The sequence below is a fragment of the Adelges cooleyi genome, unplaced genomic scaffold (genome assembly GCF_023614345.1).
Source record: "Adelges cooleyi isolate 19-005CV unplaced genomic scaffold, UGA_ACOO_1.1 ACOO_flye_CR_arks_rails_tigmint_CR_PRNA_108, whole genome shotgun sequence".
NCBI lineage: Eukaryota > Metazoa > Arthropoda > Insecta > Hemiptera > Adelgidae > Adelges > Adelges cooleyi.
The window spans coordinates 11,166,979-11,270,592 of NW_026095761.1; the positions used below are offsets into that span (position 1 = coordinate 11,166,979).

Below are 103,614 nucleotides of genomic sequence, written 5' to 3' on the forward strand. Positions count from 1 at the left end.
TTGAATTTTTCAATCTAAGTCTAAAACTGATGACTATTAACATGCCAAAATTGCCCTACTGCATGACTATTAAACTAGTGTCTGTAGTAAATCCATTATTAAAAGTTTGATAAGTAACATCCTGCAAACATCCCTAAAAACGTTAGTTCTCAATAGTAAATACTACTTGAACTTACCGAGATCATATTATTTTAATTTAATTTGTCTCGATGAAGCTAATAGTATAATGAAATATTAGATAATGATATAGGCCAAGCCTTATTGTTTAAAATAATAAATATACACATGTATATTGTTGAAAGCGTCAGTGCACGTCATTTGTACTCGTCGGCATGTGCGTTGGCGTTGGAAGAGTAATTATAATTTCCAAGTCAAGTTCAGTGCACGATTTTTAGTCAAAGCCATCACGATAACCGATCAATGTACCTATATACATTATGTTGTTATATTGTATTATAATAATATATAATACACAAGTATAATATGCGTTTCTATATAGTAGGCATTCCTCTACCTATCGCCGGTGCGCATATTCAACACAAGCCTCGGTGGTTTGCAAAAACACTTATCGATAGTATCTATTTGAAAGCGTTTGGGTCGTTAAATTTGTCTAACATAACATTATAAATTATACAGGTAGATAATTGGTATCCATACACAACCACGAACTTGAACGGATATCATAAAGTGTTGGACGTGCTGAAAACAAAACCGTTTACTAGACATACCCTCAGCCCATATATTTCGTTGTTTTTAGACGGCCTTAACAGCTTTAGTATTATGCTAAATTAATAATTGGCAAACGTGCGCCACTACAATTGTATGGGCACCATAATAATTTGCAACCTTAACTATAGTAATATATTGTACATGATTTGTACAAAACAAATAATAGTGTGAAACAGCGCAGAAACATACTGCGGACGTTCCCATTGTGCGAAATAATTAAACAATAACCACTGACGTCATAGGAAAATTATGATTCAAACCTTGCCGAATCGTTTTACTGACTGGAACGAAAACGATTTCTAAAATTAGTATTCATCAATTAGAAGATTGCAATTTTTATTATTACGACAACAACTTTTTATCTCTTTTAATTGTTTACAATGATTATTTTGATCACAATCATTTATTTTATGAACGATAATATTAAATTTGAATATCAGTAGCGATGCTTGGGAGTGGGCAAAGATACCATATAACTTCACGGTCTTACCTCGATAAAAAAATGTCTGCCAAGAAAAATTGTACGTCCGTTATGTATTTTATAAATGAATTCCTTCGCCGGCATTATTCGTGTATGCTTATTTTAAAAAGTACAACATTTTTTATGTAATCTAAGTACAGGGAAAAGTCAAAAGCCATAACTAATAGTAAATATTTACAAAAAATGCGTTTAATTTTTAAGGGGAAACACTTATAATATTATAACGCATATAAGATACAACTTTTTTTGATGTATTATTAACTATAATATAGTCTTGTATACAATCATATAAAACCTAATCTTATAACTTAACCTTCACGGTTGAGGATGTCTAAAAATGTAGTGTTATCATTCGTATGCCTTATTTTAAAATTTAGACAACACAATTGTACCTACATCAGGAATTTCATATGATAAAAAATAAAAACTCTCGCTAACAGCTATGTTATAATCATGTAATATTGTTTGCATTTTAATATAGTTTAATACAAACTTACACGTGTTTTAAAACAACACATTGTATTGTGTGGCTTTGACATAATACCTACTATGTAGAAAACAAAAAGTATCGATGACATTAAATCGCAAAAATATTATAATACTTACATGTTTACTCTTAGAAGAAGTATATTTTTCTGTTAGTGTTCGACGAGTGTGAATGTCGACTTTGAGGTCGTTCACCGTAAAAATGGCTTTGTGACACATTATGAAAATTCTAGTGAAGAACAAAATGTATTTATCGGGTATAAAAAACCTAAGTATACATATGTTTACCGATGCGAGATGCGAAGATCATATTTCAAACTCCGGTGGTCACTACAATACAAAAAAAAAAAAACAATACCTGCTAATGAAATTCGTCAGGGGCGGACAAGCATGTGCGGTGCATTTACATTAACACGGTGCATAACAGCGAGTGTCAAACCCTAAGTTTAATGTTAACGTATTAGTTATTATGCTTAAGTTTACTAGCTATAAAAAAACACCAATTATAGAAAAACTTTTATAACCCCTGACCAGTCAACTTAACTTTATAAATATATTAAAATACATTATACGCATTTATTGTAAGCTTTATTTAAAAAAAAATCCGTGAAGAATGATAAATACTTTAACTTAAAAAATCTCTTTTAAAATCAACTCGTTTGTACCTATACTAGGATAGGAAAACAAAATCCGGAAAACTTTATTTTAGTCATTGGAAAGCCATTTATAAACTCAATATAAATACATACTGTAGATATTATATCTACGTTAAATATATTTATGAAAATACTATTATATAAAAAAAAAACTTAAAAGATATTAAAATCAGAAAGTTCTTGTATTATCGGATTTGATTTATTTATTTATATACAATATTTCTAATTGGGCGTCCAAGTCATTAATTTTTTAATATTGCACATTATAAAGACTTTAAAAAAATGTTTTGTTCCTTTTTTTGAAATTGTATTGTTCAAAAGTCATCTTACTAAAGTACTTTACCTAGGTCAGTAAATAGTACTCAGACTCAGACTCAGACGATGAACTTAGCTTATCCAAAATAAAACCAACTAAATTACCTTTTACAGTTACTTATAAACGTTGCCCAGTGTTCTTCTATAGTATAGTATATTATATGCATTAGTATTAGGACGATAATCGGTATTGCGAATACACCAGCGGCTATTAATTGTCGGCAGAAAAGTTATGTATGTTAGAGCCCACCCAAAGTATCTGCTATCGTTATTCTCTAGTACGCTTATAACTGGAAGCAATATGCAATTACAATAAGTCGATATTTTCGGTTATACACTAAACTGAAGAATTGCATACACGTATACATACATGTACTTAAAAATAATGGTAAAAAAAAGATCATTTATCAACAGTCACTTCACATTTATATTAATTGAAAAACCGTATAAATAGGTATAAGTAATGCCGTTCTTTAACCTTGGTTTCTTCTGAGACGCAAATAGTTATTGTTTGTTCAAACGCCGAATTTAGTTATTATAGTAGGTGTTACTGTATTTACAGTAAACTTGTAATTTGTTCATGATCAAAATTAATTTGAGTTCCTTGAGATAATATCAATAAGCTGATGGTGTTAAATGGACATTGACAACTACATATTCATATAATGTATATTATAGACTGTGGTTAGGCTTAGACATTTATTAGGCATTGTTGCTTCTTGAATGAATATATTTAACCAATGAAGTCTAAGAAAGTGGAAATTTCAAAAGTACTGTCGTTATGAAACGTGGAACGTGGTAAATGACATGTGAACAAAAACAATCTGTATAATTATGGAGTATTAAAAAATATTAATTACTTAGAATAATTGAAGATTAAATTTTACTTTAGAATACCCAATTTGAAATTACATTTCAGCATATCAATGCCTATACTTCAAAACATAAGATGTAATGCAATATCTATTACGACTTCTTTGTAAAAAAAAAAAAGATATATTATTACATAATACTCGATAATCGTTTTATAATGTTGTAATAATATAAATTTACTTACTCTGTCTACTCTAATTATTGTTCAGACCATTGGCTTATGTTCTAGAGAGAATAATGTGTAGTATACTATATTTAGGCCCTACCGAAAAATTATGAATTTATACAGAGTTGTTATTTTATAGGTATTAACTTTCGAAAAATAACGCATTGTATGAAATTTGAACATTTGTACAATAACTTAGTCAGCGGTCGTACTATACGCATATCCTTATAAGGTAGATTCATTTAGATCAGTCCCATCCAAAATAATTAGTTAACTATGTTTCATAACCAACTGATTTAATACTATTGTTTGAGTATAAGCTGTTGGATGATATTATAAAACTACAATTATTACAATGTATTCAAAATTATCCTGTTACCTTTTAACCGGATTATAGTAACTTCTTCGTAATACCAGTGAATAAATACATTTTAATTAGTGGGAAAAGATGTATAATTTACAATAATTATCTCCTAGATATAACTGTTTTATTTTTGCAATGCAAAATAATTAAAAACTGTCTGTAATCAATATATTATTGGTTCTGAACCCATACTACATATAGGACTAGCCTAAAATAGGAGTTATTAGAACTGGAATGCCGATTAAACATATTGAATTCGACCGTGTTGGATAGGTATATGTTTATTAAGTAATAACAGTAATGTTATTAACTTACATGATTCGCTAGTTTTCTATAGCCAAAACATATCTTGTGATGTTCTATAAGGTATACTTATTATGATTTTGAAATAGCCTAACAGCTGAGTCTAATTTTTTGTTAAGCCTAAATATAAACCGCTGAGCTATAATACTAAATTAGATCTCAGCGAAAGCTAATAAATTTACCTTATTTATCATACTCAAAAGTATCTAATGTTGTGTACTTAGTATTAATTTTTTTATTTATAAAAATATAAATTTTTGTCTGTTATTATTTACGTGGGTTAGATAATATTTGTTGTAATACATTTTAGAATGTGTAAATAGATACAAATAATATAGCTACTATATCCTGTGTTTTATGTTAAAAACTACAACTACTTGTATATTATTCAACTACGCTTATGCAAGGAACATCTTAGTTGTCTGACATGAATTCGGATTATTTTTCGAAATGAATTCCTCCATTTAAATATAATGGCAAAAAGGAAGTAGTTTTTTTTTTTTAATAATGATAATTGCACTCGGTCTTTGTACGCCTTAAGATCAATTCACAAAGAATCCTACTTCATACAAATATAAAAAAAAAAACTTGTTTTCTTGTATTGTTCGTGTTAGTGTTTAGTTTTTAATGCACCTGCAGACGCCTATTCATCGCATAAGTGCTACCACCGACTCCCTAGCATTGTTTTCGGATTTAAGGAAACAATAATTTATTTAATTAATCGTTGTAATATTAACACGGACCGAGAGAAAGCACTGGGATGAGAACCGGGAAACGGAAAGGATTTCTGACTCAGAAGCTTTTCTATTCGTTTCTTTGAATTCGACGTACACTCGAGAGGAAGACTACGAGAGTGTTGTACATATAATATGTTGTATGTTATTCGCAAAAAAATACATAGTTTTCATATTTTTATTTCATATACATTTTGTTTGTTTCCTGAAGCAAGCTAAAAGTGGGTAACGAAACCAAACGCTACATTTCACTTTTATCAAATGTGCACGTGCGACACTGAGAATTAATGCTGTTATGTAAATCAGCCACATTTGTTGATAATATATTATAGTGTTATTATCCCATTGACCGTCGAATTCGATGCAGATAACATTTTAAACGTTATGCAATTATTAATGAAATATCGACTGCGCGGCCGTCACAACCGTTAAAGTATTAAATAATAATATCTTCTTTAGATGCCATCGTCGTCCGTATAAATAGCAATACTGTTTTTTGAATATAACAGCTAAACACATTAAATACAACTGGGTTACGGGCACTGTGTGGAAGATGAGAGATAGGTATATAATTACAGGAATAAATATCATTTTTTTAGCCAATGATTTGTTGTCAATAAAAATTAACATCAAAGCAAGACTTTCTAATTATATTGGGACAGAATATATTTTAAGCATTCGAGTACGGATTGAACGAGACAGGGATTACACCGTGTGATTAGTGATTAACCCAAAAAGGGTGCATAGTATTATGCTTTCAACTATAATTGCATGTATAATTTTTATACAGTCATTATCCATGATTCGTTTGGCAAATAATTGCGGTTAATTAATGATCATTTTATTAGCGTAACGATACTTATTCTGGTGTAGATTTTTTTTTGTCAATTTCCTCTTCTGTGGTTAATAATCACTTCACAAAATCCAGTGTACACGCCATATGCCCTTATGTTTTTAATGTGTCACGAAGATTAATTGTTTCGAGGAATTCAACATTAGAAATGATAATAACAATCGCTGCAACCGTTTCCTCAGTAATGAGCTGGGTGTAGACTGTAACGCAAAATCCACTTTCCATGTTATTATTATTTTTATTTTTATTTTGTTCGTCACTATAAACCTTTACTTTATTATGGATTATAAAATAAAACGCAAATGATCACTTTCCATAAACCAAAATATATATAGATCTTACAAATAATTTCCGCTGTGTTCACTCTCTATTTATTATTATAATAGTGCAGACGCAGTCCAAAAATAATCGTTATTATCGATTACTATATTTTGTATTAATTGATTCTTATAATTATTATTCTTTAAGGAACGTTTCACTTAATCTACAAAAACTTTGGACGTCCCATACAGCAAAAATATTTTTTTATAGTATTTCATTGAACGTTTTCAGCCTGATATCAAATATTTGTAACACCAACATGTTTCAATAATATTTCTTCAACGACAGAAATCCCATTTTATTTAAACAAAACGAATATAATATATTTAAGAATTTATTTAGATAATAGTAATGTTTTTACATTGTTGGCGTATTATAATATTCGACATGACCAGTCTCTTCTAATCAACTTAAACAGTATTTTAACGCCAAGCCTATAACACAAACAAATTATAATTATAGTATAGTTACTGTGCATTAATATAGGGCAAACCCAACCTGATTGTAGTTACCATTTTGACAGTCATAATGACGTGTTATGATTGCACGTCGTAATGTGTTTCGCAGTAATTACTAATCCGCCCCTTTTATTGTTAAATATTTCTCACTGTGATATGCTTACACGTTTATTTAGTCCATTCGAAATCCGAACCATGTTTTTAATTATAAAACTATACGTTTATATTACATACATATATTATTAACAAAATACATTAAGTATTACTGCAGCTAGATCCTGCTTGTAAAAAAAAACGCATGTACAATATAAATAAAAAATAAAATATATTCAATTAAGGTACTACAAAGTAATAATATATGTATGTACATGATATTAATAGTTTTTACAGTACTGATAACGGTTACGCCCACTCTTAACCATTCGATTCGGACAGGACGTTAAAGGTCCAAGGACTGTAACCGCAAAGTATAATATGAAGGTCAAACACAAGACTATAATATTGTAATTTGACCTATCTTTTGCATTCCAGGTTGTGTTTGTTATTCACAGTTATCGCGTTTTGTGTGTTTCTTATCTCCAAAATCGTTAAATTAAAAGAACATATTATAGGATTGTAAAAATACTGCGTTGTGTCTGCGTTGAGAACTTAAATCATGTTTTTAACGTTCCGTTACACTAATAGTATTGCGCTGATAGATATCGTGTACAACAGGAGGACAACGTATAAATGTCGATAGTAAAGTAAAAAAATCATATGCAAATTTCGGTTGTTAAGTGTCGCAGGCTAGATTCGGATGATCTCGGCTGTGAAATAAGCGCTCGGTTTTGTTTCCGCTGTATTATATTATCGGTTCTTCCGTTTTGTTTTTTTCCCATATTATTAAACAAAGCGGCCAAGTGAAAACGCAATTATTTTTTATAACACACACTTAGGTGTACTTGCGCATTGACTACCAGCGTTGGCCGAACAGCAATTATTCGTGAGGAAGACCAATCCGACTGCGATTGCCGCACAGCAAAATATAGCTGTCAGGTCTTCTTCGGTTTCCAAGGTCAAGTACCGGTGCGTTCAAGGTTCAAGAAGGAAAACATTAAAAAAAAAAACGACCAAAACAAAATAAAAAATATACTCTTATTTTCTTTGCGCCCCGAGACGTTTCGCGTTTAGTTTTTTTTATTGTTTTATTATTTCCACGGCGCATTATTTTTGTTTCTTTCTAATAATAATGTTCTGCGCCGCATCTTATAACATGGTCTTTTGTAGTTTTTTCTTCTTACAGCGCAGCCGCAGCTTGGTATTACGCAATTTTTGTAGGAAAATGTTTATGTTTTTGTACGTTTTTCACATTATATTTTAAGTACTATTATGTAAATGCTCGAAAGATGATTGCACTGTGGCGAGTTAACTTAACCGCCAATTACACCGCGAAAACCTTATACGGCAACAAGAAGCGGTGTCTCTTCACGTCCTCCGGGGTTACGAATAGATTATGGGTTATGGACCAAACACTGTCCATGCCCCGGTCGGGTAGTATCAAACAGACGGGTTTAGTGCACATAATAACATAGTAATATGGCTGATACACTATAATATTATTATCAACGATAATCAAACGTCGACGTCAAGCCGCTTGGTTTTTGTCTTTGGGCCTCGAACGTCTCAAATATTACTATTATTTTTTTTTAAAGTCACAAACAAAGCAAGTCTCCTAAAAGGGTACCTAAAATTTGATCGTGTACCGAAAAACCAAAAAAATAATAATTTCCAAATGTTGAACCGTGGAGTGTTGTACGCATTGTTTTATGTGTAAATATAAAATTAAAATGAATTATTAATAATTCTTTTTGTCTCATTAACAGTGGTCTATGCCTAATATGTAAACAAGGTCAGTTTACTTAATTTGTGTTGACTTGTGTAAAAGTATTTTTTTATAAGTATAGTTTTCAATGGTGGTATTTTGTTAATAATATGCCATTAATTGTAAAATAATAAAAAAAATATATATATATATATATCTAAAATCTTAAAATTTGATACCACTTTGGGACTGTAAGAAAACTTTTTTTAAATTTACATTAATAATTTGTTTTTGAACGTAACGAAACAGACCGAATACATTTTGTTTGTTTATCGTTTGCAAACATAACTTAATAACAAATATATGTTGTGCATTTGTTCACGAGAAAAACCTGTCGAAAACAAAGCATAAAAAATATTTGTATTTTTTTTTCATCATAATTTTATAACGTATAGTTTTACCCCCCCCCCCCCCCAAAAAAAAAAATATTAATTGTATCCCAATGAGCAAATTTATTTGTAAATAAACATTATTTGTAACAAATGTATAACATATACATACCAAATAATTTACATGTTTTTTCAAATATATTTTTTAATGTTATAAGCAAAATTATTAATATAAACGTCCATTTAGTACAAAACGAAAATTAAAATATTTTAAAAAATAAATAATATACATTTATTGATTTCTTAAATAGCATTTATCAATATTTTGTGTGTTAACACGAACTAATATTTCAATAACTATTCAAGTAAGTTCCATCAAATGCAGTATAGTAAAATAAATTAACATACTATGGAATTCAAATTTAACCGATATTCAACTATGTTATACTTATAACTAAGTGTGTATAATATATCTTTTTTTTTAAGCAACTTAATTAATATTTATCTAAGGTAAAAAAATTATCATCTAACTACCTTCATATTTTTTTACTAAATTGAATCCAAGATTTAACAACTATAAACGTATATGTAATATGTAATATGTATATAAAATATAAACATATATTATAATTTATAATTAATATAGTTTATATCAGTTAATTTGTTAGAAAACTTTTGAAGATTCGAAGCACATTAACGAACTAAAAAATAGTTGCACAGTATTACATGACGTCTGATGTCAGAACCAGACTTCTAACTAATTTAATCACAATATATGCGCCATGCACATGATTTAGAGAATTATTGATCTATTATAAAATAATTAAACGAACCTTTAACCACAAAATGTGTGGTTACACATATGTGTGGTTATAATTATTTTATAGTATACTACCACAAGCGTTGCTTAAGTTTTTTCTAGATACTGGTCTATTGTTCTATAATTATTAATTATTTTTAATGTTCCATAACCAAATAAATACAAGATAATAATTTACGAGTTGTTATTTTAATGCTTGAATATTATTATATTTTTATACTGGATAAAAAAAATGGTTTGTTCCTTGAGATAATTATTTAGGGATTTTAGAATTTCAAATTGATAACAAACAACACTTTGGCCAGAGAAATATATTTGTAGATACTATAAAATATATTATGATTGTATAATATTACAAGATCCAGTTTTGTGAGACTACACTAGCGCGCTCTAGTTTTTGTTTTGAATCCTCATTTATTATTTATAATGAGCCGACAGATGGCGCTACACTATACCAGTCAGTAGTCTTTATTTTGTTTCACACAATAATATTAAAAAAATTTACGTTTTTTATACTTTATTATACCTAGTTAAACACTTCAAAAATGTTCGACTATTCGTAGACATTACTTGAATTCCCATGCAACAGCCTCATGGTATTAATTGTAAAACCAATACCTGGTTTATTTCCGCACATTTGTGATTTGTATTACTAGATCACCATTTTACCAAATTACCTTTAGTTTTAACAAACTTTGCGCGGGCTTCAATATCTTTTGACCGTTCCATTTCCTGTGCCGCTAAAAAACGAATGAATATTTTACACAATTAGAACCAAGAAAAATACCATTTGGTAACTATAGAGAAAAAGATGGTTAAGTGCTTTTTCTAAATGTCCACACAATTAAGTATTGAATTATTGTGTTTAATTATTTCAGAACATTAAATAATCTTAACGCATAATTTTGCATAAGAAGTATATAAGTAATTTTAAAAATACAATATTATTGTATTTTTAATTGAAGAGTCCGCATATTGATGTAAAGAAGCATTTAAAAATTAAAAACATCACAGGCTATTTAATGTACTGTTTACCTTATTCAAATATTTTTAAAATTATTTTTGACATTGTTAACACTTCAACAGGATAATACAAGACTGTTAAAACTCAATTTCCAACAATTATTTTATCTTTCTACTAGTGTTGGAACCAGAACCCTAAAAATGGGTAAAATCAGTATCAGAACCAATCTTATTGAAGCGATGAAAATCAAACTCCTCGATTGAGTGATTTTTATTCAGTTTAAAAGGAGAAAAATTATGTTTTCAACGTGTTCATGACAGTGTCGTTTATTTAGTTTCTTCGACATCCCTTTTTAAAATTTAAAACATACACAGATAGCAAAAAGTCTCATTCTACGAAAAAATCATTGTGTTCTTGCAAAAATAAATTTTGCACTTTACTAAGGAGTATATTAACTATTTAACATGAAAACTTTATTAAAACATCAACTGAGACGGTTTTTTTAAACTTTAAGTAGAAGAAGTTTAAAAAATGTATTGTTTCCCTAGCTTTGTTCAAACTATACGAAGATACAAACATGTTAATCTTTAACCGCGGATAAAATAGTGGCGACAACGGCGGTATTATCTATACATATACAATAATAACAATAATATAGGTATTATATCCTTCATTTTTATCCTTCAACAGACTACTGTGCGTATCCTTTTATCCAGGTACTCGAGGCGCGCTTATGTGTGTATCACTGTGTATGAATGGAATGCTGAATGCGCGTACGAACGATACACAGAAGTCACGAGCGATATAGATTTTTTTTTTTAATTGAAAAAAGGACAAAAACATTTTGTGTGTTGAGAAAATAATAATATGAAGAAAAAATCCAAGACGCCACCGAGCAACGGGTAGTCTGCGAGGTCCAAATGCGTATAGAATAAAAATAAAAATAAGGGACAATATATAATATAAAAAGGGATGGCAGATATTGTATCGAAGAGGGAAAATAAGGGAAAATTATTTATCAAATATGAGTCTGCGGCCTGGGCACAATGGTCAGGTTAGGTGGAACGAGCGGGTGGTCCGGGCCGTCATCGCTTCATCATGTAAGCGCGGTAGCCGATATTTTCGGTCCTTTGCTATGATTATATTATTGGCCGACCATTGTGTGCAGCCAGTTAACCGTGTGTATATTATATTCTACTGGCTGACAATTGTTGATGTTTTATTATATACAGCAGTATAATATGTCTATACACACACACACAAAACGGTCACACAACTGTATATATATACAAGCAAACGGCGATCCGCCAACCGTAACGACTTTTTATATTATGATGATGATACAATATTAAAACGGAATAATATTAACCACCGACTGTGTTTCTAAAGATGCGCAATGATAACGTTTTCGATTAATATAAATTAAACGTCGATAGCTGCTGTAGGTTCAACCGGTAAGTGAATGCATTTAACCGGGAAATTTAGCACTATATTTATTGAAAATCTATAACAGCTATATTACTGTGGTATAGTTTTTAAAGCTTAACAAGCTTAATAGTATATATTTTACACGGGAAAACGGTTTGGGAAAAAGGTTTTTTAAATCTTTGTAAAAATATTTCAATATTTTTTTATTTGCAATACATAACAACTACGACATCGTAACGTTTTTTACAAACTTTTTTGAAACAGTTTTTTTTTTCTAATATGTGCTGTTACCACATAAAAAGTGGAAACGCTGAGTGTACACCGAGCTTGTATTGAATATAAACCTTTTGTCGTTTATTAAATATTGTATTTTCTAGAGTAAGAATCACGCCTCCCCGTTGCAAAGATAAGCAAGTTTGAGACCGACTGAGATGCACTACTTGTGAGCAATTTGTTTTAGCGTAATAGTGCAATTACACGAAATTAGCGTTGGCACTTGTCGATAAAATCAATTATTAAAAACTGAATTATAGAACCCACAGTTTTGTTGTAAGTTCTCTGTAGGTAGCCTCAGGTTACCTATAGTAACAATAAGAAACAGATAAAGCGTATAGTTGAACACTTGCTTTTTACAATGCACGCCAGATGATTGTTTCTATCAAAATTCTTTAGTCTTACAAAAAATGTTGATTATACTCAGTTAGGCCGCGAAATAAATTCTTCATTTTACGACTCTAGCGTGTAATCGAAAAAGCAATTTAAGCAAAATAATCATCCAAAAAACCCGTGCCTCGATAGGTAGATTGTAAAACTTTGTCAATTATTTTTATCGAAAACGTGTCTTGCTTCAATAAAATCTAAGTTAAAAAATAATATTATGTCAATGAATACATTTTGTTTGGATTTAAACAAAACAAAATAAGTAATTTAGTACATGTAAGACTCGAAATACATAATGTAAATACATAATGAAATCATAATTAATATCATTATTACATCATTATAGATTAGAATTCAACACTTAAATCTAGTTAGTTGTGTCAACTGCGCTACACTATGTCCCTTCATAGAATACATTTTAAAGAGGGATAAACTGAGGGGTTGAAAGCGGATGAAGTACAACTTTCATCAATCAGTATCAATTTAAATTTTAGTTTTTAATCGGCTTCTAATTTTTTGCTTATTTTGACATTTGTGGACGACATCAATTCTAGAATCTCATTAAAAAATGATTAAGTAATGATAAGTAGGTATTATTATAGAACTATACTATAATTATATTTCTGTTGGAAATATTATTTAATGTACTTAAACGTAAGCGCTGGATCGAAAATCATTTAACTAAACGGGAAATTATGCCAGAACTAGTTTGAAACTGCATAGAACGTTTATAAATATGAATAATATAATTTATAAAATTAAAATTAAGATATAAACTATTATATTAATAAGTATAAAACCCAAATTTACCTTAACAACGACTAAAAATGCTTTACAAATGTTATAAAATAAATATTTTTGATTAGTATAGTGTATACTGTCGGTGAGTTTTTTGAGATTAATTTTGTAATTTGTGTATACAAACAAATAGCTAATAAATGACTAAAAATCTTATCGATTTTAAAACTATGGAGGAAGTTTTGACGGAGCTAAGGAATCATCAGCACCACGTGAGCGTCGGCGATCAAACGGTGTTACAAGTGAAAAACGGAAAACCCCAAGACGTCGAAGACTTGTCCAAATGCCGAAAGTCGTTGGAGGCCAAAAGAGCCAAAGAGTTGAAACGACTGAAAACAAAATTCAACAACGAGAGATTCGAGAAAAACCGTCAGAAACAAGAAGCTGCACAGGAAAAGGTAGAAAAAGCGAGAAACGCAGAGTTGATTAGACAGATCAAACTGGCCAAGACAATCAAAGACAAAGACATACGGATGAAGGCGTTTCACAAGGCAAAGGAACAGACTCGGCGATACGTTAGGCAAAAAAACGACGTCGAACGTTACAACAAAAAGGTGGAAACCCAACTAATCGAAATGGGCAAACAACAGTTAATAACCGAACAGTGTATAGCTAAGGCTAGTACGTCAAAGGATGACAACATCGGTCACGGCGATAAGTCACAAAGAATAGACGGCCAAAGCCAACTCGACGAAACGGTCGACGTGGAAGTGGTCGATGAAGATTGTGTGGTCGATACCAAACAATCGGTAAAATCAACTGAAAAACTATAAACAAAATAATATATTATGTATTATTGCTTACACATAATATTGTGCCCCTTCGTTGCAGACAATAGAAAGATTGTACCAACGCGAGAGCTTTGCTCCTTTCCACGTGTACCTAGATCGGATAACGATGATAAAAAAAAACTTTCACAGCTGCGAAGCCGGTAGATACTTTTTGGAGAAAACCGAACCCCTGTGGGACTCGCTCACAAACTGTGTATACCGCAAGTCAGAGATACTGAGAGAAATGATCGACAGCCCGACCGGTAGTAGTTCTATGCCGGAGGCGTACAAAAATTACTACGATCAAATCGCCATCGGAGACGTGAAAAACAAACATTCGCGTTCCCTAAGGAAATTGTCGTTTTTAGGCGATCTAATAAATGGTTGGTTTATTGAAAACAATTAGTGCGGTAAAATCTCTGGGATCTAGTTGAGGCGGTTAACAGGCCATATACTCTAACTGTGTTTAGCATAAAACAAATACTCCTCGTTATTGGTTTACCCATTTATTACTTATATATTTTATATAGGGCAAAATGAGCGTGGTAAAAATATTAGTAATAGAATAACTAGACCCGGTCTAGCTTAGAACCATTCGATATTTCAAGACGTATCAATAAGCACTAGCTAGAGGATTGAATAAAGGCCAGAGGCTCATAACTAGAGAAATGCTAGGAATGTGCCGTTTCTTTAAAACTTAAGTAAGGAATTTTTATGCTTAAGTTCTGCGTGGACTTCAAGGGTTTTGAACGGTCTGAACTTTCCGAGTCCTCTAGAGAGTCCTATTATAACTACGCCTAAATTATTATTATTATTAACCGTGAGTGATCTATATTTTTATTTTTGACATATATTTTACAATAAAGCGTTATCTTTTACACTGCATTTCAAAAGTTACGTTTAACTCGCAATGAACTCCACGGGTGACTCTAACCGACTCGACATGGGCCATTATTTTGTTCAATATACTTGAATCTTTTTTTCACCATTAATGTTATTTCAGGTTTGAATTATGAACTTACGGACGAAGAAATTATCGAGGCGGTAAAAAAAGCGAAAAACATGCTCGACAGACACAGTACGGCGGGTGAGATTATCGCAATGACTAATGTAGTCTTAGAGTATGAAATCGACGTCAAAAGTAACGTTATCTACGTGCTAGACGGCTTGTGCGGCCGAGCCGTGTTTGAGTACGGGAAAAAGCGGTTGAGTAGTAAGTAAGAAAACAATCGGGCCGGCACCAGATACGATTAATAAATTCGCGTAGACCTACTGCTGAGAAAGGCAACGCGAATGGTGGAAAGGCTGCAGCATTTGAACAAAATCAATTTGATACCGACCGAGCTGCTGGTAGCGAAAAAAACCGAACAACAAGTGGAACCTATCGTTCTGGACTTCATGACGAACGATGAGAAATTCGGATACTTGGACTTACCGGACGACAGTGCATCAGACGCGTGGAGCAACGGTCGCACGAAGATGATGCAGTTTGCAGAGCAACTGAACAAAAATAAGAAAATATGTCCTTTGCCGAATACCGGAAACGAAAACAAAGACGAACCACCAGCAGTTTACTCGTTTGACGGGATAGAACATATAAACAACGTAAGTAGAACACCGGGAGGGTACATTGCAGGCGTAAGGCATAATGGTCACTGACTACCCATCCTGGTAAATTCAATAACTCTGTTTAACACGTTGAAAAAGGCGTGATTTCCTCTCCAAGTAAACCAACAATTCTAATTTAAATAATTAGTAAGAAACTAATTATAAGTAAGAAACTACTTTCTGTAAACTAGGGTGAACCTTCCCGTTATGTAGTAAAATTGTACAATATTTTTTGTTGTTTTTGTTTAGCATTCTAGAGTGGCTATCGACAAGCTATTTAGCATTGTCTATAAGCGACTTGCCGCCGACCTCGCGGGGACCACCAGTTCGCCCGTCAAGTTTGAACAAGGCGGGCCGATGACCCATTCGTTGTTCGGCGGCATTGTCAGGAAAATGACGAAAATCATGTTTTCCGTCAACGGTTCGTACGAAGAAAACATTTACGTGTTGGGCGTCGTCATCGACAAAGTAGTTTCAGAGATGCGACACCGATCGCCCAAGGTGCAGTACATGCGAAAAACGAAAAAATCCAAAACCGTCGTCAGCCACGCTTTGGACATGTCTTACTATCCAAAACTCGTAAACAATTTGAAAGTACCTTGTGACACTTTACGGGAAACCCAATTTTGAAAATAAATACACGTGATTTATATATATATTGTATATTTGTATAATAACGAATTTTCCCCTGATTATCCCGATCGCGGTTACTCGGTAACGGTTGCCATCGAAAAACGTACAATAATGTCAACAATTTGCAAGTGACATATTAATAAAAAAAAAAAATGAGTAAAGCGCAGAAATCCGAGTTGCAAATCATTCAGGTGCAAAAACAAATAGCCGAACAGAGGAAATATGACACGCGGTGTAAAGAAATGTGCAACATGCGCCGGAGGGCGGCCAGGGTTTCGTTGTTCAAGCGAATGCACATGGAAGCAGCAGAAGCAGAAATCGAAGCCAACATAAACAAGGCAAGGTATAGCTGGCAATGGCAACAAACGTTGGCGCATTACCGACTTGATGTGGGTGCAATAATAATAAATCAGTAATGCGCCAACGTTACTGAGGTCCGGTTGCGCGGGTTAGACCTGACCGACAAAGGTTCGATTTCATGTAAATGCGTTAAATCAATACATTTGTTGTGCAACCCGGCATTGTAATGTTGCATTAAATTTGTATTTTAATAAGCGTTGAATACAAAAATTAACATTTAATATTCGCGTCATTATATAGGCTAAGGAAGAACAGTCTAGACGACTCGCCGAACTGGATCAAGAACAGAAATTAGCTGAGACCATGGCTGATTTGAAGCGCAGGGAAATAGTACAAAAGAAAACCGAGTAATTACATTATAATTTTAACTAATATTTTAGTTGATGAATTATAACGTCGATAGGTGTGTAGTAAGGGATCAAAGGTTTTACTACTTAACGGTAATGTATGTTGTTTTTTTTCCACGTAGGCAATGGGCTCAAGAAAATTGCCATGAACTTCGTCACATGGAAAAACAACTAAGGACTGCGTACGCGAAAAAAGAGATTATGGCGCAAATCAAAGAAAAAGAAGCGGCTAAAAAAGAAGCCAAAGTCCGAGACTACTATGACGATTTGAAAATGATAGAGGCCAACGAAAAAGAAAAGCTCGCCGACGAGAAATCTCGAGAAAAACGACTCGAACAACGAGCAAGGTACAAAAAAGCGATTGTTAAACAGTGGGGAGAAGCGATTGACAGAAAAAATCCACAACCGTATTGTCCAATGGACTGTTGGCCGCTGGAAAAAAATGATTCAAAAGACAAACTAATGAAAATGAATAGACTTAAACAAGACATGAACGAATGCGTCCGCATGAAAATAGAGACCAAACAGGCAGAACAAAAACAGGCGGATTTGGTGGAAAAGTAATGCTAGTACGAGAACGTTATAAATTATGCGGAAAATTATGTGAAGTTGACTTATCTTTTTGCAGGTACGTGTCGGATTTCTTGGAACACAAGAAACGCGAAACAAAAGAGTTGGACGACGCTAAAAAAAGAAAACAAGACGAATACGACAAAGTCTACGAATATCTGGTCAACAACCTGATATCGTTGATGGTATGAGTGTGCTATGGTTAACGAGATAGATAGTCGTCAAGTGTATATTAATATACTCTGTAAATTTGGCTTATAGTCGGATAAATCGGAAAAACTAGACATGAAATTGATTTTAGAAGAAGAACAGCAGAGGGTCAACGATTGGCTCAAGGTAAAAGAGGATGAACACATCAGGAACGTTCGCCGGTACGAATTAATAAAGCAAAACGATGCGCAGTTAATGTTGAAAGAAGGGGAAAAACAAGAACAGAAAAAAAAAGACCTGGAAGAAGCGGAAAAAGTATATAACATAATATTATAAAAGTAACAGCTGTTGGTCGTGTGACATTAATAAAAGTCTTAACGTGTTGTTTTTAGTTTTTGCAGTTGTACCGAGAAGACAATAAGGTGGAAGAAGTGAAACACGACGACAAGCAGAAAGCAAATACCGAGTATGGCAAAGAGTTGAAACGGTTAGTAAACGAAAAAGAAAAAGCAAAGAAAGAGGCGTGGGAAAAAATGAAAAACGAAGCTAGAGAAGCTGCCGAGTTGGAAGCAAAAAGGTATTGTAAATTCGTATTGTTTAATTTATACAAACATAGCATAGACGTAGGCATATTAAAAATGTTGAATGATATATGCCTTTTGTCTTTAGGTATCATTTATTAATTATAGTTGGCCAAAACTTATAGGATAACACCTATGTTAATAACCATTAACCACAATTATTATGATTCACCGTCCATCGTCCATGTCTACTACCAAGGTTGGCCAATTGAACTCAAACTTTTATTTTTACTGAACAGATTTAGACGAACGACGTTTTTTTAGATTATAATTGAATCTTAAAAACGACATAAGTCATCGTTTTTACAAAAAAATTTTTTTTATCAATTTTCATTCTTATACAAGGTGATCGTTTTATCGTTTACCACTCAATATCTCATAGGGTTTAATAAGTAATTTAATTTTAATTTTTCATATTGTTTTTGTTTTTACCCCCCTTCCAACTTAGTGTTTTAATAAAAACTTTTGAAACTTAAATGGTAACGCATACATTTTATTAACTTTTTAAATTGAGAATAATGAACCAAAAATGTTGACTGCAGTTATTAACCAGTTTTGAAAAACTATTTGTAGTTGTAAAAAGAGTTTAAAAGTTAGGATGGGAGAGGAAGTGGGGTTGGGAAGTGCGCGCAGATAAAAATAATAAAATTTACATTTATACAATAAATTGCTATTCTTTGTAAAAAAACCAAAGTCAATTATTCTGTTTTAGATAAATATGATCAAAGGTAGAATATTTAAAAATATGCATTACGAATACCACAGCTCCTAAAAATAAAATATGTATAAAAAGATGTAAGTTCAAAATAATTTGAATTTCTGTAGTAATTAAGTTATTTATGGTTAGCGTAAAAAATCAGTTGTATGAATTATGTCGTTTTCGAAATGACCTATTCAATTATTGACCAACACGACTGAAGAGGGAAGGGGTGAACTGGTCATATGAGCTCCTCAAGCCGTGTCTCTACGTTCTTTTTTTGAAATAGCACTTATACTTGCCCAAAATGTCTGACTACGCCTATAATATGTTATTTTCTGTCCCATCATTATTATTTATTCGAAATATTTATGTTGATAACAGAATGGCAGAGATCAAAAATACACAAAAAATCATTATGCAGCAACACGAAGCGACATTGGCTGGCTTTTTCCCGCCAAATTTATCCACTAAAAGACGTTACTAGAGTTCATCCATTAGCTAAAATGGAATGTAGACATTACATTCTAATAACTGCAAGACAAAAAAGGATCATATCGAGTTTCGGTACATTTCACTTGCATTATTATGTATTCTTCTATAAAAAATAAATAAAATTCATTGGACTTTGAACTCGCTTTTTTTAAAATTACTTATTACTTATTTTACAGCGATTAAGGTTTGTGCCATATATGTGTATATTCTTTGACAATATTTCCTTTTTGCGTACATGTAGTTGTCCTTGATATTTATACAAATAGTAATTATGCAAACGTAATTTAATCCGAACATATTATTATCAAACTATTTAATAATTTATAAGTGTATACATTCTAAGTGATTATACAAAATATACAATCTCACGAGTTCTCCGGCTTATGATAATATTATGCAAAATACGTTTGCGGTATTTTTTCAATATTTCTGTAATAATATAAACCTATTTTTTATAGACGAGTTGAAAAAGTAGAGCCGTGCTCTTATAAAAAAAAAATTATTGCTAAATGGCGAACTGCTTAAGATTAAAACAACGTAGTTCCTAATGGTGCAAAGAGATTAAATGTAATATAATATTATTACCATTAATAATGTACACAACAATTGTACGAATCCTACTGATTTAAGTTGTTCCTTATTTTGTATACCTAGGTACGTTTTTTTTTCATAATTAATAACAATCCGTCCTCGACTTCATAACGTTATCCACTGGCGTCCACGAATCAGGCGGAAACCAATTTAAATGTAAATTACTACCGCATAATTTGGATAGTGATCGCTTTAACGCCGTGTCTGTTTAGTATTTATTGTTTAAAAAAATTATAAATATGATGGCAATAATCATAATAATATATAAAATACACTCGAGGCAGGTCGTATTGTAAGCAGTGTAGTGACAAGTCTACTGCTGTGCACTCAGGTAAACGAACCGTGCAGGCTACCGGTATATGGATGCGTCCCGCAGAGAAATCGTGCGGTTATGTTTTCACGTTGATGGGAATAATAAAAAGAATACTAATAACAAACAGACAAGCGAGCCTCTGAAATCATAAAAAAAAAAAAAATGCATACACACGTTGAGAATGACGGACACGGTCAGCCGGCGCTTTGCGACCCCCAAAAACCCTTATTTGTAGCCCTAAACGTGACCACACACAAATAATTACTTTTTTGACAGATAAATCGAGGGGAAAATAATACTTGGAAACTAGTAGCATTCTCGAGATAAATTTAGTATATAATTGTTATTAATTTTGATACAAACATTTTTTACATAATATGTAACTTAATATGGAAACTATGAAAATGGCAAAAGATTTGAGACGACCACACATAAAATATTATGTCTGCTATATTGTTTATCAGGGTACATAAAAGTTTATTAAAGCTCTAACGAGTCCATAATAATATTTAGAGACCTACGTGTATAACCTAAGCGTTTTTTGTGTAACATTGGCAAAGTACATTCGGTATGTTAATTGGTTGAGCAAGTACAGTTTTTTTATAAACTGTCATATTTAAAGCTCCGAGTGGAATAAAACTACTTTCAATAAAGAGAAGTATACTTATGTTTGAAACACTGCGAATACTGCAAGAATATATTGTAACCACGACGACTTTTGATAATTTTATTGAAATAAAAAGAAGCTTTGCTCCGAAGAAGCTTTTTAATCATTATGGGTTTCGTTTCACATGCACAAAAATAATGTCGATAACACAAAGTATAAGTAATGTAATAACATATAATTTCTTAGAAATTGGTTGTTTGTACACTTGTGTATGATTAGTTTTTTCAAATAATTCTAATGTTTTTTCAAAGAAAAAAAAATCACTTATATTAATTGATCTTTCGCCTTGTACAACAACCTATAAGTGTATTATTTTTGTAAGCCCCAAAGTACGAATAACGCGTCAACTCAATGTACATGAAGTTGGCCCCTTTACATTATCGTATCAATTCCAAATTAGTGTCAAAATGTTGTAAATTAATTGTAAATAATTGTAAATCTGGTTTCAGAATTTGTAAATAACTTACACACACACTCACATTCTCACACGTATATGGAGGAGAATAATGGAGAATAATGGAGAAATATGGAGTGGAATAAGGAATATGATCATTGGGGGTTTATGGAGGAGTATGGAGGAGTTTCTTAACTTTTTTTACTAAGGAAAATTTAAAAAATAGGGAAAATGTTGACCGTAGTCAGTTTTCAAGTTGCCATGTGTGGTTTATTGCATATTCATGAGTTTTGAAATATTCAATTTAAAACTTTTTGATAATAATCATTTTTTAAACAAATTTGTAGCATTATCCAAGCTAAGGTCATGCCCAATTTTTTTTTTTATATTTAAAAATACTAAACCAAATCTAAGCCAATCCATATCAACTCATGCTGGTATTTCATAAAAGTATTAGTCAGAGTAACCTTCTTGGCAATTTTTCATATAATCTCTCTTTCATTGTTGTTTAAAATACGCAATTGATATCTTCTTGAATTAAAAAAAAAAAAATCTAATACTATTTTATTGGGTTTTCTACTTGTCGATTAAAGGTAATACTTTGAGTGGATTTTCTTAACATCGTATTAACTCACAATAAGCATTTTTATAATAACTGTAATAACTTCAAATGCCGTTTAGTCCCACTGCTACATCACACACTTATTTTCATTTCTTCTCTATCTAACGCTACCTCCTGGTAATTCATTATAATTTCATTACTATTATAATATACTATATTATGCACTCGGTCACATCAAAAGACCGATTCGTATGTTATAATATACATTTATATATGCGCTATCATTGCCGTATCATTTTTAAGAATGTGACAGCGTGGCGTTATGACAGGCCGTGTGAAGGCTCGTTTGTTGTTTTGTGTTTGTATATATATAATAGTATAATATAAGTGAGTATTAGTTCTTCTTGCATAAGACCGACCCCGTGGTACACCACTACTTGTCGCGCCGCCGCAGCAACATCAAAATATCAGCGGTTTACCATCTACACGGACGAATCGATTATATACAATTCCACACTGACAAATCCAACGACTGGTTTTCTTTATATTATAATATTATCATTATTATGTACATATAAGTATAAATAAAATGACACAATATCAATTAACGGACCGATATTAATAAGCTTTTGGCGGAACGTAAACGACCGCCGTCAGTCCGTCCGTTTATTACAAGAAAACAGAAACAAAAAAAAAATTACTACCTGCTGAGCGACCATAAAACGTTTAGGAGGCGAAAATAACGCAATACCTATATTTGATATGCGGCATTCCAAATGAGACAGCACATAAAAACGGCATATCATGAAACTAAAAGAATGTTTCATTTGGATAAAAAAATGCAGTCTGAATTGATTCTGTAAACGGTGTAAAATGTAAATTAAACTTAAATACATTTTAAACAAGAAGGAGGGGAAGGTGCTATTACGCACCCATTCCTTATCTCTCTCTTGTATTGGACTTGGAGCCATCTGATAATAAAAAGTTAATTGGGGAATTTGGTTCAGTGTAAAAAACTTCCGTGACGTTTCTCTGTTCTTCTTTGTGGACAGCAAACTTTAATAGTACGATATTTTTTTATTGACTACCCGTCATTAAAACTTACGCCTCGCTACTGGTTTTATTGATTACCTGACGGTGGAAAAACTGTAAGCTTTATAAGGATGAGTATTTCACTTATTCTTCTTTTTTTTAGCTCAACTAATAATAATTACATTGGCCAGAAATTAAAATATTTAGCAAGAGGCGAGAAAAGTAAGACAGTCTTCAACTTAACACTCGCACCAAAGCAAAACGATCAATAAATAATAATTCACATAACGTGTTGACTTAAAGGGACAGCAAAAGTACATTTATCTAGTTTATTAGCAACGGGGACGCACCGACAATAAACAATTTGGGTCTAGTTTGTATTTTTCTAGGTCAACTGTTTATGTAAATGTACTACGTAGTTGAACGCAAATTATACAGACTCTTGAGAATTTCACGAAACAGTACATTTTTCAATTAAATAAACGTTTTTTTTTCTATGGCTTATTCGAGGCCGTTTAGGCCCATCGCCACTTCCACTATGCCTCTCTATCCAACGCTAACCTTTCTCCATCTCTGATTTCTAGGAGCTTCAGATCTTCTCTTAATCGGTCGCTCCACCGCTGTCTTAGTTGTTATCTTGGGTTTGTTTGACCTTGTTTACTATTCTACCCTCCGCTCACCACACAATGTGTCATGTCATATGTCCAGTTAAGTCTTCGACTTTTTAGAACACCTAAAATATCGGTTTTGTTAAATAAATCCTAATTATTTAAACAATTTATTTAAAATAAATGCTTTACTCAAAATAATTTTGTACACTATCTTAACTATGTTAAAGATAATTTATAATGTTCAAACACAAAATATAGTTTTGAAGATTAACTTTTAAAACTATAATTCTGTGTTCCACAATACTTTGTTGGTTTTATAGTTTGGACCAATCACCGAGCCTTCAACATTGTTGAAAAATGTTAATGTTTATACTCAAGTATTTTATCAAAATTAGTTTTTATTATTGTATATAATATATTGTAACCATATTTTAACTTGAAAAGTACGATTTTTATCATTTAATAATATAATAAAGATTTTAAGACAAATTTCTTTTATTGTATTATATATGTAGGAATAATGTGTATACTATTTAGATTATAAATAAAATCGCCAAGACGACGACGTCCGTTTTAATGTTAATCTCATATGAATCTCGTGGTTTGTTTTTTTGTTTGTATAATGCTTAACAACTGCGATGGCCGACAAAGTACAGTATCAACTGTCGGAATCTCAAAAGCGGTGTTTGCGCGGACCTCGACTTACGATGACGGCCGCTCAAAAGGCCGAAGTCAGCACGGCCTTTAAAATTCTGGACAAGCACGGTACAGGAGAAGTTAGCACGTCCGACGTTAGGGTGGCACTTCGCGGTCTGGGCATAGAGCCGGACGCCTTGGAGATGGTCAACATCTTGGGTGTTGCCGATGTAGAACCGTGTACTTCGGCCGTGTCTTACAATCAGTTTTTGACAATTTTCGAACGAGTACTCTGCGACGCGACTCTGACTCCCTTGGATGTGTGTCGGGTTTTCTCCATCATTGGGAGCTCTTACGACGGTCGAATGCGAGCTCAACACTTGCTCGCCGCTGCCTACAGTTGCGGTCTTAAGTTCACGGACGAGCAAGTGGCCGAAATGTTGGCGAAGGCGTCCAACTCGAACAATCACTCGTGTTCGGTCGAAGAATTAAACGAATTTTTAAGTACCGCCACGATGGTCTAACCACAGAATAACATAGATGACATAGATTTTATCTATTCTGTGGTCGAACCGTGACATTTTCGATTCGTACACTGTCTACGATAGAAAACGGAGTAGATTTTTTGTTTTTTTCTGTATAATATTATGTGTGCATTTTTCTATGAATCTCCCATATGTCTCGTATATACATAGCCCTGTAATGTTGATTTTGAATAATAAAAAAATATTCAAATATAATGCATTTGCTGTCAACGTTATACTCGGGGCTGTACAAAAGACGACAATGAGGGGCAAGTGATCTATTGGGCGGCACTAATTTTAAGTTAATAAAGTTTTTAGAATCTCTACCCCCCCTGTCCGGATCTCCGACAATGATTCGAACTCTGCTGCCGGTCTTGCCTAATTCACGCTGTTCGAACGGTGATAATTATATTTTTGTCCGGTAACAATTTACCAGTATTTGAGCTAGTTAAATATATTAGAAACTAATAATTACATACCGAATCGGTTACGAAATCGTGATGGAAAAAAATGGGTTCTGCCGGTGGTTAGATGCGTTTGTGTGTATCTAACAGTGTTAATGACACTGTCGGTCTGCTTATGATCCTGTCGGCGGCGATGGCGGTCGAGTGAAAAACGCGCTAATTACACACAAGCCGAGTGTGTTCACACAACGACGGCGGCGGTCAATGCTGTGTACAACAACGGCGAGAGCAAAAAGCGTCGGGCCGGCCAAAGACACATCATGAAAAAGTCGTTTGTAAACGCTACCGACGTAGGTGTAAGCGTATCACGACCGAAAATCCGAAACCCCATTTTTATTGTGTGTGTGTGTATTTTTTTGTTATGACCGAGTAATATAATATAATATTATATACGCGAGGCCGTGGCGGAGATGATGTTCAAGAGCGTGGAACCGATCAACTCAGCGGCCGCGGCGGCGCTCGTGTGTATTGTACATAATAATATATAGGTAAACAACAATGTACACAATAAACATACACACATAGTTGTTATTGTGTGCGTCTTCTATAATACAATATTATAACCAAAGAAAATGCCGCCGCCGAACGGGGTCGATACGAAAAAGCAACGCGGTAACGAGTAGTAGAGGTACATGTTATTATTTTCCAACGAGCCCCTTAAAACGACTATTGCCGACCGCACTACAATAATTATTATTGTTATTTATCAGTTAATGTTTTTTTTTTTTTTAATTTTAAGTAAAAAAGACAACAAAATCAGTGGCTCAAAATAACGACATTATAGTATTTGGTAATCGGTTATCGGTAATATGGTAATTTCGAAAAAACAAAATGTAAGAGAAAAGCTATTAATTAAGGGACAGCAAATAGAAAAGGTTCAAAAGTATAGCTATCTCGGTGCATGGGTAAACGAGGACTGGGAACATGGGATGGAAGTTAAATGCCGGATTGAGATAGCCAGAGGTGCATTCGTAAAAATGATTTTTTACTGGGCACTAAGATTAGAATATTAGGATGTTACATCTTTCCTATTTTATCATACGGTGCCGTAACATGGACATAAACTGAAACATCGAGTAAGAAAATTGAGGCATTGGAAATGTGGCTGTACCGCCGTATCCTAAATATCTCATGGACAGATCGAGTATCCAACGTGTATGTACTACAAAGAATGCAAAAGGAAAAAGAGTAACTAAAGACTATAAAAACAAAATTAAAATACCTTGGTCATAATAATGAGAAATAACCAAAGAAATGGATTGCTGCAACTTATACTTCAAGCAAAAATAGAAGGCAAGAAAAGTGTTGGCAGACGAAGGATATCTTGGTTAAAAAATCTCCGGGACTGGTTTAGTACAACAAAAATTATTGAACTATTTCGTTCAACGTTAGAAAGAGAAGCAATATTCAATATGGTTTCCAACATCCGAAACGGATAGGAACTTCAAGAAGAAGAATCGGTTATCAGGCGATTGTTTAATGACTACAAGGCAATATTTATTTGACCAAGTAATAAAACCGTAATTTGTTTTTTTTCAAACAATTTTTTTTATAATTTAGAAATTAAAACATCAAAGTAGCCGTACTGAAATGAACGGTTTTCTAAAAAGGTTGCCTAGTCTGTAACATTAAACTTTAAAGTGTAGATGACATATGACCGGGTAGAGAAATGAAATTGGGTAATGCGCACAATTAAATATCTATCATTTTCCAACGACCAACACCTCCCTCCTTCGTTGACAATTAAAAAACGTTAAATTCCAAAATTTATCATCAACCCGTCAACATTTTTAGGAAATCCTACACTTTCAAACGGATATTTTGACATTTAAAATAAAATAAAAATAAGTAGTTTATATTCTAACTTCACTGAATTCTGTAAGTATTGTTGTTAATTTTAAAATCAACTTTTTTACTTCTACATTACTTTTCAAGGAATTATCAGAAAACATTAGTGGGATTTATTTTATTTTTTATATAACTGCTTATGTTGTGTGTTGCTGAAATCGGTACTGTAAATAATTTTGGAGGTCTAGGATTTACTAATAGGGTTTATATGTAATAACGGTACGCTTGAGAAACGTCATTATCTGATGGCATAAGTCCATGGATGTAGTAAGAATGTTTACAGTTGTTCTGAGATAGTTTGGGGGCGCACGATAATGTACACGGTTAATTTCTCGTACCATAGCTATGTAACCCATATAGTGTTTAAACAATAACACGAAAAAAAAAAAATGACAATACAATAGAGCGATATGGTCCTCTTTACGGCGGCGGCGAGATGGTCGGGTGTTCGCCGTGGGTCCAGAGCACCGGGATCGGTATCTCTCTATTTAAAGGTATATAACGCCTGACGGTTTGGTGACAGTGACGACCACCGGCGCCGGGGCCATCTCCTTCTCATCCGTCTCTGTACCTGTCACGATTGTCGGACCACTACCGCAGTGGATCGGCTTCGGTGTTGTTCAGATTGTTCAATATGTGTGTTTTAAAATATATACGTATATATTGTAATAGTGTCGCTAGTGTATATCTATTATTATGCACAATGATATCGTTTTTTTCGGCCGGCGAGCACATTTATCACCGGACCGATGCGACGATATTCAGCCTGTATGGGACATTAAACAACTGTTGAGAAAGGGTTCGAGTGAAAACGATAAACACACGCCGAAACTATATATATATATGTAGGTATATTGTGTTTGATATTATAATACACATACACGTACAATAATAGTATGATCAACGGGCGATAACCATCGGTGATTGCATCCGCATTTGCTCTTGTACACGGTATACCTACCTACCTATATGTGAAAGTTTTATCGGTTTTGATCGTCCTTCGGCGAAAATAAATCGAAAATCGTGTTTTTTTTTATTTTTATACCAGTAGTCCAAGTTTGATCATCAATCATATTATCGGGACTAAGATAACCGCACACGCAGCTTAGTATAAACCATACACGACTCGTGTGCCACAAATAAGAGAGTACGCGCCCTCGTACGATCCAGGCTTTACTTAAAAGAACCTATAAATGGCAAAAGTTTTGAATCCGAGCTCGCACACTCAACCAAATTCAATGAAAAACGATATTGATTATTAGAAGTTAAGCATTGATAATTAAAATTCGATTGGAAAAAAAATGTTTGTTGAATTACACTATTCGATGTAAAAATAATCCCAAATTAGTTTCAAATTTGTGTCGAATATTCTTAAGACTATGTACTACCGATAAACGGTGACAACTCAAACAAATACCGTAAACCCTCTACCCTAGAAGGGGTGGAAACTTTTTCTTTATTTCGCTTTTTCATGCAAGGTCTGAAAATTATTACACCGAAGGTAGATCTAGAATGAGTTCCATTCTAGATCTACCTTCGGTGTACCTTTCTCAACAATTTCTAATCAATTTTTTTTTTTTACACTGGACCTTCTTTACTTACTTACTAAGTTCCTACTACTACTACTACTACTACTACTACTACTACTACTACTACTACTACTACTACTACTACTACTTATACTACTACTCAAGTATAATACTTTCTGACTGTGCTTTAAACTAATGTATTATTCATTATATCAACCTGATGAGTATTATAATAATACATTAAATTTGTAGGTTTATCGTTAGTAGAATAGTTTTACCCGCAACACTGCAGTGTATTGTACAAGATTGGCTCGCATACATTTGAACTTTAAACAAATTATACGTATAGTCTACTTCGAGAGCATTGCATGTAAATTCTATATTGTTTTGTATTCCAAAGTCGTCGTATTGCTTGGAAATCGTGTTATCGTCCGTCCGGCTATGCCGTTTACATTCTAGCAGACTACACATAAATTTCCAAATGGGCCCCTTACCTATATGTAACATTATAATACGGTTTTTGTGATTTTAACCATTTGCATTAACCCAATATGGCGAGCTCGCCAGACGGATGATTTAAGTCCGAATGCGTATTACAATAATATATCATAGCTATACGTCCCGTACCCCGTTTACAAAAGCGTGTACGTTATAGGAACGCCAAAACGGATACATATATATAAATTGTACATAATATATAAAAAAGCTACGGCCGTCGTTTCGTGGTCTGCTGAATGTTCTATATATTTACTCGATTTACTATTCCGTTGCTATTCAAAAAAAAAATTTCATTTCAGCCAAGATGAAACAAATCAAAATACCACTCGCGTATTTAGGTTGCACTGTACAAATGCATATACATATATATATTGTGTTCTGAGTAGTTTGGTTTGAAATGTCTTTTTTTTCCGCAAGATTATGCTGCCGATTCGATTTTACACGGTTAATCGATTTTAGCGACCAAACAGGCATTTGTATATACTGTTATTCTTCTTATCGTGTCCAGCGCACGGTGGTGGTGGGATTCGTTCCTATCAGTGTATACTATTCGTACTGGTCAACGGTTTCGGTTTCCACGAGAAATTCAAATTTTTCATCCTTTTGGCTATGACTTTTACCGCGTTTTTTTTTCTGACTAGTAAACAGCTCAATACGTTAAAAATCATAAAAAACTAACCTAAGTATTATTTTTATTTTTTTCAGAATAATACCGTTATGTAGGATTTTTAGCCAAAAAAATGGGGTTGTTCAGAAATAGAAGACGAAATAATTATTTTCAATAAGAAAAATACAAAACACCGGTACAACTATTTCGTTCTACATGAAATACCGTCAGCCTTAAAGTATAGTAAAATATATATTGGCCCTATAACCTAAATCTGGAGCGCCCAGTGAGCATTAATTGTCCACTTGCCATCCGACTCAGTCCGACCCTAATTTGCACAAAATACACATTTTTTATTATAAAACAACTTCTCAGCTTTATATTAATGTTAAAAATGCAATCGTTCGCCATTTACTTGGCTGTCAGTTAGCAATGAACGATTTTTGAACAAAATTCCAGTGAACAAGTGACTTCATATAGGTATTACTACTTTATGTTATAATACATATATTATATATACTCGTAAATGTAAACAAAGTCTTCACCAAAGTAAACACTTTTCCTTGACCATTAGTTTGTAGAAGACCACGCACGCACTAACCGAAAACTTAGTGTGCTTATTATCAAAAGGGATAACAAACCACGTTACCTTTGCAAAGGTATGTTGTTATCGTTATGGAAGTTAAACGTTAATTCCACAACGTTAACCACAATGTTTATTCAAAATATACATAAAACAACTGCAGTTGGTATGTATCGTAATATAATATAGGTGTATAGCACATAAGGGTTTAGTTAATAATTGTTATTTATAATATTATACTGAAGGAGGAGGAGGAGGAGAAGATGTGTATAACATTATAGTTTCGAATTATTCTGACCTAAAATATTATGTAAACAGGACAGTACCATAGAGTTGCTGCGTCTGGAAGATCTGAGATAACATAATAAATACTGATAAGACAATAATAATAATATTATTCGCTGGTAAAACGCTATGTAGAGTAAACATAGCGCCATCCCATGGATCAGAATTTGGTTTACGTTTGTTCTATTTTTTTTATCGACTAACTAAAATATTAAAACAAATCGAAACTTAATTTTGTTTTTAATTCTTCGTTTAGTGAACGCCAGATGAAAACCAGATGTTTTCCATTTTTGGTGTAAGATGTATATTATATATTAATAAAACCTAGCAAATGTTGTTGCGTTTACATAAGGAAGTGGCAGTTAATACAACTTGGTTATATTACATATTCTTTTTAAAGTTAAATTCAAAAAACATATTTTTCTGTTTTACAGTGTGAAAAACAATTGAATTCTATCCAACAAACAGTATTGCGCATAAAAAAATTGGATTACAGTTAAAAATAACTTTACTGAATTTATAGTTCCTCAATTAGAAAAAGCGATAAAATATACAAACTAAAGCTAGTACCATAATGTTACGTTTATGTTGGGCATGTTTAGATAAACTAAAATCGTTGTGCAACTGTCAGGTGGCGGAACAAGTACAAATATTATTATACAAATACCATTTGAATGATTCGCTAGCTTGTTTAAATTGAACGAGGAGGGTGATTTCATGAAACTCATTACCGTTATTTCACCTAATTCTACGACAATAGAAGAACAAATGTCTATGATTGCGAGTTTACTGCAGAAATACGATACAGATAAGGATGCGATAATTTCTGAGAACCACAAACTTGCGGTCCTAAGTACAGTAAAGTGTCAAACATCTACTTTAGTGTATGTGTTGCAAGAGGTATCGGCTATAATATCGACATTCGGTCTTCGATACGAGAAAGTATTCTGTGTGCGGAAGTTTTTGTAAAATATTTAAAAAAAAAATGAATTGTTGTAAATTTTAATGTTTTACAATCATTCGACAAAATTGTACGGGAAACGAAATTTGTGTGGTAAATTCAAATTAAGTGAGATGTTTTAAGTAAAATAGACTTCCTAAAATTCTCTTTTCTCAATTATATACTCTTAAAGTTTCATAGCATCATTTACATTGATCTATAATACTAAGAAAATATTTTTTAAACATTAACATAATATTTGATTTCTCGCTAAAATATGGCTTCAAATATTATACATACAATCATTATGAACTTTAAATATATTTTTCCTGTGCTGTAAATTTTTGTCATTGATCGTTGGTTTTATTTGGTTAAAATACAAATTTCCTTGGCGGATTTTATATAAAAACAATCTTTCAATGCTTTTCGGGGTGGTTTCAATTTATTTTCTGTTTTCGTATTATTTACTGTTATTATTTGTGCATACAAATTGTATATTTTCTTTGGTTTTATAAATCAACTCTTACCAAAATATCATCCAATGGTACATTGAAGGAATGTATAAATAATTTTTAAACCGGGTTTAACACATCTGTTTTCTGGGTTCTATTTGTGCGACTAAAAATCATAGTCTACTCGAGTCCCTATCAATGGCAATAAAAAGTTTTGATTTCAACTTGTGTAGGCACCACTGTATAAGTAGAACGATTCCATAAAGTTTGGGATATTTTCAAGTAAACGTCAGAGATGCTATATAATAGACTAATCCCATGGCGGTTTCTTAAATATTGTACCCTTATCTATAACTCATTTATTCAAAGTGATTTTGTCTCTTCTTAAACGATCAGCGCCTGTCCCGATCCCACTAGGCTGGATTTTTCATATTAATACAATAATTATGTAGACAATGTTATATTATCGAATGTGTGGTACCAGATATGGTAGAACATAATATTATGTGGTCTGTGGATGTATTAATTGTTAAGGTGTTTATATATTCATTGTTATGTAAAACGCTATAATATTTAATCGGTACACGTGTATTGTACCGTGTACGATAATATAAACAATAATATCATAATACAAAAAAATTAATTACTTTTCTACTATATATCCCGTTACACCGCTTGTTTGTCTTGTTGGTTGTCGCCACGACCGCCGTGGCTTATTCGGTCGGAAGTAATTGGTCCGGACCGGGAGGCCAATGGCGGCAACGGACCCGTCGCTATGTTATATTGTGTAGGTATACTTGTATACGCACATGTACAGACATGTATACTATAAAGTACAATATGTAGTACAGTATGTACATACCGTATGTACCCCTTTTACACCGCCTAACCTATTCTGCGGTGTCTCTAACACTGCGGTACACATATTAATATTATTACTATTATTATAATAGGTAGATAGGTACATAATAAACAACCAGGCGACGTCGGAAGTGTCCACTGGATCGTGTATAATTTGATATAGCGCCGGCCGTTGTCGCACACCTATTATCATCGTTTAGCATTACTATTATAATTCTCTGTGTGAACAGTAATTGAAATCACCGCAAATCCTACCGAAACGGGTAAAATACTATAGAATATAGAATATTAACATGTTAAACCCCGTTGCGGGCGTCACAGAGTGTAGCATATAATATTAGTAGGTATATTATCGTCTAAATACAGGCATCTACCTATATTGTTACAATATAACGTAGGTCCTGTTTAAAATTATATAGCTGTAATTGTAAACTGTGTACTTGTTTCGGCTTCTGTTCGTTCATTTACCTGTTGGCGAATCGTTGAACTTTCGGTGCATTTTATAGTCAAGCCCATTTTTAGAGAAAATAAAATGTTAACCGTTTTTAAATAATTAAGAAACATAAAGCGTGCGCTGATCAATAATTAAAATGTTTGCTAAAACAAATAGGCCTTAACAAATGGTTAGGCCGCCCATTGAAGAAAATGTCGCATAATATTCGTTTAGCATTATTCTGATAGCATATTTTTATACCGTGGCAACTCTTATACAATACTATATATTTTTATTTTTTTATTTTAAACTTTTCCCGATTTAAAGTCATCTAAGCTTAGAACTAAATTACTTTTTTTTACGGTTTTAAATAAGATAACAAAATATATACTATAGCTTTTCAATAAAATATCTTGTAGTTATATCAATGGGTAATATGCTAATATTCCATAAAAATTAATTAAATTATTAAAAATTATAAATAGATACAAGTTTGTTGTGAAGTTTTGTCGTATAGAAATGTGTGTAGAATGGTCTAGAACTTTGGTACCTAACCTTTTATCTAATACAATCTCATGGTAAAACCCTAACAATAGATAAACTAAATTAAAATAAATGTTAACTCAATTTCGAAATAATTATGTATATTTTTTAATTATTCCCTGAAATTCATTTCAATAAACCAATTTTCACTGTTACCTATATTGAAAAAACTATTTTGTGTTATTAATTAGTGATTTAACCAAATAATATCTTATTGAATTTGGTGTACTGTGAACATATCATAGCGCTTCACTATAGTTATTTATAAACGAAATTTTTCTACTGTAAAATTGATCTAAGAAATATAACTGGGAAATCAAGAGTAAGCACATAAAATCCGGTTGAATAACTCGGATGCCTAGTTTGTAGAAACTAGAAATATATATAGAAGATATAGGTAGATTCTAAAACTGGGGAAATATTTGTAATAAAATATTATTAATATAATATATTAGTATACAAAATCAATCTACAATATCTATATAAATAATAAAATAAGATACTTGTGTCCCGTGGGTATATTTTATGTGTTCCAGAAATAAACGAATTGTTAATTAGTGCAACGACCGATGCTCAACGAACAGACATAATCACATTATGTGCTTTGAAGCATATGCCGCTGTTTTAATATCTAAAAAATCATAATATTAAATTGTAATATGGCCGTAGGTAGCAAATTTTCATTAAGTTGTTCCACCAAATAATTATAATAGTCATGAGCTTTGTTTGTACAAATAAATAAAAATACCGTTAATAATAATAACGTTTCCTTCTTCATTAAATTTCTGGTTTCGTCAAAAAAATATTTAAATATAAATGATGCCTATACAAGATACGATTTTACAATGTTAAAAAACGTATAATATATTATTTTATATTCTTAGTAAAAGGTGAGATATTGCAACATTCGAACAAAATAATTAACCAAGAAAACATCATGTTTAAATAAAAGTTATAAAATGATTATGTGTGTATAAAATTCTAAACTCGAGTACTAGCTAACAACTCTGTTGGAAATAGTCATTGGCACTTACTTTGTATGTACGTTAAGTTTCAGCCGAGTTTATACAATGCGGTTATACGAAGTTTAAAGCAATTTAACTTTGTAACGGTTGTCGTTTAAAACTTCCCTCGAATTAGATTTGAAGATGTGTGTAAGTCTATGACGGATTATTGAAGTTTATAGGGAACAAAACTACAAATGGAAATTTAACCGTCAACACACAATAATATCTCCCAATAGTATAAATCCGCGGCTAGTTTATTTCAAACTAACAAATTCCATCAAGATTTAACAACCCAGTTGGAAAATTTAGTATACATTTCATACAACTTATTCGTTTGTTTGAAAAAAAAATCCCTATATTAATTTACACGGTGTTCAAATTAAAGCAATTGCGAGTGTGCCGAGATGGAATATATGTTTTTAATGTTTCTAATATTAGTGTAGGCGACATAACAAGTGAGATTTTTTGGAAAATCATTAAAGGGGTCCCTTAACGAACATACAAAAACCACCCCTTTCAGCTAAATTTCTAAAAATGGGTCAACATCTCCCCCCCCAAACTGTTTTTTCAAAAAATTTTAATTATACTTACCTGCATGTTCCTTGTATAATTATCTATAAGGCTACTTCTAAAAAAATTTCATGGAAGTGCAATTACAAATTAGTATTAATTTGTTAAGAAAAATATTATACGTTTAATAAAAAGTTTTAAAATTATTCATATTGCACATATATTATGAGTACACGTATACCTATTAAGAATATTTATATTGTTTTTTTATAGCAATAATAATAATAATAATACATTTACAATAAATTATTTTTATTTATTTTAAATCTTTTCGCTTTCAATACTTTTTTTTTGTTGCTAAAAATACGACTTAAAAATTGTTGATAATATTATACAAATTGTATTTTAATATTTTCTTCTAATGCGCATAAGCCCTTAATTTTTCTTATGGCGTAATCGCATAGAAACGAATGGCCTTTTACCAGTGTGTATAGTTTTATCGCTTTACGCCGAGTTACAAGATTATGTGTATAACAAAATGTTAACATTATAAAATATAATGGAGTACGGGGATTCGTCTCGCTTGCACCTGGCGTATCGGCTTAGTCTCGAATATTAATATAATTACTACTTAGTTAAAGGCTGGGAAACATACACACTAGCATGTGTGACACATCATGTCTTCGATCTTCTATTTATTATAAACAATTATTATTACGTTTTATCTAATGTACTTATGTATAATATAATTATATAATATTATAAGTGTCTATCGCCTGCAGGTACTATGTGTTATGAAGTAACACATACAAAAATGCACGTTTGATTTATACTTTTTTAGTGTTTACAATAACTATAGTGTATAATATTGTTAAATATCCGTTGCTTGTATCTTTTAGTTATTCTGCTCGTATTACTTGAGTTTATTTATACAACCGAAGTGAACTATACATTTTTTTTTCTAGAAAACTTAATCAAGATTGTTTTAAACTAAAAGTTTGAAAATACCCATCGCAATAATTATGCAAATATACCTTGGCTATGCCACCGGTTAAAGCGGTAGAAAATCGCAATGCTATTGGTAAATGTTGTACCTAAAATAACCTAGAGTTATATAATAACCTAAAATACCTATTAGGGTACCTAATGAACATTTTTTTTTGTTGCAATATTCACCGGCCGATACGGATAGGATACATATTATAATGATAGTATTATGGCCGTCAACGCCTGCAGAGGATCAAGGTGGACGGAATCATTACGCGCTTAGGCCTATATACATAATAAAAAAGAAAGGTTGTTTTTCTTTTGGCGCAAAAGCACAGTTCATTTAACCAGAAGGAGTTCGTTAAAATGGGATTTTGGCGAAAGTACACATACCTGTAGATGTTAATAATATCATGTACTATAGGCCATATAACACATTATAATAATATAGTGAACGGGAGTGTGGCCGAATACACATTTACCGTTCTTTCACAGCGTAGAAAATATATTATGTATAGCTGTCGTTAGCCGGGGCCAATTATATTGTAGATACTTTTTATTGCTCTGTATGAGATTAGGTATGGCGGCGGTTGGGAACACATATGTATATATATATAATCAAAGTATTAATATAATACGTAATTGCGAATTTCACGCCACATATCTTTATGCCCCAAAAATCACACACAAAAATGCAATGAGTATGGAAAAATCGCTTTTAACACACAAACGACGCCGAGCACAACACACACGATATAATATGTATATATATACATATAATATTATATACATTATTATTAGTATGCTTCGGTCGGCCCGTGTGATGCGAAGTGTTCATAATTCGGATGATGTGTGTTGCTGCTGCTGCTGCTGCTGCTGCTGCACTTGGGGGACGACGGTGTTTCGGATCGCAGAGAAACACACACGTATCGTGTCGTTGACTCATTTAGTCCGTGTAATTCGTACACTGTAATATTGCAGTATTATAATATTGTCTTGCATATGGTATTTGTATTGTATTCTGTATAGGAACTGTGGCGGTATTGGTTACAACTGGCGCACATATTATACATAGTATGTACAATATGTTACTTGAATTTCTACATGGTTGAGTGAAACAATTCGCTTGGATTAGACGTACACAATATGTGGGTTATTACAATGTTATAAGCCCAATATCAGATGTGTATATCAATGTATGTGCAATAAAAGGACACCCGGAGTCCTGTTATAACAGAACATTTCTGTAAAGGTTAATCTGAAAGTGTTAACACACTCGACTACAATTTGAGCTCTATTTCCTTTTTAGAAAAAAAAAAGCTAGAGAAAATTTGTATAGCCTTACTTACCATCAAATATTACAAATATTAAACACGTACTATTGTAATTTATAACATAACTAAACTTTCGTTCAAGTCATAGTAAAGACAATCGTCCCCAAAAATATTTATGTATTCTTTCTTTCTATTCTCTTGACATGTCTTATTATTTCCCAAGTTACGCTGCATATTTTGTTTCTTATCGGTAAACGTTTTATGTGTTAGCCGTCAGGGTAGCCTTATTCCTAAGCTTTTAACTAAAAAAGAATATGACCAACCTTCCAAAGTCATCGCGAGGGATTTGACAACACATGGATAAAAAGTAAGGGTAAAACTTTATAACTTTATAACTTTTCTAGCTCGACAAAAAAAACCTACCCGTGAAATGAAATGATATGATAGATGAAATGATAGATATCTGTCGTTAAACTTTATATTGTTATTATTTTTCATGCTATTACTTTTAAGTCTTAAAAAAAGCAATATTGGTAAACAGATACTTAAAAAGAAATATATTACAACAAAAAAATTGCTTTAAAATAATACTAAACAAAGGTAATGGAAAAAAAAACAATTAATAACTGAGTAATTTGATTTTTTTTATACAGTTTTGGTATTCAGTTTTTTTAAATAGATAAGTATGGCCAAATACTTTTCATTAGACATCTATAAATAGTATCTAAAATAATAATTCAAAATTCATAAAACTTTAATGTGACTAAAATATAACAGTTGTTGACAATATTTTGAAGCAAGTAATATTTGTTTGTTGTGTAGAGTAGTCTAACTTTGAAAACAAGTTAGAGCATTTTTTTGTTAAACGATAATTATATAGGACATTGGTGCAATAGAAAGAATTATATTCGTATCGTGAATTACTATTGATAAATAACTGTTTGGTTCGTGGATAGGGGTTTCAGTTTTGCCATTTTAACTTTACAAAACTGTATTTTTTCACCCTTGTTGAAGTAAACGTCGTAAGCGTGACATATATTAATTTTTCAATTTATTTGTATAGTCTAATGAATAGTAAGATTGTAAATGATAACGTTTTCTGTCCGTGGACGTTTTGTCTTACGGGCTTCCTTCTATTTTTTTATTTTTTGACATAGTCTAAGGGTAGTTTGGGTAAGGCCCTTTACATGTGAAATTTGAAAAAGGTAACCGAGACGGTCAAACAGTTAACATTGTTAATTAACGTAATTACGTGGACTGCGTGTAAGCCCAAATTATACATTATTGGACGAGGCCCCCAATGTAAAACAGTGCCAGCGTACCGCGCGTCCCGTATGCCGGTACAATGCGAATGGGGCAGACTCGGTTTGGCGGTGTCGCGACGGCCGCCGCCGTCCGAGCGCGCGACGGACAACCGCGGCATCGTCGCGAGGGCTGTGCAGAGCGGCGGCGGCGGCCCCTTGGACTCCGCCCACCGGTGTCTAGGGGGTCGCGACGAGGCGGGGTGGAGTCTGCCGGTGTCGCGAGTGCCGGCCGAAGAACGCGTATGCCCGCGAGACGCCACCGCGGACCAGACGTACGCAGTCGTGTGGATTGAACCGTACACGCAGTCCGGCTCGGTTGATCGCCTCTCTCACCAACTCCGGCAGGCACACGATCATCATCGTCGCATAACACAATATATATGATATTATACCTAACCGTGTGTGCGAGTGTGTGAATGCGTGTAATAATATATTATATTAACACCGTTTGTGCGAGGTCGAATTTCCAAAAGAATTGTTTAAAAAATCTCAATTATCAACCGCGGGTCTAATCGTTTTTACCGCGCTTAAACTCTGCGATTGTACGGGTTCGTTTTAAAAATATCGCCGTCGTCGGACCGATAAAATATATTTATAACAATAATTTAATAAAATATAATAAAACCATATTACATTATTATATATATAAGTACATGGACGGAGTACATTGTCGTCGGCGGTATTAACGCGGTAATATTGTTTTATGTACGGCGGCGGCTCGTTACGGTATCCGGACTTGTAACCGGTCGCGGTAACGCGATAACGACGCAGCGAACGCGCTCGAGGGTCGACGCATCAATCCGTCGGACCGTTTAATATTGGTAAGTGATTTGTTGTACCTATTTAGCTTTTAATAACGTGCGCCGACGGGTGTTGTGTAGGTCAAGTGTAGGCGCAGTACTCGTCGAGATTCCCTCGAGTAGCTTTCTTCTCCCTTGTTTTTTTTTCTTCTTCACTTTTTCACCCGTTACATCCGCCGTTTATGCCAGTTCGGTATTGTTCGCCATTTCGGCATCACATGAACGTCCACGACGCCAATCAAAATGTAAGTACAATAATCTTAATAATATATAAGTATAATTTCTTATTAAAAGTAGATCACTTTCCAATGTTCTCGGATAGAAAAATTCATATGAAAATTAACAATATTAAATAACCATAGTTTTTTCGCCCTTAAACCGTCGCGTATACCGTGTTAAAAAAATATTATTCTAAAACAATTCGAATATTAACCGAAAATATAATAACGGAAACGACTAAATAAAAATGCAAGTAGACAAAAATACTTGTCTCCAAAGATTCGATGCCACTACCTTCTTACGCTTGGCGTGTGACAGACTACGCCGATTTCTGCATAAGTTTAATAATAAGCAGCACTTTTTTTTTTTAATATAACACTGTTGTTATAATATTAATCAAATAGTTGCATTATCTGCGTCGTTAAAATATTTGCGTTTCCAAAACTTTTAAATGTTTAACAAAAATCTATAAAAAAAAAAAAGGCCCCGACTTTAGTAAATGCTTAAGAAATATTCGTAGTAAATTCTCAACACAAAAATACGTTGTATTAATTATTTTTTTAAAACAAAGTAAACATTTTTTTACTGGCAAACGTATATTTTCTTGGTATTTTTTAATATTGACATGGATGAAAAATTATAAAAATTAATATTTAAACGATTTCGCGAAAACGATAGGAACATAATATTTTTCGATTAAAAACATTTCGATGTATTTTTTTTTTACATTTTAAAAATAAAAATGTTATCTCTTGCTGTAATTGGAATTCTTTACTTAGCTGTACTTAGGGTTCTAGTAGTTTTTTTTTTGGTAAGAAGCCGGGAAAGTTATCTTTTTTAAAAAAAAAAAAAAAAGGAAATTTTGATTTATCAGTAGTATACAAACTAAGCAATTAGAACTTACTTGTCGTGATGTTTTCAAGTAAACCTATCTGTGTACCGATTGAAAAAAAATTGTATTTATTTGGGAAATGTTTACCGCAAAAAACAAATCAATTATAATTAATTTATATGAACTGAACCGGTCTAGATGATTAATTAAAAAAATCAGTAAATCGTCGAGATTCGGTATTTTTTCAGTATATACTGTCCTGCTGCTAAACAAAAGTGCCGTAACTAAAAAAAAAACCGTTTGTAAAAAACCGATTTAACCGAGTGAAAAAAAACTACTGTACTAATTTTCTGTTGCTATACCTTGTAGCTAGGTAGTATATACGAGTATGTATTTTTTTTTTCTCCGGCCTTAATTAGAAGACAATTTTTACATCAAATATGCGTTGTCGAGCGAGTTTATGAGGAACTACTGTAAAAATAATTACCAGAAGATGCGTTTTTTAAGTAATTCGGCGAATACCTAATTTTATTTTATTTTTTTGTATTGTTTCGGCAAATATATGATTTTTTCATTTTATCGTTTATACCGACCGACAGGTATGCGCATATGTTGTTCGATCAAAAATGTTTACACGGTCGATCGTAGTAACTATAGCTGCTGAGGCGGAGACTAATTAAAAAATATTATATTCATTCACCGTTAAACGGATTGACGAATTGATTGGGTTCGCCGCAAGTACGATTTCCTATTGGGATTTATTTTTCATTTTTAATAATTAACGCACAAATATCAGACAAATACACAGACAAATGTCTGTGTAGATACATAACTAGGTACAGACAGACTGTAAGCACAACGTTATATCGCTCCACGGGAAAGCTTATTAACCTATGCCAACGCACAAATCGTTTTGCCGTTGTACAATATTATTAACATACCCCTTTTTTTTATTTTTTATACACACAAATTATTCTTATCGTTGTAATAATGTATTTTCTGTGCGTTTAAAAAAAGGATTTTAATTTTACATTTTCTCGTTATCGTTATAGAGTTTGACCTCGTTTATCGTACATGATATTATAACCTGCACGAAAATAAAATTAAACTTTGGCGCACTTATCTGAAATCGCGAAAAATCAACACACTACCAGGGCCGATCAGTCTCTCTCTCTCTGTTTTTGTATTTATTCAACAGCTATGCAACATTATAGTATTAAATATTATTATGTTTTCAACGTGAATTTCTAATTTATATTCGTACAATGTGCGATAATCGATGGCGCATAATATCATCATCATATTATTATAAATAATATTTTTGTGTGTTTGCTGTCGGCCTTTTATAATATAATTAGCCATACACAAATCACAATTTGTATAAAGTACACAGCAGACGCATTGTTTATATATATATAAATATATTATCTACAATCATTACACATCTAATTAGGTATAATGCGCGTATGTGTTTGTGTGTTATTATCTTGTTCAGTCTAGACGGTAGACACAACGTCTACACAACCTTATTAGACGGTGCTACGAGTATCGATAACTGTTAAAAATTAAAAATTATTCCTTAATAAAGTGTACCTTTTAAACGGTTAAAACGTGTCTGGCCGTCTGCTGGCCCCGCGCAGTAAAACATTGTATTGTATTATTTATCATCATCATCGAACTCATCTGTAAATCGAAAATCATACGCATTAAATCACCGGTTAATTACCGACGTCTTATTCCGCCGTTACTGTATAAAAATAGTAATTGTTATAAAAATATATATATTTTTTTGTGCGTTCAACAACATTATTGTGATATTATTATTTACTGTAAACGGTCGATAATGAAATTTCGGAAACAGAATTAACAAAAATTACACTAAACGATCAAAGTTTGTATTCGTCTATTGTGAATTTTAACTAAAGCGACCAGTTTTGTTGATTTTATTCCAAAAATAAAATATGTCCAGACAACATAGCTTTCTTACGCTATTAATACAAGCCGTACTTTGTTGTAAATGTTTGCAATTGGATTTTACCTACTATTTTTTTACAAAATTAATTATTATCGATTCTTGTACTTTACAATATTATTATTAAAAACACGGTTGCTCTGTTTAAGTTAACTATACGTTTTCATACTTATTTTATCTGTTGTTTTTATTATACCTACTTATAACATAAACTTGATAAAAACGTAGGTATAATATGCGAGCGATCGACGTATAGGTCAAATACGATATAAAAAAAAAAAAAAATGATGTATGCCATTTTTTACAACAAAAAAAAAATGTTATGATTTTTAAAAATAATAATCTAATTGAAAAGTGATTTTTCTGGAATAACTAGATAGCCGCCGCCGCGCAACAACCAGATATTTTTTAATATAGTAATACTGAAAACAAATTCTACCTTGCAATTACAAACTATATATTACTCGTTTTTTTAATTTTTTTTGGCGAAATCGAAATAAAATTTAAACTAATGCAATTAGGTATATAATATGTATGTTGTTTCTATGCGTGTAAAATGCTAGGAAAACTTCACCGCACATCGAGTCGTACAGACTAAGTCCTATTATAATATTATTTTTAACAATCGCGGCGATCAGTTCAAACCGAAAATCTCTGCTTAATAAAATATTCGCAATATTATCACATTTGATCTAAATTTGTTATTTCAAATACACGACGACCCGAGGCAATATACAAACTCTGTTATACACAATTGTGTACACACTACATATTATACTATGTGCTTTTCGTTTGATGCCGCCGCTGCTATACTGTAGTATAGAGTTCAATAGCCTATGGGGATGATTTTTTTTTTCTTTCTTTTTTTCTCCAAAGGGGAGACTATTAAAACGTAATCACATATTATTATATTTGAAAAACCACATCAGTGTAATATATTGAACAGTGTTGTTGTCATTTTGATTTCGTTACATTGTCAACGATCGAGTATATTGCTCCTCCCGCGCGTTACCGCCCTATATTATATCCAATGCAATAATAACGGATACATTTAACCGAATTATATATTATACAACCGTGGTCTAACCATAGAGCTAAACATTGTAGCCGGGACTTAGGTTTTCCGAGGGGGGCGACAACGATAACAATGATAATAGTAATAGTAAACAATATAAAAGAACGGTTGGGGTTTTTTTTTTTTTTACTATAGCGGTTTTCTATGCACACGAACGCCGCGGCCATCTGCCTCCAATTGCAGGGTCTCCTCGTTGCTCCCATTATTGTAAATACTGCGGTGTATATACATGTAGGCTGTCATGGCCACACCGTGTATACACGTGATATTATATGCCTACAAAATGTACACACTAGGAGACAATGGAGTATAGTAATAATAATAAAAAAGAAGGCACCGAAAAATAATAATGAAAAATTGTACCGGAGGGGGTTGACGACGACGACGACGACGATGGCGTAGGTACACAAAAATATAATATTGTATTATAAAATCAGTACATTTAATGTATATTATGCGGTTCACAGTGTGTGCTTTATATATCTAAATATATTAATAGGTGCCACAAAGGGGTCGTAACCGCGGAGCATAGGGTACACTATGGTCGGAAAAGGCGGAGCTCGTAGTGATTATCTATAAAAATAAAAAATGTTTGTAGCTATATTAGATGCCAACATTTATTATCGTTGTTATATTATTATAACAAATAAAAACTGGTTTTTGAAAACAATTTCATTTGTATACCCTTTTTGGTACAAATTCGCTTCATATTATATAAAAATTCAATTTTTCTTAAACAATTAAATTCAAAATTACAGTAAAATTCATCTGACAAATGGTTTTTACATTGACGAGTATAGGAAATGTTTAGGGACCGACGGAAAACAGCGTCTTAAGCCAATAATACTGTACTTTTTGTTGAATTTTTTTTCTGAGGTGTGTGGTTTACTATGATGTCCGATGAGTGCAAACACAGTGTTAATATATTCACATGAACATCATATTATGTGTTCATTCATTGGATAAATTGGATGTGTTCACTCATATAGATTTTACATTTCGCGCGTTCTGTCGTTTAAAACAACGGTGATAAAATTTGTTGTTTTGGTGATAATTTTTTTTTTTGATAAATTAGAGAACCATGAGTAAAAGGCGTTGTCCGTTTGTATGCCGGCAAAGTCGCACCCTTTACATTATTTTACAGTAATTCTGTTCGTTTGATAATATCATACCTACTGCGCGCGGATGAGTAAATTTCAGACGAACCCTATTCGGTTCCTCGCACACATAACCGATTAGAAATTATCATTATCGAGCCCGCCGCGCCGGTCTACCCTTTAAATAAAGCAAGGATTTAAGTAGTTTATGTATGGGTTTATGTTCACCAACACTACCCCGTCCCGCCCTCGTATAGAACACACGCATTATACACCACTAACCGTTATTCACAGTGTGTAGTCGCGTGCCGCTCGTATAATCAAAACACGATTCAAAACCGCGACCGCTGGTAATAATTAGTGTAAATCGCTGTGTATAAAAGAAAATTCATATACTTACACGATATATAATATACAGTCAAAGGAAATATGATTATATTATGCGCGTTATTCCTTTGCTGGGCATATTTTTTTTTTAGAGGGATTGTGGTAAAGGGCAAAAAAAAACATACTCCCCTTAACAAATACATTACGACGACTGCGGTTAGTTCTTTGCAATTATTATTATTTTCCTCTATTCACACACAAATAGCGGTCTCGGTGGTTATAGCGAGCCCCTCGTGTGCTTAAGTCGTTTTCTTTTGAAGTCGCTAATGAGAGTCGGCGGCGGTTAAGGGAAGTGAAAAAAAAAAAAATGTTGTGTGACCGATCACATGGTATAAAGAGGTTTTTTACCGTCTCCTCCACCCCCCCATCTATACTTCTCCTTAATGTTTAAACGATCTCCCGCCACTGGTATCGTAAACATCACACGGTAAAGTCGAGTGGCCACTTGCTTTGCCGTTCAAATACATAAAATAACATTATTATTTCCATAGATCTTCCATACCTATGAGTGTATAACATAACCTGTAACGACCGCTCTATGAGCGTTCAAAGAAAATTTAATACTCTACCGAAACTTGTGCTCAAGGCGCAGAGTATTCTGTTTTTTTTTTCAATACAAACACTCATATTTAAAATCAAAGACATCCACGACCGAACGGGTGTTAATTAAACGATTTTTGTACCACTCGTTAGGATTAATTTGGCGGCAAACAATATTATTATTTATATTTATATGCATTGTAAAATGAATTCGCATAAGCCATATTTATTGTAATTTTAACCGTGTAAAAAGTAGAAAAACCCTATTTTCGATACTTTCCGCTAAATACCAGTCAGTGTATAATATGAAAATATAACTTATTTTACCTCACAAAAGGACACTACAACAATACAACATCCCAATATGCCTTCACCGTGTATTCAGGTGAAAAAAATTATTTTTTTGAGGATATTTTTTTTTTTTTACCTTTTAATACAACCCATATTTTGGTTTTGCAGTCTTTTGTCGTTTTTGCCCTTTCATATTGTTGGCAACACAAACCCGATGACCGCGGACCGCCGCCGGTATACTTGAAAAGTGAAACCAAAATATTATTATTATAATAATAAATAATGTACCGGTTTCTTGGAATTTTGTTCTGGCGCTAACTCTTGCGGTAAACGTACCTTTTGGGTTTCGCTATTAAATAGATTTAGTTTGGAAAAAAATACCGGAACTCAACAATATGGCCGCGGTCGACTGTTTCTGATGTGTTGTATTATGTTTTGTCATCGATAATACTATTAAATGCATTCAAATATGTCCACTCTTATGGACATGCATTACACCCAAAGTGCTTACTTTCGGCTTAGGGCTTGAAATCGCGTTAGTTTGCTATGTATTTATTGTGTTTGCATTAAATGGTGTATGTACGACAATAATTGTTTTGTTTTTCAATTTACAGGTGTTGGGTCTTTACGGAGAAGGGACGTGGGGGTCCGTCAAGACGTTGCTTGGAGCTGGTGTGGGGGGGCTCGGGCCTTTCCCTTGCAGAGAGAACGAGCCGTTCTGGAAAATGCCACATAAAGGTAAGTCGACATTTTTTTTCATTTTTGTTTATTATTACCCATACATTTTTTTCGAAATTATGTTAAAAATAAAATATTGTCTAAAGGGGGGGTTAAATTATTTATAAATAGACTGAAGATAATAGCGCCCTCTTTACTTCACCGAGGAAGTAAAAACTCATTTTTTTTTTCAAGTAATGTAAAGCAAGTCGACATATTTGGCATAACTTATTAAATCCTATTCTGCTCTACCATTTTTCTTACAACATGCGAAATCCTAACCGTTCAATTTATCTATTTAACTGTTTTTTTTTATATTTGATTATGACTTGCAAGTTCTAATTATTATAATTCCAGACGGGTTCGTCCCGCTAACACGTCAACAATGAACACAATAAAATATAACAAAAAAAAAAACATCTTTAAAATCTGTGCCGCATGATAAATTGATTTTCGATATTGTAAGTTGTATCCGATCGACTGAAATGTATAGAAATTTACAAGAAGTCTTTAAATCGTTGTTGATGTTTTTTTTTATCTGTCGACTATCTACTTTTTCCATTTTTTTTTTGTCCCGTACCCGACAGATCGGTTCAACGCGGTGCGACGCTTTTAATGACGAGATTTGATAGAGAACATATTATTATTAATACCTATATATATAAAAAAATTGAAGAAACAAGAAGGAGTACACAAACCAGTTTTAATCAGTTGACATGTGACACTGAGTACACGAAAGGGATCGAACTGTGTGCGGTTGTATAATATTATGAGATATTTGTCGGGGCTCATTTAGGTATCGTGTTTCAACGTTATTATTATTTTTTTTTTTTACCGCACCCGCCATCTATATGTATACACATAAGTATATTATATAGCGTATATAGTATATTTGTGTATGTATAATATAAGAGAGATATATAACACAATATTAATATTGAATTATTATTATTATTATTATATAAAATTAAAATATCTTAATAACCTTCTTACCGTATACATATATGTATAGGTAATATAAAAAAAAAAACATGTAGGTAACCTGTCTTCGTCCACGTCTGTGTCTTTGTCTTTGAACGTGCACACAGACATGCCGCTCCGACATCACAAGAGCGAGTAATCCGGTTTCCTTACGTTGCGCCTTCTATTGCACTTATTGTACTGACCGTGCGGCTGCAGGAATCTATTTATAAATAGTATACTCAATACCCAACTCGTATATATCGATAAAACAACAATCCCTCTAGATCGGTACCGAAGGATAATCTGGAACGACGAATGAAAAACATAGAAATACCTAATTTGTCAGCATTTTCGATGAAATCGTTTTTAATGCGGTGTCTGACCCGTTTGGCTCTCTCAATTGGATATATATTTTATTCAAACAAAAACCAACGCTTTCCAAAATATGTGTTTTAAAATCTTCATAAATATCGACGGAGGCAATACATTATACGTATTATGCATAGTTAATTTGTAAAAATTAACATAATTAAAATTTCGATTAAACAAATCGACGGAGTGAACTTTGGTAGATAAACATTTTCGTTTGTGCAAATAACAAACGATATTATTTATTCATTTTTATCGGTTCAATGCGTTTGTGTTATGCTAAACGATTGAAACAAATATTGTTCATTTAAAGAAATCGACAATCGGTCGAATATTATTAATCTATTCTTAGAAGTAGGATCTGAAAAGGCTGTTCTGAAATTAACAAGACGTGATCGTTAAATCAACGGCGTTTTTTATTGGAATTACCGGATTCTAATTTGGTTAACATTTTTATCATTCAAATTTCTTATAGTTAAATGGAAATAAACAAAAAAAAACCGTTAAAATGTTTATCATAATCATCTAGCTAATTTGATACATTTCTCATAAAAAGTGAAATGCGCAGAGACTTCACGGTGGTATGCGAATACCGTTTTTTAATAATTGTATACTTCTAATAGAATATATATATATATATATATAGCCCGTTGGCACCTTATAAAGAGAAGTTCAGGTAAAATCCTTTCCTCGGACCTATTGAAAACGCATTAAGGCCCTATTAAAGACGTATTTAATTTTTAACCGGCGTTCTAGGATCCGTCTACAGGTAAGCGTGCTTAAAAAAAAAAACACCCAGAAACATGAACCCATTGGCCACACCGCTCCCTCTCGTATTATATTCTATGGAATTACAAAAAAAAACACGTTACTCTCGTATAATGTATATTTTGAAGATTTACAAACGGCTTTTTAATAGTCCTGTCAGTCCAACATATTGTGGTCGTCAAAGGTCAACCGGTAGTGCGTTGCAAATAAAATACAAAAATGTCAATATCTGTATGATATTATACAGACAGTGTTTTCACGGTAATTGCTACAGAGTTATGGCCTTTGCGACCGCCGTCCCCTCCTCTGACGGATTCCACAGACAGGTGTTGGGCGCACGTCAAAGTGTAGTTACCTATAGATATTTAAGTAGTCTATATATAAGAGGCTTTCGAGGGATTGTACACATAGCGATCACAGAGGGGTTTGCTCGGCGATTTTTCCATCTCCGATTATCGCACCTCGACGACAATGGCGGTTTATTTCCCCAACCGTGTGTTTAACGTTCAGTTGGCATTTTTGCTGCGGGGGTGAGATTTGACTTGTATACACTATAATACCCCGCATAGGTATGCCGGCGCTATTTTCTCCATTACCTACCGCCGCTGTGTTGTATTTCTTGTCCCCGTCGATTCGCTTAAGCCAACACCGCAACAGACACCATGCCGTTATGATTCGATGCTGCTTAACTGAACGGTTCTTATTGTTTACACGATAACAATACCAATGAATCGATTTCATTTCGATTGTAGTGAAATTTTAACAGTGGCTACAAGTGTAAGAGCGACCGTCTCCTCGAATGAGCTTTTGAACAGTCGAGAAAACAACATAACTGCTGAGGAAAGGCTACCGTAAACAAATTTAGCAGAACAAAGTAATTGATTAAAATTAGCTATGTCCATTAGACCGAGAAAAAATAGAGTTTTATCTCGTTATGAACAGCGCTATGTTGTGTTTTATACTCGACGGTAAAGATAAATATGAACTTGAGTATTTGTTTTTTGTTATTTCAATGAATGTTGTTTTTTCGAAGATCCCTTTTTCCGCGAAACGCGTACTCGGGTTCTCGGAAAACTGTCGAAATAAGTGCAATAATAATATTGTCAGTCTGAGTTTTCCAGTTAGAATCGTAATGAATGTACATTGAACAAGTGTGTTATATACAGCACAATGGTGCACAATGCTTGTATAAATAAAATTACTCAAGTAATTATTTTTACCTGAATGTTTGTCCTGTCGTACCTAGGTCTGTCTTACAATTAGGGCTGAAGGTATTTTCAGTAAATACTGCATTGGTGTTGGCTGTTATTCTATAAAATTACCATTTACCGGTTTATTTAACACTAGTGATCGAAATTCCGGAAAATTATTCCTGTAAAATGTAGGTATTTTCCGGGAAAAACTATTTTTCTTCGAGACTGAACAAAAAAAAAGAAAAATGTTAACAATTTTTACAAAATACATTTCCAACGACATCCAATTTTCACAGAAATGTAAAGTACGCTTTGTTTTTCGGGTGGGGAGGGGCGGAATACTTAAACCACATTTAATTTAATTGCAAAAAAGAGAAATACTTGGTAACATATACATTTCAGGTTTATCTAGGAAATTTGAGAACAAAATGTGATAAATGCTAATGATATAATATTGCAACAATGCTATGTAAACTTTGTGTTTCTCTGAAAATTGGTTTATTTCTGATTTTATCTTTTTTTCAGACATTTATAGTTACAATCACATAGCTTCGCCCGGGTTTCCGTATAAATACCGTTTGGTAATCTTTAGGACATTTTAAACTCTCCTTGAAAACATAAATGCTGATGAGGAGCCCGTCCGCAATTACCGGTAATTATTATCGTAAATGCCGAATTTTCATTAGGTATACCGACCGTTACCGGTAGTGTTTATAAATACTCATCGATACTGGTATGTCATAAGCAAGCAATTCGGCCAACCCTTGTCTGTCGTATAATTTCGTTTTCTAGTACCGCGAGGTATAGGCAAAATTGGTATGTTGTCCAGGGGGGCATTCAACAAAGGCGGTAATTTTTTTACAAATCGAAAATATTTATATTTTGTAAATTGAAGGAATTCGCCTAGGATCGCCCAGATTATTAAATACCTATCTCTGACCACTATCGGGCTGACTGATGTATAGTAGGCAATAGTTAGCAATAATAACAACATTAATACTATCTTTTGGCCACCGACGAAGGGGTTGTGATAATGTGATATTCTTCCGGCGCCCAGGTCGTCAACTGACTTACACCCATGCATACGTTTTGTGTGTGAGGACGGGCACGGCGTCGTCATGGTCGTCGGCCGGAGGTGTCGGGTCGTTAAATTCACGATAGAGCGCGCGTGCGTTGTAGTGCTTTGGCCGCGTTGCCCTGGATACGTCGGTCCCCTTTGCCTTTCCCTCGCTCCTCATGCCCCCAAATCGTTGGATATTTTTGTCCAAATACAGTCGATGTACAGGCGTACACGAAGGTGGGGGGGGGGGGTAGAGGTTACCGGAAGTGCTGCCGGAAAAACGCTTTCCCACACCGCCTGGCAACGAGCCGAAGCGGCCGGACGGCACACACACACACTTTACGCCCTTTCCTCCCCCCGCCCCCAATTGCCAAGAGATCACCCGAGATCTTGTACATTATATAGTCTTTGCTTTACCGCAGCTATATTATTATTATACTCGAGGCACGACGGCGTCGGGGGAGATTATAAATTTCCCGACGTTCGCACAACCGGTCTTCCGGGATGCAGTTTCGCTGTGATATAATATTTTAACCGAAAACCATTTTTTATTCGCGGTTCCCTAATCGCAGCAATATGGGGGTGTCGTAATAAAACTTCACTACTTACTCGAGGTGCGTTTTTGTTTTGTAATCGTAGCGACAACAAAATTGTATAGTATATTATATGCCAGCTACATGTCGTCCGTATCCCGAAACCGACAAACAAACGTCCTTAAGAGCTTGTGCAGGCGCTGATTTAAAAGGAAATATTAGTAACGCGAAGACGAAGCATGATTTTTTGGTTGTTTTGTTTTCGAATGTACCTATATACAAAGAGAGCCAGAGACCAGGTGCACCTGCACTGTTTGCACTTGTCATCCCCGCTTGCAATGGCATGTATATTCGCACTTTTGCAGATACTCGAGATGAACTTTGACGGATATAATAACTCCTTGGGGGTGTAATCATTTGGCGGCAATCGAAAAACTAATTACAATATATTTTGTCGCAATGTTTCGCCACTTGAAACGTTATTCGAAATATTATTTTCTTTGACGATAATGTATACTTGTGTACCATAAAATGACACGTCGAGTGTTAATGGAATATTGTGTTGCATCCGTTAATAAGTTTATATTATGTGAGTAGCAGACGTTGTTACTTGTGTGTGTGTGTGTGTGTGTGTGTGTGTGTGTGTGTGTGTGTGTGTGTGTGTGTGTGGAGGGCTCTTCGTCTGGCGCACGTATGTTGCTCGCACGATAGCCAATTGCCACTCGAGTGTCTGAAATGAAATTCAAAAGTAATAAAAACGGTTTTTCTCAAATGTGTTTGGGTGTAAATAGAAACATTGTGACGAAGCGCCTACGCAAAGGGTCCCTACTACATGTAGTATACCGAGTGTAACAAGTGACAAAAGCCTACACTCACCCCTACAACGTCAGCCGGAACGGGGTTATAGAGCCTCTTCAACTCTTTTATACAAATATATTTATAAATTGTTATAAATAAAGCGGACAATCCTTTAAGAAGATTTTATGAAGCCCTCTGGCGTTTACATTAAGGGACCGAAATACAGCATTGCCTCTTGTGTATTACCCCGTTAGTTTACAGCTGTTCCATGTTGTTGTATTTTATCCATAATATTACATTCTCAGCTCGAGGGACTAGAAAATTAAACGTCGTTGTATATCTGCTATTTTCTCCACAAACGTAATTAGCGCCACAGGTTCGCTTCATTGGGATAAACTTTTTGTTTCGTTACAAGCCGACATTATAATCACCTTGAAAAAACCTGTTATATTGGTTTTTGTCATTTCAATATGTACACACATACAAATGACCTTCGACGTTTGTCAATTTATTACACTTTCTCGTCACGAAAAATAATTGTTAATTATTACAAAAACTTAATTAATCAATTAACACAATTATTATTTTATTTTCTGCTCGAATTCACGCTATTACATTTTTTTTTTGTATTATATATTAAGTGCAATTATTAAAATACCAATACTTTCTCAGCTTCGTATGGAAGCTAATAAATATATATGAAAATGTCATCATGTTTTTTTAAGTTTTATTTTTGTTAAAAGATTACCTACATTTAGTTATCGACGAAAAGTCACATTTATTATTAGACTTAACACGTTTTTGTATGGAACATTTTATAATTTCATTAGGAATTTTTTTTTAAACGTTACCGAACATATTTAGACCACAAGTTCGTTTAAATTCGTACCCAAGTAGGAGTAGGTACGTTAATAATCGAATGAATGTACGAATTGCGAAATTCAAAGGAATTCTTGTTCCAGAGTCGTGCGTTTCATCTTTGCCTTGGTTTCTCTCTGCACTCACACGAGTGTACACTTTTATAAACATAATATTAATTAATATCTGAGTACGGACATATGCCTGTGGGAATGCATGCAGTCGGTGTTGCCATGTTTTCTCTCTCTCTCTTCGCATCTTTTACTCTTGAGTGACAGATTCAATTTGCTTCCCTCTACTCCACGGGCTAACAATAAAAACGGCTACTGTGTCAAAAACCCACGGCCGTCGGTGGTATAATATTTCTGTCGTCACGGTTGGATACACACTATATGTGCACCCGTGAGTTGGGTGTGTGTGTATGTGGGGTAAGAATTGCGAGAATTGCTGACTTGGGGTTACACCTATCGGTGTGGTCTCGACCGCATTCGTTTTATTATAATACAATATTTTGGTGTGTATACACGTATAAGTAATATTATTATTATTTGTTGATTCTTATTTGATTATTCGTCGTCATGTATGGGATAATAAAACATGTGCAATATAATTTTTTTTCTCCCCAGATGACTCGGACCACTGTAACATGACGGCGGCGGCCGCTGCGATGGTGCAGAGCTCGGCTGCTCTGTTCGGTTGTTCGGCGGCCGGTCACAGCGGTATCAACCAGTTGGGAGGCGTTTACGTCAACGGCAGACCATTACCGGACTCGACCAGACAAAGAATTGTCGAACTTGCGCACTCGGGTGCCCGGCCGTGTGACATATCTCGCATACTGCAAGTCTCCAACGGATGTGTGTCGAAAATCCTAGGCCGGTAAGTTATCGCGAACACCTTTAAGAAGTATATGACGTTGCCACCAAGTCTCCTCGGTCCACCCCTCAGTATGTTTTGGCCGTAACCATAGTTCAATATAAAAGACTTTATACACCCCGTAAACGTTCGGCGTGGGCAATTTTTCCAAATAAAAAAGGAATTTAAATTAAAAATTATACCCGAGTACTATAAGATATCAATTGGTAGGGTTATTTCGATACCGCGGTATTCAAAAAGACAAAAAAATAAATAGTTTTTTAATTTTTCAAAAAAAGGGAAAAATAAAATTGTGCTTTTTTGAAGATCATTTTTTTGACGTCGGCTTAAAAATGTAAGTAAATAACTAAATCACATTTTTTATGAAATAGTTTAATTATTAAAAATATTTTTAATAGTCTATACAATACTTTGAAAATAACATTTTTAAAACATTAAAATCAAAATGCCCATCGAAAATCGATTAGTATATTGTGTTGCATTTAAAAACAGGTTTGTATCTAAAAAATTACATATTTTAACAATAATCATTACGATTTTTTTTGCTATTATAATAGCTTTTTATACTTATAAATTGTTAGAAGTAAAAATAATAGCAAGGGAGTAGGGACTATGAGAATGGTTATTTTTTAAATAGATCACAAAACAGACAAATACTTTTTAAAAATCATGTTAAAGGGCGATTTTAATTAATATATGTATACTGAAGTGCCAGTTTCCCACTTACGGTTCTTCTTTTTCTTTTTTTCCTAACTTGTTTTCAACAGATTTCTATCGGTGCTTCGAATCAATGCTTATTATAATTTTTTTTTTTAAGTGGTATTTCTCGTATACCTATTTCAATGTTAGTACACAATAAAAAGCGTTGAAAACAAAACTGTAAAAAATCGTTTGTCCTGCAAACTAGCCGCCGCTGCCTAGTCAGTCAGTCTTCATATAGAATTTATCACGTTACAGGTATTATGAAACCGGTTCGATCAAACCGCGTGCCATTGGCGGCTCAAAGCCTCGGGTGGCCACCAATGGCGTAGTGAACAAGATTGCCGACTACAAGCGTGAATGTCCGTCCATCTTCGCGTGGGAGATCAGGGACCGGTTGCTGTCCGAAGGGGTGTGCAGCAACGATAACATACCAAGCGTGAGTATTAACATTTTGGAATTCAACCGTTTTTTCGTTCATACTTGGTCGTAATAGTGCAATAGTCCAACAAACCCCTCTCCCCCCAAAAAAAAAAAATCTATTTCGACTACTAAGGTCTATGAGTGAATTGGATCTAAAAAACAAAAATTGTTCCTTATCATTTGTGTTTTTTGTATCCCTTTGGGAAAGGGACGGGCCCGGACGTTAATTCAGCGACAGGAATGAAAGGGAGTGTTTACAGATACTGTCTTCAAATTAAGTAATGACTAGATATCCCCTCTCCCACCTCAAAAAAAAAATATATATATGCCACTGTACAAAAATGTAATACACAAGTTGCAAAAGCCATGTTTGTGGGGTTGCACCACCGGTAAATGAATTGCCCTTAAGGGATTATTATTTGTTTTAAAACAACAAACCAAAATATATTTACACATACTCAACGAAAATCAACAGTGAAAATCAATGATAAGATGTAACAAGCCTGTATGACTTTATTAATATGAAAAATATATTTTTTTTATGACAAGCTAAATACTTATCAAATCGATTGTTTTCAATTTCTAAATATTAACTACATTATCAATTTTGTACTATCGTTTTTATTAAAATAATAAATGAAAATTTTACGTTTTTTACATTTAATTCCAACAATAATACAATTTGTGTAAGGTCATAAATATATTATTATAAATATGTTTTGGTTGAGTTTCGTGTTGCCTTCGCTTCGCTGGAAAATTTATTCTGTGGTGTTAGTTGGTAAAATACTGTGTTTTTGTTGTTTATTTTGGTTGTTTTTTTTTTTATAGACTAATAATTCAATTTGGAAATTTATTTTTTAATTCAATTAAAGTAAAAAAAAAAAAAAAGTTATAACCGATTTACAATAGTTGTATTACATTAGCAATTTTTGAAAACGGATTTTCGTTACAACGTATTGAGTCCTTATACCCGCCCTTATGGTTTTTATAAGCGGATGTAGAAATCATCAATGTGGCCATTGTAGTATAGCTGACTATACAATGTGGGCAGCCTTATATTCGGTCGGGGTTGAAAAATGCATATTATAATCGTAACGCGGTGCGGCCAAATCGACTCGGTCAATAAAACGCCCACGGTTTTTAAGGAAAAAGATATACTTTTGTCAGAAAAAAAAATATAATAATAATAATAATAATAATAATAAAATATATACTTTTTATCCCCATCCAAAACATACGATCCTACAGACTTTTGTTACCAGTTTTCACGGACCGCCGCATCCAATCCCAAACACAATATGTACAGCAGTATGTACATACACATGTTTTTATTTATATCTTTTTGTGAGGGTTATTGCAGAATTACATTTTAATACGGTAGTGGAAAAAAAAAGGACAGCGCCGAGAAGAACCTATAATATTATACGTGTATTGTACATTATAGTACTGTATGTATACTTATATTATATGATAGACCCATAAGGCGCTTCTACGCTATCATCCGGTCTCTCTCTTGTGCCTCTTGCCGAAGAATGCTGCTCGTCGAGTGCCACTTGTACGGGTCCCCGGTCCTACATGTTTTGTTGTGTATTTCTTCTTTATAATATTGTCCAAGTATATTATACTATCACGGTTGTACTTGTGTGCTATTATCCCGCTTTCACGCGATAACGCAACGACAATCTATACTATACCTATACACGGGTTTGCGCCACGAGTGCAGGAATAATAATGTTATAGGTATATAACGGCCGAATGTTTTCAAGAGATAAAAACGCAGCTGTAAGAATTTCGCCAATTTCGATCTGCCAGTAGATTTCACATTATTACCGTCTCGAGTAACCCGTCTTTGTCGTTCTCGTGTCTAGAACACGTCTATTGGCCGAGTATAGTATTAGACATTTGGCCGTCCAAAACAGTGGAGCTTCTTCCGTCGAGTAAAATGGGTATAAGCATTTCATAACTATAAATAAGAAACGGTCATTAGTTATAGGTTGTATTAATCGAGTCCATCAATGTTGTTTTCTATGTAATTCAAAACATATTTTTCTGTTAGCGTAGTAGGTACACTGGTTGTAGTTTGAACATAAGTTCCATAGTTGCTGTTGAGTGTTTGTATGATTTATAATGTATTCTGCGGTCGTTATAAAAGACCCTGGACGCGGCACTTGAGCGCAATACATACGCGTCGGCGTTGAAAAAATAAAGTTCTAAGTAAGTTACTATAGTTTGACGATAATTGGACGTTTGGCAGAATATAAAATGTACTAGGGCCAGTGCTGGTGCCAATTACTCTAATAAACAAGTGAAAACGAGGACCAAAATTAGTAATATAAATACATATAAAAAAACAAATAATAATAATAATAAGATCTTTGAATTGCATAAAAAAAGAGAGCGTGTTCAAGTGTCCGTTACGCTGCTGTGTCCTCTTGGGATGTGGGCCATTAAACTTAACCCCGCAGGACTGTTTGTTGAGTGTGTGCGGTTTTCTCCCTACGTAAGCGCACTACACCATCCAAACGGGTCAATTATCAACGATTTCGGCCGAGTGTGTTGTTACACAAGGTAAAACAGCGTTCAAGACCAAGATAAATTATAATTTGACAAACTATGCGAGACTTTAATAAAGCCACTATACAGACACAATATAGAGTAAAGCATTCCTTATAAGTTACATGAAATTAGGTTAGGTTTCATAACCCTAACCTTGAAATAAAACTAAGAGTATGTACACTAACACTACCGGTTTTACATTAAAAACAAAACTGTAAAAAAAAAAAAGAATTGTATCTTGAATTTTTTTTTTTAATAATAAGAATCTTTTATTCTTTAACAGGGGTTTTTCTATTTTTGAAAAACATTTCTTCGCGTTAATTTATTAATAAAAGGGCGGTGGGCGTCCTCTTCCAATTTAGCACAAACCAAATATATATTTTTAAAATTCATTAAAAGTGTTATTAAAGATATTTTGATAACTTAATTAAAACATGTTGTACATACAAAATAACGTTGAAAGTTTTTCCTTAACATATTTTGTTTACATTACAGTCACTTTTCCAGTGGTTGAAATACGGACTATTTAATTACCACTTCTTTACAAAAAAGTAAACTTTTTTCTTAATTATTTTTTTTTTTTAATTTTGCTTACCGTCAAGTTCAATTATTTTGAGTGCAAAATACTGTAATAATAGGTATAATTGCTCGAGTTCATCTTGGCGTGGCGCGGCGTTCGGTTATAAGTTAAACCACATATTTTTTTTTTTTACCAAGTGGATGTGGAAAATGAAAAAAATATATAAATTATTCTAAACTGAAAATCTCGGGACGCTCCCCCTTTCCCGGTGTTGTATTATTATTGGAGGGAACTCAGTGGTGTATACACATAGCTGGGGACGGGAAACGACTGCACGAGGAAACGGCGGCGATGGTAGGAACAAAAGGTATATATTATAAATAAATACATACAAAAGAAATATCGTCGAGGCGACCACCGGGGCGTGGAAAATTATTGCCGATTGGTCGGGAAAAGCGTCGCTGCCGGGAAAACATGGCCGAACCGGGGAAAGCCTAAAAACATTGATCCGTATCGACAGGGCGGCCTTTTAGACAATTTTTCCCTACTCTCTCTTGCTTTTTTTTGTTTCCAAAACAAAACTGCCCCGGCACGGCGTCGACGGTGTATATTTGAAGAAAAATTGAACAATTATTTGCAGTGCTGTTTTTTTGCTGCAATTACAAAATCGTCAAAAAAAATTTCAGGCAAAAAAAGACGGGCTGTTATTGTCATTTCTTTTGCATCAAACGTGTCATCGGTTAGGTTATTTGTGCTATAATATAACGGCTGACGGATTGCGACGACAGACCGACCCGAGTTCCCCTTGGAAGTCCATCGTGGTGTGGTGCGTTATAGATATGAACCAGGGGTCAAACGTGTCCGAAGCCCCGAAGGGCGGCGGGTCATCCGTCATCGGCCCGGGCTTACATAAACGTCAGCGGTAATGTTTTTAGAGAGAAAAAATAAAAAATAAAGCACCCTTCTCGGGCGGTGCGATTGAAAGTCTTCTGTTTAGGGTTCTCGCCGATGCGGTGTCGGGTGTACTCGCATACCGAAGCCCGTCTGGTCTGGGTCTGTAATTTTATGGATATTTGTATATATATCTGTATAGATTATTTAAAGAAGAGCGAGCCGAGCAATAAGAGATTTAGCCCCATTGTTATTCAAATGTTTCGAGTCCTAACCGGTGTTCGGTCGGACGCCAATGTCTTTGAATGGTTACGGACAAAAGAAACTTTCCTAGTCGACACCAATTAGTTTTAAATAATTCCCACCCCTTTACAACAACAAAAAAATATAGCACCCTGGAGATTTTTTTCAACGTTAGTCGTGGTCGGCCAACCTCCCCGGTTAACCGCAAATAATAGGCTCGTCAAAATTTAACGTCTATTGTGTAAAACCGCTACTCTCGAAAGTCCGTCATCCCTAGGCGGGAATTTAAAATCAGATTATTAGCATTTTGGATAAACCCGCAACGTCGCCAGTTAATTAAAAGGGTCAAAATCATTTTACATGAATATATGGTTTTGAATAGAATAACTAACAGACTCCATTATCCATAATAATATATACCGTCGTTACTTGAGATTACAGTGATTTCCATTGTAGATTGGTAACGCTACAAGTCACAGAACGTGCTTAGGTAACTAAGCCCTTAAGTTGGCAACAGAGCAAATTTTGAAATAGTTTGTACTTAACAAGATAAATCGCCTAGTTGAGAGTTAATTTCATAGGCCAAAACATACAACAAAAGTATACTCCATCTTGATAACCTAATTTGAATTATCTTTATTTGCCTTACTACCCCCTGCAATCAATTTAACATTTATAAAATAAAAATAGGACGTAACATTTTTAATTTTCAACACAATATTTGTTAGCCTTAATTTAGAAAAAAATATATAACATTATTGCATTCAAGTTCCAAATTTGTAAAAAAGCTGATTTTTAGCATTTCAGAAATTGTAGACACGTTGGTTTTTTGGCTTCCTTAATGATACTTAGGATAACACATATATTAAATTAAAATTCTAGAAAACAAATTTCTTAATTTCGTTAAAACTTATTTTAAATTAGTATAAAATTCAATTTTAAGATACTTCTCTTGTAATAATGGTTTAATCCTGACTTGGAATTGAAACAAACCACGTTGTTGTACTTACATTTTATTAATAACTATAGCGTCTTTACTTGCCGATGTGTCAGATGTCTTCTTACTCGTTGGAGTCCTCGTTTTACCCAAGACTTCGTTATACTTATTAGATTAAAAAAAAAAAAACCGTTTCCATTCAACGTCGGCACGACATCAGACGATCCGCAAGATTACCCCGAACCTTATTTATATTATTGTCCGTCTCTTCGAAACGTACTTTTTTAAGTACAAAAAAAAAATTGATTTAAAAAAAAAAATCGGTTTTCGGTCGGTCCCGTCCCAAGTCAAACGCAGGCTGACGTATCAAAACCACTCGCCCCGGCGGTTTTGGTGCGTTTCCAGTCGGATGGTCCAGAAGAATGTCGCCCATAATAAAGATCAGCTGATTAGCCCATCTGGCGCTGGCACAGGCCTCGTGGTACATAATGAATTCTCCCCCCACCCCTATGCGTGCATATTATATTGTACGTACACACTCATATTATATAGGCACATACATGTACACATACGCGAGTATAGATTTTATAAATTCATCCCTCGCACCCAACACACACACACGCTCTTTAACACATTATTATATTACAAATTACCGTCGACCAGATTACACGGAGCTGTAATGCTATTAAAATCTATCCCGTTATACATCCACCACCACCGCCACCGCCACCTCCCCCTCTCCTGTCCGTTACCCCCCTGTAAGCCTAGACTCTCTTATGTCACACCATCCGTTTCTAAATTTACTCGTGTACACGCCAAAAACTCGGCCGACCGGAAAACTTTGTCGTCATGTAATATTGCCTGTAGGCTTCTATCCCTTACCTCCCACACCCTCCCCCCCACAATAACCGTTTTACATTATATTTATATACATATATTGTTATGTGCTCCCAAGTTTTTAAGCTTTAGCCGGGTCGCGAATAATTGAATTCACCGTTTCCTCCTCCTTTATGTTATTTTTTTTTGTTTCGTTTCAAAAATTTCCTTAATCCCCCTACCCTTTCCCTATTTTTTTTTTTACCACCATGTGACAGATACGGCACCCCCCCCCCCCCCATAGGGGCTGTGTATAATCATATCAGTTCGAGCTCGGGGCAAACGCAATCCGGTTTCACGCTGCGGTTGTAATATTATGTATAACACACCATATTGTTGTCGCCAATACGACGGTTTATATTATTATTTTAATATAATGATAAAATATTATACATAATATATAAATGTATACGAATGAGTTCTCCAGATCAGTACTTCAGTACAGTGTATAATTATTGTATTATGTCTAAAACAATTATAATACGGTGAAATTAGAAATATAAATTCACTCTACGATCAACAAGGAAAGTCTGATTTCAACTTTAATTTTACATCACACGGCTTCTAGTTTTTTTCTGTACGATTTCAAGAAAATATGGTTTATTAGGTACGTTTTAAATTTTAATCATTAACAAATACAACAAAATTCCTTCTAACATGTTTCCATGTTTTAGTTTTTATTGCGTTATGTTTACCGTACTTGCATAATAAAGTATGATAAAACTCGTGTTATACCATTTCATATAGTAGTATAGTATACGTACGAAGATCTATATTGGCGATAGGAACTTAACTGTCTTTGACGGCTTAAACCATGTCCCATGTGAACGCATCGCCGCCACCGCTTTGTGTGTGACATTGTCACAGATTTTATATAGGTATATATATATATATATATTGTGTATTGTTACTCAGCACGCGTTTCACGCTTCACGTCTCCTAAACGAATTACACGCGTGTGACGGATCAATGGCGAATGGACACAATATAATATCATTAAACACTATGATCCGCATCACATTGTTTTCTATCGCCGACGATACTGTAGCTGTGAACAATACGGCGGCGGATATTACACATGGGAAACAGGCCCAATAAAATCTGTCAAAAAAATACAGCCAATATTTGTGTACGAAAAAAATACTATAAATTTATAATCGACAATCGTTTTTCATATGTACTGAAATATTCATGTTACATTCTGAACTCTGGCATTACTCGTGTTTATAGTTAGTAAAAAATAATAATAATAAAATATTTAAAAAACCCTTAAACGCTGAAAATAGTACACTTCAGCGTATACTACAGACCAAGTCGTGTACACGCCAACTTATGTGGTTAAGGGGTTAATTATTTTATATTCTTATTATATTGTCACATATTTAGTTAATTGTATTTATTGAACAACAAACCAACGGGCGTTTAGAATCAAAAATATGGCCAGTATGATATAAGTAACTAGAAGTTTTATTTATACTTTTTATATGTATTTAATATTATTAAGTATTTAAATACACAGCATACATTTCTCCGTCAAACCGCCAGAGGAGAGTTACCGGCATCCTGGGGGCGGTAAAATGGTGGACGTCGGTTGTTAATTTTCGCCAAAATCTCCTCTCCTCTCCCCGTCCTTCCCGTGCACCGGCTTTCCTACATCTCCGGCCCTTGTAGCCCATATAAACGCTCAACGTCGCTACCGTGAGCCTCAGCTATACTCGGCGGCGTACACAACGACCCCATATATATTACACTTGTTATTTAACCGTTTCTCCCGGCCACAGCCTCAGCCGTTGTTTTTATCCCGTAGGATTTATGTCCCCACTGTCACTGGCAATTCGCTCCCCTCCGACCTTTCTTGTTATACCCGGTCGTCACTTTTGGTACCCCCTCGGGCGGCGACAGCAAGTGCGGGAAAACCCCGCAGAGTTACACAGACTTACAGCAGCAGCAGCAGTCGCCGTTTACGTAACGCAATTACACTTAACGAGTACAACGTTTCACGGTCCAAAAAGCATTTCGGGTTCTAATATCATAATATTATATATATTTATATATATATACTCTCTCGGTTTATATATATCGGGCGGTAAGAGCAATTCTATTTTTTTTTGTTTCTCAGCGTGTACAACGTTATCTTTTAGGAAAATCGTCTCTCCGCTACCGTAACGAGATTATGTAGCATTGAATATTCTCCTGTACACGGTGTGTCTAGGTAAAGGAATTGCCCTTAATGAATTTGGAAGCATCCTGTATAACATTAGATTAAATAAATAATTTACAAGTTTCTGTATAATATTATGTGTCCTACCCAAAGGTGGCGGGAGACCTAAAAATTATATGAGAAGAACGTCCAAAGACCGATATCGGTATCAGGTTTTCCATAAAAGTTGAACGCGGTTAGATTAGTTAGGTGTTCATAACCGGAACCATTAGTATTCAAAAATAAAATGAAAAAACAGGTGTAAACGTGCGTATCTAAATACAATATGTTGTTTAGCGTTAATATTATTACAATAGAACAAAGTAATTAGTTATAACGTGTACATAAAATACAAAAGGTAAAAAATGTTAATGTTTATTAAGCTCTTGATGTTATCCTTTAAAACTGCCTATCCATCATCATGAGTACTTGGGCATAAAAACGCATTAAACGTTACGGATTGTTTCTTTTTATGTGTACTTTAATCATTTCCAAAGAGAACGTTTTTACAAAATGAAATGGTTTTTATTTTTAATGAAACTTTTTCGGTGTAATTATATGTTCTATTTGTCGAGCTCCGTAACCGCGACCTAAAGTAATATTTATTCAACTACCGCGATGGGTTTTTTTTGTTTTAACTTTAAAACCCCAGAAGGGTTAGCACGAAGATTAAAAAAAAAACAGAAATAAAGAAAACTTCATCAAAAATCATTGCTGTTCGTCCGACTGCACGGCGTTTGCGTGTAGGGCGTAGGCATAATATTCTTAAGCGTATAGGGACGAGGAAGAAAAAACTCAGATCCGGTTTTGAAAAACAAACAAATATTTTTCATTCCCCTCATTGTTGGTTTTGTTTTTTTGAAAGGTTCGCAATTACCGCATGTTGTACTCGTACATATATAGCCAATGTTGTGCGTTGTCTCGGGTCTCTCTTTTTATTTTTAAAACGCTTTCCTTTAACGCAGAATGTTTGTTTTATTGTGTTTGTTCAATGACTTGGCCAGCCAATACTTCATTATACGAAGGAGGCGGCGGTGGCGGTGGCGGCCACCCCCTTCGAGCGCATTTGTCCAAATTAACACACCGATTTGCACACGGACAATGCACGCGGGCCGTGCGCTGAACAAACTGATTAAACAATTTTTTTTCTTCTTTTTATCCGCACATTTTTCACTCGACCGACCGTTTTCATACGTTTTTATTATTATGTACGATCTGCTAGCGTGTAATATTGATCGGGCGCGTGCTATGTTTGTACACGCTACGTGTAGGTAATAAAAAAAAATATATCATGCGCGGCTGTGGGTTAATTGTGATGATTACTGTAGTGTTATAGTAGTGTTTTTAAAACGTTTTCTTATTTCTTACCGTCTCTTCTATTTCAGGTGTCGTCCATCAACCGGGTGTTGAGAAACTTGGCGGCGCAAAAGGAACACCAGGCCACGTCGGCACACCAGTCCGGCATCGGCGGCGGTGCCAGCGGTGCCGGCGGCACGGCCGAATCGGTTTACGACAAATTGCGCATGTTCAACGGCCAGACCGGATGGCCGTGGTACGCGGCACCGCCTCCGCCCGGTCACGGCGCGCACGGCGGCGCGCCGTCGCCGCATCATCCAGCTTTAGTCGGGTCCACCGGTCACCATCCCGGTAACCCGTCCGGCACGACGGCGGCCGCGTCTCTGGCCGCCACCGCGGCGTCCCTCACCGTGTCCCGGGATGACATTCAGCGGAGAGGTGAGCGCACAAACTGTATTATACTAACAGCTTATTTTGTTATTAGTATCAAATAAAAGTATTTAGTAACTTATTAATTATTAATAGGACTAGTAAAAGTATTTAGTAGTTTCTATTTGGATTAAAAAAACACCGTTGTGCAGTCCTTAAACGTGTTATCGTAAATCCATTTTTGTTGGCTTTGACTTAGAAATTCGAAGTTTTCAATATTACTTTGTCATACTTTATAATATGTACCTAGCCCTCTTGCAATAATTTTCCAAGTGTCTATTTTGTATTTTGTTTTAAATTAAAAACTTGACCATCAACCGTTGTCGGGTTTAATACTTGAGACGTTTGGTATCATTGAGTTCCAATGATTAAAACTCCTGATCTTATTTAAAAAAGTAATTTTGTTAAAACGGGGTTGACGTCCAAGGAAAATAGTATATCAACCATTAGCCGCTATAGTATTCTAATCGAAATCTGTATAAAATTATACAGCTATATCAGATTAACTCGTTACTACATTTATTAACATATTGTATATATAATCGTGCTTTTTTGCGCTGTGGTTTTATTATTTTTCTCATTTTTTACAATTTAAAATAAACAAATCTTATACTAATTTGTTGATTCTTTCCTGTAAAAAAAAATTCCAGATATCTTTTTCTTAAGAACAGTTTTATGAATATTAAACATAAATGGTATACCTACAAACAAATATAAACAGTAAAATTAAATGTTATAAAAGTATTAAGACGTAATGAAGACATAAATAAAAGATTTATAGATAAATACTCCCAACGAATTAATTCGAATCGTTAATTTTCTTTACTAAATGTAATTAATTTCTGTTCGTAGAATTAAATAAATAATACCGTAATTATCTCTCTATAGAGTCTCATTTGGAAATGTTAAATTCAAAGTACAATATGTGATATGTATAAACAATCAATGCGATTGAATGCTTTATAAGAAAAACTACGCGAATAGCATTCGAGTCAAATTTAGCAACATTTGAGTGGTTTTTTTTTGCACTATTTAAGTGTAAATAATTAGTTTTTTTTTCTCTAAATTTGCGGAGGTTTTTCATATGTTTTATCGAAACCTTTTTAATTTAATATCGGCCGTCGATAAACGCATGGTGTTTTAAACCTAATAAAATGTTAGACTATAATTATAATTAAAAAAAACGGCCTTCAATGTGTGCAAGATAGGTCATCCACCTATTGCACGAACACGGCTAGGTTATAGGTACGCTATTTTCCGGTAACGCCGGTGTAGTCTCGGCGCTTCCATCGCAAAAAAAAAAATAAATGAAAAATATACACTCTGCCCTATCTCTCCCCTCTTCCCTTCGCACGGCCTACAAAACACACACACACACACACACACACACACACAGACACAATGACTGGGCAGGTCTTCCGTTTCGGAGCACACAACCCTCGGGATGCGATAGGCTCGTCCCGGACCGCCCTCGCCCTTCTTATCCCTTTTTATAATGTACACACACGCGCCACGCAACACTTGCGCACACTCTGTATACATTGGAGTTATGTGTGTGTACCGTGTACACTACGTATACATATATATGTACACACCGGTAGGTATATTATAGACGGTGTAATAACCGTACAAGAGAATACAACACCGTACACACGCACTATTTATACCGATTGATCGTGTCTCGCCCCCGAGAATGAGGAGAACGACACTTCCCCAGCTTTTCCCGGCTTTTGATGCCGATCAAAAATCGAAAGTTCCTTATTTATGCAATGAGGAGGCGCCTATAGTTTCAAAACCAGCTAAAAACAATTTTTGAAAATGTTCACAAACAACAAATAATTTCTTCAGATTTTCAAACCAACCAAGATTTTCAAACGAGCACAGTTTGAATTAGTTATAATATCTTTATTTGATATTCAATAACAGTTTTACCTAACATATGCAATGTACTGTGTGGTGACTTAAAAACAAAAACGTTGTCAAAATGTCTTAGGGCTGGTTTTGAAACTAGATGCCTCATATTAAACACGACCGAGAAGTAGATTTCAAAACATACCAAACGTGTCAGCTTAGCAATGCTTACCAACGGGCCGTGTCAAGAATAGCTAGTCGCATTTTCCATTTATGAAAGCTACTCACTCGCTATTCATTATAGGGGTTTCGGTATAGGTATTATCACTGCCCCCCCCCCCAAAAAAAAAAAACAAAATATGCAAAACGCTGTATACAAAATAGTAGCCATAATATGTTTAGTATAAATTATAAGGAGATATGAAATACAAAAAAAAATTGTAACGCTACGTATTAATTCTCACATTTAACACATTTATATAATGGGAATATACTTGGTCGGTGATTTGGACGATATCAATAAAAAATAACAAAATATATTACATACAGTTTACTTGACTATCAAGTGCTGGATAACGGCGTGTGGTTATTTTGTATTAATTGTACTCTGTTTAGCTGCTGAACTGGCGCCTGAAAGTACGTCAGACGGCAATTCCGAGCACAACTCTTCGGCGGATGACGATTCGCAATTAAGACTTAGACTGAAAAGAAAATTACAAAGAAACAGAACGAGTTTCACCAACGATCAAATAGACAGTTTAGAAAAAGGTTTGTGATTAATTTCAAATACGCGCGGCACACATAATAATTGGAAGTTGTAATTTAAGTAATCAAGTCTTGGACTAAACTAAAATATCGACGGATAAACAATTTTATTTTTTTAGAGAAATTCCCTTTCCTGTAGAAAACATTACGAGCGGACAATAAATGATTGTCTTTTCCGGAAGTTAATTTTTAGTAATTACTTTTTCGACGAACGCGCTGTGTAGGTAAACCGTTGAACAATTTTAATTAAGTCTTGGACTAAAATAAAATATCGACGGATAAGCAATTTTTTATTATGCGAAATTCCATTTATTGATAGAACAAATTATAATAAATATTAACTTCTCGGAAGTTAATCTATATAGTAATTAGATTTTCGACGAACGCTGTGTAGGTAAATAAGAGGGAAACTTAAACTTTGAACATAATCATTTATTTTGCTTTAGATATTTATCTCGTCAAGCGTGTATAATAATCAATCATTGTTTTAAACACTTCAAAGTAAATCCTAACGTCTCAAAATTAATATTATTACACCGCGCAACGTTCACAACAAAAGTTTTAGATTTAAATTTAAACGGTTTCTAAAGCGCGTGTAACTTTCACACAACTTTGCTCCTTTATTAGTGCTTATCATAGTATATATATACTTACGCTTGCTCGGCAGTAAATTATCTATACGTGGTCGCATTTTGTAAAAAAACCCGTTCAACGCCAATACAATGTGATTTATTTAATTTCGTTTGTATTGTGTTTCAGAATTCGAGAGAACACATTATCCCGACGTTTTTGCCAGAGAGAGGCTGGCCGACAATATATCTCTACCGGAAGCTAGAATACAGGTAATTAGCACACACTATCGTTATTAAGACTGTTAATATATTATATAGCTGCACAGTATGCAATTTTGACTATTTCGACCGATATTTTATTGGATTTAGAAAAAAAAAAACAAATTTTCATCGACCCCGATGGGGCGCCAAAAAAAAAAAATATTTTACTTAAGCTCCGAGCGATTGGAAAATATTTGCTCGAGATTTCCACGCGGATGACGGCGGCGGTGGTGGCGACAATGAAAACCACGGACAGGGCGAGGTATTGATTTTGAAAAGGGGGTAACCACCCCTGTTGGGATTTCTATGGGTATGTGCGCCTGCGGTTGGCTGCCTTTGCCGGTCGCCACTGCCCTCACTGCATTGTGTGTATACTCACATAGCTCAGCGGCATTCCGGTAGCGTGAGATGTTCCCACTTTCTTTTATTTATTATTTTCATAACAATGTATCTCCGCCTACATAATAATATGATCTCTTAAACGTATTCAGAACTTCGTTAAACTTCGTTTTCAAGTTAGTAACATTTGATTGTCATGGAAAACCGTCGAATCGCCAGGTCACCGCGCCAAAATACATTATTTTTTATTAAGATTCAGGTACATATATAGACCGCAACAGGTAATTTGAACAAAGGCAATTATACTAGACGACTAGTACTGCGGCTGGGGTAGGGTTTTTATTACATTAACGAGCGATAGGGAAGAAAAAATAATATGTTTGTGCCGCGCAATTGCATTGGGGACAGTTCAATTACCAGCTAGCGCACACACGCCCCGTCGGTTGACGGTTGATCGTCGGCAAATTGTCCTCTTCGCTGCCGGACATCGTGAGAGGAAGAATAGCACACACACACACACACACACACTCGCAAAAAAAAAGTGGCTGATTAATAGCGAACCGCCCTCGTACAAAGGCAATAAAAACCCATATGTCCACCCCCGAATGAGGGGGTGGACATAAATTTAACAAGCGCATAGGGACCGTCGTGGTCGGTTTTCGACCCCGCTCTTTTTATAATACTAGGTAAATGGTGTGCTATACACGCGTCCAACGAGATGAGCCTGTCGGACGCAGCAGGAGTGGTGTGCAGTATATATAGATAACTCGAATAGCGATAAAAGTAAAAACTAATTTGCCAAAGTCTTCCTTTTTTGGGGATAGGCCGAGCAGAATTGCTGTTAAAGGCAATATTGGAAAAATTAAACGCCATAAAATATCAGGTTACTCAGAAGCAAATAAGTAGCTGCACAGAATTTTGCAATTTTTATTTTACTTGTACTGTTGACCCCACGGTCGTGGTACGTCGGTGGTATACTAGTTATATTATATTATAATATACTATATGAAATTGTTGGATTTGAATGATAATTACGTTTATTAGTACTACGATTATGCGAGTCATTTAAAAAACATCTCAAGTGGTAAATTTGGTCAAATTTTATATTGAAATAAATTGCTGCCGTCGGCTCTACTGGTGTTATAGTGTAACACGTCGATACAGCCGTCGGTACCTACGTTATATTATTGCTGCCGTTGTTGTAATTAGAGTGATTAATAATATATTTGGGTCATTAGCTAAATTAGAAAAATACATACAAAGTGAATTGATGTAATACTACTCGTGTATACAGGTTCTTTGCTAAATGCGTGGCCTTAATATATATATATATATATATATAAATTATACATTTGTGCGCCTACACTACTGACCGTTTTTTTACACGCCGGTGAGTCTGCTGAATGGTTCACAAATAATATTAAAGACACATGGGCAGTATGTACAATCGAAATAGAAACCGTCAATGGGACGACCGTTTGTAATAATTCCTAATGGACACACACACACACATAGTAACGTACGAACTGTATCATCCCTCATGGCCGCGTGTGTAGTGTACAAGAAAAAAAAGAGCTCTAGTACGTTTCAAGTGGTTTGTTTATTAGCTAAATGCATTAGATCGCATTGGTCAGTGTGGACTGTAGGCAAGGAAAAACGACCTTACTTTAGAAAATTATATTTTAATGAAACTGTATTGAAAGCTATATGGGATTTTGGAAATTCTTTCAGAAGAAACATAATATTATGTCATATAATATATCTATGGAATGACCCAAAAACTAATCAAATCATCATTTTTTAATTTTGTTTTTTGTTTTTGTTTGTTTCTAGGTTTGGTTTAGCAACAGGCGAGCGAAATGGAGGCGCGAGGAAAAGCTAAGGAATCAGCGCAGGGGAGGCAGCTTAGACCAGCAAAATGGCGGCACACCGGCCGCACTGTCTTCGTCGTCCGCCTCGGTCAGTCCACCGGCTGTGTCGTCCTCCAATCCTGTCGGAGGAGGTGTTGGTGGAGGTGGTAGTGGAGGTCCGGTTGCGGCACCTGGAGGTCATAATAACCGGCTGTCGTCCATTCAGGCCGCCGGTTTCAATCACATGTATCAATCCATTTCTCAGCCGATAGCCACTATGCCTACCGATAACTACGGGTAAGTCTTCGAGAAAAATTTCCAAAAATATTAATCAGCGAAATATAATATTGCACGTAAGCCATTTTCTAATGTAGTCTAGACCTAGTCGTACATGATTTGTGTGTCTGTCGGGTCTGCTTCTGCTATTAGTGCAATAATTATGTTGGATAAAAAAATATTTGTGTCATTATGTGTGTGTGTGTTTTTTTTTGTTCGGTTGTGCAGTTCCATGTCCAGCATGGTGACGAGCGGACACCACCATCACCATCACCATCATCACCCGGCCAGCTCTTACCCGTACATGTTCCATCACCCTCCACCGGATTCGCTGTACAACCATCCAGTGTCTTCGACTCCTAGGGTACCGTGTCAGCCGGCACCCGCTCATTCTGTCAACGCCAACACGCACCCCGCGGCTTACCCAACGTCCACACATCACGCGTCCAACACATCCCCTGGAGCTACAGGCACAGGTAATTTTCAATTTTATCATTTTTTTACTTTACATTTTCCGTGTTGAGCATTGGCGGAGATCAGGGGGGGGGGCTCGAGATTCTAAAAACCTTAAAACTTAAAATAAATGTTATATTTATTTTTATTTCAACAAATCTCTTACTAAAAAAAAGGCTAGGTATTTTAAAAAGCATTGGTTTTATGTTTTAAGGTTTCTTAGAATACCAAGCTCCCCCCGGATCTCCGCCAATGCTGTTGAGTCAAAATACTCGGTAGTTAAAAAAAAAAATTTCATTTTTTTTTAAATCATTCGAAACACAGGAAAATGCATGTTTTTATTTATCGTGTACGGTAGACAGAGTTTGGCGTTACTCGAATATGATTATTAGTCGATGACAGATTTATGTATCAGTATGATTAGCGAAAAACATAATTTAAGTGGATAGTTTCTCACTGCACTTATTTCAAAGCAAACGGATTGGAAGATAAATTAAAAAATCATTCGAGCGAAAAATGTTGTCTTCTCCGATAGTATACTTAGATACTTATATGTTTTGCTCTTGGCGACTTGTCAGTAAAATAAGTATGGCGTTTGGTTTTAGGAGTCATTTCTGCCGGAGTATCAGTGCCGGTGCAAATACCGTTGAGCCAAGCACCGGAGCACACTTATTGGTCTAGATTGCAGTAAATCCGGAAGTGACGACCATGGCATAGGTGAGCCACCGTTAATAGCATAGTGCGTGCACAATTTTATTTTCTATAACAAGATTTTTTAAACATAAGTATAATATAGTTATTTTTTATGTATCATATTATTATACGTATATATATATATTGTAAAATCCAAACGCGTTTTTTTGTTGTACATAGATATATTGTATTATAATATAGGATATTGTGTAAATCATTTAAATATATTACTACGCAGATGCAGAACTTCTTTAATTTATGGACCTATATAGTTTTATATTATATTATTATTGAATATAATATATACATATATAAACACAGTTTAACTTATTTTTATTTTTTATTTTGTAGTCTTATTACTTTAACAAAACAGTTGTTTGGTAATTTAATTTTAAAAAAGTCTTTAGTATCTGACAACATTTTCCAATAAAAATATATAGATTGTAGCTATAAAGTGATCAGATTTTATTTTATTTTATATCATTCTTTTTATTATTATTTATTTGCAATTTGTACATTACAATATATTTTATACTGTAGATCGATCTCGCGATGATTTGCAATAAGTGTATAATATATATTATATATTATGAAATAAATGCAATTTTCATAAATTTTAAATAAAATGTGTATTTATTTAAAAAATACTGTTGTGCCTACATATCTGCCTAAGGATAATAATCGTCAGGAAGATGAACAATTGATAACAATATAGGGACACTAATATCTCCTTGTTGTATAAAAACAATACCATCTGTACGAGTATACAAGATAGGTACTTATTCTTAATATTTCATTATAACGGTTAAAAAAAAGAAATTTATAAAATAATAATAATAACAACGACGGAAATCTCTTTAATTTTTTTTTGGAGACGGCTAAGAAGCTCATTATAACTTAACAATAATTTAATTTTAAAAAGTCATTAAAAAAAAAAGTAATTGTCTGTTCCATTGAAAAGTTATTAGTGTAATGAAGTTTTTATGATGGCAACCAAGATTATTTTTTAACGTTAGACTAACCGTTGACCCATAAGGTCAAAAGTTGTATAAGTTCACTTCTTTCACTTGGAAATAAAAACCCGCTCCGCAATAACACTTTGAGTTTCCAAAAAGTAACTTCAAATAATTGCGTTCGCAGAGTTCTTTGCATAGTTATACAGCCCTGTCGATGATTGACATACTGTCAAATACCAGGTAAGTATAATAAATAAATGTAATATATAATTCATTTTTAGTGTCGTTGCCTATTTTCTTAGGTAGTAAATTTGTATTCCATTTAAGTGCTTTAAAATGTGTACAGTATTATAGTTTCAATTATAATTGTTATTGACATTATTGACTTGACATTCTACTTTGAGTACACAAAAAATATAATATGTACGTAATAAATATATTTTATTTTATTAATCATTGGTAATAGTGATCTAGTAAAATTTTAAATGAAAGTTTTTAAAATATCAACAAGGGTTTAAAAAAAAAAAATGTATCGATTTTGTTCAAAAGTGTGTGCGACATAATAAAAGTTATAAAGTAATATTAGGTACCTAACTTGTATATTTTTTAACTTATATTATTCGTAATTAATAAAAAAAGAGATCTATGAGGTCTAATTTTATTGGAAGTTTAAAAATATTGTTATAATTTTGCGATTTTGTATTATATGCGCCCCGGACACCATTTAAAACATTATTAAATTAATTGTAAGAAATTACAAGTCTATAATTATATAAAGCTTAGTAAATCTAAATTAATAAAGTATATATTTTCAATTAAAAAAAAAACCTTGTGGGTCACGCTACTTCTGGTAAGAATGTAATCATTATATAATATGGTTGCGTTCAATTATGCTTATTTTTTTAGCGGGCGTTAAAAAAAAACACTGAAAAACCCGTTGAAAAAAATGCAAAAAGTCCATTGTGGTGAACGGACTCGAAACCGCTACCGCGCGCGTCTTAGTGCGACTAGTCCAAATATAAATCTGTTGCAGATAATAAAGAAAAAAAATTTGTCATGTTTTCTGCGTTTACTCCTCTCGCCAGCACAGAGAATATATTATTATATCCTAACAGTACGAGCCATATAGAACTTAGTTTAAAAAAAAATTGTCGTTTTATAAGGATCTTTTTTTTTAAATTAAGAATTAGTACATTATAAAAAGAGAACTGCATCTCGTCCACCGACCATCACTGTGCATCACAACAATTTAATAAATTAAAAGAAGCCTTCTTTCATGAGAACTAAAAATTAGTAAAAAATTACAAGAGCATTAATATGAGTGCAAAAAACAATTTGGTGTGGACTAATTGGTAAATATAGACACATATTATGACATATTGTAATATAGCAAATCACATTAAATACAATATTACAATATAATGGGGTGACGGATATTACTCATTAATGAAATTTAGCGCGGATTTTTATGTAAGCAAATATTTGTTAACTATGTACGACCAAAATTAAGTATAAAAGATATTCACTAGGCAAGATTTATAATATTTATAATCTAAATAAAAATCATAAATTGCAATATAAGAGCTGCCTTGTCGTTTTGCGAAAATATTTTCACATATTTCACTAAATAAAATTTAAAAAATCTACACAAAATATCGTTGTACATTTTAAGAATACGAAATTATGAAATATAGTTTATAGTGTATAACGTATAATGTAAAAATTAAAATTCAAGTCTAAATCTAAATGATGAGATCTACAAAGATCAGAATGAATTTATTTTCAAAAGCAAATTTTTGATCATACTTTTTTTTAGATTTAAAACAATTTCACTAAAATAAAATTGATTTGTTTAAACTACTTATAGTTATTATGTTCTCAACGCTTATTAGAACTAACAATGTCCTTTTGTTTTTTGGCATATTAAAACATATTTTTACATGAAACCATTTTTCATTGATGTTTTTGAAATAATATTTCAAGTAGGTTCTTTATGATAATATAAATGCACTTGGACCACGACAGTTTTCACGCGCCAATCTGGCAACACTGTAAAATGTCGAACGACCGTGCGCGCCATAAAATCCGTACGGTATTACCGTGCGACCGGCGTGCACTGTACGGGTTCGGCGCAAAGATAATGAAAATTCGACAATAACTCGCACCGGACGTGGTTGAACGAACCTGGAACGTTTAAACGATTGTACTGAAAATGTTAAAAAACACTATTGGCGGCGTACGGGCAATTTTTTAATAGGGTTTAGTTAATTTTCCGGCATTTATCGATTGACGAACAGCTGACTTTGGGAGCGCCGGGGCACATTGCACCACCTCGCCCGTCCCGTCGTGCGGGCACCGTGTGATCGATCGTCGGTGGTGGTGGCGGCCGTGTTTGTGTTACTACACACGGTAGTGATAATAAAACTCGGTATCTTTTGCCAGACGATAATATAATTTTATTGCACGAGTACGGTGCCCGTGGGTAATCGTGCGTTTGTCCGGTAATAATAATAATCGACACACGAACGCTGTTTTGGTGTAATGGTCGGACGGTCGACCGTTGGTGCGGCGGACATGCCAGGTAATATTAATATGTGAACCAAACGCAGTGTTGTGGGTGTGAACGTTCGACGGTGGTTCGGGCGGTTGCTGGGCCATGGGCAAGGACCAGGACCTGGTGGTTGCCGCCAAAACCGGCAATCTGAACGCGGTGGAAAAAATTCTCATACAAAAGGCCAAGAGATCCGGACCCTTGGCGAGGTAAGGGCAATGGACATTATATATACTCATTTCAAACGCACCCCGACAATTATTGCACTACCCGAACCGCAGCTTTTACCTGTATCCTAGCGATAGATTCAATATTAGTACAGTGCTAATACAACGCGTTACCGAATTATATTTAACGCCGCCTACCACCTACCGACGTCCTAGTCGAGCGCTTGTATCGTAGTAAGATTAAAAAACTAGGAATAATAATATAGCAATGTTGTATGGGGGCGGGGTGGTGTTCCTCCTACAGCTGCAGCTGATGTTGACCCATATACAGCGCACAGCACCCATTATACCTGTATACATGTTTTGTCGGTTTGTCTATTCCAAATTTGGAATTCAGTAACCACCAATGCGGTGGAAACGCAAAAGTATTTATAATTGTTTACAAATTATACGTAGTAGGTTTTCGAGATAATAGTGCTACGCCAATAACACTGTTAACGAACCTTTTGATCCTACGAGGGGTTAGGCTTTAAACGACCGACGTATTATAATTATATATTTTTATTATCATCCATGATAACGATAATTGTTTTTTTTAATTACAATTATGTTTTACTACGCTCTTAGTCAACACTGCAGCCCATAACAATATTTATAATATAGGTAAACGTGTCTTTGTAAAGAATTCTAAACATGCAGGTACATGTTGTACTTGCGTACAACGAATGATAAGCGAAATGCACTGAACATAAATAATACCAATTGCATTAGCATATAAAATAATAATAACAAAACAATATCGAATTAAAACCATTATTGTTTATGAAAATAAATCGGTTAATAATCATAAATTAAATTAAATCGGTTTCCTAATAATTATTACGATTACAAATTGCTTTTCGCTGACGTCACTTCACATCCCTTAACGACACTTTGGGAATCCTTGATTTTTTTATGACTATCCGCACTTGCAACGATCTGGCCAGATACGTTTTTTAATTACTGCTATTGGTTGTAAAATAATAACGCGTATGTTTAAACAGTTCGAAATAAGGTAAATAACATTGGAGCTATAAGAATTAGTCGATGTACACATTAAATCTACTAGTAGCTAACATTTTTAGTCATGTACCCAATTGTTAGTGGTCTTATATTTGTTTCTATATTCACTTTCTCGTGATAAAATAATATATATTTTTAATGAAATTGATTACCAGTTTGAAACATTTTTAACACTATTGATGTTGTATATAAATAAAAGTAGTTTTAAATATTTTATCTTTCAACGATTTCAAAAAATATTCCCCCCTTAAATAGTTTTAAACGACGAAGTTATTCGGTTTTAACTGTAATCAGTAATCGACATGGTTGTTCCTTTTCCTGTAACGTTAAAAACAGTTGGTAAATAACCAGTACATTCATGTTTTGTATTCCTTACTGTAATCTCTAATCAACAAATTATAGTTTCGTATTAGTCATAGTCTGATCAATATAGTAATATTTTTCTATAAACGTTTTGATGGCCCATATATTATAGAATGCGACATGGAAAGATTCGACTGAGTAATTGTAAATGATTAGGTTTGTCATTTGTCATTTTGACCTTTGCTTTGTATAGAAGATAAGTATCCTGTAAGAGATGTATAAGTGGAGAATTAACCTCACAATATGTCATCATAGTCAAATATAGTAGATCGTTTTTTACACAAAGCAGAATGGTGGCTTAAACTGTATCAACCGTTATGCTCTATTATATTAGATATTTTACAACTTGATTATTATGTTCACAGATATAGGAAGTACTTTTCCGCTTATAAAATCTAATCGAAAGGTTAACAGCGTCGTTGTCATATGTTAATAATATTGTACTAACCTAATTATAATTGTGTTGCTGTTCTCAAAAATGACTTTAAAATTCAAACGCATCGTTTTGCATTTCAATTTATTTTCGGTTTATTATAAGACTAATCTTTATAACGAAACTGGTTTGCGAATTTAAACATAAGAACTTATAGGTACTTTCTAAAGATGCTTGTTGATTTGTTTATTATAAAGATCCACAATAGTGTACTTAAAACTAACGATAACTTGTTATTCGATTAACTATAGTGAACGATTCCATTTAGATGGACAACTATTATTTATCAGGGGAAAATTACATATAAAGTTTTATAGCTTACTAATTTCGTTTTTATACGTTATATATTGTATAAAAAATATAAGAAAAACCTACACAGCTTCGAGTCTTGGCCAAAAGCGTGACTCGATTTCGGATTTTTAATCAACGTCGTGGTTCTAATTTAAAATATGTTCTAATTATGTACTATATAATTACATAGCCGAAAACATATCATGACTATCCATATGATGTATAAGTATCGACATATTCTGTCTTAATTGTTGACCCTTAAAGATATAATTAAAAATAAGGCAATTCATTTTTAAAAGCATACTAATCACTAACTTATTAAGATTGTTAATTTAAAAATTCACTGTTGATTTGAACATTTTAATTTCCAGTTAAACATCAAGGCCCATCATCATATCCGAATTACTATATGGCATTTTTTCGGTGTAATATGAATTTTTGAGTACATTCTTAATGAATAAAATTAAAAAAATATTTGCCCCACGCCAATTAATTTTTGTGCGTGGAACACTTATCGATATCTAAATTAATTCCATAATTAATTTAAGCTAGGTCTTTATTTAATGTCAGCTAGGTTAATTGTTTAACACTTAGACATTTTAAACTTATTTAAAATATGTAATCAACGAAAACGTAATACGTTTGCCTAATGTCAGCGTAACAATGTTAATAAGGATATTGAGTCCCAATTATAAATATATATTGCCATTTCAATACTAGTCAGAATCACCACCGTTTTGTTTATCTCCTAGAATTAATAATAGTATTGACACATTAATAATAATAATAATAATTGATAATAATTTTTAGCAACAGAGAAATTGGAGGCAGAATTACTGGCATTGACATTATAGTTCAACTGTTTACTAGTTTACTTTTCTATAAATCATAAATACTGGACAACACTAAAAACCACAACTCTCATCCATCGCTTCTTTTGACGCCGTCTTGGTCTCATTCCCGTTGGTTTTCATTCAACCGTTGCTTTTAGGTTCTCTGTGTCTTACCTCACACGTGCCTAAACCATTCACCGTTAACCCTAAAATAATATTCGTGCATGTGTACGCTTAGAGATGACACTGTTTTCTATTTTAAGAAAAGCAGACTATTTAAAACTTTTATCATAGGTTCGTGAGGTGGTGTTAATATCGTATTCAAGTTTCTGTTAAATTTAAAATGTTTGGCTTAGGAAACTAAAGTATATTCAAACGACCAATTTATGTTCTTGCATAATATTCTTACATTTCTAGTTTGTCTAACTAAAAAATATTGTTTTTTGAGTTTACGAGTGCTAATCATCATTATTAAAGGTATCTCATGTTACAACCAATAATGAATATTTGTTTATAATAAACCACATCATCGGGAAAATAGGAATGGAGTGGTATGATAGTTAAACTTAACTCTTGGCTATAATAATAAATTAAGCATGCTTTAAATTTAAATGTCATTAGTATTACGAAATACCGTTTAGCTAAAACATTTAATTATATTATCATATTTTATATTAATTGTAATTGCAGTTTGAGACGCGGTGCTGGTGTTAACACTCAAGACCAAACTGGGTTTACAGCATTACATCATGCTTCACTTAATGGATACAAGTAAACTTTTTATACTAGATTTTATACTACCGTTGTTGTTGTTTGCATGTCTATTTTTAATTATTTTTGAGAAAAACACGTCACGTACATTCATATTTGTTCGTAATGAGCATTTTTCTAGACTTATTGAGTCATTAATTATGTTCGTTAATAGGGAAATAGTACAACTTTTGCTGTGCAATGAAGCTTCTACAAACGTGGTTGACCACAAAGGCGCTGCTCCGTTACATTTGGCGGCATGGACAGGCAATGTTGAAATCGTTCGTTTATTACTTTGTCACGGGCCTTCGATCCCAAATGTTAACCATATGGTAAATTAATAAACTATATTATTTGAAAATGCTTAAAATTCCCAATTCTTCATTACTGAAACGAACGACATTGTACTTAATCAATAGACAAAAAATCGGGAGACACCCTTGCATTGTGCCGCTCAATATGGTCATTCGGGCGTGGTTGCGCTTTTACTGGAACATGGTGCTGATCCAACTATAAGAAATCACAAACATGAAACTGCCTTGGACTTATGCGCACAATATGGGAGGTATGAACTCACTGAACTTATTTGTAAATATTATTACACTAGATATTTTATTGATTTTTCTAATTATTGATCGATATGCTAGACTGGAAACCGTGGAATTAATTCTTGCAAAACGGCCAGAATTAATTAGGTCGTATAATTCTCGAGCTGCTGGCATTATGTTTGCACATACTCCATTACACTTAGCAAGCCGCAATGGACACAAGTATGTTAATGTTATATCGGACGCTAATTTTTAATAAACACTATTGTAAGTTTAAATATTTATCAGGACTGTAGTAGAGCTATTAATGACAGCCGGAATGGACGTCAACGTCCGTACCGGTAGCGGCACTGCTCTTCACGAAGCTGTTCAATGTGGCAAGACTGAAGTAGCTAGATTGCTATTAGATCACGGTATCAATACTCAAATTAGAGATATCCATAGACGAACTGTAGAGGATCTGCTTAAACAATTTCCATCGAAGGTCGGCCCCGCTGTAGAAATAACGGCTATGTTGCAAAGTATGTGAATTCTTCAGCCCAGACACAAAGTGAAAACATTTTAAATATTGAACTTTTCTACTTAAGGCCACAAGTTCAACAATAATAACGATAGCGATCTGGAAACGGATAGGAGAAGTGAAAACGGTGATTCTGTACCTATTCCCTTGAGTAGTCCGTACGACAGCATGTTATCTCCTAGTCCTTCGCCTACCCACTGGGAAATGTACAAAAATCGGCGTGTGTCTGAAAGTTCAGCGTAAGTTTTTTCGATACATTAAAACTACGTAAGTTTTTATTATTTTTTTTATTAAAGGTTTTCATCTGATGGGCACGGTCAATGGGGCCGAGGATATAAAAGTGGAGCCCCTAATGCTCTTTCGAGGTCCTTTATAGACTCCAATTTTCTTTCGGGACCTGAGTTGGACACTGTGAGCATTGGCTCTTCGACAACTTCTAGCGGACATAGACCTACGTCTTCCCCTTTCTACTTACCGATGGCTCCTTTAAGTCCAGCCACGTCTAATGTTTCTGTAAGTTGTGCACAATGAAGTAGTTTTTTTTTTAACGCACAAATAACATGCGAATACTTGTTGCTCGGCAGCCCATGACATCCAAAAGACTGATATCTGAAACCGATTCACCCTCGAAAATGTCAACTACGAACTGTAGTGGACCTTACGAATATTTATACTTAGCGACTTCCGGATCGCAATCTTCCGATCAAAACCGCAAGACTGATATATTGCGTCGAGGCAAATCGGCAGATCAATATATCGAAATGAAATTACGGCCAACGTCAGGTGAAGAACCCGTAGCGTTAACGTCTTTATACCAAAATGTTCCTATTCGAACCACAAATCCTCGCCGAAAGCTCAAACGTCAAAGTGGAGATCAGGATCCCGGTGCCTTATTGGCTCGGGGTGACTTACAGTTCAAACTCGTTGAATTAGAACCAGCCACAATAAATCAAATCATAGTTTCTGATCGCAACGGTTTTATTACTACTACTATTTCGTCTTCGCGAGAAAGTCTTCTGGACGGCGACGACACTGCCCTTTTCGATTGGCCGTCGAGTCCTACAAATTATCATCAACCACCTACGCCTGATCATCCACCTCCATCGCCGTTCCAAGCTGAACGGAGTATACACGCAAGGATGCGGCCTTTAAGTCAGGTAAGATAGTATTTAAACAAATATTTAAGGTAAATAAGATTTTAGGTAAGGTAGTAATATTTAAGTAAATTTATAGTGGGGAAATGCAGTTTTTTTAGCTTCGATGTGGAGCTAAGAAGTCTTTGTTTTTACAATTTTTTGTTTGAACCCACGACGATATCTTTATTAAACCTTTGATTCCTTCGTGTAGCAAGTCAGAAATTCTATAGTATTTATTTTACCATCTACAGATTCGCATCACTTTCAGTTACAATAACTCCGCCGTCCAATATGCTCCGTCCCCGCTATACCCCAACCCCACTGTACTAGTTTTAATTATTATTTTCGTTTAAACAGGAATACATAAATTTGAAAAGGAAGTCTAGGGACATGGAAACCGAGACGGAAGAAGACTTATTAGTCGTATCGTGGGAACCTATGTCCCGAGTATCTTCCACCGATAAAAGCGTTTCTACAGCCGAAGAAACTCCCATTGAAGAATTTTTGGGTGACCCCACTTATGCAGGTTGGTGGAGTTAAACTTGAAGAGTTGCTCGAATTATTTTTTTAACATGTTCTTACTGTTAGGACTGCTCAAAGGATCGGTTAGTATAAATCGAGCTGAAAGACCGAAGACATTACGTAAATTGAGAACGGTTTACGATCCTCCTGTTACGACACAGTCTCCAGGGTCTACTGATGATCAATCTAAAAATTCGTCGAAAGATTTGTTAAGTCCTTTCGACGAACAAGAAGAATGGGCGAAAATATCTGATCTGATAAACTTGGGAAGTGAAAATGCGAAAGAATCAATGTGCAGCGAACTAGAAAAAGAATTTCAAACGAGATTAGGTATGTACGAATTACACTTAAATTGGTAAACTCCTCTTTGTAGCTTTGGTTTTATGATATTTTACTGGTGATATTAATAGGACTAAGTCGATCTGAAAGCAAAGAAAAACCAAAACCCAAAATTGAAAGTCCGACTTCTGTTGAATCTTGGTTGTTTGGCTTAGGCTTTCAAGACTATACCGCCGCATTTATTGATTACGGTTATGATAATTTGAACTTCATTGTAAGTGTATTTTATATTATATCGCGTTATTTTATTATACAGCTATCACGGGTGATGTTTTTATAAAATCCATATTGTATTTTTAATTTACAGAGCGGCGTTGTAGTAGACGATGATCTAAAGTGCATGGGAATAGAAAACAAAAACGATCGCCTGAAAATTTTAGAAGCTGCTCGCGGTTTACCGTGCGTGGTGAAAGATTTTTGGTTTAAACATCATTCCAAAGACACTCCCGAAGCGAAGAGTAAATCTATAGACGATTTGGACTCTGTCGGCGGTGACGAAGAAGATGCTACACAAGTCGAGCAGTGGTTGAAGAGTATCGGTTTAGAATGTTACATCAATACGTTCCTGAAGCATCTGTACACCGATCTAGAACGGATAGCGAGGATTTGGGAGATTGAACTCACCGCTGTACTAGAAATCACCAAACCCGGTCACAGGAGAAGAATACTGTCGTCAGTTGACAGTACAAAATCTCAGCTGCACCAAGCCGTCTCCGTTGGCGATGGCTTGAACGATGTCGGAAACGATCTGAAACAATTTGTGAGTTTTTTTAATATCCAGAATCATATTGACGCTTGGTCGTCTTTACCACTATTGTTTTACAGAAAAGCAACATTCAATCGACAAAGGAAAAACCGTCTACCAGACATTGCTCTCAACTGGTGTCGGGAACGGCTACTCTCAGACATAATCCAAAGAAATCTAGGCACGCACCTCTTCCTCCTCAGTTTCAAAATTCTTCCAACAAAAACGCCGACTTGGTCATTCGAGGTCCGTCCGAATTACTTTTCGGTGTTCCGCCTACGTTGACCACTCAGTGGAGACATCAACCCGACACGTTGGTCACCGGCAACGTCGAGTACTTAGCTTCGGTAAGTCGGTATTTTTACATTAAATAAGACGCGAGACAGTGACGTCACTGATCCTGTGTTGTCCTCTAGTATTTGGGGTCGACCGAAGTCAAAGAACCACGAGGCACCGAATCGACCAAACTGTCGATACAAAAGCTCAAACAAGCGGTGGCTTCCGGTACTCAGCTGTCGCTTCCCGAAGTGGTACTGGCCATATCTTATCGAGGGGTGAGGTTTGTGGTTCCGACGTTGGCCAAGTCGGTTTGCGAGCACGAGATCTGCAACATCAATTGCGCTTCCCAGGACGCCGACGATCTCAATCATTTTGCATACATCACAAAAGATCATCACACTAATTTACATTACTGTCACGTGTTCAGCGTGTCGACCATGGTAAGTCCGATTCGACAATAATCATCTTTTTTTTTTTTAAATTCCTACATTTCAAGACTTTTAGAAGAGACACTAACTTTGAGTAATTATTAAACAAATTAATTAAAACATATACTAAACTATACTAAACATATACTACCCAAGATTTGTTTTAAAACCACTGAACCCATTTCTTCATGTAGCCAATCCATAGATCAGAAATTGTATTCTTCAGAATCGAGAAAAGCTAAACAAAATTAGGACACGCTATATGTTTTCAAAATAGACAAATAGTCAAGTAGCCAAAATGCTTTAAATATTATTCATAATCTTAAAAAAATCAAAATCAAAAACTGAGTAATGAAATTTTTCTGAAGAAAACTTTAAAAGTAGATTTAATATCTATGAAATAATTAACGTTCATATTGAACAGGTTTTTGACAGTTATTTGAAAGCCATTTTTATCAGTTACGATAATTCCCAAAGACTTGTGACCTCTCCCGTTCCCCCCCTCCCCTCTCATCGTGCTGGCTTTTTTTGCTACCCCAGGTCTGAATGACAACCTGGGTCGAAGATGATTTTCCATTTTTGCGTTTTCACAGGATCAGGCGACCGAGATCATATTGACACTGGGCCAAGCGTTCGAGGTGGCCTACCAGATGGCACTCAAAAGTCAGACGGGCAACGGCTCTCGCACAGGAAGCAACGGTCACACGAGGTCGCATTCGGCGAATCACGTGTTGCCCCCAGTAGTTCCCGGGGGAGACCGACCACACGGTCGGGGAAGTGCGCAACAACACTCGAGGTCACATTCGGTAAACGAGATCAAGTTCAATGGCGGCATCCAAAAGATTGATTCGGTCGAAAAGCCAGGTCGTTGAACGTTTTTACATTTTTTTATTAATGACCTACGATGACCAAATAGTTACCAAGACGATAATATTTTGTTGTCTACAAAACCGCCATTGTCGATATGACCGTAAAAAGATTACTATCATGCTCAATATATAGGTACTCGGAAGAAAAAAAATCTTGCGCTTTTCGTTTTTTTGTTTGTTTTTCAATCTCAACGCTAGATCGACCTTTTGGAAACGTTTGCATTTTAAATTTTAAAACGTAACAAATCTATTTATTTTATAGACGCCAACGATATAATAATATTATATATATTTATATATAATAATAATAATACTTACGTTTCGTTGATTTTAAATATCGAATTCTATGGTATTTATTTAACACTTATTATGTAGTCCTATAGAGAGAATAAAATAAATACCCTAGCCTAATTCGTTTTACTAATTTAATATTATACATAGTCAATAGTTTTTAATCTGTATTTCATTAATAACAACCTCAACATGAATGTTCACTAACTTAATTTTATAAATTAGGTGCTACCATAATATTTTACTCTGGCGTTCCTATTTGACTTAATATAATAATACAAAATGCGACAGCCGTCTTTAAAGTTTAAACAAATCGAGGCCAAATTCATTTTACACCCAATTTTTTGTGATATTTGTAGTACCTTATTTTACATTTTATATATATTTTATTAATTATCGTATTGTTTGTTTATTTGTTTTGTATATATATATGACAAATGTGTAATCTCATTTTTATTATTATTGTAATTTTTTTTTTAACTATGAAATCAAAAACACCAATGACCCCCCCCCCCCACCAAAAAAAAAAAGTTGCTATTCGTATTTGGCTTTAGATTACCGTATTATAACATATCCTCGTGAAATTATATTATACCCACACAAATCTCAGAAACCATCACTTCTATAAGTTGTTAAAAGCTGTTATTTAATTGTTCGCTTTTTTTATTAAATTAATTTTATCGTAGACAAATATTTATTAGATATTAACTAAATTTAACCTTGATTAGTAGTCGATTCGGAATAACATAACACGTTAGTGTAGAAATGTTTATCTACATGACTTCGGTTATAATATATTGTTTAACAATAAATCGTGACACTGTGTCTTTGTTAACCGGTTGTGAACGTGTGTGCCATTCTGCAATCATTGTTGTGAAATGTAACCCCCAAAAACGAAAAAAGAAAAAAAGAAATTAAAATATACTTACATGTTTTACGTTGTTTTTTTTCATTCTCCCGTTATAATTTATCATTTTCAGAGAAATAAAAATCCAAAATTGTTGTAAGTAACATAATATGTAATTTCTCTCGTGTGGACTGTGGTGTTGACCAATAATTGGAAGCAAAAGTCAATTGCGTTTGAATTGAAAATGGCCACTAAAATTTGATACAGAGGTTAGTGAAATCTTTCAGTCTTTCAAAGAGTATTGCGGTCGGTTATATTGGTCGTTAATGTTGCCGTCACATACTTTAGGGCGGGTAAACGTTTTGGAAATTTAATTAATCTTTTACCCTTAAAATCAGGAAAAGCCAAAAACACATACTAACTTTAAACTTCGAACTTTATGATCTAGTCAAAGCATAGTTAATATGGAACATGCTATAGGCTTAGCCCTAACAGAAAATAGTCTCAAACCTTATTTAATATCAACAGCCCTTCCGCCATCTCCTGAGGTTGATACATTTTTTTTTTTTACTTATATATCTTAGTTGGACAGATTTAATTGATTAATATAATTATATTAATTGATTATCTTATCTTGAAATGTAATATATATATATATGTTGTTGATATGTATCAACAAAATAATTATTGAAACCATATTGTTGTGACCCAATTTTAAATTTAAGGACAAAGATACCAAAAAGTAATTAAACACTATTAAAAGTAAGAAATAAAGATTTAGAAGCTGATTTCAAGAAGTATACTTTTGATTATAATTATTTTTGTATTTATAGGGATTTGATTAATGTGACACAATAAAGAAGTTATAGTAGCTGTGCACAATAATAAAGTAGCTCGTCTACAACAGCGTTGGCGTCGTATGCTCGCACCATAATATTCATATACGTTTGATTGACAATTAAGATAACGTTTGGCTGCTATCCATTACTATCTTATAACATAACCATTTACTAAAGATGTCGCCACACTCAATAATTATAATATAACGTGTGCACAAAATAATCAGTTACTGTCGTTCAGTTTATTGGTATTAATTATTCGATAATTTTTATTGTGTGATTGTTTTATTAATTACGAATCGAACATGATGAATATCTATTGACGACCTTGACAATAATATAGTTCTGCATGAATAATAATTAGTAACCTTTAAAATGAATGACTAGTTGCGATGCAATTGATACGTCACAGTACAATATCGCTGCGACGTTGATCGCACGTCATCTGTGTTCTAACACCTTTTATATTTTTTTGTTCGCAATTTGCATGTTTTTTTATTGTAATACACACTACAGTCTACACTGAGGACAGCCACCGACGACACCGACTTAAAAGCCTTATTATCCTTAGGTACATGACCTGTTTTGGGACTCAACGGTTTTAGCACACAAAAAAAGTTTACGCATAATTATAACACAGCAGAGATTATATTTTACACTAACTTGTATGTAATGTGTACATAAAATAGGTTAAACCCTATTTAAATATGGGCATAGTAATAACATTTTTTTATGTAAATTAGAATTCAAATAATTGCCAAACGTAAATTCGAATTCGCTATTGAAGGTCACATAGGTACACGCACTAACAACGGACAGAATTCTAATTTTTTATAATTTCAATTAATAATAATAATGAGGTGTTCCGTGTTACTCCCATTTCGAAATTAAAAAAGAAAATTTCCAGGAAAAAATCGTAGTTTTTCGAGGAAGATAGAGTATTCAAGTGCAATGTTAAATCAATTAATAATGTACTTGAATAATAAATCACATTTTTTATTTGCAAAACTATTTAAAATAACCAATTATTTGAGATAGTTAAATAAAAAAGTGTTTTATTAAAATATATTATTTGAAGTTTTAGGCAATGAATTATTTCAAGTGGCCGTAGAAATATATTCAAATTAAAAAACGTTTCGATTAGCTAAAACTTTTAAATAATTCATTATTTGTTATTTACTATTTAAAAACAAACTGTTTCGGTGTGACATTAGCAAAGATCCCGAAAAAATATCTCATGTTATCACATGAAACAGCTTTGACTATGTTCAATATCTACGTTTCGATATTATCATCAAGCGAAGGGTATAGTTCGGTGGGATTAATTTTTTATATCGATAGTCACGGTCGAAATGGCTTGAAACAGAATATACAGTTTTATCTGTTGTATAATTTTGTTGTTTTTTTTTGTCAAAAAAAAATGAAACGCCGGCTGAAACTTTTTATCAATTTCATCTGTGGTAATCCGGGATTGTTCTCCCGTCGCAGTGCAGGCTCTAAAGGAACATTCGTGGGTGGGAAGAAAAGGCGGATTTTCAGATAAAGCCAGAGTATTTTGAAAATAGATGGAAAAAAATGCTTTCACCAAAGATTCGAATGAAATAAAGTAAGTCATGAAAAACTCGGGCACCCACACGACCCGAACAAATAAAAAAAATACACGCAAACAATAATAATTTTTATTATTGTCTCCGAATCGCGGTTCGGTTTGTCGTATTCAAAATGGCGTGGTAATTTTATATTCGGTCGTCGAATGACGTTTACGAATTTGCATATAGTTATTGCCACGATTAATTGTGAGGTCGGTGGTGGAAAGTGTTTGAGGGGGGACAAAAGGGAGATCGGACCAAGACGATGATCTTTTATTGTCGTCATCGTCGTCTTCGGATTGGGCTGTAAAACACTACACGGCGGGGGACACATTCGGCTAAGTCATAAAAATCTGCATATTATTATTGCTATGTCCAACCGCATGCTCACACACAAACACATTTTTAATACTTGTATATTATATAATATTATCCTGAACGAACGTGTTCCCCCTTTGGGCGCGAGCCACGCTTTACACACATTGTGTAATACCTTTAAGTACTAAGTTTGCATTCCGTCTCTCCTCTCCCTGTGTTATTATTTTCCTTTTTCCCTTTTTGGGCGCCCTCCCCCCTCCGTCGCCGTGACCTCCTTAAAACAACAAACGGTATATAGAAATGGCGGCCTCCGACCCCTCTTTTCAAATACTATATCGGCCGTCCGCGCGCGTTTAGGGAAATATTATATAGAAGAAAAAAAAACCATATATACTACAAGTCGAGGGCGGACGCCGTAGTGTACCTATATATATATATTTTTTAACAAAATTGTTTTTTTTTTAGAATAATAATAAAAAAGGAGCTTTCAGTCGTACACGTCGTATTATATTCGCCGTTCAAAGTAAGTATGCGCTCACAAAAGGAAAAGCGCGTTTTCGAGAGGGACGCTGTATTTATATAATAGGTATGCTTTGTTTGGAATACAGAAAACTTGGGCGACCGTAAAACGCAATGCGCAAGCATACATAAAAAGCACCGACCAAAAAAAAAAATTATATATACACATGCATGTATGTGTATGATCAAAAAGATTGCAAGTAATACAGGCACGAGGCGGCCATCAAATCACAGACCTCAAAACAATAATACATAAATGTACGGTTTGACATTGTCCGTGTGCGTTCAAACCGTATACGATTTTGCCGTTCACCATAGTTTACACAAAAGCTTTTTTTGCTTTATATAGGTATTTGCTCTCACCGTCGGCCGTACAGTGAATGCAAAAATTATCACATATTAATAAGTACACTGAAAAAAAACTTACTTCTTTGTATCAACTATTTCATTATCGAAGTTGCCTTGGCTGTCATTTGCTATTGAAGTAACGAAACACTTATAATATCTACCGCACTACTCATAATGCTCAGCAAAAATAAAATGGTTTATCCTATGTTGCTGTATGATTTTTAAAAACCGCCCTTTAAGCTAAAATTGGCAAAAATCAAACATGTGATTAAACATAAAAATTCGCATGGTACTTTATTTGTATGAATGTATTATACATTTTCATAATTGTTTTGATGTAAAATTAAAAATTCGTAGCTGTTAAGAACATAATATGTGCATTCATCCAATCAAAGTGTTATTCAAATTATTTTCAACAAATCTACACAGATAGCCCGAGTCGTATTTTAAAAGTATTAATATATTAGAATTTTATATATTGTTCTACATACATGTTTGATGCTTGTTATTAACTCTTTATAAATGCCTAAATACATTCTAAAACCTAAAATAATAAATTACACATTGGTTTTTATTTTTGATATTTTGAAAGCAAATATTAGGTAAATTCACTATTCATAAATGACATTATCGAGGCCATCACAGTTAAAACAAAAGCTGTCAATCAAATTAATCAATTTTATATAACTATGTTTAAACATTATTTAAAAAAATATATATAGTAGGGATGGATCAATGATCATAGCGAGGTCGGTTTCAACTGTGTAGTCACAGGACTGTAAGAGTATTAAAAATGAGCGTGATGAAATCTTTCTCGAATAAATCCCTTCAATAGTTAATGGTATAAATATCAACTATCAAAAAAAAAAATCATTGTAAAGGTAATAATGAACTTATAATTGTATTTTTAGTATCATAGAAAATACGATTTAGAGTTTAAGGTCTGTCTATGATAATTTGTTGCCGCTGTTAGCCGTACATCGGTGATTGGACCATATTGTAATGAAAATACCTGTTGACATATTGATTCATTCAAACCTTACAATATAGAACAAAATTAATACATAATTTGGTTCCTGTTCTTAGTTTAAGTTAAACATACAAATTGAATTTCCAAGCACTTAATATTATTCATTTATAGATTCTTTATTAGCCCCGGTGCTCTGCCAAAACACACACAACTATAGATGAGCGCCTTAGGATAAAATAAAAAACGATGACTTGTACTTTCGATAAGGCTTTTCGGTTGAATTCGACTTTGTTCGAGTGCAGGTACCTATATACTTATATATTTATCGATACAAATAATAATATTGTATATTACAAGAGTATTTGGTATAGCCGCACGGTAGAGCATTTGGGTTATGGGAAATATTATGAAGTTCCGTTGTGTGAGGCGATATTGCAAAAGTCATCATTTCTCCGACAGAAAAATAAGATGGAAACGTTTTCAGCATAATCGCCGAAAACGTTATCAAAAAAAAAAAAAATATATATATATATATATATCAAGTAATGTTATTACGCTTATTTCCTGACGTTTATTTCCGAACGTTTTTTTATCTTCTTCGGGTATACATATATATGTGTACAATATTTTTCATCATTTTGTATTTTTTAAATCCACCTCTCGCACAACAACTGCGATCCGTTCCAGCGTAAAGATTTATTTTCAGGGGTTGCACGGTCGGATGGGCAATCGCGGCCGATGGCTAGATATATGCGGCGCTCGACGACGATTGGAAATCGAAAAAAATTCACCAACGGCACAAGGGTTAAGGGGTGAGTCCGCCTTTGGCACATTATACTTATACATCTAGAAGATGATGATGATGGAAAAGCCAAAGATCTATATGTCATATAATCATTTCCTCTCCACCGCCCATCGTCTCGAGCCCCCTCCGCCGCAATTTCTTTCACCTCGAGAGTACTTTCCGGAATCGTTTGAATTATGAAAATGTTTTAAAAGGTCTCTCGAATTTTAATCAATATAAATATAATAATTATTATTCTCGCAGCAATGACTAAGCGCGCATGGGTCTTATCCCCACCATTTGCTGTACATTGTTTTTTAGACGTGTAAGCTTGAAAGCGGTATTGTTATTATAATAACTACAGAAATTGATATAAATAGTTAACTTGGTGTAATTGTTCAACTAATTTTCTCTAATAGCCAACTAAGACTTATAATAATCAGTGGGCTAGAAAGTAACGCCCTTACCCCTTTAGCTTTCAAATTTAAAAAAAAAATGAATTAACATAATCAAATGAAAAATATATTTAACATTTTTTTAAAACGAATATTCTATACAATGTGAACGTTATATATTATTCCAGAAAATCGGTTTCTTATAAATGGTTTAGGTCTTATATTAAGCCCTATTACTTGAATAAAAAAAGAAAATGCCACAAGAACATGCTTCTCACTTATTTAACGTATTGTGTCCTATAGAGAAACACTGTAGACGTTCAATTAAAGTTGAATAACGTTGCGTTTTAATACATTTAGAGTTTAAAAACAAATTTTAAGAACTGGAATATATTACAGTAAATTAAAATCAGCTCTATCTATGTCTATGTGGTTCATCCAAATAGGTATCCATAAATGACATTTATGTGTTAATAATATTTAAATAATGCCCAAGTCTTAATCCCGCACGAGGGTTCAGCTCAGACAAAACTTCACGTTGTTCGGTGTAACACATTAAATGTTCCATTCTTAATATTTTTTTCAAATAAACTTTATTTTTTTTTTACAGTCTATAACTTACCGAAACATAAATTTAAAAAGGGTAATTATTATTTATATTCTTCCAAACGATCCGCGCAAACCCTTTGCGAATCCAGGCATTCGATAGGGATTTTTATTTATATTTTACGATGCACTTGACCCCTTCGCGTGCGAGTAAACCGCCAGTAAATTGTTAACGACACAAAGCACTCGATCACCGGTGTCAATAGGCCAGAACAACCCCGACCCCGTTCCGGAAGTTCTCGGTATTAAACCGTGACGTCATTTGCACAGAGCAGCTTTAAGCGGTGGACACGGGGGTCATTAAAATCGCGCAACAATGTATCTCGCGCATTGTGAGGGGACGAGTTTTTTTTTGTATTTTAAAGGGGAGGCATTTTGAAAATTCGTATCCGGCGACCGATGATAATAGTAGTAGTATAAAAAAAAAATGAATATCTTTTAAAATTAACATGACAATCGCCCCGAGAGGGGCACTAGGGCGGAACAGTGCCGAGATCCGGTGGCGATGACTTCCTCGGGTTCTCGCCGAACTTCCGGCGGTACACAGCAATATTATACTTACTAGACACGGGAGACCGAAGTCGCTGCTACGCACATTATTTGACTGCGGCCTGGCCCAATTTTCAGCTGCTCCGCTAAAAAAACGTCTATCGGTCGCACCTTGTTTTTTTTTAGGTATACCTATTTACGGTACTGTCTACAGTATATTATTCTTCGGTAGAGACAACGACGTGCGTGTTGGTGCTCATGTACCTATTTAGATTATGGCGACCGCAAATCGTACATAGTATATACATATAAGTATACAATACCAGCAGCTAACCTGCGTACAATAATTATTGTAACCAAGTGTTCGAGCGTTCACGTGAGTCGTCGGATCGCCAATGAAACTAGACGAAGCGTGCAAACCGTGTAAGATAATGTAAAAGATCAGTACGCTTTTTTTACGGCAGCTGGCTTTTTATCTCTCTCTCTTTCTTTATTTAATATTTTTTTATTTTTTCCATTTTGTGATTGTCAAAAGCGCACGGTTCGCTCGGATGAGCACACGCTTCGGATGCGGCACCGGGTGGTGGTTGTCTTCTTCGGGCGAGCCTTTCGTTAATGTTCAATCACCATAAACGACCGCTCATAATATGCGAATAGATGTAGACGCTCCGACACGTTCAGCTGTGTAGTTAAGAGGGGATAAAAAAAAAAAAAAGAAGGAAATTCGGTATTCGGCTTATAAGGTTTTATCTGCCTTCTACTATGTATATGTACCTACATGTTTTTTTTCTTCGGAAAACACGCGTTAACGGTTTACATAGTGTTTATTCGTGTATTTGCGCAACGTGCATAATATATTGTATCAGTTTAAATCCTTCGCGTGCCCTTAAGAAAGCCCCTATTAAAATCAGTTGTAATATATGTACATAATGCCTGTGATAATAGTACAATATAGTGCGCACCCACCTATGTATTAATAGGTTGATGGACGTTTCGTTTTATTTGTTTAGTTTGATGCCGAAAAAGTATATATATATATATATTTGTTTAATCAATACAAACCACATTATGATTTTACTCTGCGATATTATTTCTATTTGATTAATACATCAACACACCCATCAGAACACGTCAAGCTACTCATTTTAGTGCAACCGGTTAAAAAATACAAGTTATTCGTAATTTTTGTCACTATAATTATTTTGTTACGTGTTGCGTGACTAATATAGTTAAAAGAAATTACAATTGATTTTGATTTTTTAGTATCGAGTTTTAGTTTGTTAGTAGTGTAGTATTAACATAATCTTATAAAAAAAAAAATCATAAAATACTTCAGTTTAGTTCAAATCTTATCACGATTGTGCGGTAACCTAATTGATTGCGTTTAAACTTTCCATTGGCTTCTAAAAACTGTCCCTAATCTATTGACAACTACAACGCAGTGTTAAATAAAAATTATGGAAAATGTAACTTTTTATGTACCTTGTATCTTCCACAAAAATGTACAGCGAAATTTTTAGACGTTCAAGTTACTGCATTACTGATGGTCGTTCTTATTTGTTTAGTATAAAAACTAAATATAATTTAACAATTCAAAAATCATAAGCCAAACTATTTTTAGATGTTAAACCGATGTCGTGTGAATCTATACTAGTTTCACTATTAGGCACTATTATGTAATGATTAATAATTTAGGAACTATGCATAATTAAGTACCTAGAGAACTTTCTATTGTAGTTAACAAATAATTAGAAGTTGCGAAATTGTTATTGTAAATATAAACTGACAATGTAAAATAGACCCTAACCGTAAAATCAACGATCAGTGTCAATCAGCGATTGTTACATTGTACTAGTTATATTTCGATTCTTTCCCGAATACACTTATCCGCGTGCTCTGAACCTGGACTTAAAACACACAGATTATCACACCAAAATGACGAGAACGCATCATGGAATAACACAGAGTAGAACTTATTCACTTACCTAATCGCATGAAAATTTTATTTCAATGATATTTTACAAAAATTGTGTATTTAATGCCATTTTCAAACTAACTACATTACCATACTTGAACCTATAGTCCACAGTCCACACACATTATTATAACTCTTTTTGTGGATTGATTCTTGTTCTTTCTTTTTGATAAACAACAACAACAATTATTGTATGCGAACGACGGATAGAAATGACAATAATTGTCTTCGCCCTCGTGTTAGATATATTATATAACATGTTACACATTGAGGTTTTTTTTTTTTTTTTTAAACTTCTATTCTCCCTCGTCTAAACGTGAGAACTTTGGCAGCACGTTGGAGTTTTGGCGGGCGGAGACGTGACAAGAAAACTGGCCGTCACATACGTCATAACGACTTTTATTCCCCGGCGGCAGGCAAGGCGGTATAATATAATATATAATATAATTTATGATATACGACGTTAACGCGAAAAAAAACCCCTTTTCCGATATCAACCGTCATGACCCTTTCCCTGTTGGACTTAACGCACATACACACATTTGTTATGCGCGAGTCCGTGTATAGTTTGTCCAGTCATCGCGACCCCGCCCGCCATCATTATACCGCCGTTGATGTATACAAAACTGTGTATTACAATATTATTATTATCGTTGTGTTGTTATAAATTGTGTAACGATAATATTATTAGCCTCCGACCATATTAATATTGTATATTATGGCGTAGACCATTATTTCGAGGACGACAAATAATAATATCGGATCGAGGGTCGACGATATACATGCGGATAGAAGAAACGACACTAATGAGCTAGTCCACAGCAACACGAACCCTTCCTTTGGACCCTCGGCGACAAAAGTTGGCCTAATATAATGCTATTATAAACAGTGTGAAAAGAAAACCCGAGCAAAACAATTCTGTACAAAAAACCTTAGATTTAACCATTTATTGTGGACCGCGCAATGAAAGAAAAAAACGAGGGCCAAAATGTTGGCAATGTTTGATAAAAACATAGCTAGCAACGTGTCAAGTAAATTTACACTAGCTAAGCTGTTTCCCATGTACAAATTGAAATAATATCGATGGCATGGTCGATAACCAGTTTTATATAAGTTCTCTAAAGGTTCAAAATTTAGAAGGAGGAATAAAGTGTAAACTGCACTTCTTCCCCCCCCCTTCCCCCGTACTAAATTTTTAACTCAAATAACGTTTAAAGTAATTATTCAAATTTTGTCTGGTTATCGACCAGATAAATTACTCTTGTTTATCACATATATACGTTGCCATTATAATTATCTCAAGTTCATAAATCACTCTGTATATTATCAGTAGGTACACAATTCATCTTGTACACGTATAATTATGTTTGTAAATCATTATGATGAAAAGTTTTTTTTTCATTGTACAAGAAAATAGCATTACGGAGCGCTTTTCAAACACAAAACTCTCGAAAAGTTTATATATACCCTGTATTTGTCTAAAGCAAAAGTTTTTTGATTTTAAAGAAAATATTAACGTTCCGGGCTTTATTTATTTGTCAAGCTCGTTTATTTGTGCGTTTGTCCTATATATGTATACATCGTTCTTGCCAGCTATAGACACGCGTATTAAAAACTGAAAGATTTCCTTTTGTTGTAATAAAGGAAAAATGTCGCCCCCGTTTTTTGCCGCCATCCCCGACAGAGTTTCTCCTCTGCTCGTGTCTTTTATGTCAGTTTCGCAATAAACACAATCTCAAATAGCGTGCGTTTGGCACATTGCGACGAGGACATCACCCTGATGAATTATTTCAGCTCCGAAGGGCTCAGGTTCAGTCACCGTGAAAATGACGCTCGCCGCCGCCACCCCGTGCCCAGTCACATATATAGACAACTCCGTTTTTAATGAATCTTCTCTCCTATCCCCTGCCTACCCGCCTCTTACGAGTTTCTGGTGTTTTCTACTCTCTCGTTTCCGCCTATGCTCTATGTGTTTCTTCCTCACCGACCACGTGCATGACGTTAATGTTTTAGCGCACAAAACGATATAAATATATGGCCTTATTTGCCATTATAGTGATTAGAAGGGAAATACTCGTGAATAACATTCACAACTGTTGTTTAGCGTTAGTTAAGAGGTCGTTAAGCGCCCAACGCTATCCTAGGTAAGGCTCCTTTAAAAAAATTCAACTGAAAGAACCGAGCAATATTGAGTTTTTAAACGATAATATTTTTTTTTTTCAAGTGTATTTTTCTACAATTTTTAGTGGTGTCGCAACTAATGCTGAATGAATAAATATTATCTCAAATTACAATGAAGGATCCATACCAGTCTATATAGGCAATTAAACTACTGTATATCTACTTTAATAATACGGTTAAAGTTCGATTTAAAATCTTGTCCGGAGAATTGATTTAACCGGCCGATTCCCTTTGTATAGAATAAGTACGAATAAAGAAAATGAATATCTTCAACAAAGTTCATCAAATAGCTTTTCTATCTAATAACTTATTGGTTGTAAAAAAAAAAAAATGTAAAGTAGGTAACTTTTACTTGCTATTTATTAAAAATAAATTGTACATAAATTTAATAAAATAGAACAGATGTGTTTCATTCATCTTTGGTAATTGGCTGAGGTCATGGTCTTAGGACCCTGAATACAAAGGTGATTGCGTTGGAAAGAGTAGCCAGATTTTGTATTTTATCTCAGCCCTCAACAACAGTCAATATGTCTACACTCTACATATATCAGCCCTCATTACATTTTTTTTTATACCGAATAAAATAATAATATGTAAATCATACCGTTTGATAATTGCACATATTCAACGCATTTATCATTCTGACTAAACTGATTATTTCAGTAAAAAATATACTTTCAACAGTACATAACGTTTTTGAAATAAATTTATTTTTATGGTAACGATATATATTATTCCCTCGGAGATAAAAAAAATTGAATAACCAAATTCATGAAGTTGAATATAATTGATAAGTAAACGATATTGTACGTTTAAATATTCTGCATGTCTTTACATGACTGTCAACATTTTATTACTCAACTGGCAACCCTCGTTGAACCCGTAATATATTTGACTCGTATTTAAGATGTGTTTGTATTGTAACAGGACATTTTTTTTTATTTTCCGTATAAACATGTTTTTATATTTTGTTGAAAATGGGCGGACAGGTACAACGTACCCGTCGTATGTATTATTTTTTGTTCTCTCTCTCTTTCTTTAGCATTACAGGTCATAGATATTACAGTGACCCTATTGGCTTCCCATCGTACATGTGTACGGAAAAAACCGCCACCGCGAGAATCGACTCATGCGACGCAAACACATTAGGGATACATCCAAAAAGGATGCCGCCGCCGCTCTTCACGCGGTATACGTTACATCTATTATATTATTATTATTATTACTGTTACTGTTACTATTATCACATTGTTGTGCTCCCGAAAAAGTAACCTAAAGAGAATACCTTTGGCGGTGGCGGCCAAAAAAGATGATAAAAGAAACCGCGTAGAAGGATTATACATGTTACCTAGGCGGCGGTGACGGCTCAGAACATCGGGGTACTCGCTTACAAAGAGACAAGCAGCCTAAGTAAGGTGTATATAGGTATATAACATGCGTATACGTACACACAAATAAGACGGTGTATGTATAAGGTACATAATATAGCGGATAATAACCCATGATGTGCCTGCAGTGCGGTGGCGATGATGACAACAAAAGGCTATACAAGGACTCCTCTCCGGGGGGGGGGGGGGTGTTATTTGTGGCGGCGCGGGACTCGCTGTAATCGTTGTCGGCTCATCTTCTCTGATCGGCCTGGACAAAAAAAAAAATGAATAAAATAAAATCGAAAAGGTGTGTAATAATAATAATACAACATTTATAGATAATGTTATGGCGTACTGCAGACTATATTATAAACACAGTATGTACACACACACACAGTCCACAAGCGGCGGCTAACACGTTATACTTACACTGATATAGAATATTATACTACCGCGTTAAATGCTTTTACACCGCTGCTGCGATATACCTACTAATAGTATCTGTCCGCGGCCAGAGTGCTCGACGACAACAATGATGATGATAATAATAGTATATCGTTTACAAACGGAGAATAGAGAGAGAGAGCTGATCAGAGACTATGGAAAAGGTCGAAAACACAAGGTCGGCGTCGAGTGGTGTGCGATGTGATGTGAGCTGGGCGACGGTGTGGAAAAATGCCTTTGCCGCCTTTGCGACCAGAGTGGACGGGCGCGCTTTTGCCGGCGCTGCTGCTCTTTGCCGCGCATTCCACGAACGCACTTGGGCACGTCGGTGCATTCTTGTTGACGCTTGGCCACCCCCCCATAGCGGTTCTGTTCCCTTTGAAACACATCGTGTCGGCCACCCTGAGGTGTTTGCAGTTGTGTCGTAAACAAGCCACGATATTTCGAGACATGCAATATTATCAAAGCGTTTATACACCTTTATAATATAAAATACCTAACAGCCGATGCGAGCGAGATACGTCACCGATAGCTGGGTGTATAATAAAAATACATTTGCTAAAAGCTTTATATTTTATGCAGCCACAACAATGACAGTTGAAAATACCGCTGGAACAACACCGATCCGATGTTTGCACGGACGACTCTCGATCGCATCCTTGCATCGACAATAAACTTCGGCATCTAATACCTAAGGCTCACTAGTGAGTGATTAATTACTGTAACTTCATTTGATTGAACAATTGAATTAGTTATACCTTTGGAGGACTGATGATTAAACATTTTATCATAGCTAATTTGTTCAATAGTCTATCAATTAAAAACCGGATAATTAAGAACTATTAAATACTTTCAATAACTAAAATCATCTTCGTCTGCTTCTGAAGGCCAAGCCTTGTCGTTGTAGCCATTCACGTCTGTAACTTGCTGTCTTCTTGAGTTGTGTGTAAGAGTTAAACCCCATCCGATGGAAGATTTCTTCAAAGAAAGATTTACGCGTTCTTCCTCTGGTTCTTTAACCGCAAATTTTCCCTTCCATGATGAACTGATTGTTAACTATACGCATATATACATGGTTAGATTAAAGTTTATACTTTATATCAAGTTGTCAACTTCATATAACCTGAAGTTAATTGTCTATTCATTCTATGTTTTGTCCTAGCTAGCGCACACGCAAGTCCAGTAATGCGGCGTTATCATCTCAACGAATTCGAATGTGAAAAAAAATGTAATCAAAAATAAAAGAGGGTACAAGTGATGATGAAAACGATTCACCGGTATGTGTTGTCATTTGTATATATAAGTGCAGTTTTAAAAGGACAAAAGCAAGTGCATTTTATTGCGATCAAAGCGTGGACAAAATGATAAAACGATCAAACGGATATTCGTCGCGCGCGCTCGTTACACGTGTAAATATTATAAATAACAAAACAATTTTATATCTATACATGTGTATAGAATATAATATATTCCATTGAAGTAACGTCGCATAATGATAATAGTATAGTACACAACGTGAATGACGTTCATTAAAAACACATCGGCCTGCGCACACGCCGCCAACGCTATTCGTCATAATTATTACTTCTTCGTGACACTTTTTTAAAAAAAAACCACCCCTTCTCCCGCCCAACCGTTTTGAACTACCCGACACGTATAAACACACACACACATATATATATATATATATAATATATACTGCAAACATTATGCAGATGGATTGGTCCTTTTGATACCCTGCGTCGCTATTAACGTTTTAAAAGTCTCCGAACCCCGCACCGGTCCCGGTCCATCGCTCGACCCCTAAAACAAATCGCCCTCGACCACCCCAAAAAACATGTACACATAACGATCATACTTGCGTAGTCCCGGGGTGGTCCTACGGGATACATACATACTCCTGGTCCGATAACGCTAATCATATTTCACAACGACAATACATACGTTCCCCCGTTAGTGTTTTATATTATTATTTGCTTTTACATGTTTGTTTGCGAACATGATTGCAACGACAACACCGCACCAGCTCTTTCCAGTATATATATATATACATATATTGTTACATATTATACTTAAATGGATTGGACCACCCGGCAGTCCAATAGAATATGATATTATAGCCGTCGTAGTAGCGCAACAGTTGCACGGCCTAATATGTGTATATGAATATAAGTGCGTTAGTTCCCCTACAAAAGTATAGTGTGTATATATATATATATATAATACATACATAGGAAAATCGACTTATGATTTTTTGCAATTGTGTGTCTTTGATATTATTATTTATGTACACAACGAAAATAAAGAATTGAACAAAAAACCAATACGCCTAATGACGCGACTGCCCGAGCGCAGTAATATATTGCCCAAAGAAATGAGTTCGATACTGGGTTTTGCCGCTGGAGCGAAATCCTTTTTTTCTTTTTTTAAACTATTAGTTCAGTCCATATTTTGTTGGCTTATGCGTAGTTTGAATTATTGCGAAAATACCATGGCCACAGTAGCGCACATGTCGTTTATATAGCCCCTAAGTGATTTGGGTTTAGGTTTTGGTCCTGAACCTTTGTGAGTATATTTATTCGTTTATGACATGTTTGTCTTATACCAGTTGATTAGGGTTGTATGAATCCGAAAAGGAGACAATGCCAATTATCAGTTCATCACTTGTTTTCAATCAAAGTCTCTGCGGCGTCCGTTTGCTTGTTTGCCGTTCTGTTTACTCGTGCACTTGTCCGTCCACGTCAATCCATTCAGTCGTAAACTTAAGGTACGCGGTCGATCTCAGCCCGGGAATATAAATATTTTCGTTTTATTCAAAACGAAATAAAATGCTTTACCCTTTTGTTACACAATTCGGTATTAAGCAAATTTACTCGCCGACAAAATAAAGCCCCACCAAAACAACGGTAGAACGCATTGGCCTTCCATGAAAATCCATAAAATTATACTGGATAGTGGATATTTGTTTTGTATTGTTATGTAGTTATAAGCGTCTTAGTGTAAATATTAATATTTTTTATAATGCTAAGGAACAATTTTTTTAAAAAAATTGTTCTATTAATAATTGATTTCTTGTCAAAATACAATTTAAAAATATATATATTTGCCGTTTCCGTTATTCATGTATGTAGGTACATAGGTACATTATATTTTTAAGTATATGTTTATTTTTATACTCTGATTTATGCTATAATTTATACGATACATTATACAACTACAGTAGCTAAAAGTGCAATTAATTATAATTTGTACCGAAGAGAAGTTTACGGGAGAAAAAAATAAAAACAAATTAATAATATTTTATTATAAAACATAAATCAATCACTACAAAATGGTTTGCTTGTTTTCACTTCACCCTGTTACACAGCAGCTTTGGACGGTGTGTGTCCGATGATGGGGCGAAAACATGAGGGCGAGGCGGACAACGCGATGAGACTTCTCCGGGGGTAAACACTAATCAGTTTACGAAACAATTTGCTTGGCCGTCGATGCGTGTACATCCCGTTAGATAATATACAATTTCCTCGTAATTGAGTTGTTCGAGGCTACCGGTTTATGGAGAGCCCTTCAAACGCAGCCCTCGAAGCACTCTTGAAAATATGGAATTATTACCAAAAGAGAATTGAGAAACGCACGGATGGAAGGATAAGCCCGGCGACCATATTATAGGAACGAACGCATTCGACAAAATGGGAAATTTCAAATTACATACATTATAATGTATTATAGGTACATACATAGCAATTTTGTTAACTATATATATAGGTAGTACTTGTTTTTAAATCACTGATCAAAATTATTAGCATTAGTATAATATGTGTGGTAACTATAGTGTTCACTGTTCAGTGTTGGAAAGTATTTAAATAACTCAATTCGAGTACACGAGACGGCACTGAAAACTATTCATAACTATTTGTACCTACTTAATTGGTATTTTTCAAATATGTCTACTTTTTTTTACATTAAATAATACCTACCGTCAATAATAATTGTTTTTTTTTTTTTTTAATTGCTATCAATAAATCTAAGAACTTGGTCTGATACTTTGATACTTGTAAAAGTAAATGCAGTTCAGTGATTTAAGGGTTTGACAAAGAAAACGGGTAAACGTAAAATT

At 34.2% G+C, this 103,614-nt stretch overlaps 4 protein-coding genes across 5 annotated transcripts; all 4 read left to right on the forward strand.

Annotated features, from left to right (window-relative positions):
* The first annotated feature begins 14,613 nt into the window (after positions 1-14,613).
* LOC126841046 (uncharacterized) lies at positions 14,614-19,893 on the forward strand. The gene is made up of 12 exons (XM_050577270.1): positions 14,614-14,752; positions 15,373-15,582; positions 15,637-15,974; positions 16,227-16,571; positions 16,802-16,953; positions 17,103-17,133; positions 17,211-17,317; positions 17,440-17,877; positions 17,946-18,072; positions 18,149-18,352; positions 18,430-18,614; positions 19,700-19,893. Exons 1-12 carry the CDS (start codon positions 14,614-14,616, stop codon positions 19,800-19,802), a joined length of 2,379 nt encoding a protein of 792 aa, XP_050433227.1. The 3' UTR covers positions 19,803-19,893.
* Positions 19,894-24,687: 4,794 nt separating this feature from the next.
* LOC126841051 (centrin-1-like) lies at positions 24,688-25,140 on the forward strand. Its single transcript, XM_050577284.1, has one exon. It carries the CDS (start codon positions 24,688-24,690, stop codon positions 25,138-25,140), a length of 453 nt encoding a protein of 150 aa, XP_050433241.1.
* A 14,391-nt stretch (positions 25,141-39,531) lies between these two features.
* Positions 39,532-72,811, forward strand: LOC126844053 (paired box protein Pax-6-like). 2 transcript variants are annotated; one of them, XM_050581906.1, is made up of 11 exons: positions 39,532-40,086; positions 40,147-40,310; positions 47,093-47,216; positions 54,364-54,613; positions 55,568-55,748; positions 65,341-65,689; positions 68,147-68,299; positions 69,056-69,138; positions 71,302-71,615; positions 71,823-72,070; positions 72,653-72,811. In XM_050581906.1, exons 2-11 carry the CDS (start codon positions 40,248-40,250, stop codon positions 72,736-72,738), a joined length of 1,851 nt encoding a protein of 616 aa, XP_050437863.1. In that variant the 5' UTR covers positions 39,532-40,086; positions 40,147-40,247; the 3' UTR covers positions 72,739-72,811. The 2 variants fall into 2 exon arrangements, with proteins under 2 accessions (XP_050437863.1, XP_050437873.1); XM_050581916.1 differs by lacking the exon at positions 40,147-40,310.
* Positions 72,812-76,084: 3,273 nt separating this feature from the next.
* LOC126844035 (ankyrin repeat and SAM domain-containing protein 1A-like) lies at positions 76,085-86,337 on the forward strand. The gene is made up of 16 exons (XM_050581886.1): positions 76,085-76,456; positions 80,087-80,167; positions 80,322-80,478; positions 80,566-80,711; positions 80,794-80,916; positions 80,983-81,215; positions 81,282-81,453; positions 81,511-81,727; positions 81,799-82,371; positions 82,708-82,876; positions 82,939-83,202; positions 83,283-83,425; positions 83,519-83,971; positions 84,037-84,303; positions 84,373-84,675; positions 85,257-86,337. The coding sequence occupies exons 1-16, from the start codon at positions 76,353-76,355 to the stop codon at positions 85,533-85,535; spliced, it is 3,684 nt and encodes a 1,227-aa protein (XP_050437843.1). The 5' UTR covers positions 76,085-76,352; the 3' UTR covers positions 85,536-86,337.
* Positions 86,338-103,614: the final 17,277 nt, after the last annotated feature.

Excerpts from the sequence above, each read along its gene's own strand:
- LOC126841046 (XM_050577270.1), top strand. The coding sequence starts at position 14,614 with ATGATCGACAGCCCGACCGGTAGTAGTTCTATGCCGGAGGCGTACAAA. Across the intron at positions 16,954-17,102 it reads GCCAACATAAACAAGGCAAG|AATCAATACATTTGTTGTGC; the intron begins GTATAGCTGGCA and ends GTAAATGCGTTA. Across the intron at positions 18,353-18,429 it reads ACCTGGAAGAAGCGGAAAAA|TTTTTGCAGTTGTACCGAGA; the intron begins GTATATAACATA and ends TGTTGTTTTTAG.
- LOC126844053 (XM_050581906.1), top strand. The coding sequence starts at position 40,248 with ATGCCAGTTCGGTATTGTTCGCCATTTCGGCATCACATGAACGTCCAC. Across the intron at positions 65,690-68,146 it reads GGATGACATTCAGCGGAGAG|CTGCTGAACTGGCGCCTGAA; the intron begins GTGAGCGCACAA and ends TACTCTGTTTAG. Across the intron at positions 68,300-69,055 it reads AATAGACAGTTTAGAAAAAG|AATTCGAGAGAACACATTAT; the intron begins GTTTGTGATTAA and ends ATTGTGTTTCAG.
- LOC126844035 (XM_050581886.1), top strand. The coding sequence starts at position 76,353 with ATGGGCAAGGACCAGGACCTGGTGGTTGCCGCCAAAACCGGCAATCTG. Across the intron at positions 76,457-80,086 it reads AGATCCGGACCCTTGGCGAG|TTTGAGACGCGGTGCTGGTG; the intron begins GTAAGGGCAATG and ends TTGTAATTGCAG. Across the intron at positions 80,917-80,982 it reads GCAAGCCGCAATGGACACAA|GACTGTAGTAGAGCTATTAA; the intron begins GTATGTTAATGT and ends AATATTTATCAG.
- LOC126841051 (XM_050577284.1), top strand. The coding sequence starts at position 24,688 with ATGACGGCCGCTCAAAAGGCCGAAGTCAGCACGGCCTTTAAAATTCTG.